Raw genomic sequence first — 121,896 nt, 5'->3', positions numbered from 1 at the left:
ATCAAAGTAAAATTCAAAGACTCTGGGTGGCGCAATGGTTAGCACTGCTGCTTCACAGCTCCAGGGAACTGGGTTCAATTCCCGGCTCGGGGTCACTGTCTGTGCGGAGTTTGCACATTCTCCTCGTGTCTGTGTGGGTTTCCTCCCACAGCCCAAAGATGTGCGGGTTAGGGTGGATTGGCTGTGCTAAGAAATTGCCCCTTAGTGTCCAGGGATGTGTAGGTTAGAGGGATTAGTGGGTATAATATGTAGGGATATGGGGGGTAGGGCCTGGGTGGGATTGTGTTTGGTGCAGACTCGATGGGCTGAAGGGCCTCTTTCTGCACTGTAGGGTTTCTATAATTCTATCATTTTTATTACTTTCAATGCAAAAAGAAACAGCTGAGGGCTGAAACTAGCTACATTTACAGATTGCTGGAATTCTGCCAGTGCCTGCGATCAAACATTGAGCAACCTTTATTGGAAATCTATTTGTGGAGCAAGATAGAGAAATGCCTCCCAGCTTCTGCTGCAACTGTCGTAAGTTCTCACACGAGTCTCGCCGGTTCCGGGAACCACCCTGTGTGTACCATGGGTTTGAACCACGCGCCCGGTCTAATTAAAGAACAGCCGGGGTTACGTTACACAACCTCAGAATGTCCCCGAGCGCACTCCAAATCTCCAGCCAGCAAAGGTCCTTTCGTGGAGTGCAGGCACCGCTGCGATGTAGGGAACGTGGCGGTCAATGCTGCGCACAGCAAGATCCCACAAACACGAAGCAAAAATTGCCGGAACGAAAAGAGACGTAGAACATAAAAAAGCTGCAGCACAAACAGGCCCTTCGGCCCACAAGCTGCGCCGATCATATCCATACCTACCAGGCCTATCTATAACCCTCAATCCCATTAAATCCCATGTACTCATCCAGAAGTCTCTTAAAAGACCCCAACGAGTTCGCCTCCACCACCACTGACGGCAGCCGATTCCATTCACTGATACTCCGCAATGCTTGGCAGCTACCTTCTCAACTACACAATGGTAGTCGATCGTTTTTATACCTCTTAGACAATAGGCAGTACGGACATTGGCCGTTAACACATCGTTACAAGTCGAGTAGACAGATACAGACATCGACAGTTAACACATCGTTGCAAGCAGACAGGTACAGACATGGACAGTTAAAATATCATTGTTCATAGAATGGCAGTTATGTCCTCTGTCAATGACTGGTTTCGATTTATACATTCAATGGCTGATCGTGCTACATTTATGTACTTATGTCCCCATCTATGGCTGACCTCAGACTCATTGATCTGGGTCTGCCCTTATCTAAAATGCCTTTAGCTCTGAGCAGCTTCCCGCAGCAGTTCAGATCCTGCAGGTTTTAACCTTTTGTGTCACTGGGCCCTGTTAATGTCCCTTCCATTTTGTGTCCATCATTTTAATTCCCCCACAACAAATTTCATACTGCAGTTTCTGTAAGAAAGAATGTTACGATCAGGATACAACAGTAACAAGTTCACCCCGGCTTGGCGAACCTTACTTAGAACTGAACAATGACTAGAAGACTTGTTCAGAGTCAGTAGGGGAGGTAAAATGAACACTCCCATTGTCACAGAGTCACGGAGGTATAGAGCACACAAAAAAGCTCTTTGGCCCATTGATATCCCCATTTGAGACAATTTGTGCAAATCACCAAATCAAAGGAATTCCAAACTAAAATCGATCAGTTATCTGGTTATGACTGAGCTCATTCGAATCCAGGTAACGGTCACTGAGGGGTTAAAACCACATGGTTAAGAGAGCCCATCGCTAGTTGCGTACTGGAAGTTTCAAGGAGATTCTCGTGGGGCACTGAAGGATCTTTCCACCTGATAGCCTGATGAAAGTTGTAGAAGTCAGCTCGGAATGAATAAGTGATTGTTCTCATCCAGTATAGATAGTGCTATTTACAATTAGAACGGTGTGTGTTTCAGAAAGGTCGCAGTATCAGACGTGTGTGTTCTGTATATTCGATTCTGAGGATTTCCCTGTACAAACCACCCCCCCCCCCGACCCAAAGAGTTTACCCTACCCTCCTGTCCCGATCTGTTCTCTTTATGGGGCTCCCGAGTTTGATACTTGGGCACAGGTGGTAATGGAGTCTCGGATCATTGGGTCACACAGAAACCCACCAGAAATCTGGAGCCCTCCTCGCCCTCCTCGCCCTCCTCGCCCTCCTCGCCCTCCTCGCCCTCCTCGCCCTCCTCGCCCTCCTCGCCCTCCTCGCCCTCCTCGCCCTCCTCGCCCTCCTCGCCCTCCTCGCCCTCATCCTCCTCACCATCCTCGCCCTCCTCGCCATCCTCACCCTCCTCACCATCCTCGCCATCCTCACCCTCAGCCTCCTCGCCCTCCTCACCCTCCTCACTCCCATCTTTAACCCCCTTCCTCTCCCACTTTACCCTCCACACCCTCCGCTTTCTCAGCCGGCGCTCCCCCAGGAGCTGGCTCTCCTCTGCCTCCCGACCAGGACAGGCTCTGAACCAAACCCCCGTGACAACCCCCACCCCCAGAGAGAGCCAGCTACCGGAATACCACACAGCTCCCTAAGTATGATCAGCGGGGAGGTTAAGTGGCAGTCAGTCTAATAACGATGGTTTGGATGGAGATCCTAGTGTGTGCTTTACTCATTTACCAAAATAAACAGTGTTGTAGCTTCAGATCCCTGGCCAGCCCCCTCAGAGACTCTTTCGCACCTCGAGTACTCGGGTAAAACCCTCCCAATATATTTCCTGTCGATTATTTTTGTACGAAGGAAGTTGATATACGTGAAGTTTCTGTTCCTCACAGCTTGAGTAATAACCAGTCACCTCTGATCAGCCATGATCAAAATGAATGACAGCACAGACTCGATGGGCGGACTGGCCTCCTAGTTTCTGTGTCTCGATGATTGGATGAATTTCTGTAGGTTTCCCCATTGAAATCTTCATAGAGTCATAGAAACCCTACAGTGCAGAAAGAGACCCTTCGGCCCATCGAGTCTGTACCGAACACAATCCCACCCAGGCCCTACTCCCATATCCCTACATATTATACCCACTAATCCCTCTAACCTACACATTCCTGGACACTAAGGGGCAATTTCTTAGCACGGCCAATCAACCTAACCCGCACTGCGTTAGCACTGCTGCTTCACAGCTCCGGGGACCTGGGTTCGATTCCCGGCTCGGGGTCACTGTCTGTGTGTGGAGTTTGCACATTCTCCTCGTGTCTGTGTGGGTTTCCTCCGGGTGCTGCGGTTTCCTCCCACAGTCCAAAGATGTGCGGGTTTGGTTAATTGGCCGTGCTAAATTGCCCCTTAATGTGTCCCGGGATGCGTAGGTTAGAGGGATTAGCGGGTAAAATGTGTAGCGATATGGGGGTTGGGATTGTGTTCGGTGCAGACTTGATGGGCCTCTTTCTGTACTGTAGGGTTCTATGATTCTATGATCTCCCCCTCTCCCCCCATCTTCATCTGTTACAGTTTATTTCTGCGTTTGGCCATTCACATCTTCTATTCTCTCTCCCTGGGCTGCCATTAGCAGCCTTTCTCCTGGTTTCTGTGGCTATAACTCATCTGGCATTCCCTCCCCCTGCAGTATAAAAACCTCCCACTTTCTGTGTCTTTTAGCTATGACCAAGGGTCACCTGGGCTGGAAACATCTCTCCTTCCAGACCTGCCGAGGTTTTCCAGCAATGTCTCGCTTGGTTTCAGCCACACTCCTTCCTGGGCCAGTGACACGAACTTGAAATCCAAACTCAACATTCGTCAACAGATTCAAGTCAAATGAATAGGCAAAATAATGCAGCTGCTTAATGCGTGCGGCTCTAGTCACTTTCATTTCTCTATTACAAGGAAGCTCTGAGTCACGGAGGCACTGTTGGTGGAAAGTTGGACAAGATTTATCTCAGCTAACAAATGCAAGTGGGTGATATAGAGGGGTGGACCAGCAGATACAAAGGGAACAACTTGACGAACACTCTCTCGCTTAGGGAAGCGACTTTTGGCACTTGTAATAAGACTCACAAATTTATCGTGTGTTCGCGATGGAGGACCCTTACATCAGGCACATCGAAGTGCTGGGGTTTGAGAAAAGATTTGTACCAAACCAGCATTACGTAAGTGACAAAATCAGTCTTACTGCGTCAGCCCTGATTGTCAGTTGAAATGAACAGAATGTTTCTGGGGTGTAGCCGGTGCGCTCAGGCGCTCTTGAGCTCTGTCTGCAGGATGTAGCGAATGCCCAGATAAACCGGTTGATTGCAATCGCCTTCGCTATTACAGGATCTGTCTAGATCGAGTCTGCCTTTAGATTCGAACCCGAGGCAAGGTTTCAAAAGATAGAGATCATTGGTGACCAAGAAGAAAGAAATCGGGAGGCAGTGATGTAGTGGTATTATCACGGCACTAGTAATCCAGAGACCCGGGGCGATGCGCTGGGGACCTGGGTACGAATCCCACCACGGCAGATGGTGAAATTTATATACAATAAAAAAAAATTAAGGCTGGGATTCTTCCAAATTCACATAAAAACTAGGATAAATCCCGCTGGATTTTTAGCGGGGATTTTCAAATTGTATCTCCCACACTCTTGTCATAGAGTCTTAAAGCTTTACAACATGGAAACAGGCCCTTTGGCCCAACTTGTTCATGCTGCCCCTTTTTAACCATTGAGCTAGTCTCAATTGTTTGCCCCATATCCCTCAATACCCATGTAAATGCTTTTTAAAAGACAAAATTGTACCGGCCTCTACGACTATCTCTGGCAGCTTGTTCCAGACACTCGCCACTCTCTGTGTGAAAAGATTGTGCCTCTGGACACTTTTGTATCTCTCCCCTCTCACCTCAAACCTATGCCGTTTAGTTTTAGACTCCCCTATGTTTGGAAAAGTTATTGACTATCTAGCTGATCCACGCCCCACATCCTCTATAAGATCACCCCTCAGCCTCCTACGCTCCAAAGGAAAAAGTCCCAGTCTATCCAGCCTCTCCCTATAACTCAAACCAACAAGTCCCGGTAGTATCCTTTTCTGCACTCTTTCTACTTTAATAGTATTCTTTCTGTAATAGGGTGACCAGAACTGTACACAGTTGTGCATCTAAGATGAATATTGATAAATTCAATGGCCAGGGCATATTCCCGCTGGAGATTCTGGCAACATGTTGTAGAGCAGGCCACTGCACATGCATCGATCTGTCAGCATCGAGATTGGCACATGCACAGTAGCCCACACTGACGGCCTCCAAGTCACTGGTCAGCTCAAACGCAGGATGGCGCAGCGGTTAGCGCTGCTGCCTCACAACGCCGGGGACCCGGGTTCAAATCCGGCCTCAGGGAACGGTCAGTGTGGACGTTCACCCCCGTCTCTGGGTGCTCAGGTTCTCTCCCGTGCTCCAAAGATGTCCAGGTTGGGTGGATGGAACATGCTAAATTGTCCCTTAGTGTCTAAGGGTGAGGTGGATGGTAAATGGGGATGGGGCCTGGGTGGGATACCCTGTCAGAGAGTTGGTGCAGAATTGATGAGCCAAACAGCGTCCTGTAGGTGGTCCATGGTTGTCCATTGTGTGAGCAGCAGATTTTGGTATATCCCCTTGAATCTTACAATCGGATCAGTTGTATCTGGTGAACAGGGAGAAGTCGAGCTTACGAAACGCCACTCATTCCCTCTTCCCTGTCAGGAAAACACTCCTTTCAAACACCAACCATCATTTTCTGCCCTCTAATCATCTCTCTCCCTCCACACGTCCCAATCTCCTTCAATTACACGTCTTTACTCTGATTCCCTTCCATGGGACTTTATGTATAACTTTTTGAAAGCTGTGTTTTATTTGTCTCGCTGCTATTCCTTTAACAAAGTTCTTTCTCTTGTCTACCCGCAACACTTTCATTTTCTGCCTCAGTTCTATTTTGATCTGTGAATTCAGTTCCTCAATTCAGTTCCTTTTACCTCCCGCACCTGTGAGTTTGAGTTTTCTTGGGAATATTTCGTTATTTTTTCAGCCCCATGTCGTTTTTTTTTTAGGCGGTCCTTTCTGGTTTAGACTTTTGGCAACATTTCTCTCCATTTATCCTCCTCTCTACACCGTTGAGTTTTTCTCCTTCAGTAAGTGATCACAGTGATGTTTTACCCCTGTCTGCATTGAGAGGATCTCATTAGTTGGTTTGCTTTTTGTTTCTTTGATCCATAGAACATCTAGTACAGAAGGAGTTCATTTGGCCGATTCTCTGAAAAAGCATCTTTCCCCCTGCATTTACCTTGGCTCACCCATCTAACCCATCTAACCTGCACATCTTTGGTTACAAGAGTGAATTGAACAGGGTCTGAATGCTGTACCCTCAGCTTCACTACCCACCCAGGAGCTGAGAACTTCCACCTTACCTAATCCCAATCCCTCCCCTCACTGAGTCCCAGTATCCTCATTCAAATCTCTCGGCTGAAATGCAAGATCTCAAAGACCACACCCTCTACACCCATCTCTGTCCAACACTCCCTGCCCACAGAGGGCACTCGCTGCTCTACAACTGGTCCAAGAGACGGATGACAAGCTAACCCTTCTGATCAAGGCCCGCACACTCTGATTTCTTTTCTTGGACATTCTCACAACATTCCTCAGACAGGGCAACCCCCCTCCCTCCCTCCCTCCCTCCTGCCCCTCCCTCCCCTCTCCCGCCTCCACTCCCTCCCTCCTGCCCCTCCCTCCCCTCTCCTGCCTCCACTCCATCCCTCCTGCCCCTCTCCACTCCATCCATCCCTCCCTCCCCTCTCCAGCCTCCACTCCCTCCCTGCTGCCCCTCCCTCCCCTCTCCCGCCTCCACTCCCTCCCTGCTGCCCCTCCCTCCCCTCTCCAGCCTCCACTCCCTCCCTGCTGCCCCTCCCTCCCCTCTCCAGCCTCCACTCCCTCCCTCCTGCCCCTCTCTCCCCTCTCCCGCCTCCACTCCCTCCCCCCGGATGCCCGGTCTCTGTGGATAGCTCTCAGTTGAATCTTCAGGTTGTGGGTTCAAATCCCACTCCAGAGAATTGAGGGTCCCCACCCCACCCCAGAACGCGTGCCCTCTCACGCGATTGGCTCAGCTTCTCACATGGCCTTACCATAGGGTCTGGCCGGATCATGTGACCCTGAAAGGCTCACCCTCCCCCCCCCCCCCCCACCCCCCACTTAAAGGGCCCACCTTACCGCAGAGGAAGCAATCATGGCTGACCCTCCTGTTAGTATGTTATATACTCAGTCAGTCTCACAAAGAGTTTGGACTCAGGATCTTAGCTCTGACAAAGGACCATCCAGATCTTGAATCATTTGCTGTCTTCGCAGAGGTTGTCAGAACTGTTGAGATTTTCTGTTTTTGTTTCAGACGCCAGTATCTACAGTATTTTGCTTTTATATTTGTAAGGCCCTGACTCTTGTCTGGTTGAACATTAAGTGTTTAACGGTGCACAAATCATAGAACCCTACAGTGAAGAAAGAGGCCCTTCGGCCCATCGAGTCTGTACCGAACACAATCCCACCCAGGCCCTACCCCCATATCCCTACATATTATACCCACTAATCCCTCTAACCTACACATCCCTGGACACGAAGGGGCAATTTCTTAGCATGGCCAATCAACCTAACCCGCACATCTTTGGGCTGTGGGAGGAAACCCACACAGACACGAGGAGAATGTGCAAACTCCACACAGACAGTGACCCGAGCCGGGAATCGAACCCAGGACCCTGGAGCTGTGAAGCAGCAGTGCTAACCCACTGTGCCACCCTGTACTTACCCTACTAATCCTGACAACCTACACCATTTGGACAATAAGGCCAAATCCATTTGGGACACCAAGGAGCATCCGTTGACTCCGTCTACCATTCCTGCTGCCTTGGAAAGCAGCCAGCCTAATTACGGATCTCACTCACCCCGGGGATTCTCTCTTCTGCCTTCTTCCATTGGGAAAAGTTTGAGGCCACGTACCAACTGACTCAAGAACAGCCTCTCTCCCCTGCTGCCATCAGACTTTTGAATGGACCTACCTCACATTAACTTAATCTTTCTCAACACCCTAGCTATGACTGTAATACTACCTTCTGCACTCCTTTCCTTCTCTATGAACAGTATGTTTTTGTCTGTATAGCGCACAGAAAACAATACTTTTCACTGTGTGTTAATACATGTAAACCAAATCAAATCAAAATTTAGTCCGGCCAATTCACCTAATCTGCATATCCCACTCAGACCCTTTCCCTGTAATCTCATATATTTATGAGATAAATATCGGAGATGTTAGGGGTAAGTTTTTCACTCAGAGGGGGGTGAGTGAATGGAATCGACTGCCGTCGGTGGTGGAGGTGAACTCGCTGGGGTCTTTTAAGAGACTTCTGGATGAGTACATGGGATTTAATGGGATTGAGGGTTATAGATAGGCCTGGTAGGTAGGGATAGGATCAGCGCAACTTGTGAGCTGAAGGGCCTGTTTGTGCTGTAGTGTTCTATTTTCTTATCCTGCCAATCCCCTTGGTACTAATTTATCACGGCCAATCCACCTAACCCGCCCATCTTTGGACTGTGGGAGGAAACCGGAGCACCCGGAGGAAACCCACACAGACACGAGGAGAATGTGCTAACTCCACACAGACAGTGACCCCGAGCCGGGAATCGAACCCAGGACCCTGGTGCTGTGAGGCAGCAGTGCTAACCCACTGTGCCACCACATGGCCCCAATTCTTCAAGCTTTTTCTGGTGTAACCCTGGCAGAATCATCCAGAGTTTGTGATTTAAGTCGCATTTTCAGATGGCACGGGGAAATTTACACTTCTGGGCAATTGTCCTGCAAACCCCTACCTGTGGAACTCTGAGAAAGGTTCCTTAGAGCAGCTTTGGGATATGTCTCAAACCCAGCACTGGAGAGCTCGGAGGTTACAGTGTAATATTGCCAGCAGTACAGTGAGTGTGTGGCTGTTGGTGTGATTGGCCCCTGTGTAGTAACGTGATGCAGATAGTCTGAAATTAAGAGTTCTCCAACCTCAGGTAAGTGCAGTGTTTGGGTGGGATGTTGCGCAGTGAGCAGAGCAGAGAGACTAAATAGACTGGGTCTGTACTCGTTGGAGTTTAGAAGGATGAGGGGGGATCTTATAGAGACGTATAAGATAATGAAGGGGATGGATAGGGTAGAGGTAGAGAGATTCTTCCCGCTTAGAAAGGATAACAAGACTAGAGGGCACAGCCTCAAGATAAGGAGTTTAGAACGGAGTTGAGGAGGAACTTCTTCACTCAGAGGGTGGTGAATCTCTGGAATTCTCTGCCCGTTGAAGTGGTGGAGGCTGCCTCGCTGAATATATTTAAGTCATGGGTAGATAGGTTTCTGATAGACAGGGAATTAAGGGGAGAAAGCGGGAAGTGGAACTGATCCACTTCAGATCAGCCATGATCTTATTGAATGGCGGGGCAGACTCGAAGGGCTAGATGGCCGACTCCTGCTCCTATTTCTTATGTTCTGATGTTCCAGCAGAGCTGAAAATGGTTTCCTGTTTGCAGGTTTATATGCTGCTTGTGAAATGGAGTGACTCGAAAGAAAAGCTCATCTACAGAAGGTTCTCTGAAGTCTATGATTTCCACGTAAGTAGTTCACTCTCACCAATCCTGACTGATCAGCATTGTAACCGTGACATGAAATATATTTGTCCAAGAGAATGTGAGCTTGCTCAGTTTAAGAGTTACCAACTCTTTGACACAATAGGATTGAGACAGCATCGTAGCGAAACGTCACTGAGTAATCGTCAAGAACTCTTTGTAAAATCCTTGAATATTAAACTCAGAGGGAACTCTGTTTTAAGTTGCTGACTGTCACAGTATTTAGAATAGCTGAGGACCAAGTTTGAAAAATTAAAAATTATCGGTCCATTCAGCTTCCCGAAACTTGTCTGGCGGGGATTTTTAAAAATTTGTTTCATTCTTGGGATGTGTGTCACTGGCTGGGCCAGCATTTATTGCTCATCCCTACTTGCCCTCCAGTGGGCGGTAGTGAGCTGCCTTCTTCAGCCGCTGTAGTCCCTGTGGTGTAGGTACACCCACAGTGCTGTTAGACAGGAAGTTTACTTTCGCAACTCTTTCATTTTATATTTTTGTGGAAACTTTTGCTATCTGTTTTTAATATTCTGAGCTGGTTTACTCTCATAATCCATCTTGCTTTTCTTTATTGCTTTTTTCGTGGCTTTCTGCTGACCTTTTCTCAATCCTCTAGTTTCCCACTAAACTTTGCCACTTTGTATGCATTTTCTTTCAATTTGATACCCTCATTTATTTCCTTAAATATCTATAGATGATTATCTCTTTTTCTACAGTCCTTCCTCATCACTGGTATATACTTTTGAGCACTGTGAAAGATGCTTTGAAAGTTCTCCACTGTTCCTCAATTGTCCCACCATAAAGTATCTGCTCCCAGTCTACCTTAGCCAATGTCTTCCTCATCCCTTTATGGTCTCCTTTGCTTAAGCACACAAGATACTGATATTGGATTTTACCTTCCTGCGCTCCATCTGTGTTTTAAACTCAACCAAACTGATGGCTTCTTCTAAGAGGATCCCTAACTGCAAGATCATTAATTATTCCCGTCTTATTACATAGGACCAGATCGAGGATAGCTTGCTCCCTTATCAGTTCCATTACATACTATTCAAGGAAGCTATCGTGGATACATTCTATGAACTTCTCCTCAAAGCTTCCTTGACTGACCTGGTTTGACCAATTGATATGTAGATTAAAATCCCCCATGATAATTGCAAACAATAATTAGTCCAAAGATGTGCGGGTTAGGTTGATTGACCGTGCTAAGAAATTGCCCCTCAGTGTCCAGGGATGTGTAGGTTAGCGGGATTAGTGGGTATAATATGGGGGTAGGGCCTGGGTGGGATTGATGGCCTTGGAGGGAGTGCAGAGGAGGTTTACTAGGCTGATTCCAGAGTTCAGGGGGTTGAGCTATGAGGAGAGGCTGAATAAACTAGGCTTGTACTCGTTAGAGTTTAGAAGAATGAGGGGAGATCTCATTGAGACGTATAAGATGATGAATGGGATGGATAGGATAGAGGTGGAGAGGCTCTTCCCGCTCAGAAAGGACAGTAGGACTAGGGGGCACAGCCTCAAGATAAAGGGGAGCGGTTTAGAACGGAGTTGAGGAGGAACTTCTTCACTCAAAGGGTGGTGAATCTCTGGAATTCTCTGCCCGTTGAAGTGGTGGAGGCTGCCTCGCTAAATATTTTTAAGACGCGGGTTGATGGGTTTTTGATAAGCGAGGGGAATAAGGGTTATGGGGAGAGGGCGGGAATGTGGAACTGAGCCACGACAGATCAGCCATGATCTTATTGAATGGCGGGGCAGGCTCGAAGGGCCAGATGGCCGACTCCTGCTCCTATTTCTTATGTTCTTATGCAGTCTCGATGGGCTGAAGGGCCTCTTTCTGCACTGTAGGGTTCTATAATTCGATGATTTTTACACGCATCAGTTATTTCTCTGTTTATTTCTCCCCATCATGATGTCATTATTTGGTGGCCTGTAGGCTACACCTATCAGTGACCTTTTCTCCTTACTATTTCTAACTTCCACCCAAATAGATTCAATGCTTTTCTGTATCATCTCTCACTACCGCCCTGATTTCAATCTTAAATATCAAAGCCACACCACCTCCCTTCCCTTCCGCCTGTCCAGGGGAACACTCTGATACCCCTGGGTCTTTAACTTCAGTCGTGACCATGTCTCTGTAATGGCCATTCACGATGATTTGTACTGTCAACTCATTTAATTTGTTTTGAATTCTATGAGCGTTTAGGTAAAGTGGCGTTTATTATTTAGCGTTTATTAACAGGAGGTTTGAGTTTAAGAGCTGTGAGGTTATGCTGCAACTATACCGGACCTTGTTGAGACCACATTTGGAATATTGTGTGCAGTTCTGGTCACCTCACTATAAGAAGGATGTGGAAGCATTGGAGAGAGTGCAGAGGAGATTTACCAGGATGCTGCCTGGTTTGGAGGGTAGGTCTGATGAGGAAAGGTTGAGGGAGCTGGGGCTTTTCTGTTTAGAGTGGAGGAGGATGAGAGGCGTCTTAGTAGAGATGATGAGGGGGATAAATAGAGTGGACATTCAGAGACTATTTCCTCAGATGGATGTAGCTGTTACTAGGGGGGCATAACTGTAAGGTTCATGGCTCGGGTCACTGTCTGTGTGGAGTTTGCACCTTAGAACATAGAACATTCCAGCGCAGAACAGGCCCTTCGGCCCACGATGTTGCGCCGACCAGTTAAAAAACAATGACCCTCTAACCTAAACCAATCCCTTTCCATCCATAAACCTATCCACGGATCTCTTAAACGCCCCCAAACTAGGCGCATTTACAACTGCAGCAGGCAGGGCATTCCAATCCCTCACCACCCTCTGGGTAAAGAACCTACCCCTGACATCCGTCCTATAACTACCCCCCCTTAATTTAAAGCCATGCCCCCTCGTGCTAGCTTTCTCCATCCGAGGAAAAAGGCTATCACTGTCCACCCTATCTAAACCTCTAATCATCTTATATGTTTCAATAAGGTCCCCTCTTAGCTGCCTTCTTTCTAACGAAAACAACCTCAAATCCCTCAGTCTCTCCTCATAGGATCTCCCCTCCATACCAGGCAACATCCTGGTAAACCTCCTCTGCACCCTCTCCAAAGCCTCCACATCCTTCCTGTAATGTGGGGACCAGAACTGCACACAGTACTCCAAGTGCGGCCGCACCAGAGTTGTGTACAGTTGCAACATGACGCTGCGACTCCTAAATTCAATCCCCCTACCAATAAACGCCAAGACGCCGTATGCCTTCCTAACAACCCTATCTACTTGATTCCCAACTTTCAGGGATCTATGTACACATACACCTAGATCCCTCTGCTCATCCACACATTCTCCCCGTGTCTGCGTGGGTTTCCTCCGGGTACTCCGGTTTCCTCCCACAGTCCAGAGATGTTCAGGTTAGGCCATGCTGAATTGCCGTTTAGTTTCAGGGGGACTAGCTGGCTAAATACAGGGGGGTTACAGGAATAGGGCCTGGATGGGATTGTTGCCAATGCTGGCTCGAATGTAGCACAGTGGCTGTCTCACAGCACCAGGGACCTGGGTTCAATTCCTGGCTCGGGTCAGTGTCTGTGTGGAGTTTGCACATTCTCCCCGTGTCTGCGTGGGTTTCCTCCGAGTGCTCCGGATTCCTCCCACAGTTTGAAAGACGTGCTTTCTAGGTACATTGACCCGAACAGGCGCCAGAGTGTGGTGACTAGGGGAATTTCACTGTAACTTCATTGCAGTGTTAATGTAAGCCTTACGCGTGGCTAATAAATAAATAAACAGACGTTAGATGGCCTCCTTCTGCACTGGCAGGATACTATGATTCTGGTGGTCCTTGTTTTCACTGGGCCTTGCATCTTCTCCTGCCGTTAGCTCAATGGCACTCAGTTCCTTCAATGTGGAGAAAGGTGTGTGAAATTGAGAAAGACAAATGGGGACAGACCTGGGGGAGAGAGCCTGGGTGGGATACTGTGTCGGAGAGTTGGTCCAGGCTCAGTGGGCTCTTTCTGCACTGTAGGGATGGGTTTTATGGATTTGAGTCATAGAGATTTACAAAATGGACACAGGCCCTTTGGCCCAACTTATCCATGTTGCCCCCTTTTTCGAACCCACTAAGCTAATCCCAATTGCCCGCATTTGCCCCATATCCCTCTATACCCATGTAACTATCTAAACGCTTTTAAAAGACAAAATTGTACCCGCCGCTACTACTACCTCTGGCAGCTTGTTCCAGACACTCACTAACCCTCTGTGTGAAAAAAATTGCCCCTCTGGACCCACTCCCCTCTCACCTTAATCCTATACCCTCTGGTTTTAGACTCCCCTACCTTTGGGAAAAGATATTGACTATCCAGCTGATCTGTGCCCCTCATTATTTTATAGACCTCTATAAGATCACCCCTCAGCCTCCTACACTCCAGAGAAAAAAGTCCCAGTCTATCCAGCCTCTTGTTATAACTCAAACCATCAAGTCTTGGTAGCATCCTAGTAAATCTTTTCTGCACTCTTTCTAGTTTAATAATATCCTTTCTATAATAGTGACCAAAACTGCGCACAGTATTCCAAGTGTGGCCTTACCAATGTCTTGTATAACTTCAACAAGACGTTCCCAACTCCTGTATTCAATGTTCTGACCGATGAAACCAAGCATGCCGAATGCCTTCTTCACCACTCTGTCCGCCTGTGACTCCACTTTCAAGGAGCTATGAACTTGTACCCCTAGATCTCTTTGTTCTGTAACTCTCCCCAACGCCCTACCATTAACTGAGTAAGTCCTGCCCTGATTCAATCTACCAAAATGCATCACCTTGCATTTATCTAAATTAAACTCCATTTGCCATCCGTCAGCCCACTGGCCTGATTGATCAAGATCCCATTGCAATCGGAGATAACTTTCTTCACTGTCCACTATGCACCAATCTTAGTGTCATCTGCAAACCATGCCTCCTATATTCTCATCCAAATTATGAATATAAAATGATAAATAACAGTGGGCCCAGCACTGATCCCTGAGGCACACCGCTGGCCACAGGCCTCCAGTTTGAAAAATAACCCTCCGCAACCACCCTCTGTCAACAAGCCAATTTTGTATCCATTTAGCTACCTCACCCTGCCTCCCTCTGGAAAGTTACGTGTGGTGTTAGCGAGGAGGTCATTATGAAAACACTGAGGCACAGAAAACCCCAAAGTTACAGCCAACTGGGAAATGGCAATAGTCCTGTGAAAGCTTCCTCACAGATTTCTCTCATTTCACTGCTTTTTCAACATGATTTTCAAGACAAATAATAAAACGTTGGGCCTATACTCACGGGGGTTTAGAAGAATGAGACGCATCATAATGAAACTCATACGGTGGAGTTTTACATTACCCCCAAGATGGGTTTTGAGGTGGGGCAGTGGGGGTGTAAGATTGAATGGGTGGGATTCCCCTCGGGATCCCACCCAGATGGGGAGGGCAGGGTCTCAAGCGGGGAAATCTGCCCTTTTAACATATTAAGGCCCTAAGGCGGCCAACGTAATGGCCTTTTCACCTCCATTTTTAGGCTGGCAGCAGTGGGAAACAGAGAAAAAAAGCTTCTCTCCATCTCGGGAGGGAGGCCCCCCTCCAGATGTAGGGCGTGCCCCCTCCAGGACGTTGGAGCTCTTGCCTTCCTCCCCCCCCATCCTTTCCCCCCCCCCCCCCCAGGGCATCCCTTCCCCTGACACCGCAGGAATTACCTTTCCGATAATCCTGGGACTGAGTCCCAGGGTGCCACTGCGACGCTATGCCAGCCTGAGTTGGATAGCTCTGTGCCAACCTGACTGGCTGACAGCTCTGAGGGGTGATGAATATCCCACCAGTTGACAATCCACGTTAAATGGCAGCGGGTTTCTGAGAATTGGCGCTGGCGCACGATTGCATCAACCCTCAAGATGAGTGCCTCATTCAATCCAGGATGTAGCGGTATTGTCACTGGATTAGAACAATCCAAAAGGCCAGGTCATGTTCTGGGGAGCCGGATTCGAATCCCAACATGGCAGTTGGTGTCATTTGAATTCAATAAAAATCTGGAGTTCAGGGTCTACTGATGACCGTGAAAGAACAAAGAACAAAACAGCCCGGGAAACAGGCCCTTTGGCCCAACGAGCCCACACCTCCCATTTTAACATTACCAGTCCCCCCTCCACCCATGACCCTTATCTATGCTTATGGCATTCCACATTGAGGGAAACTGATTTAGGGACAATTTGTTACACCAATCAGCCTAAGAGCACATCTTTGGGGTGTGGGAGGAAACCGGAGCACCCGGAGAAAACCCACGCAAGCACAGGGAGAATGCGCCAAACTCCCACAGACACCGGCCCAAATCCATGTATCTGCACAGCAATCAATGATAGTCACTGAGCTGTCGTCTTGCCCAGTATCTGGTCCAGTTTAAGCACACACTAATGACATGAAGTACTAGGCTATTCTCGAAACATCCAAGAGCAGCCCTCGTACGACCCATCGCGTGTGTGCCCCTCGTTGGACAACAAGGCGGACCCAATCGCCTGTGGATTAAAAGAGAAAAACATCAATACCATGCACATCCTTATACATTCCCAGGGACGTCCCAAGGCTCCTGAACCTTATTTAAAACAGTCTCCTATATCCCTCCATCTCCATCCCGCTCATGTGCCTGTCTAAGTAACTCTTAAACATCTCCAGCGTGCCTGCCTCCACCACCTTACTTGGCAGAGCATTCCATACCTCTCACTCCTACGTTCCATTTATGATCAAGCTTATCCGACCTGGGGAGGGATAGACCGTGTTCACCCGAAACCGCAGAGTGACTTGTGGCAGGAGGAAGTACCTGACGATCTGCTGATCCAGAGGGTGAGAACAGCACGACTCAAACAGCAGCTCAGTGTCGATGATGTGAGAAGCTGTGAATAATTCCAGAGCGAGCCGCTGGGATAGCTGTCACATTCAGTCGATCGGCCGTACAGCGGTCCGAATGCTCTTCCCCGCTCAGCCGGGGTCTCGGAATCACTGGGAATCCGATCCATCAGATTGGGTTATCGTCAGTAATTAGTAAGAGAATGAGTGAATTAACTGTTGAGTTTCGACAGACCCGACTGTACAGCAGACCGGAGTGAGAGCACAGATCCCAAAGATCTTCTTTAATCCTTTTCCTCCTTTTGAACGTTGGAGTCTCAAACCAAAAGAGAAAATGCTGGAAAATCTCAGCGGGTCTGGCGACATCTGTAGGGGGAGAAAAGAACGGACGTTTCGAGTCCTGATGCCTTTCAGCTTTGACTAAGGGTTGTCTGGGCTCAAAATTGTCAACGTTTTCTCTCCCGACAGATGCTCCAGACCCGCTGAGATTTTCCAGCTTTTTCTCTTTTGGGTTCCTTCACTCACCTCCTCCTGATCCTAACTCCTCCACTCAAACTCCCCTCTCCTCCCAACTCCCCCCTCTCCTCCCACTCCCCCCCCCTCCTCCCAACTCCCCCCCCTCCTCCCAACTCCCCCCTCCTCCTCCCAACTCCCCCCTCCTCCTCCCAACTCCCCCCCCTCCTCCTCCCAACTCCCCCCCCTCCTCCTCCCAACTCCCCCCCTCCCCTCCCAACTCCCCCCCCTCCTCCTCCCAACTCCCCCCCCCTCCACCTCCCAACTCCCCCCTCCTCCCCCAACTCCCCCCCCTCCTCCTCCCAACTCCCCCCCCTCCTCCCAACTCCCCCCCCTCCTCCTCCCAACTCCCCCCTCCCTCCCCTTCCCAACTCCCCCCCCTCCTCCTCCCAACTCCCCCCCTCCTCCACCCAACTCCCCCCCCTCCTCCTCCCAACTCCCCCCCTCCTCCTCCCACTCCCCCCCTCCTCCTCCCCACTCCCCCCCTCCTCCCCAACTCCCCCCCCTCCTCCCAACTCCCCCCCCTCCTCCTCCCACTCCCCCCCTCCTCCTCTCCAACCCCCTCCCTCCTCCCAACTCCCCCCCTCCTCCTCCCAACTCCCCCCCCTCCTCCCCCAACTCCCCCCCTCCTCCTCCCAACTCCCCCCCCTCCTCCCCCCACTCCCCCCTCCACCTCCCAACTCCCCCCCCTCCTCCTCCCAACTCCCCCCCTCCTCCTCCCAACTCCCCCCACCTCCTCCCAACTCCCCCCCTCCTCCTCCCAACTCCCCCCCCTCCTCCTCCCAACTCCCCCCCTCCTCCTCCCAACTCCCCCCCTCCTCCTCCCAACTCCCCCCCTCCCTCCTCCCAACTCCCCCCCCTCCTCCTCCCACCTCCCCCCCTCCCCCCTCCTCCCCCAACTCCCCCCCCTCCTCCTCCCAACTCCCCCCCTCCTCCTCCCAACTCCCCCCCTCCTCTCCCAACTCCCCCCCCTCCTCCTCCCAACTCCCCCCCCTCCTCCTCCCAACTCCCCCCCCTCCTCCTCCCAACTCCCCCCCCTCCTCCTCCCAACTCCCCCCCCTCCTCCTCCCAACTCCCCCCCCTCCTCCTCCCAACTCCCCCCCCTCCTCCTCCCAACTCCCCCCCCTCCTCCTCCCAACTCCCCCCCTCCTCCTCCCAACTCCCCCCCTCCTCCTCCCAACTCCCCCCCCTCCTCCTCCCAACTCCCCCCCCTCCTCCTCCCAACTCCCCCCCTCCTCCTCCCAACTCCCCCCAACTCGCCCCTCCTCCCAACTCCCCCCCAACTCGCCCCTCCTCCCAACTCCCCCCCAACTCGCCCCTCCTCCCAACTCCCCCTCCTCCCTACTCCCCCCTCTTCCCTACTCCCCTCTCCTCCCAACTCCCCCCTCCTCCCAACTCCCCCCTCCTCCCAATACCCCCCCCAACTCCCCCAACTGCCGTTCGCCCCAAAACTGACCCTTTCTCTGATGAAGCTTTTGGCTGTGTGTGTGTGTGTGTGTGTGTGTGTGCGTGTGTATGTGCGTGTGTGTTTGTGCGTGTTTGTTTGTGTATGTATATGTGTGTGTTTGTGTGTGTGTGTATGTATGTGTGTGTGTTTGTGTGTATGTGCATGTATGTGTGTGTATGTATGTGTGTGTTTGTGTATGTATGTGTGTGTGTGTGTGTGTATTTGTGTGTGTGTGTATTTGTGTATGTGTGCATGTGTGTGTGTGTGTGTGTTTGTGCGTGTGTATGTATATGTATGTGTGTGTGTGTATGTATGTGTGTGCATGTACGTGCGTGTATGTGTGGTGTGTGTGTGTGTGTGAGTGTACGTGTGTGAAGTGTGTGTGTGTATGTGTGAGTGTACGTGTGTGAAGTGTATTTGTGTGTGTGTGTGAGTGTACGTGTGTGTGTGTGTGAGTGTACGTGTGTGTGTGTGTGAGTGTACGTGTGTGTGTGTGTGTGTGTGTGTGTGTGTGTGTGTGTGTGTGTGTGTGTGTGTGTCTCCCTCTCACTCTCTCTCCGGACTTTTCTCCCATCACTCCCTGGGTCTCTCCGGAATTCCCTGTTAAAGGGAGGTCGGTGTTTTCTGTTTAATATTCAGAGCTTTGTTTCTCCGCTCAGAAAACGCTGAAGGAAATGTTTCCGATTGAAGCTGGAGAAATCGATCCCAAAGCCGGACCCTGCCACATTTGCCAGGTAGGTATTCCCAATGTGGGGAAGATTTCTCCATTCCCTTTCTATATTACAGGGTAGGGGCTGGGGAGAGAAGTGTTCTCTTTGTGGGCTTTTCTCGATTGTCTATAGATCATAGAACCCTACAGTGCAGAAAGAGGCCCTTCGGCCCATTGAGTCTGTACCGACCACAATCCCACCCAGGCCCTTCCCCCATACATTTTCCCACTAATCCCTCTAACCTACACATCCCTGGACACTAAGGGGCAATTTAGCACAGCCAATCAACCTAACCCGCACATCTTTGGACTGTGGGAGGAAACCGGAGCACCCGGAGGAACCCACGAGCATAGAACAGGAAAGCTCTCGTTGATTTGCCTCTCCACGTGAAGCAGTTCACGTGGGTACAATTGTCATTTTTCCGGTTGTGTTTCACAAAACCCAGCGGGAAGAATTTAATCCGCCAGGTTTCACCCTCCCTGGGAGAGATATTGTGGAACGCACTCCTTGACCAAACATGGCGCCCAGTGGTGAGTGTGGCTATCACAACGCCCAACACTCCAGGGAGTACAGCCAGGCTCCCAAGGCCCAGAGCTGCTGGGAGTGGTCCTGGGAGACCACCTACCCAATCTCCCCCAGTAAAGATCAGCGGTCACTGGGGTAACTCCGTGTATCGAACACTTGGAGCGAAAAAGGCCTAATCCGGCTTTCTGCCCATAATCTCTGATCCCTTTTGCCCCCCACCCCAACAAGACAGGAACCAAAGGAATGGTGAGCAGCTCAGTCTAGGCAGGAGTGACCCTAGCAGAGTCCTTATGGAGACTTTGTGAGCGGCACAGTGGGTTAGCACTGCTGCTTCACAGCTCCAGGGTCCTGAGTTCGATTCCCGGCTCGGGGTCACTGTCTGCGTGGAGTTTGCACATTCTCCCCGTGTCTGCGTGGGTTTCCTCCGGGTGCTCTGGTTTCCTCCCACAGTCCAAAGATGTGCAGGTTAGGTTGATTGGCCAGGCTAAGAAATTGCCCCTTAGTGTCCAGGGATGTGTAGGTTAGAGGGATTAGTGGGTATAATATGGGGGTAGGGCCTGGGGTGGGATTGTGTTGGGTACGGGGCCTCTTTCTGCCCTGTAGGGATCTATAATTTGCCCCATCTTCACACTGACAGCACCCTCCATTGCCTTGTGTGGAGCTCCCAACATATTAAATGGGCTGGATTTCCAACCGCACTTTCCAACCCTGCAACCTCCACAATCTAGAAGGACAGGGGGCAGTGGATACCTGGGAACGCTGTCATCCGGGAGGTTCCCCTCCGAGTCACTCGCCATCCTGACTTGGAAATAGATCGCCGTCCCTTCACTGTCGCTGGATCAAAATCCTGGAACCGCCTCCCTAACAGCATGGAGGGTGTACCTACACCATAGGAACAAAGAACACAACAGCACAGGAACAGGCCCTTCGGCCCTCCAAGACTGCACTGATCATGTGTTCCTAACTAGACCATCCGTTTGTATCCCTCTATTCCCAGCCTGTTCATGTGGCTATCTAGATAAGTCTTAAATGATCCTAGCGTGTCTGCCTCAACCACCTTACTTGGTAGTGCATTCCAGGCCCCATCACCTTCTGTGTAAAATACGCCCCCTGCATAACCTTGCCCTCCCTTACCTTGAACTTGTAACCCCTTAATTTTGTCATTTCTGACTTGGGAAAAAGCTTCACCCTATCTATGCCCTTCATAATTTTATAAACTTCTATTAGATCACCCTTCAACCTCCGTCTTTGTAAGGGGAAGAACCTTAGTTTACTCAGTCTCACCTCATAGCTAATACTCTCCATACCAGGCAACATCCTGGTAAACCTTTTCTGCACTCTCTCCAAAACCTCCCCGTCCTTTCAGTAGTGCGGTGACCAGAACTGGACGCAGTATTCCAGATGTGGTCTAACCAACATTCTATATAACTGCAACATCACATGCCAACTTTTATACTCTAATAAAGGCAAGCATGCCATATGCCTTCTTCACCACCTTTTCCACCTGTGCTGCCACCTTTAAGGATCTGTGGACTTGCACACCCAGATCCCTCTGGGTGTCTATGCTCCTGATGGTTCTGTCATTTATTGTATAGCTCCCCCCTGCATTAGATCTACCAAAATGTATCACTTTGTTTATCTGGATTAAATTCCATCTGCCGTTTCTCTGCCCAATTTTCCAGCCTATCTATTATCCTGCTGTATTCTCTGACAGTGTTTATCGCTATCAGCAACTCCAGCAATCTTTGTGTCGTCCGCAAACTTACTAATCAGACCAGCTACATTATCTTCCAAATCATTTATACATATCACAAACAGCAGAGGCCTCAGTACAGAGCCCTGCAGAACAGCACTAGTCACAGACCTCCAGTCAGAAAAAGACCCCTTCACTGCCACCCTCTGTCTTCTGTGGCCAAGACAGTTCTGTACCCATCCAGCTAGTTCACCTTTGATCCCGTGAGATTTAACCAGCCTGCCATGAGGAACCTTATCAAATGCTTTACTAAAATCCATGTAGACGACATCCACGGCCCTTCCCTCATCAATCATTTTTGTCACCTCATCAAAAAACTCAACCAAATTTGTGAGGCATGACCCCCCCTCGTACAAAACCATGTTGTCTATCGCTAATGAGATAATTCAGTTCTAAATGTGTATCGATCTTATCTCTAAGAATCTTCTCCAACAATATCCCTACCAAGGATGTCAAGCTCACTGGCCTATAATTACTCAGTTATCCTTGCTATCCTCCTTTAAATAATGGGACCACATTTGCTATCCTCCAATCCTCTGGGACCTCACCTGTGTCTAATGAAGAAACAAGGATTTCTGTTAGAGGCCCAGCAATTTCATCTCTTGTCACTCTCAGTAATCTAGGACAGATGCCATCTGGCCCTGGGGATTTGTCTACCTTAGCGCTTCCTAAAATACCTAACACTTCCTCTCTTGTAATTGCGATTTGTTCTAACGGGTCTACACATCCCACCAATCAACGTGTCCCTCTCCTTTGTGAATACTGAAGCAAAGTATTCATTTTGGATCTCACTTACTTCTTTGGGTTCTAAACATAATTCCCCTCTGTTCTTGAGAGATCCAACTCTCTGACAACCCTCTTGCTCCTAACGTCTGTATAAAATGCCTTGGGATTCTCCTTAATCCTGTCTGCCAAGGACATTTCGTGACCCCTTTTTTGCCCTTCTAACACCCTGTTTGAGTTCTTTCCTCGTCTCTCTGTATTTCTCCAGTGCTTCATCTGTTTTTAGCTGCCTGGACCTTATATATGCCTCTTTTTTCTTTTTGATTAGACCCACCATTTCTTTGGTTATCCACAGCTCTCGAATCCTACCTTTCCCATCCTTCCTTTTTACAGGCACATGCCTGTCCTGCACTCCTATCAACTGCTGCTTAAAAGACTCCCACATGTGGATTTACCCTCGAACAGCCTCTCCCAATCAACAGCCACCAAATCCTGCCTAATCCGGCTGTAGTTAGCCTTCCCCCAATTCAGCACCTTACCCATTGGACAGCACTCATCCTTTTCCACGACTATCCGAATTGTGGTCACTATTTGCCACATGCTCCCCCACTGAAACTTTGACCCAACCAGGCTCGTTCCCCAGTATTAGATCCAGTAAAGCCCCCTCTCTAGTTGGACTATCAACATATTGTTCCAAAGAACCTTCCTGGACACATTTTATAAATTCCTCCCTGTCCCGACCCCCAGCCCTGAGGGATTTCCAGTCTACATGAGGGAAATTAAAGTCTCCCACTACAACAACCCTACTTTTTCTGCACCTATCCAAGATCTCCTTACATATCCGTTCCTCAATAATGGCTGCAGTGGTTCAAGAAGACAGCTCACCACCACCTTCTCATCGGTCAAATAGGGACAGAGACACAAAGTTGTAGAGTTGTACAGCACAGAAAAGGCCCTTCGGCCCTCAAATACAATAACCACTACTAACTGCGCGGTAGCACAGTGGGTTAGCACTGCTGCTTCACAGCTCCAGGGTCCTGGGTTCGATTCCCGGCTCGGGTCACTGTCTGTGTGGAGTTTGCACATTCTCCTCGTGTCTGCGTGGGTTTCCTCCAGGTGCTCCGGTTTCCTCCCACAGTCCAAAGATGTGTGGGTTAGGTTGATTGGCCATGCTAAGAAATTGCCCCTTAGTGTCCAGGGATGTGTAGGTTAGCGGGATTAGTGGGTATAATATGTAGGGATATGGGGGTCAGGCCTGGAGTTAGCCTTCCCCCAGTTCAGCACCTTACCCATAGGACAGCACTCATCCTTTTCCATGACTATCCGAATTGTGGTCACTATTTGCCACATGCTCCCCCACTGAAACTTTGATGGGATTGTGTTCGGTGCAGACTTGATGGGCTGAAGGGCCTCTACGTAGGGCTCTATGATTCTAAAGGCGCGCTAATCCCATTTTCCAGCATTTGTTCCAGATCCTTGAACGTTACGATGTTTCATGTGCTCGCTCAAATATTTTGTAAAGATTATAAGGTTTCCCAGGCAGTGCCTTCCAAATACCCACTGCCCTCTGAGTGAAGAATTGTTTTCTCAAATCCCCTCCTGCGTTCCCCCTCCCCCCCCACGTCCCCCTCCTTCCCCCTGCCCCTCACGTCCCACCCTGCGCTCTGTCCCCGGTGTCCGAGATCCAACCCTGGTGCTGGGTGAAGGAGTATAGTGACTCTGCGCTGTTAGCAGTCGAAGTGATCAAACTGCTGTATGTGGGAGCTTGCTGTGCACACCCTGGTGCTGTGGTTACCCGACAGGGCAGAAAGAGGCCATTCGGCCCATTGAGTCTGCACCGAACCACAACCCCACCCAGACCCTACCCCCACATTGACCACAATCCCCCCCCATTGACCACAACCCCACCCAGACCCTACCCCCACAATCCCCCCCATTGACCACAACCCCACCCAGACCCTACCCCCACAATCCCCCCCACTGACCACAACCCCACCCAGACCCTACCCCCACAATCCCCCCCATTGACCACAACCCCACCCAGACCCTACCCCCACTGACCACAACCCCACCCAGACCCTACCCCCACAATCCCCCCCCATTGACCACAACCCCACCCAGACCCTACCCCCACAATCCCCCCACTGACCACAACCCCACCCAGACCCTACCCCCACAATCCCCCCCATTGACCACAACCCCACTCAGACCCTACCCCCACAATCCCCCCCCATTGACCACAACCCCACCCAGACCCTACCCCCACAATCCCCCCACTGACCACAACCCCACCCAGACCCTACCCCCACAATCCCCCCCATTGACCACAACCCCACCCAGACCCTACCCCCACTGACCACAACCCCACCCAGACCCTACCCCCACAATCCCCCCCCATTGACCACAACCCCACCCAGACCCTACCCCCACAATCCCCCCACTGACCACAACCCCACCCAGACCCTACCCCCACAATCCCCCCCATTGACCACAACCCCACTCAGACCCTACCCCCACAATCCCCCCCCATTGACCACAACCCCACCCAGACCCTACCCCCACAATCCCCCCACTGACCACAACCCCACCCAGACCCTACCCCCACAATCCCCCCACTGACCACAACCCCACCCAGACCCTACCCCCACAATCCCCCCCATTGACCACAACCCCACCCAGACCCTACCCCCACAATCCCCCCCATTGACCACAACCCCACCCAGACCCTACCCCCACAATCCCCCCCATTGACCACAACCCCACCCAGACCCTACCCCCACAATCCCCCCCATTGACCACAACCCCACCCAGACCCTACCCCCACAATCCCCCCCCATTGACCACAACCCCACCCAGACCCTACCCCCCCATTGACCACAACCCCACCCAGACCCTACCCCCACAATCCCCTCCATTGACCACAACCCCACCCAGTCCCTACCCCCACAATCCCCCCCATTGACCACAACCCCACCCAGACCCTACCCCCACAATCCCCCCCATTGACCACAACCCCACCCAGACCCTACCCCCACAATCCCCCCCATTGACCACAACCCCACCCAGACCCTACCCCCACAATCCCCCCCACTGACCACAACCCCACCCAGACCCTACCCCCACAATCCCCCCCATTGACCACAACCCCACCCAGACCCTACCCCCACAATCCCCCCAATTGAGGGTAGACCCCCCGCCCCATGAAGATAACACTTCAGAAACTGGTCACATGACAATTTGGGCCTCCCCGAGGTTACGGGAGGTGCTTCATGAATGGACGTCTTCCTTCCAAGTCTGATGTGTGTGTGTTCTTCCCAGCTCCCAGATGGTTGGAGGGTCACAAGGTGACCGAGGACAGGCAGAGCACTCTCTCCGACTACATCAATTCCTTACTCAACCAGCAGACAAAGATCTCCCGCTGCCAATGGGTTCACAACTTCTTCCAGATACGCTCTGATGACGTGGCGCTGCCACTTCCTCACCCGTGAGTATTGACCCCTGGGCATCTGGTCAGTAGGCCGAAGGAAGCTGGGCAGTGAGGCTTCACTTCCAGTGGCTGCGATATCGGTTCTCCATTTCACTCCTCACCCGTACAATAAGATCCACATTCTCCCAACGCACAAATCAGGATTCGAGCTGATCATAGAATGATTAGACAGTGCAGAGGGAGGCCATTCAGCCCATCGAGTCTGCACAATCCCACCCAGGGCCTATTCCCATAACTCCACATACATAGAACATTACAGCGCAGAACAGGCCCTTCGGCCCACGATGTTGCGCCGACCAGTTACAAAACAATGACCCACTAACCTAAACCAATCCCTTTCCATCCATAAACCTATCCATGGATCTCTTAAATACCTATCCTACTAATCCCCCTGATACTAGGGTCAATTTAGCACGGTCAAGCAACCTAATGATAGGATGCAGGACTGAGCGGAGAAGTGGCAGATGGACTTCAACGCAGATAAATGTGTAGTGGTCCATTTTGGCAGGACCAATGGGATGAAGGAATACAATATCAAGGGTAGGAGTCTTAGCTGGGTTGAAGAGCAGAAGGATCTTGGGGTCCGGGTCCATAGGACTCTTAAATCGGCCTCACCGGTGGATGATGTGGTCAAGAAGGCGTATGGTGTACTGGCCTTCATTAATCGAGGGATTGAGTTTAGGAGTCGGGAGGTAATGCTGCAACTTTATAAGACCCTTGTCAGACCCCACTTGGAGTACTGTGCACAGTTCTGGTCGCCTCACTACAGGAAGGATGTGGAAGCTATTGAGAGGGTACAGAGGAGATTTACAAGGATGTTGCCTGGATTGGGAGGCATGCCTTATGAGGATAGGTTGAGGGAGCTCGGTCTCTTCTCCCTGGAGAGACGAAGGTTGAGAGGCGACCTGATAGAGGTTTATAAAATGTTGAGAGGAATAGATAGGGTGGATTCTCGGAGGCTATTTCCCCGGGCTGAAATGGTCGCTACGAGAGGACACAGGTTTAAGGTGCTGGGGAGCAGGTACAGAGGAGATGTTAGGGGTAAGTTTTTCACTCGGAGGGTGGTGAGTGAGTGGAATCGGCTGCCGTCGGTGGTGGTGGAGGCGAACTCACTGGGGTCTTTTAAAAGACTTCTGGATGAGTATATGGGATTTAATGGGATTGGGGGTTCTAGATAGGTCTATGGATTGGAAGGTATAGATGTGATCGGCGCAACTTGTGGGCCGAAGGGCCTGTTTGTGCTGTAGTGTTCTATGTTCTAATCCGCTGTTTTACTAATAAATCTATGGCTCCTATACATTGAGGGTAACACTGACCTTGTGCAACAGCAGGAGTTGTTATCTCTCCATTAGAATCCCCATTGACTTTCCTGTTCCGACTGGACAATGCACTGTCAGTAACGGTGGATGTTATTTTGAACAAAGAACAACACAGCACGGGAAACAGGCCCCTCGGCCCAACGAGCCGCCATTTTAACATTGTGAGTCCCCTCTTCCACCCGTGACCCTTGTCTACGCTTATGGCACTCCACATTGGAAACCAGATTGAGGGGAGACTAATTTAGGGGCAATTTGTTACACCAATCAGCCTAAGAGCACATCTTTGGGGTGTGGGAGGAAACCGGAGCACCTGGAGAAAACCCACGCAGATATGGGGAGAATGCGCAAACTCCCACAGACACCGGCCCAAATCCATGTAGCAAACAGCGATAGTCACTGAGCTGTCGTGTTGCCCAGTATCTGGTCCAGTTTAAGCGTACACTAACGACGTGAAGCACTAGGCTACTCTCGAGATAACCAAGAGAACATAAGAACATAAGAAATAGGAGCAGGAGTAGGCCATCTAGCCCTCGTACGACCCATCGCGTGTATGCCCCTCATTGGACAACAAGGCGGACCCAATCACCTGTGGATTAAACTGTTTTGTACTGATCTCAGCGGGAAATAGTATTGATGTAAGTATGTGGCTCAGGTTAATAAGCTCCAGTAACCTTACTGCGGCAATTAAATTGTGCCGATTGTTATAATCTCGCTGGTCTCCTGGTGTGATGGAATATTCCCTACTTGCCTGGATGAGTTCAGCTCCAACAACACTCAGGAAACTCGATACCATCTAGGATAAAGCAGCCCCACTAAATTGACACCACATCCATTCCCCCCACCACTGACACTCAATAACAGCAGTGTGCATTAACTACAAGATGCATTGCACCAAAGCCAAAAAAAAAATGGTTCGGCATAGACAAGGGCCAAAATGCCTATTTCCGGGCTGTAATTTTCTATGCTTCAAAGATTTTTAGATAGCGCCTTCCAAATCCGAAACTACTTCCATCTAGAAGGACGCAGATACGTGGGAACACCACCTCTGCAGGTTCCCCTCTAAGCCATTCACCATCCTGACTTTGAAATACATCCTTCACAGCCGCGAGGTCAGGATTCTGGAATTCCTTTCCTAATGGCAACAGCGGGTCAACCCACACAACAGCTCACCACCGCCTCCTGGAGGACAACTAGGGGTGGGCCATTGGCCAGCTAGCAAGGTCTATGTCCCAGGAATGAGTATATAAAAAGACAAGGCTGCTCTCACACTTCCAGTGACGCAGATTCCGCATTGGGACACCGCCTTCCTCAGCACCATCGTCCCACGGGACGGGCGCAAGGTCAGCTTCCTGCTGTTACTCTGTGCTGGCGGCAGCCATTTTCACAGCAGGTAACAAAGACCTGGCCTGGGGTGGACCCGCTGCCCTCCTCCTCCCTCTCCCACCCATCCGTAATGCAGAGTGCGCAGTGGGACCCCCACCGTCGATCGGCGCCGCCCTCTCAGCACTGCCAGGGTGCCAGGCTGGCACTGCCAGAAGGGCACTCCCCCTTGCCCCTGACCTCCTGGGCTGCCACGATGCCCTCTATCTCCACCAGCGGGGTAATCACACCTCACCCCCATTAACGCTTTAATCCCCACTGGTGGGAATGTCTCCCAACAGGGGAAGGAACTGGAGGAGTACCGTCCTGGGCTCACGACTGATATGGAAATAGGATTTTCAATATTGTAAAAGGCCTCAACATGAGACTGAGGGGCCTGGAAGACTTGTGATAAGAACATAAGAAATAGGAGCAGGAGTAGGCCATCTAGCCCTTCGAGCCTGCCCCGCCATTCAATAAGATCATGGCTGATCTGTCGTGGCTCAGTTCCACCTTCCCACCCTCTCCCCATAACCCTTAATCCCCTCTCTTATCAAGAACCCATCAACCCGCGTCTTAAAAATATTTAGCGAGGCAGCCTCCACCACTTCAACGGGCAGAGAATTCCAGAGATTCACCACCCTTTGAGTGAAGAAGTTCCTCCTCAACTCCGTTCTAAACCGCCTCCCCTTTATCTTGAGGCTGTGCCCCCTAGTCCTACTGTCCTTTCTGAGCGGGAAGAGTCTCTCCACCTCTATCCTATCCATCCCATTCATCATCTTATACGTCTCAATGAGATCTCCCCTCATTCTTCTAAACTCTAACGAGTACAAGCCTAGTTTATTCAGCCTCTCCTCATAGTTCAACCCCCTCAACTCCGGTATCAGCCTAGTAAACCTCCTCTGCACTCCCTCCAAGGCCAAAATATCCTTGCGTAAGTACGGCGCCCAAAACTGCACACAGTACTCCAGCTGCGGCCTCACCAATGCCCTATACAGCTGCAGCAAGACCTCCCTACTTTTATATTCAATCCCCCTCGCTATGAAGGCCAGCATCCCATTCGCCTTCCTGACCACCTGCTGCACCTGCAGGCTGGGCTTTTGCGACTCATGCACAAGGACCCCGAGGTCCCTCTGCACCGTCGCCTGCTGCAGTTTTTCGCCACGTAAGTAATAATCCTTCCTACCATTATTCCTACCAAAGTGGACCACCTCACACTTGCCAACATTAAATTCCATTTGCCAGTTCCTGGCCCATTCGCCCAGCCTATCTAGATCCTTCTGCAGACTCTCCACACCCTCCGCACAATTTGCCGTTCCCCCAATCTTGGTGTCATCAGCAAATTTCGACACCCTGCACTCGGTTCCCTCCTCCAGATCATCTATATAAATGGTAAAAAGCTGAGGCCCCAGCACCGACCCCTGGGGCACCCCACTAGTCACCAACCGCCAATCCGAATAGCACCCATTGACCCCCACTCTCTGCCTCCTATTTGACAACCAATCCTCTATCCACGCTAACACCCTACCCCCAACTCCATGTCCCCTGACCTTCTGCAATAACCTCTTGTGAGGTACCTTGTCAAACGCCTTCTGAAAATCCAGGAAGACCACATCCACCGGCTCTCCTCTATCCACCGCCCTAGACACATCCTCATAAAACTCCAGTAAATTTGTCAGACACGACCAACCAATTTATTTGATGGTAAACTCATGAGCTTTCGAGGTTTGCCGTTCAGGTGAATGATTGGTGTCCAGAGCCCTCTGGGGTAGGGAATTCCAAAGATTCACCACCCTTTGGTGAAGAAATTCCTCTTCAACTCCATTCTAAATGGCTTCCCCCTTATTCTGAGATGGCATCCTTGATAAATGTATTAGAAGGGTCTGATACATAAAGGGTTAATGTGATACTGAGTATGGTATCAGCCCACACAGCGATGTAAGGAGGCACATGACCCAGAGTCAGTCTGGGGGTGTAATTCTCATGTTGTATGAGTTGTTGTTCCCTGTTACAGCTTAGTAATTCCTTATGAGTTGGGGGTTGAGCTATGAGGAGCGGCTGAATAAACTAGGCTTGTACTCGTTAGAGTTTAGAAGAATGAGGGGAGATCTCATTGAGACGTATAAGATGATGAAGGGGATGGATAGGATAGAGGTGGAGAGGCTCTTCCCGCTCAGAAAGGACAGTAGGACTAGGGGGCACAGCCTCAAGATAAAGGGGGGGTGGTTTAGAACAGAGTTGAGGAGGAACTTCTTCACTCAAAGGGTGGTGAATCTCTGGAATTCTCTGCCCGTTGAAGTGGTGGAGGCTGCCTCGCTAAATATATTTAAGACGCGGGTTGATGGGTTTTTGATAAGAGAGGGGATTAAGGGTTATGGGGAGAGGGCGGGAATGTGGAACTGAGCCACGACAGATCAGCCATGATCTTATTGAATGGCGGGGCAGGCTCGAAGGGCTAGATGGCCTACTCCTGCTCCTATTTCTTATGTTCTTATGAGTTAACACGATGAATGCAAAATGAATATCTTAGAAAGCTTGCCTATTTTTTCACCAATTTCTCTTCAGTTCCATGCAGATCAAAGATATCCAATAGCCTCTTATGAGACACTTCTTATGAAAAACCTTCTGGAAGTCTATAAAAATATGCCACTTCCTCAGTCACCTCTTCAAAAATTCATTTAGAATCATAGAAACTCTACAGTGCAGAAAGAGGCCCTTCGGCCCATCGAGTCTGCACTGAACACAATCCCACCCAGGCCCTACCCCCATATCCCTACATATTATACCCACTAATCCCTCTAACCTACACATCCCTGGACACTAAGGGGCAATTTCTTAGCACGGCCAATCAACCTAACCCGTTTCAGTCCATTTCTTCAAACCCCGCGTACATTTACAAATGTAAATAGCTCCCTCTGACCAGTGACTCACTCTATCCTTAACGTCGGCCCCCAGTATTTCTTTGGATAAAGATGTTCGGCTAACTGGCCCATAATTCCAAATTTCTTTTCTCGCCTTCCTTAAGCAGCAGAGTGACAACGTGCAGTTATCCACTCGGAAGGGACTGTTCCTGAATTGAGGAAAACTTTGGAATGGTTCAGTTGGGAAATCTTTCCTCCACATCCTTCAAAACCCCCCGGGAGAAAACCACCCATTCCTGGGATACATCACTGTTTAGCACCATTACTTCATTCCTGTTATTTGGCTGATGTTAATTAATGGAGAGTCAGCGTCCCTGGTTCAATATTAGTTTCTAAGTGATGTCTGGCATGTCCTCCTCTCAGTTTACAGTGAATACTGATACAGATTAATTATTCAACACATCCACCATTTCTTTATCTATTTGTTGATTTGTGAACTGTGTTTGATATTTGCAGGACAAAAAAGACCGAAACCTATTTGTTACCAAAAGACAAAACAAAATCAAACTCAACAGGTACGTTGGTGTTCCACAGGATTATTCTAATGCTCCCGTTTAGGTCTGGTCCTTTGATTAAATTCACCGAAAAGAAATGTTTGGAATTATAAATTTTACATTTAACAAGCGCCTTGGGAAACGAAGAAATTGCAACAAATTTAGTGTAGACCAGATGTTGCCTTGTCAAGAGAGAAAGCGTGTTTTCCAAATTGCCAAGAGTTCAGTACAGTTGGTGAGCTGGATGGCTGGGTTGTGATACAACCCAGCAATGTCAACAGCGTGGGTTCAATTCCCACATTGGCTGGGGTTACTCATAAAGTTCTCAACTTTGCCCCTTGCTTGAGACGTGGTGACCCTCAGGTTAAATCCGTCAGTCACCTCTCCCCCCTCGAAGGGATTTGACCTCGTAAGAAATCTCACCGCGCCAGGTTAAAGGAAACTTGGTGTCTGTGTCGATATGCGCAATCTTCTTGGAGAGATCCTCTCCACTCAGAGCCAGCAGTTTGCGGTGTCGATGGTAGCCATGATGTGGAGATGCCGGCGTTGGACTGGGGTAACCACACAGTAAGAAGTCTCACAACACCAGGTTAAAGAAACTTTAAGACTTGACATTTACTATAGAAAGCTTATAAAGCAAAGAGGGTAAAATTACAAGGAGTATTCGCAAAGCAGAGAGCATTGGAAAATATTGGCAGGTCAAAAGGAAGATATAAAGGTGTTTTAACAATATATAAAAATGAGGATAACTAAGGAAGAAGTAGAGACAAAGTGGTGTGTGGATTAGGAAGCATGGGAATGGTTCTGAATGAAGACTTTGTATTGGTTTTCGGAGAAACAGCAGTACAAATTTAGACAATATAGTTACAAAGAACAAAGACAGCCCGGGAAACAGGCCCTTTGGCCCAACGAGCCCACGCCGCCATCTCAACACCACCAGTCCCCCTCTCCACCCATGACCCCTATCTATTGTTTTATGGCCATCCACATTGAGGGAAACTAATTTAGGGACAATTTATTACCTCCAATCAGCCTAACAGCACATCTTTGGGGTGTGGGAGGAAACCGGAGCACCCGGAGAAAACCCACGCAAGCATGGGGAGAATGTGCAAACTCCCACAGACACTGGCCCAAATCCGTGTGTCTGCACAGCAAACAGTGATAGTCACTGAGGTGTCGTCTTGCCCAGTATCTGGTCCAGTTTAGGCACACACTAACAACGTGAAGCACTAGGCCAATTTCGAACATCCAAGTGCAGCCCCAGTACGATCCATCGCGTGTATGCCCCTCGTTGGACACAAGATGGACCGACTTAAAACCTGTGAATGAAAAGAGAAAAACATTATTATCATACCATATCTGTTTACATTACCAGGGACGTCCCAATGCTAATGAACCTTATTTAAAACAATCTCTTATATCCTCCCATCTCCAACCCACTCATGTGCCTGTCTAAGTTACAGAGAAATAATATGAAATATTGAACATTATTGAGAGGGGAATTGATAAGGATTTTTTTTTTAAATTGAGGGACAGGAGGGATATCAGAGAACGACACAGGTTTAGCAAAGATTTGTTAATGGACTAGTTAAGGGAAGACCCCCGCCTAACAGATTTTATTAAATGTTTTGAGGGTTGGACAAGGTGATTAGCAAGGAGAGTAACATTTTGATCTAGCCTGCATGGATTTCAACATGGTTTTGATACAATCCCATATGCTGGATCAGTCAGAAAGGTAAAAGCCACTGCAATCCAAGGGAAAGTTTTCAATCTTGTCAAAGCTTAACATTGAAAGCCTTGGCAATTGCCTCTGTTTCTCAATTTAAGATGTCACTGAAGTTGTGAGTCAAGCTTTGAAAATCTGCAACTAACCTATGTTTATTTCTATTGTTGTCTATTTGCAAACTGTACCTTATCATACTGGGTGGCACAGTGGGTTAGCACTGCCGTTTCACAGCTCCAGGGTCCTGGGTTCGATTCCCGGCTCGGGTGGAGTTTGCACATTCTCCTCGTGTCTGCGTGGGTTTCCTCCGGGTGCTCCGGTTTCCTCCCACAGTCCAAAGATGTGTGGGTTAGGTTGATTGGCCAGGCTAAGAAATTGCCCCTTAGTGTCCAGGGATGAGTAGGTTAGAGGGATTAGTGGGTAAATATGTAGGGATATTGCCCGTTGAAGTGGTGGAGGCTGCCTCACTAAATATTTTTAAGACGCGGGTTGATGGGTTTTTGGTAAGCGAGGGGATTAAGGGTTATGGGGAGAGGGCGGGAAAGTGGAACTGAGCCACAACAGATCAGCCATGATCTTATTGAATGGCGGGGCAGGCTCGAAGGGCTAGACGGCCTACTCCTGCTCCTATTTCTTATGTTCTTATGTTCTTATATGGGGGGTAGGGTTTGGGTAGGATTGTGGTTGGCGCAGACTCGATGGGCTGAATGGCCTCTTTCTGCATTGGGGTTCTATACTCTGGGCTTTTATCCTTCAGTCACCTCTTTTAGCTGTCCCACAGCTTGATAGGAACGAACATTTAGCAAGATTTCAGACAATTTTGTTTCTTTTATCATAGAAGCATAGAACAGTACAGCACAGTACAGGCCCTTCGGCCCTCAATGTTGTGCTGAGCTATGTCCGAACCCAAGATCAAGCTATTCTACTCCCTATCATTCTGGTGTGCTCCATGTGCCTATCCAATAACCACTTGAAAGTTCCTGAAGTGTCCGACTCCACTATCACAGCAGGCAGTGCATTCCGCACCCTAACCACTCTCTGAGTAAAGAATCTACCTCGGACATCCATCCCACCATGAACCTTATAGTTATGCCCTCTCGTAACAGCTACATCCACCCCAGGAAATAGTCTCTGCACGTCCACTCTATCTTACAAACCTTATAAAAGTGCAGGAGCAACACAAGATTTTGGGGGCGACTCTCCCAAACAAGTGCCGAATTTGCGGAGAGGCTGGAGGGAATCATGCCGGCTTTTTCAGTGGCAATGTCGAAATGAATCTCCCACGCTTTGCGTACTGCTTAGTGCAGTAGTACTGCTGAAAAAAAATGAGTGGGCAGCTCCGACCTCCAGTGGAGAGATCAGCAGCACAGCGCTGAGGGGGCCATTGCGCGTGGGTCAACCTGTCAGCGCAGTGACCCCTGTCTGCTGGCCTCCCGACCATTGTCCAGCTCAGTCGCTGGCCAGGTCCATGAACCCCAGTTAGGTGACCCCCCCCACCTCCCCCTCCGCACTCCCTGACTTCTGGTTCCTTAGACATGTCTGGCCAGTCTCGACTCCCCTCCCCACCCCCCTCCCCTGCAAAGTTCCATGGATCCCAGGCTAGAATTTGTGTCCCTGGGGCAGCCAGTAAATCCAACCCATGGAGCTGATTAAAGCAGATTATCCCTGCAGTGCTGGTGAGATGATGCCTAATTGTGGCTTCATAGCGAGGGGGATTGAATATAAAAGCAGGGAGGTCTTGCTGTGGCTGTATAGGGCATTGGTGAGGCCGCAGCTGGAGTACTGTGTGCAGTTTTGGTCGCCGTACTTACGCAAGGATATTTTAGCCTTGGAGGGAGTGCAGAGGAGGTTTACTAGGCTGATACCGGGGTTGAGGGGGTTGAGCTATGAGGAGAGGCTGAATAAACTAGGCTTGTACTCGTTAGAGTTTAGAAGAATGAGGGGAGATCTCATTGAGACGTATAAGATGATGAATGGGATGGATAGGATAGAGGTGGAGAGACTCTTCCCGCTCAGAAAGGACAGTAGGACTAGGGGGCACAGCCTCAAGATAAAGGGGGGGCGGTTTAGAACGGAGTTGAGGAGGAACTTCTTCACTCAAAGGGTGGTGAATCTCTGGAATTCTCTGCCCGTTGAAGTGGTGGAGGCTGCCTCGCTAAATATATTTAAGACGCGGGTTGATGGGTTTTTGATAAGAGAGGGGATTAAGGGTTATGGGGAGAGGGCGGGAAAGTGGAACTGAGCCACAACAGATCAGCCATGATCTTATTGAATGGTGGGGCAGGCTCGAAGGGCCAGATGGCCTACTCCTGCTCCTATTTCTTGTGTTCTTATGTTCACACCTCCACTGCTGATAGGAAGGTCTAATTGCAGTGAGACAATTACATGATGTGGGGATGCCGGCTTTGGACTGGGGTAAACACAGTAAGAACCCTCACAACACCAGGTCCAAGTCCAACAGGTTTATTTGGAATCACGAGCTTTCGGAGCGCCGCTCCTTCATCAGGTGATTGGAGAGGTGGGTTCGCAAACACGGCATATATAGACAAAGACACAATTACAAGATAATGGTTGGAACATAGAACACTACAGCACAAACAGGCCCTTTGGCCCACAAGTTGTGCCAATCATATCCCTACCTACCAGTCCTATCTATAACCCCCAATTCCATTAAATCCCATATACTCATCCAGAAGCCTTTTAAAAGACCCCAGCGAGTTCGCCTCCACCACCACCACCGATTCCACTCACTCACCACCCTCTGAGTGAAAAACTTACCCCTGACATCTCCTCTGTACCTGCTCCCCAGCACCTTAAACCTGTGTCCTCTCGTAGTGACCATTTCAGCCCTGGGAAATAGCCTCCGAGAATCCACCCTATCTATTCCTCTCAACATCTTATAAACCTCTATCAGGTCACCTCTCAACCTTCGTCTCTCCAGGGAGAGGAGACTGAGCTCCCTCAACCTATCAATGTGGGTCTTTACAGGTAATCAAGTCTTTACAGCCCAGTATGCATGAGAATGGCCTCAACCGGGATCTTGGGTTCATGTCACACTACGAGTAACCCCCATGGCTTGCCTGGGCTTGCAGAATTTTACTGACCGTCCTGTCTTGAGACAATTCACACCTCTTTAACCTGTGATTATACCTCTCTCCACTCACATTGGCTATACCTGTAAAGACTCACATTATCTTGTAATTGAGTCTCTGTCTACATATCACATCGTAAGAAGTCTCACAACACCAGGTTAAAGTCCAACAGATTTATTTGGTTGCAAAAGCCACTAGCTTTCGGGGCTTTGCCAAAAGCTAGTAGCTTTTGCTAGCAAATAAATCTGTTGGACTTTAACCTGGTGTTGTGAGACTTCTTACTGAGTTTACCCCAGTCCAACACCAACAACTCCACACCGTACATATGACACGTAAGCTTTTCCATCTAAATGATGACGTAGGAATTTGTCATTGAAAAAGTTGAGGGGAAATATTTGCAAATGATTGTTAATATATCTTGGACGTATCTTACACCACTTGTAAACAGCGTTTGTGAAATGATGATGATTGGAAGGTGATAACTTCCAGAGGGGTGCCACTAGATTTCCAAGAATGTTTTGATTAATTCTTTTCTTTCACCATTTTCTTTTCCTTCTACTAACCTGGTTGCCTCTTTCTAGAAATCACGGGCCCAATTTTGCTCCAGTTGTACCGTTCGATCGCAGAGTACAAGAAGAATTCCAAATACGAGATGAATATTCAGACGGGGGATATTGTCGAGGTTGTGGAGAAAAGTGAAAATGGTAAGAAGGCCCATTTCCTCGGAGATACATAAATCTCCTCCAAGAATTTGTCACAGAAAGCTACTTTGATCATATATTTATATGGGCTGGTTGTGCCGACTCTCTCTCTGGGAATGACCATGTGTTGAGTATAGGGCTAACGGGAGGACTCTGAATAGTGTGGATGAACAGAGGGATCTAGGTGTATGTGTACATAGATCCCTGAAAGTTGGGAATCAAGTAGATAAGGTTGTTAAGAAGGCATACGGTGTCTTGGCGTTTATTGGTAGGGGGATTGAATTTAGGAGTCGCAGCGTCATGTTGCAACGGTACACAACTCTGGTGCGGCCGCACTTGGAGTACTGTGTGCAGTTCTGGTCCCCACATTACAGGAAGGATGTGGAGGCTTTGGAGAGGGTGCAGAGGAGGTTTACCAGGATGTTGCCTGGTATGGAGGGGAGGTCCTATGAGGAGAGACTGAGGGATTTGGGGTTGTTTTCGCTAGAAAGAAGGCGGCTAAGAGGGGACCTTATTGAAACATATAAGATGATTAGAGGTTTAGATAGGGTGGACAGTGATAGCCTTTTTCCTCGGATGGAGAAAGCTAGCACGAGGGGGCATGGCTTTAAATTAAGGGGGGGTAGTTATAGGATGGATGTCAGGGGTAGGTTCTTTACCCAGAGGGTGGTGAGGGATTGGAATGCCCTGCCTGCTGCAGTTGTAAATGCGCCTAGTTTGGGGGCGTTTAAGAGATCCGTGGATAGGTTTATGGATGGAAAGGGATTGGTTTAGGTTAGAGGGTCATTGTTTTTTAACTGGTCGGCGCAACATCGTGGGCCGAAGGGCCTGTTCTGCGCTGTAATGTTCTATGTTCTATGTTCTATGTTCTAAAGGATCATAGAAACCCTACTGGGCAAAAGGAGGCTATTTGGCCCATTGAGTCTGTACGGACGACAAACCCATCCACCCCCGATCCCTGTAACCCCATCTATTTACCCTACTAATCTAAATATCCTGGGACACTAAGGGGCAATTTAGCCTGGCCAATCAGCCTAACCCGCACATCTTTGGACTGTGGGAGGAAACCCACGCAGACACGAGGAGAATGTGCAAACCCCACACAGACAGTGACCCGAGCCGGGAATCGAACCCAGGTTCCTGGAGCTGTGAAGCGGCAGTGCTAACCACTGCGCTACCGCGCCACCCACAGTACTTAGTAGTGCTAACCACTGTGTTACTGTGACGCCCCCAGGTCAGCACAGGACAAAGAGGGATGGACACCCCTTTGACTATGTTTCCACGTGCTTTACTCTTGCTGAAAGATTTTGGGGGGGCTTCTCTATCAGGGCTTGAGCAGTGCCTGAACTTACGATGATGATGAAGCCAATGCACGGGGTGGGTGTGGGGTGGGGAGACTGCGACTATTACTAGTTCCCATCTCCCCATCCGGTTACAGAAGCAGAGTGGACTTGCTAAGGAATGCCTCCTTGGATTGGGGAGTTTGGTAGCAAGATTAGGAATCCGAGGGAACAGTAGAATCTTTTGCAATGGAACAGTGAATCTTGAGAGAACCCCAGGTCTGATAGCCAAGAGTCTATCTAGAGGTGTCTTTGGTGTCCCAGCTCCAATGCCAGCCCATCCTTTGCCAAGGGTAATTCTGTTGGCGCCTATGAAACAGGAACCTCCCCGAAACCAGTCTAAACGCCTTGTCAATCCTCTCTCCAGAGTGAATGTTGGACTCTTAGAGGAGGAGAGGGGGGGATTTAGTGGTGGGAGATGAGGAAATGGCTGAGGCCTTAAATAAGTTTTTTGCCTCGGTCTTCACAGAGGAAGACGCGAATAGTTTGCCGGGTATTAAAGATAGAAGGATGGTCGGAGTTGAGGGCCTGAATGCGATTACTGTCACTAGAGAGGTAGTGCTTGATAGACTAGCAGGACTGATGGTGGACAAGTCCCCAGGACCGGATGGATTGCATCCCAGGATTCTGAAGGAAATGGCAGAGGTGATCGTAGATGCCTTAGTGATTATTTATCAAAATTCACTGGATTCCAGGGAAGTGCCGGAAGATTGGAAAACGGCTAATGTTACGCCGAAGGATAGCAGGCAAAAGGCAGGGAATTATAGGCCGGTTAGTTTAACGTCTGTTGTGGGAAAAATGCTGGAATCCGTCATCAAAGAAGAAATAACGAGGCACCTAGAAAGGAATGGTTTGGTAGGTCTGGGATGGGAAGTTCAGATGCCCTGAGGCTGGGCTAATAATCTTTGGAAGATACTGTTGGAATTCTTGGCCCAAGTTAAATGTAGCATTTGACACAGCTCTGAGGATCACTGCGCAGTCAAAGATTCTGGGGGATTATTACATGGCTTTATCCTGGCAGGATTATCCCGGAAGATGGAGTTATCATCGCAGTGAAGATAAGCAACTGATAATTCCTCAGAAATGGAGAACTCACTCCTCATCTTCCTAGATTCCCCTGGAGCAGCTCTGCTCGAAACGTCTGTAATATCAGTTTTGGGAATGTACCTAATAACAAGACGAACTTAGCCCTGAACCTTAGTCCCCACGTTCTTTTATAAACATACAAATGAGCTTGTCAAAGAACAACACAACACGGGAAACAGGCCTAACCCTTGACCCGTGTCTACGCTTATGGGACCCCCATTGGAAACCAGATTCAGAGGAGAATAATTTAGGGACAATTTGTTACACCAATCAGCCTAAGAGCACATCTTTGGGGTGTGGGAGGAAACCGGAGCACCCGGAGGAAACCCACGCAAGCACGGGGAGAATGTGCAAACTCCCACAGACACCGGCCCAAATCCATGTATCTGCACAGCAATCAGTGATAGTCACTGAGCTGTTGTGTTGCCCGTCTGCTCGTCCAGTTTTAAGCGCACACAACGACGCAAAGTACTAGGCTACTCTCGAAACATCCAAGAGCAGCCCACGCACAACCCACCGTGTGTGTGCCCCTCATTGGACAACAAGGTGGACTGACACTCCTGTGGAGTAAAAGAGACAAAACATCAACGCATGTAGCATTAGATTTCCAGGAACGTCCCGAGGCTCTGACCCTTATTTAAAACCGTCTCCTATAACCCTCCATCCCTGTTTCGCTCATGTGTCTATCTAAGTAAACCTTAAATAAGTCCAGCGTGCCTGCCTCGAGGTGTGGGAGGAAACATATGAACATAAGAAAAAGGAGCAGGAGTCGACCATCTAGCCCTTCGAGCCTGCCCCGCCATTCAGTAAGATCATGGCTGATCTGAAGTGGATCAGTTCCACTTTCCCGCTTTCTCCCCTTAATTCCCCGTGTCTATCAGAAACCTATCTACCCGTGACTTAAATATATTCAGCGAGGCAGCCTCCACCACTTCAACAGGCAGAGAATTCCAGAGATTCACCACCCTTTGAGTGAAGAAGTTCCTCCTCAACTCTGATCTAAACTGCAGCCCCCCCCCCTTATCTTGAGGCTGTGCCCTCTAGTCCCGCTGTCCTTTCTAAACGGGAAGAATCTCTCTACCTCTACCCCATCCATCCCCTTCATTATCTTATACGTCTCTATAAGATCCTCCCTCATCCTTCTAAACTCCAACGAGAAACAGGAGCCCCTGGAGAAAACCCACGCAAGCACGGGGAGAATGCGCAAACTCCCACAGACACTGGCCCAAATCCATGTATCTGCACAGCAAACAGTGATAGTCACTGAGCTGTGTCCATCAAACCTTCCCAGCACCAGTCTAAACATCTTGTCAATCCTCTCTTAAACAGCTTTGCCCTCGTTTGGCCGTCTCCACTGAATTATTTTAGATTGGATTGCATCTTAGCAAACACCCCGATGAGTTGGGAGCCTAGACCTGAACCCCGGGGGATTGAAGAGGAGGAATGTGGCCAGTATTGGATGTGTTGCTTTGTACAATATATACTTTCCCCTGGCCTGCTGCATGTATAAAATATGTGCATGATAATGATATCAGTTTGGGTTTTACTAGATCAACATTCTACCCTGTTTTATTCTAGATATTCATTGCCATGGCTACCTTTTAGAATAGCAACATGATTGAAAGTGAATTTAGATTGGTCTATCTGTGGGTCTTTCTCAAATATTTTTTGGTCCTGAGCAGTATCTCTAGTTTATTCATCTCTAATTTTATAATTAATGTGATTTTCTTTAATATAACCAAAGAGACGAAGTTTGTGTTTCGTTGCAGGTTGGTGGTTTTGCCAAATGGAAGGTAAGCGTGGTTGGCTGCCAGCTTCCTTTCTCGAACCCCTGGAAAGCCCAGATGAGAGTGAGGAACAAGAACCCAATTATGAAGGTGAGAGTGTCCTGAGCCTCCGCTGGAAGGTCTCCTCATTTCCCCCATCCCTGTCCTTGAGATGACACTTTGGTTTTTTCTAATTCATTCCTGGGATATGGGTGGCACTGGCTGGCCAGCATTTATTGCCCACCCACCCCCGTTGCCCGAGGGCAGTTGGGAGTCAACCCCATTGCTTTAGCTCTGGAGTCACAAGTAGGCCAGACCAGGTAAGGACAGCAGATTTCCTTCATGAGTGAACCAGATTGTTTTTTTTCCAACAATGGTTTCATGGTCGTCAGTAGATTCTTATTTGGTTGGCACTGCTGCTTCACAGCTCCAGGGTCCTGGGTTCGATTCCCGGCTCGGGTCACTGACTGTGTGGAGTTTGCACATTCTCCTCGTGTCTGCGTGGGTTTCCTCCGGGTACTCCAGTTTCCTTCCACAGTCCAAAGATGCACGGGATAGGTTGATTGGCCGTGCTAAAGTTGCCACTTAGTGTCCTGGGATACATAGGTTAGAGGGATTAGTGGGTAAATATGTAGGGATATGGGGGTAGGGTGGGATTGTGCTCAGTGCAAACTCGATGGGCCGAATGGCCTCTTTCTGCACTGTTAGGGATTCTGTGATTTAATTCTAGATATTTTTTATTAGATTCAAATTTCACCATCCACCATGGTGGGATTCGAACCAAGGTCACCAGAACATTAGCTGGGTTTCTGGGTTAGTAATGGAGGGGTAATGCTACAAGGCCATCGCCTCCTGCACGCTGCTTTCCTGTAAGCTGGAAACCTCCTCAGAGGGGTTCACCCTCAGCCTCTGTAACTGTGCTGGAACACAGCAGATACCTGGTCAGTGGGTCAAATAATAGGTATCAGGGTCTAACCTCTTCAACATCTTATAGAGACGTATAAGATAATGAAGGGGATGGGTAGGGTAGAGGTAGACAGATTCTTCCCGCTTAGAAAGGATAGCAGGACTAGAGGGCACAGCCTCAAGATAAGGGGGGGGGGGTAGTTTAGAACAGAGTTGAGGAGGAACTTCTTCACTCAAAGGGTGGTGAATCTCTGGAATTCTCTGCCCGTTGAAGTGGTGGAGGCTACCTCGCTAAATATATTTAAGCCACGGGGTTCTGATAGACAAGGGGATTAAGGGGAGAAAGCGGGAAAGTGGAACTGATCCACTTCAGATCAGCCATGATCTTATTGAATGGCGGGGCAGGCTCGAGGGGCTAGATGGCCGACTCCTGCTCCTATTTCTTATGTTCTTGTGTCAACATCCTAACACGGGTGTGATGCTGACAGAGCGTAGCAATGGCGTACAGAGCAGAGCGGCGCAAAGATCTTGGGTTCAAACCCGGACAAAAGAGCTGGATTTCAGAGGTGGGGTGAGAGTGAGCGCCCTTGACATCAAGGCCGCATTCGATCGAGTGTGGCCTCAAGGATCCCGAGCAAAGTTCTCGGCATCACCCCTCGGTCGAATTGCATTTTTTATTGTCCTTGTTTTGATCTTCTCCAAGAGGGAAATAGTTTCCAGCTAACTATCCATTCAATCATCTTAAAGGCATCAATTCTATCCCTTGACATCAAGGTGGATGTGGCGTCAATCTCAGCAGAATTGGAGTCAACAGGAATTCGGGGAAAACTCCTCTGGTTGACGTTGTACCCGGCACAATGGGAGATGGTTGTGGTGATTGGAGGTTAATCATCTCAGCTCCAGCACATCAGTGCAGGAGTTCCTCAGGGTTAGTGTCCCAGACCCATCCACTGCTTCACCAATGACCTTCCTCCTGTCATAGGGTCCAAACTAGGATGTTCTCTGATGATTCCACAATGTTCAGTATCATTTGCGACTCCACAGATACTGAAGACATGCAACAAATCCTGGAGAATGTCTAGGTTTGGGTGATAAGGACTTCTCTCAACCCTAACGGATCTGAAAATTAGAAAAGTAATGATATCATACTCCATTTCAGCAGGTGACCAGAGATAGAATACATGTTAGTCACGTGATATCCCTGAGCGTTGGATAGCTTACACAAGTCACAATTATAAACTACACTCCCTAGTCTCTACTCAGGAAGAAATCCACTCAAAGAACAACAGCCTGGGAAACAGGCCCTTTGGCCCAACGAGCCCGCACCGCCATCTTATTACGAGTCCCCCCTCCACCCATGACCCTTGTCTATGCTTATGGCCATCCACATTGAGGGGAGACTAATTTAGGGACAATTTGTTACACCAATCAGCCTAACAGCACATCTTTGGGGTGTAGGAGGAAACCGGAGCACCCGGAGGAAACCCACGCAAGCACGGGGAGAATGCACAAACTCCCACAGACACCGGCCCAAATCCATGTGTCTGCACAGCAAACAGCGATAGTCACTGAGCTGTCGTCTTGCCCAGCATCTGGTCCAGTTTAGGCACACACTAACCACATGAAGCACTAGGCCAATCTTGAACAACCAAGAGCAGCCCCAGTACGACCCATCGCGTGTATGCCCCTCGTTGGACAACAAGGTGGACCGAATCACCTGTGGATTAAAAGAGAAAAACTTCAGTATCATCCACATTCTTATACATTCCCAGGGATGTCCCAATGCTAATGAACCTTACTTAAAACAATCTCCTATATCCACCCATCTCCAACCCACTCATGTGCCTGTCTAAGTTACTCTTAAACAACTCTAGCGTGTTTGCCTCCACCACCTTACTTGGCAGAGCATTCCATACCCCCACTACCCTCTGTGTGAAAAATCTCCCTCTAACATCCGAATTATACCTCTCCCCCCGTCACCCTAACCCGTGGCCCCTTGTAACGTGCGTTTCCAACATAGGAAAAAGCTTACCACTGTTTACTCTATCTATACCCTTCATAATCTTATATACCTCTATTAGATCCCCCCTCAGTTGCCATCTTTCAAGGGAAAACAGCCCCAATTTGCTCAATCTTTCCTCATAACCCAGTCCTTCCATACCAGGCAACATCCTGGTAAATCTCCTCTGCAATCTCTCCAGAGTCTCCACGTCTTTCTGGTAATAAGGCGACCAGAACTGGACGCAGTACTCTAAATGCGGCCTAACCAACGTTCTATACAAGGTAGATCCTACTGATCTACTGAGTGACCGGAAAGAGTGAAATCACCAGTCAGTGCTAACCACTGTGCTACTGTGCCGCCCAATTTAGAATCTACTGATGTCCACGAAACCATTGTCCATTGTTGGAAAAAACTAATGTCCTTTAGGGAGGGAAATCTGCCGTCCTTACCTGGTCTGGCCTACGTGTGACGCCAGAGGCTACAGCAACGTGGGTTGACTCTCAACTGCCCTCGGGTAACTAGGGACGGGCCAACTAGCGACGCCCATGTCCCAGGGATGAATTAGAAGAAAGCAAAGTGGCATCTTAAGGTTGAGGGACTGCGGACAGGGATGGGGAAAAGAAAAAGGAGACTTTCCAGATATACCAGGCGTTTTTCAATAAGAGAGAATCTCACCATCTCCCACTATTAGCATCCTGGGGTTACCATTGACCGGAAATTGAAAGGGATGCACCATATAGATTAACTTCATGTCTTATACCGTTATCAGTCTCGTGTGTTTACCTTGTTATCACATTATTGCTAATTTAAGATTATTGTTATTACCGCAAACTCACTACCCTTAAAGTTGAAGTTTCAGGCAGTCTGGAGGGATCTCATTCACCACTCTGTCAGAGGAGTGGTTGACTCCATCCGTAGAACCTCTCCTGTGGCGAGGAGGCCATTCAACGCACCTGCACTGGTCACAATCCCACCCAACCCATTGACCCTATGTATTCACCCTGCTAATCCCCCCCCCTGGCTCTGAGGGAACAGGTTAGCATCGGCAATTTAACATTTTTTGGACTGTGGGAGAAAACCCGAGCACCCGAAGGAAACCCACGCAGACATGGGGAGAATGTGCAAACTCCACACAGACAGTCATCCAAGGCTGGAATTGAACCCAGGTCTTTGGCACTGCGAGGCGGCAGTGCTAACCATTGTGCCATTGTGACTCCCACTATGTTGGTTCTGATTCTTGTTGGCTTGGAGGATACCTGGGTATAGTTTCATTCTTTTCTCCCACCCCTTCATGTTGAATGGCATTTGTTCAGTCCAACTGTTGTGAGGATCAGTGGTTCAGAGCCTCTGCAGTGCATTAAGAGTTCATTCCGTACATTGAGACTGAACTGACTCTCCAACACAGCATCCTACCCAGGCTCAACCCCCCTGTCCTAGCTCCATGTATTTACCCTGCAATCCCCCTAACCTACACATCTTGGGACACTAATTCAGCACGGCCAACGCAGCTAACCCACACATCTTTGGAGTGTGGGAGGAAACTGGAGCACCCGGAGGAAACCTATGGGGAGAATGTGCAAACTCCAAACAGAGAGTGACTGGAGCCAAGAATCGAACCGGGGTCCCTGGCTGTGTGAGGCAGCAGTGCTAACCACTGTGCCACCGTGTCACCCCATCACTGTTACTCAAAACATTTTCATTGGAGTGGATGGCCAGTGTGCGCTCTATCTTGTTGATGAGTTGTTTCAATAGATGTGGATATTTGCGTTTCCACAATGGAATCTTCATTCCCAGTTGTTTTACAAGTTTAGCCAAATCTTTGATTACTTATTTTCCAGTTGTTTTTGAGCGTAGGAATCTTTTTATTCAGCTCAGCAATGACTCTGGTGAGTTGAGTTGCCTTTGTTTCCAAGTTATCTGTGAACTCCTACGTAAGTTTGATAGCTTCACTTGGTTCTCTTGCGAATCCTCCTTGTCTGACGATTTCACTCTTTCCGTTCACTCAGTAGACTCACCGTGTGTTTCTTAGAATTCTCCTTATCTGCTTTGACAGTCGGGATTTCCTCTTCCTGATCGCACATCCCGCCTATCATTTGGTTCAGGTTGATCGGAGTTTTTCGCGTTTGGATATTAATTCTGATTCCTTAGGCTGTGTCAGACATTCCTCACAATTGTTCACCCGAGATACCTGGTGCTTGAAGTTTCCCAAGTTTTAACTGAAGGTGTATCTTTGTTGAACTTGTGTGTACAAATTCAGCATTGAAGCATTTCGAGTCTCATTTCAAAGGGTCCACTTCCTGTGAGCGACACTCCAGTGTTCTCATTGGTTCTTGTTTTTTCCCTTTGCAAATTCATACATTAAAGTGGATTCTCAATGATGATCAGTTTATCTTTGGCAGATCATAATTCCTCCGTGCTATCCTTCAAGCTCACATTCTGTAACTGCGCCGTTACCAATTGTTTCTGACACACCTCAATACCTTTGCTAGCCATTCGATGTTCTTGATTTTAGAACATAGAACACTACAGCACAAACAGGCCCTTCGGCCCACAAGTTGCGCCGATCATATCCCTACCTACAAGGCCTATCTATACCTTCAATCCCACTAAATCCCATGTACTCATCCAGAAGTCTCTTAAAAGACCCCAGCGAGTTCGCCTCCACCACCACCGATTCCACTCACTCACCACCCTCTGAGTGAAAAACTTACCCCTGACATCTCCTCTGTACCTGCTCCCCAGCACCTTAAACCTGTGTCCTCTCGTAGCGACCATTTCAGCCCTGGGAAATAGTCTCTGAGAATCCACCCTATCTATTCCTCTCAACATTTTATAAACCTCTATCAGGTCGCCTCTCAACCTTCGTCTCTCCAGGGAGAAGAGACCGAGCTCCCTCAACCAATCCTCATAAGGCATGCCTCCCAATCCAGGCAACACCCTTGCCTGGATTGGGCAAGTATGTTCTAGATTGTCCATCACTGTATAACTACCAGACATCAGTATTTGGGATGATATTTGGGCATCACGGTGGCACAGTGGGTTAGCACTGCTGCTTCACAACTCCAGGGTCCTGGGTTCGATTCCCGGCTCGGGTCACTGTCTGTGCGGAGTTTGCACATTCTCCTCGTGTCTGCGTGGGTTTCCTCCCACAGTCCAAAGGTGTGCAGGTTAGGTTGATTGGCCGTGCAAGATTGCCCCCTTAGTGTCAAGAAAGTAATGGTAAATAGAATCATAGAAAAACTGCAGCACAAACAGGCCCCTCGGCCCACAAGTTGTCGGGTTATGGGGATAGAGCCTGGGGAATGTGGTCGGTACAGACTTGATGGGCCAAATGGCCTCCTTCTGCGATCTAGGAATTCTCTGATCCCACTTTGGGACACTTCTCAAGTCTCTTTGACCAAGCTTTTGGTCACCTGTACCAGTATCTCCTTATATTACTCAGTTACTTTGGTAACACCCCCTGTGAAGCACCTTGGGATGTTCTGCTATGTTGAAGATAGAACCAATACACTCAAAAGGAGGCCATTCAGCCCACAATCCCACCCAGATCCTAACCCCTTGTATTTTTCCTAGCTAGAGTCCTGACACTAAATTTAGCAAATCCACCTCACCCGCACATCTTTGGACTGTGGGAGGAAACCGGAGCACCCGGAGGAAACCCGCACAGACACGGGAAGGATGTGCAAACGGACAGTGACCCGAGCCGCGAATCGAACCCAGGTCCCTGTCACTGTGAGGCAGCAGTGCTAACCCCCAAGATACCGAACAAACACAAGTTATAGTTGAACAGGATCCATTCTGAGATTGTTTCTGATACATGTTCGGAAGAAATGAGTTTAGATGTGTTTACCAGGATATCTTAGGAGAAGATTAAGCCTCTCGTTTTACGTTGTAGGCGAACTGCACAAAGTAATCAAAAGCTACACGGCAGCCCAGGAGGATGAGATGACCCTGTGTGAAGATGAACTGGTTGATGTTATTCACAAATTGCTTGATGGATGGTGGGTGGTAAGGTAAGTGAGCAAAGTTTTCTTTTTAATTCATTCGTGGGACATGGGCGCTGCTGGTTGGCCAACATTTATTGCCCATCCCTAGTTGGGATGGTGGGGGTGAGATGGTGGAGGTGAGCTGCCTTCTTGAAGCTCTGTAGTCCACGTGCCATGGGTTGACCCACAGATAAACTATATGCAGCTTTAAATTGAGGGGTGGTAATTATAGGACGGGTGTCAGAGGTAGGTTCTTTACTCAGAGGGTGTGGAATGCCCTGCCTGCAGCAGTTGTGGACTCGCCAACTTTAAGGGCGTTCAAATGGTCAGTGGATATGGATAACATTGGAATAGTTTAGGTTAGAGGGTCATTAGATTGGTTCCACTGGTCGGCGCAACATCGAGGGCCGAAGGGCCTGTACTGCGCTGGAATGTTCTACGTTCTATATACTTCTCAGGGTGGCACAGTGGGTTAGCACTGCTGCTTCACAGCTCCAGGGTCCTGGGTTCGATTCCCGGCTCGGGTCACTGTCTGTGTGTGGAGTTTGCACATTCTCCTCGTGTCTGCGTGGGTTTCCTCCGGGTGCTCCGGTTTCCTCCCACAGTCCAAAGATGTGCGGGTTAGGTTGATTGGCCAGGCTAAGAAATTGCCCCTTAGTGTCCAGGGATGTGTAGGTTAGAGGGATTAGTGGGTATAATATGTAGGGGTAGGGCCTGGGTGGGATTGTGTTCGGTGCAGACTCGATGGGCCTCCTTCTGCACTGCAGGGTTCTATGGTGAAAGGAAAGGACTGCATTTACGTAGCACCTCTCTCAACTTCTGGTCATCCCAAAATGAGAGCTCATTTGAAGTCTCGTTAACATTGCAATGTCAGAATCGCTAATATAATGGGTTAATCGGTGCTTGGATTGAGGGATAAGCAATGGGCAGAACACGAGGTAAGATCCCTCCTGGCTCTTTGCGTTGGTGCTGAGAACCTTCCCACCTAGCAGGGGGCAGAGGACCTCATTGAATGCGTCATCTGAGCATCGGCACCAAGGACGGTGCAGTTCTCCCTCAGTATCAGCCTCGATCTTGGCGTGGAACTTGACCACAGGCCCTCATGACCCCTGCCCACTGAGCCACAGATGACACTATTTCAAGAGCAATACTCGACTGGTCTATAACAGAGAACTTGCACCTTCTTGGAGTCGTACGTCCTGTGTTGTTTTCACACTTCTCACACATTTGAGGCAACGTTGTGGTCTCCTCTTCCCAGACTGCTTAGAGTTTGCTAACTCAATACAAGATAGTATGATCAATGTTGTTTGGCGTCCATCTTGTAACATTTTGTAATGCGTAACGTTCGATCTCAGAACGTTCTGAAACTCTGTAGACAACCTGGACCACGTTTATTTTTAAGGCATTGTTGATTAAAAGCTGTCACGGCGACAGTGAACTGAAAGGATGTGGCAAATCCCTCATTTTCCAGTCGACGGACTAACTGACAAACCAGTGGTGGCTTCTCAACTCTTTGCAACTGTTGATTTGGACCAAGGGACTGAGTGTATGTTTGCTAAGAGCAAAGAACGACACAGCCTGGGAAACAGGCCCTTCGGCCTAACGAGCCGCCATTTTAACATTGGGAGTCCCCTTGTCTACGCTTATAGAACATAGATCATAGAACATTACAGCGCAGAACAGGCCCTTCGGCCCACGATGTTGCGCCGACCAGTTAAAAAACAATGACCCTCTAACCTAAACCAATCCCTTTCCATCCATAAACCTATCCACGGATCTCTTAAACGCCCCCAAACAAATTATGGCCCTCCACGTTGGAAACCAGATCGAGGGGAGACTAATTTAGGGACAATTTGTTACACCAATCAGCCTAAGAGCACATCTTTGGGGTGTGGGAGGAAACCGGAGCACCCGGAGAAAACCCACGCAAGCACGGGGAGAATGCGCAAACTCCCACAGACACCGGCCCAAATCCACGTAACTGCACAGCAAACAGTGATAGTCACTGAGCTGTCGTCTTGCCCATCAAATGGTCCAGTTTAAGCGTACGCTCAAGGTGGCTAGGCATTCTGACGATGGGATAGCCTGCCCCGAAAGCTTTCGCTTACAAATAAACCCGTTCGAATTTTAAACTGGTGTCGTGGGATTTCGTTCTGTTTTACCCCAGTCCAACGCCAGCACCTCCACATCATGACTCGTAACTGGGTAGCAAAATAGTTCGCAAAGGGGATATTATACTCGGGACTGACAGGTGAGTGGGTGAACATTCTGGCAAACGTGGGAAAATGTGAACTTATGAAGAATAGAAAAGCAGTAAATGATTTACATTGAGAGATGTTGCAGTGGGATGCGAAGCCTTTTCTTAGAAGCATAGGAATGATAGAGCACAGAAATGGGCCACTTCGCTCATCGTGACCAAACAGACCAAAGATACCCGAGGGGTCTTTCTAGTCCCATCTTACTGCACCCAGTCCATGGCCCTGCATCTTACAGCGCTTAAGAGGCACTTTTTAAAAGAGTTTCGGTTCTCTGCCTCCACCATCAACTCAAGCAATGGGTTCCAGACACCCACTCGGTGTTAAATAACTTTTCCTCATGTCTCCTCTAACCCTGCTATCACTTAGTTTGAATCCAAAACCCCTGGTTTTTTGAACTCGCTGTCAAGTGAAACAGTTTGCTCCTGTCTACTCTCTCTCTGTCCCTCACAATTTTGTACACTCCAATCATGTCACCCCCCTCAGCCTCTCCAATCTCTCCTTGTACAGTTCTACAGCTCAGGCAACATTCTAGTAAATCTCCTCTGCACCCTCTCCAAAGCAATTCTATCCTTCCTGTAATGTGGTGACCAGAACTGCACACGGTGCTCCAGTTATAGCCTCACCAGTGTCCTATACCGTTCCATCATTATATCCCTGCTTTTATATTCTACCTCTCTGCCACAAAGAACAACATCCCATATGCTTTCTTTCCAACCCTATCCACCAGTCCTGGGAGGGACCTGTGCGTTTGTCTGCAAAGATCTCTCACTTCATCCACCCCTCTCAGTATATTCCCATTTAATGTGCATTCCCTTTTACTGTTTGATTTTCTCAGCTTGGATCTTGTTTGTCTCTCCTGTGGGGACCATGAGTTGGATTCAATTTGAATTTATTTTTTCGAGCGAGCGAGGAGTTGAGTTCAGCTGTGATCGGTGCCACAGGGATCGGTGCTGGGGCCTCAGCTATTTACCATATATATAGACGATCTGGAGGAGGGGGCTGAGTGTAGGGTGTCGAAATTTGCTGATGACACGAGGATGAGTGGAAAAGCAAATTGTGCGGAGGGTGTGGAAAGTCTGCAGAGGGATCTGGATAAGCTGAGCGAGTGGGCAAGGACCTGGCAGATGGAGTACAATGTTAGCAAGTGTGAGGTTATCCACTTTGGTAGAAATAACAGTAGGAGGGATTATTATTTAAAAGGCAAAAAGCTGCAGCATGCTACGGTGCAGAGGGATCTGGGCGTCCTTGTGCATGAGTCGCAAAAACCCAGTCTGCAGGTGCAGCAGGTGGTCAGGAAGGCGAATGGGATGCTGGCCTTCATAGCGAGGGGGATAGAATATAAAAGTAGGGAGGTCTTGCTGCAACTGTATAGGGCATTGGTGAGGCCGCAGCTGGAGTACTGTGTGCAGTTTTGGTCGCCGCACTTGCGCAAGGATATTTTGGCCTTGGAGGGAGTGCAGAGGGGGTTCACTAGGCTGATACCGGAGATGAGGGGGTTAGCTCATGAGGAGAGATTGAATAGACTGGGTCTGTACTCGTTGGAGTTTAGAAGGATGAGGGAGGATGTTATAGAGATGTATAAGGTAATGAAGGGGATGGATAATGTAGAGGTAGAGATTCTTCCCGCTTAGAAAGGACAGCAGGACTAGGGGGCACAGCCTCAAGATAAGTGGGGGGCAGTTTAGATCAGAGTTGAGGAGGAACTTCTTCACTCAAAGGGTGGTGAATCTCTGGAATTCTCTGCCCGTTGAAGTGGTGGAGGCTGCCTCGCTAAATATTTTTAAGACGCGGGTTGATGGGTTTTTGATGAGAGAAGGGATTAAGGGTTATGGGGAGAGGGCGGGAATGTGGAACTGAGCCACGACAGATCAGCCATGATCTTATTGAATGGCGGGGCAGGCTCGAAGGGCTAGATGGCCTACTCCTGCTCCTATTTCTTATGTTCTTTCCAGGATGGTAGACCGTGCTGTCCCCGGGGATCAGTGTCATAATCGACTGTTTCTTTATACGAGTAGATAGCACAACAATTAGGATACAGAATGAAATTTCAAAATTTGCTGATGCTATCAAACTTGAAGGCAGCACAGTGGTTAGCACTGCTGCTCCACAGCACCAAGGATTGGGTTCCATTCCCGGCTCGGGTCACTGTCTGTGTGCACATTCTCCTCGTGTCTGCGTGGGTTTCCTCCGGGTGCTCCGGTTTCCTTCCACAGTCCAAAGATGTGCGGGTTAGGTGCCATGCTAAATTGCCCCTTAGTGTCAGGGAGATTAACAGGGTATATGTGTGGGGTTACAGGGATAGGGCCTGGGTGGGATTGTGGTCAGTGCGCAGTCAATGGGCTGAATGGCCTCCTTCCGCATTGTAGGGATTCTATTATAGCGAGGGGGATAGAATATAAAAGTAGGGAGGTCTTGCTGCAACTGTACAGGGCACTGGTGAGGCCGCAGCTGGAGTACTGTGTGCAGTTTTGGTCGCCGCACTTGCGCAAGGATATTTTGGCCTTGGAGGGAGTGCAGAGGAGGTTCACTAGGCTGATACCGGAGCTGAGGGGGTTGGACTATGAAGAGACACTAAATAGACTGGGTCTGTACTCGTTGGAGTTTAGAAGGATGAGGGGGGATCTTATAGAGACGTATAAGATAATGAAGGGGATGGATAGGGTAGAGGTAGAGAGATTCTTCCCGCTTAGAAAGGATAGCAGGACTAAGAACATAAGAAATAGGAGCAGGAGTAGGCCATCTAGCCCTTCGAGCCTGCCCCGCCATTCAATAAGATCATGGCTGATCTGTCGTGGCTCAGTTCCACATTCCGGCCCTCTCCCCATAACCCTTAATCCCCTCTCTTATCAAAAACCCATCAACCCGCGTCTTAAAAATATTTAGCGAGGCAGCCTCCACCACTTCAACGGGCAGAGAATTCCAGAGATTCACCACCCTTTGAGTGAAGAAGTTCCTCCTCAACTCCGTTCTAAACCACCCCCCCTTTATCTTGAGGCTGTGCCCCCTAGTCCTACTGTCCTTTCTGAGCGGGAAGAGTCTCACCACCTCTATCCTATCCATCCCATTCATCATCTTATACGTCTCAATGAGATCTCCCCTCACTCTTCTAAACTCTAACGAGTACAAGCCTAGTTTATTCAGCCTCTCCTCATAGTTCAACCCCCTCAACTCCAGTATCAGCCTAGTAAACCTCCTCTGCACTCCCTCCAAGGCCAAAATATCCTTGCGCAGGTGCGGCGCCCAAAACTGCACACAGTACTCCAGCTGCGGCCTCACCAATGCCCTATACAGCCCCAGCAAGACCTCCCTACTTTTATATTCAATCCCCCTCGCTATGAAGGCCAGCATCCCATTCGCCTTCCTGACCACCATTCACTATAACTCGCTGTTCTCTGTCCTTACACCAATTTTTAAAATCCAGTTTGACTTTCCCATTCCAACACTGATCCTTACAGTACCCCACAACCAGCCTCCCATCCTGAGATTCACCTCTGTTTTCTGTCTCTTAACCAGTTCTCTATCCATAGCCCGCTATCACCCCCAATCCCACCTGCTTGAATTTTCTGTACTAATCTCTTGTGTGGGACCTCATTGAAAGCTTCCTGAACATCCAAAGGAACCACATCCACTGGCTCTCTTTTACCTGTGCTACGGTGGGTTAGCATTGCTGCTTCACAGCTCCAGGGTTCCTGGGTTCGATTCCCGGCTCGGGTCACTGTCTGCGTGGGAGTTTGCACATTCTCCTCGTGTCTGTGTGGGTTTTCTCCCACAGTCCAAAGATGTGCGGGTTAGGTTGATTGGCCGTGCTAAGAAATTGCCCATTAGTGTCCAGGGATGAGTAGGTTAGAGGGATTAGTGGGTATAATATATGGGGATATGGGGGTAGGGCCTGGGTGGGATTGTGTTCGGTGCAGACTCGATGGGCCGAAGGGCCTCTTTCTGCACTGTAGGTTTCTATGATTCTATGACTGGAGCAATGTAGAGTCCAGTGAAGGAGAAAGGAAGGGAATATGAAGGTAAACCAGTGGGGAGCATGGAGACAAATTATAGAAACATTCTTAGGTATGAGAAAAGGACAAGATAAGTAAGGAGAAATCTGGGCCCGTTATAGGCAGGGACAAGAGGATTAATAACGGAAATGGTGGGGGAAACTAAACAGTTACTCTGCCTTTACAGAAGAGGATACAGAAATTTTAGGGAACTGAGGGACTTGTGAAACTGAGGAACTGAAATTGGTAATTTATAAGAGGTCGTACTCAAAAAATTCATCGCATTGTAGCTTGATAAATCCTCCTAGACCAGATAAGTTGAAGGAAGTGGCTGCAGAGATAGTGGATGCATTGCTGGTTATCTTTCAAAATTGAATAGGTTCTGAAATAGTTCCTGCAGATCAGAATGTAGCAAATGTAACCCCATTACTTAAGAGGGGGACAGAGAGAAAATGGAGAACTGCAGCCCTGCGAGTTTACGGGGGAAATGTGAGGATCTATTATAAAGGGAAGAATAATTAGAAAATCATGATGCGATTGAGCAGAGTCAACATGGATTGTTGGTGCGAGGAATGGTGGCACTGCTGCCTCACTGCCCCTGGGACCCATGTTCAACTCTGCCCCTGGGGCATTGTCTGTGTGGTGTTTGCACGTTCTCCCTGTGTCTGCCTGGGTTTCCTCCCACAGTCTGAAAGACCTGCAGGTGCGTCGGCCATGCTAAATTCTCCCTCAGTGTGACAACAGGTTGCAGAGCTGGGCCGAGAGGTGGCGGATGGAGTTTAATGCGGAGAAGTGAGAGGTGATTCACTTTGGTAGGAATAACAGATGTGTTGAGTATAGGGCTAACGGGAGGACTCTGAATAGTGTGGATGAGCAGAGGGATCGAGTCTGTGACACTAATAAATAAAGCCGACTTGTGACACTAATAAATAAGCTATAAAACTATTATGAAAGGGAAATCATGTTTGAGGATGTTACATAGAACCCTACAGTGCAGAAAGAGACCCTTCGGCCCATCGAGTCTGCACCGAACACAATCCCACCCAGGCCCTACCCCCATATCCCTACATATTATACCCACTAATCCCTCTAACCTACACATCCCTGGACAACTTTCAGATCCCTGAAAGTTGGGAATCAAGTAGATAAGGTTGTTAAGAAGGCATACGGTGTCTTGGCGTTTATTGGTAGGGGGATTGAATTTAGGAGTTGCAGCGTCATGTTGCAACTGTACACAACTCTGGTGCGGCCGCACTTGGAGTACTGTGTGCAGTTCTGGTCCCCACATTACAGGAAGGATGTGGAGGCTTTGGAGAGGGTGCAGAGGAGGTTTACCAGGATGTTGCCTGGTATGGAGGGGAGATCATATGAGGAGAGACTGAGGGATTTGGGGTTGTTTTCACTGGAAAGAAGGCGGCTAAGAGGGGATCTTATAGAAACATATAAGATGATTAGAGGTTTAGATAGGGTGGACAGTGATAGCCTTTTTCCTCGGATGGAGAAAGCTAGCACGAGGGGGCATGGCTTTAAATTAAGGGGGGGTAGTTATAGGACGGATGTCAGGGGTAGGTTCTTTACCCAGAGGGTGGTGAGGGATTGGAATGCCCTGCCTGCTGCAGTTGTAAATGCGCCTAGTTTGGGGGCGTTTAAGAGATCCGTGGATAGGTTTATGGATGAAAAGGGATTGGTTTAGGTTAGTGGGTCATTGTTGTTTTTTTTTAAACTGGTCGGCGCAACATCGTGGGCCGAAGGGCCTGTTCTGCGCTGTAATGTTCTATGTTCTATGTTCTAACTCGGGGATTTTCACAGTAACTTCATTACGGTTTTAGAAAAGCCGACTTGTGACACTAATAAATAAGCTATAAAACTATTATGAAAGGGAAATCATGTTTGAGGATGTTACATAGAACCCTACAGTGCAGAAAGAGACCCTTCGGCCCATCGAGTCTGCACCGAACACAATCCCACCCAGGCCCTACCCCCATATCCCTACATATTATACCCACTAATCCCTCTAACCTACACATCCCTGGACACTAAGGGGCAATTTCTTAGCACGGCCAATCAACCTAACCCCCACATCTTTGGACTGTGGGAGGAAACCGGAGAAAACCCACGCAGACACAAGGAGAATGTGCAAACTCCACACAGACAGTGACCCGAGCCGGGAATCGAACCCAGGACCCTGGAGCTGTGAAGCAGCAGTGCTAACCCACTGTGCTGCCCTGAGAAGTATATAGAACATCGAACATTACAGCGCAGTACAGGCCCTTCGGCCCTCGATGTTGCGCCGACCAGTGGAACCAATCTAATGACCCTCTAACCTAAACTATTCCAATGTTATCCATATCCACTGACCATTTGAACGCCCTTAAAGTTGGCGAGTCCACAACTGCTGCAGGCAGGGCATTCCACACCCTCTGAGTAAAGAACCTACCTCTGACATCCCTCCTATAATTACCACCCCTTAATTTAAAGCTACGTCCCCTCGTGTTAGCCATCACCATCCGAGGCTCTCACTGTCCACCCTATCTAACCCTCTGATTATCTTGTATGCCTCAATTAGGTCACCTCTTAACCTTCTTCTTGCTAACGAAAATAACCTCAAGTCCCTCAGCCTTTCCTTCCCTCCATACCAGGCAACATCCTGGTAAACCTCCTCTGCACCCTTTCCAATGCCTCCACATCTTTCTTATAATGCGGCGACCAGAACTGTACGCAATACTCCAAGTGCGGCCGCACCAGAGTTTTGTACATTTGTAACATGACCTCACGGCTCCGAAATTCAATCCCTCGACCAATAAAAGCTAACACACCGTACGCCTTCTTATCGTTAGTCATGGTCGATTCACAGTTCCTGTTGGGTTTTTGCGTTTTTGAGGAATGTATATTTGTTGCAGACCATGTAACGTTTCTTTAAATACTAGCCCATTACCTCAACTATAAAATAGTGGGGACAACACGGTGGCGCAGTGGTTAGCACTGCTGCCTCACAGCACCAGGGATCGGGTTCAATTTCTGGCTTGGGTGACTGTGTGGGATTTGCATGTTCTCCCCGTGTCTGCGTGGGTTTCCTCCGGGTGCTCCCACAGTCCAAGGATGAGCGGGTTAGGTGGATTGGCCATGCTAAAGTGCCTCTTTGTGTGAGGGGGCTTGGTCAGGATAAATGGTGTTCTGGCGATAGCACAGTAACAACTCTCACAACACCAGGTTAAAGTCCGACAGGTTTATTTGGTAGCACGAGCTTTTGCTTCATCAGGTGAAGGAGCAGCATTCTAAAAGCTTGTGCTACCAAATAAAGAACAAAAACAGCCCAGGAGACAGGCCCTTTGGCCCAACGAGCCCGCACCGCCATCTTAACATTACCAGTCCCCCCCTCCACCCATGACCTTTATCTATGCTTATGGCATTCCACATTGAGGGGAACTAATTTAGGGACAATTTGTTACACCAATCAGCCTAAGAGCACATCTTTGGGGTGTGGGAGGAAACCGGAGCACCCGGAGAAAACCCACGCAGACACGGGGAGAATGCACAAACTCCCACAGACACTGACCCAAATCCATGTGTCTGCACAGCAAACAGTGATAGTCACTGAGCTGTCGTCTTGCCCAGTATCTGGTCCAGTTTAGGCACACACTAACGACATGAAGCACTAGGCCAATCTCGAACATCCAAGAGCAGCCCCAGTACGACCCATCGCGTGTATGCCCCTCGTTGGACAACAAGGCGGACCGACTTAAAACCTGTGAATTAAAAGAGAACAACATTAGTATCATTCCACATCCTTTTACATTACCAGGGACGTCCCAATGCTAATGAACCTTATTTAAAACAATCCCCTATATCTTCCCATCTCCAACCCACTCATGTGCCTAAGTTACTCTTAAACAACTCTAGCGTGTTTGCCTCCACCACCTTACTTGGCAGAGCATTCCATACCCTCACTACCCTCCGTGTGAAAAACCTCCCTTTAACATCCACCTTAACCTTAAAGTCGGAGGTGTGGTAGATTGTGAGGAAGGGTGTCATAGTTTACAGGGAGACTTAGACAAGTTGCAGAGCTGGGCCGAGAGGTGGCAGATGGAGTTTAATGCGGAAATGTGTGAGGTAATTCACTTTGGCAGGAATAACAGATGTGTCGAGTATAGGGCTAACGGTAGGACTCTGAATAGTGTGGATGAACAGAGGGATCTAGGTGTATGTGTACATAGATCCTGTTCTGCGCTGTAATGTTCTATTAACCTGGTGTTGCGAGACTGCTTACTGTGCCCACCCCAGTCCAACGCTGGCATCTCCACATTCTGGGGATAGGGCCTGGGTGGGATTGCGGTCAGTTTAGACTCGATGGGCTGAATGGCCGCCTTCTGCTCCTCCTTCTGTAGGGAATCCATGAGTTCTTGCCATTGCTCCTCTCTGTAGGCACAGATCAGTTAGATAGGCGACATCTTTTCCCAAAAATAGGCGAGTCTAAAGCTGGAGGGCGTAGGTGAGAGGGGAGAGATACAAAAGGGTCCAGAGGGGCAATTTTTTTCACTCAGGGGGTGGTGAGTGTCTGGAACAAGCTGCCAGCGGTAGTAGTAGAGGTGGGTACAATTTTGTGTTTTATAAAGCAGTTACATGGGTAATTTGGGTATAGGGGGATATAGAAGCAATTGGGACGAGCTTAGTAGTTACAGGAAAAGAACAGAATGGACTGGTTGGGCCGAAGGGCCTGTTTCCATGATATAACCCTCTACGACTTAACTATCAGATTTTAAAATGTATTTTCCTAACCACCGGGGCTAACCTTCCCCTCATACCTTCCCCTCATAGTCCCTTTATTTAGATGAAAGATCCTAGTTCAGAATGAACATAAGAACATAAGAAATAGGAGCAGGAGTAGGCCATCTAGCCCTTCGAGCCTGCCCCGCCATTCAATAAGATCATGGCTGATCTGTCGTGGCTCAGTTCCACTTTCCCGCCCTCTCCCCATAACCCTTAATCCCCTCTCTTATCAAGAACCCATCAACCCGCGTCTTAAATATATTTAGCGAGGCAGCCTCCACCACTTCAACGGGCAGAGAATTCCAGAGATTCACCACCCTTTGAGTGAAGAAGTTCCTCCTCAACTCCGTTCTAAACCGCCCCCCCTTTATCTTGAGGCTGTGCCCCCTAGTCCTACTGTCCTTTCTGAGCGGGAAGAGTCTCTCCACCTCTATCCTATCCATCCCATTCATCATCTTATACATCTCAATGAGATCTCCCCTCATCCTTCTAAACTCCAACGAGTACAAGCCTAGTTTATTCAGCCTCTCCTCATAGCTCAACCCCCTCAACTCCGGTATCAGCCTAGTAAACCTCCTCTGCGCTCCCTCCAAGGCCAAAATATCCTTGCGCAGGTGCGGCGCCCAAAACTGCACACAGTACTCCAGCTGCGGCCTCACCAATGCCCTATACAGCCGCAGCAAGACCTCCCTACTTTTATATTCAATCCCCCTCGCTATGAAGGCCAGCATCCCATTCGCCTTCCTGACCACCTGCTGCACCTGCAGGCTGGGTTTTTGTGACTCATGCACAAGGACCCCGAGGTCCCTCTGCACTGTCGCCTGCTGCAGTTTTTCGCTACGTAAGTAATAATCCTTTTCTATGGATTTCCTTCAATTTGTCTTCTTAACATAATTCCACGTTCTGACTCTGTGTTATCTTGTTGGGACTGTGCGGTGGCACAGTGGTTTGCACTGCTGCCTCAAAGCACCAGGGACCCGGGTTCTATTCTTGGCTTGGGTCACTGTGTGGACTTTGCACATTCTCCCTGCTACACCCTAGATGGGGGTGTAGAAGGATGGGTTAGTAAATTTGCAGATGACACCAAAGTTGGAGGAGTTGTAGACAGTGAGGATGGATGTTACAGTTTGCAGAGGGACATAGATGAGCTGCAGAGCTGGGCCGAGAGGTGGCAGATGGAGTTTAATACAGAAAAGTGTGAGGTGATTCACTTTGGTAAGAGTAACAGGAGTACAGAATATAGGGCTAATGGAAGGAGTCTTAGTAGTGTTGACGAGCAGAGAGATCTCGGTGTACATGTGCATAGCTCCCTGAAAGTTGGCACCCAGGTTGTTAAGAAGGTGTGTTAGCTTTTATTGGTAGAGGGATTGAATTTCGGAGCCGTGAGGTCATGTTACAACCGTACAAAACTCTGGTGCGGCCGCACTTGGAGTATTGCGTACAGTTCTGGTCGCCGCGTTATAAGAAAGATGTGGAGGCATTGGAAAGGGTGCAGAGGAGGTTTACCAGGATGTTGCCTGGTATGGTGGGAAGGTCTTATGAGGAAAGGCTGAGGGACTTGAGGTTATTTTCATTGGAGAGAAGAAGGTTAAGAGGTGACCTAATTGAGGCATACAAGATGATCAGAGGGTTAGATAGGGTGGACAGTGAGAGCCTTTTTCCTCGGATGGTGATGGCTAACACGAGGGGATGTAGCTTTAAATTGAGGGGTGGTAATTATAGGACGGATGTCAGAGGTAGGTTCTTTACTCAGAGGGTGTGGAATGCCCTGCCTGCAGCAGTTGTGGACTCGCTAACTTTAAGGGCGTTCAAATGGTCAGTGGATATGGATAACATTGGAATAGTTTAGGTTAGAGGGTCATTAGATTGGTTCCACTGGTTGGCGCAACATCGAGGGCCGAATGGCCTGTACTGTAATGTTCTATGTTCTACGCTTGGGTTTCCTCTGGGTGCTCCAGGGTCCTCCCACAGTCTGAAAGATGTGCTGGTTAGACACATTAGAACATAGAACATATAGAACGTAGAACACCACAGCACAAACAGGCCCTTCGGCCTACAAGTTACACCGATCGTATCCCTACCTACCAGGCCTATCGAGAACCCTCAATCCCATGTACTCACCCAGAAGCCTCTGAAAAGACCCCGTTTTGAAAGCCATGCTAAATCCTCCCTCGGTGTAACCCGAATTGTGCGCCGAACGAAAACAAAGAACAACACAGCCCGGGAAACAGGCCCTGCGGCCTAACGCGCCGCCATTTTTAACAATGTGCGATTTCCATGTCGATTTGCTACACGCAGACACACACACGTGCAAACGTGTGCGCGCTCACACGTACACACATGCAGACAGACACGCACGCACAATCTGGAGTCCTGTAGAACGTTTCACAGTAACGGAACAAATCTTCTTTGCTTTTCAACGTCTGCAAATGTCCTTATTCATTCTCTCTGGCAGTTTTTTCTGTGTGTGGTGCCTGGTTCCCTGTAATAACACGGCGCCTCGTGTAACAAAGATGAAGAGAATGGCTATCATTATCTACATTAGTCAACTGCACCACAACACTTCCCTTTTTTCCTTCCTTGAACACTTTGAGGTACATAGTTGTCATCATTTTTAGCTGTATTTCCCTTATTGCCCCTAAATGTATTCTCGTTTGCAAATCACCAACCTGATTCAGTGCACTTTGTTGTATACGTACTTTGTAAACCTCACTTTCTTTTCCTTGTAGGACGCAGAACCCTACAGTGCCGAAACAGGCCATTCAGCCCATCGAGTCTGTACCGAACACAATCCCACCCAGGCCCAACCCCCATACATTTACCCTCGAACCTACACATCCCTGGACACTAAGGGGCAGTTTCTTAGCAGAGCCAATCAACCTAACCCGCACATCTTTGGACTGTGGGAGGAAACCGGAGCACCCGGAGGAAACCCACGCAGACACGAGGAGAATGTGCGAACCCCACACACAGACGGTGACCCCGAGCCCGGGAATCGAACCCAGGACCCTGGAGCTGTGAAGCAGCAGTGCTAACCCACTGTGCTACCATGCCGCCCCATATAATCCCCCTATTCCTGTGCTATTTCCTCCGCCAGCATTGTCCAACACTCTCAATTTATGCTCCTTATTCCCCTTGTACATGCGCCCATGCCCAACCCCACTCAGTGGCAACGTGGTGACACAATGGTTAACCCTGCTGCCTCACAACACTGGGGACCCGGGTTCAATTCCTGGCTCGGGCGGGGGGTTTGCACATTCTCCCCATGTCTGCGTGGGTTTCCTCCGGGTGCTCCGATTTCCTCCCACACTCCAAAGATGTGCGGGTTAGGTTGATGGGTTAATTTGACCCTAGTGTCAGGGGAATTAGCAGGGTGAATATGTGGAATAGGGCTTGATGGGATTGTGTAGATGGGCCAAATGGCCTCCTTCTGCACTGTAGAGATTCTATAACATAGTTTCAAACCTCCCGATAACATTACTGACCTTTGGTTTCCATATTTCATGAGGTGTCGCTAGTTAGACCAGCATTATTATTCTATGATCGCCCTTCTCAAGATGGAGGTGAGCCAAGTTCTTGAGCTGTTGCAGTCCATGAGGTGTAGGAACAGCCACAGTGTGATGAGGGAGGAGTTCCAGGATTTTCTCCCAACGACAGTGAAACAATGGCGATTTATCTTCAAGTCAAGATGACGCACATAGAACACTACAGCACAAACAGGCCCTTCGGCCCACAAGTTGCGCCAATCACGTCAATACCTACCAGGCCATAGGCCTATCTATAACCCTCAATCCCATTAAATCCCATATACTCATCCAGAAGTCTTTTAAAAGACCCCAGCGAGTTCGCCTCTACCACCACCACCGATTCCACTCACTCACCACCCTCTGAGTGAAAAACTTACCCCTAACATCTCCTCTGTACCTGCTCCCCAGCACCTTAAACCTGTGTCCTCTCGTAGCGACCATTTCAGCCCTGGGAAATAGCCTCCGAGAATCCACCCTATCTATTCCTCTCAACGTCTTATAAACCTCTATCAGGTCGCCTCTCAACCTTCGTCTCTCCAGGGAGAAGAGTCCCAGCTCCCTCAACCTATCCTCATAAGGCATGCCTCCCAATCCAGGCAACATCCTTGTAAATCTCCTCTCAATAGCTTCCACATCCAGGAGACCAGAACTGCGCACAGTACTCCAAGTGGGGTCTGACAAGGGTTTTACGAAAGGGAACCTTTGGGTGTTGTGTTCCCAGGTATCCTTCTAGATGGTAGAAGTCAAAGGTTTGACAGGCAATGGTGAAAATCGAGGTTTTCAATCAATTCCTCCGCGAAAATCCTATTTCACTTCTCTCAGGGAAGGTTTTGAGTCAAGTCACTAACTAACATCCACCTGCAGGTCCCAGGCCTTCCCTACTAGTTCACAAAGAATGACTCGTACGTTTTATTGAAACAGGAAAGGAGATTCTACTGGCTATTATCCATCTATGTACCTCCAGAAATCAGGAACAGCGGAGAAAGCAGGATTCAGCTCAAACAGAAGCAAGCAACCTCCACCGAGAAGGTAAGTCCAAATTGTCAAACACCACTGATAGGGGTGGGAATCTGACAGTTCCCACGCGTCACAGGACGCAACCTGGGGTTTAAATTAATTTATGGGATGTAAGCATTGCAGGCTAGGCCAACATTTATTGCCCATCCCTCCATTATAGAGCACATTTGAGAGACAAACATTGCTGTGGGCCTGGAGTCACGTGTAGGCCAGAACCAGGTAAAGAGGGCCAATTTCCTTCCCTAAAGGACATCGGTGAACCAGATGGACAATTGTTTCATGAGAGTTTTTAATGCCAGATTTTTATTGGATTCAAATTTCACCACCTGCTGTGTTGCGATTTGAAAGATAAATGATTTGGAAGATAATGTAGCTGGTCTGATTAGTAAGTTGGCGGATGACACAAAGATTGTTGGAGTTGCGAATAGCGATGAACATTGTCAGAGAATACAGCAGGATGTAGATAGGCTGGAAAATTGGGCAGAGAAACGGCAAATGGAATTTAATCCAGATAAACAAAGTGATACATTTTGGTAGATCTAATGCAGGGGGGAGCTATACAATAAATGACAGAACCATCAGGAGTATAGACACACAGAGGGATCTGGGTGTGCGAGTACACAGATCCTTAAAGGTGGCAGCACAGGTGGAAAAGGTGGTGAAGAAGGCATATGGCATGCTTGCCTTTATTAGAGTATAAAAGTTGGCATGTGATGTTGCAGTTATATAGAATGTTGGTTAGACCACATCTGGAATACTGCGTCCAGTTCTGGTCACCGCACTACTGAAAGGACGGGGAGGTTTTGGAGAGAGTGCAGAAAAGGTTTACCAGGATGTTGCCTGGTATGGAGAGTATCAGCTATGAGGTGAGACTGAGTAAACTAAGGTTCTTCCCCTTACAAAGACGGAGGTTGAAGGGTGATCTAATAGAAGTTTATAAAATTATGAAGGGCATAGATAGGGTGAAGCTTTTTCCCAAGTCAGAAATGACAAACACAAGGGGTTACAAGTTCAAGGTAAGGGAGGGCAAGTTTCAATAAGGATATGCGGGAGATTTTTTTTACACAGAGGGTGGTGTGTATTACCAAGTAAGGTGGTGGAGGCAGACACGCTAGGATCATTTAAGACTTATCTAGATAGCCACATGAACAGACTGGGAATAGAGGGATACAAACGGATGGTCTAGTTAGGGACACATGATCGGTGCAGGTTTGGAGGGCCGAAGGGCCTGTTCCTGTGCTGTTTTTCTCTTTGTTCTTTCGTTCTATCACGCCTCTGATTCCTGTCACTAAACTGACTTTGTACCCGCGCTGCCGCTGCCCCTTTTATTCCATGACTTTTAACTTTGCCAGCAAACCTGTTGCGTTGGCGCTTTATCTGGTGCCTTTAGGAAGTTCAACACCTCATCAACTGCATCACCTTCATCAACCGTCTCTGTTAACTCATCATAAACTCAGGCATGTTGGGCCTGTTCTGCGCTGTAATGTTCTATATAAACCTCCTCTGCACTCCCTCCAAGGCCAAAATATCCTTGCGTAAGTGCGGCGCCCAAAACTGCACACGGTACTCCAGCTGCGGCCTCACCAATGCCCTATACAGCCGCAGCAAGACCTCCCTACTTTTATATTCAATCCCCCTCGCTATGAAGGCCAGCATCCCATTCGCCTTCCTGACCACTTGCTGCACCTGCAGGCTGGGTTTTTGCGACTCATGCACAAGGACCCCGAGGTCCCTCTGCACCGTCGCCTGCTGCAGTTTTTCGCTGCGTAAGTAATAGTCCTTCCTACCATTATTCCTACCAAAGTGGACCACCTCGCACTTGCCAACATTAAATTCCATTTGCCATTTCCTGTTTGTTCCCCTGTTTGTTCATTCGCCTATCAAGATAAGTCTTAAATGTGGCTAAAGTGACTGCCTCAACCACCTCACTGGGCAGTGTATTCTAGGCCACTACCACTCTCTGTGTTAAAAGAAACTTCCCCCGCACATCTCCACTGAACATTTCCCCCCTAAACTTGAACTTGTGCTCCCTTTCTGCCCTGGGAAAAAGATTCCACTTGTTCACCCTATCTGTACATCTCATAACTTCCATTATCTTAGGAACATCGCAGAAGGGAAGGCATCGCCCATTGTGTTTGGTTTGGAATAGCGAGGTTTGCCTGTTCTTGTCTCCTCAGCACGGTGTAAAAATAACATGAACTCTTCTTTGGAAGATTAAATAGAAATTTGGAACAGTGAATTAGTATTAGGGTCACGTATCACAGTGCTAACATAGCTTAATTCTGCCCTTTTGCGTTACATGATCAGACTATTTCAGGTTGCTCACCCAAGCATTTTTTTTAATGGTTGTAAAGTTTTCGGCCTCCACTATCTTCCCAGGCAGTGCATTCCAAATTCTTAGTGCCCTCTGAGTGACAAAATGTTTCCCTCTGACTCTCCTGTCCCTCACTCTGTGCTCCCCTCATAACAAAGAACAACCTAGCACGGGAAACAGGCCCAACGAGCCCACGCCACCATCTTAACAAAGCATTTTCCTACACCTCCCTTGACCCGTGTCTACGCTTATGGCACTCCACATTGGAAACCAGATTCAGAGGAGAATAACTTAGGGACAATTTGTTACACCAATCAGCCTAACAGCACATCTTTGGGGTGTGGGAGGAAACCGGAGCACCCGGAGAAAACCCACGCAAGCACGGGGAGAATGCGCAAACTCCCACAGACACCGGCCCAAATTCATGTATCTGCACAGCAATCAGTGATAGTCACTGAGCTGTTGTGGTGCCCTGTATCTGGTCCAATTTTAAGCGTACACTAACGACGCGAAGTACTAGGCCACTCTCGAAACATCCAAGAGCAGCCCATGCATGACCCACTGTGTGTATGCCCCTCATTAGACAACAAAGTGGACCTACACACTTGTGGAGTAAAAGAGACAAAACATCAACACATGTAGCATTAGATTTCTAGGATCGTCCCAAGGCTCTGATCCTTATTTATAACCATCTCCTATAACCCTCCATCCCTGTTTCGCTCATGTGTCTATCTAAGTAAATCTTAAACAAGTCCAGCGTTCCTGCCTCCACCACCTTACTTGGCTGTGCGTTCCATACCCCCACGACCCTCTGTGTGAAAAACCTCCCTCTAGCATCCAAATTATACCTCTCCCCCCTCACCCTTAGCTCGTGATACTTGACCCCTGAACCAAGGGGAGCAGCTGCTGCCTACTCACCCTCGTAATCCTATATCCCTCACATCTCCCAACCCAACCTTCTCCACCACAAAGAGAACAATCCAAGCCCTCTACAAACACGTGTCGTCGTAACGCAGTGACCTATTTTCAGGTCAACCATCCGGAACGCACAGAGCATCCACAAGACTGAACGGAAGCAGATCAGTCAAGAGGTCTACAGGCGGAACAGCAAGAGGCACCTCCAGCAGAAGAAAAACACTCAAGCTATTCCCAATAAAAATGTGTGGAAACAGAACCAGGATCCGAGGTTTCCAGAGAAACAGCCGGATTCAGGTAAAAACTGCTCCAGCTAATGTCACTGTGAATTTCATTTTTTCAGTCTGTGTGCGTGCCTCTGTCTGTAATTCCACGGGCAATTTGATTAGTTGTCCATTAAATTGGGTTTCTTATTGCGTACAAAATGCTTCTAATAGATAGGTGGGTAGATTAGTATAACATACTGCAAATACCGAGGTCCTAGCGACACTGTGGTGCTGGCAGACAATGTGCTACAGAGTTGGGCTTTGATGTTTGATGCATTAGTTTCCTTCCTGCAATTTGACGTGACAGTAACTATACCAGCCTAGTTAATACAATAACGCAGGGCCGAGATTAAGAGGCTTCTCATCTCAAAATGCAGGCCTCTGTATTGTACTGGAACTGTTCCAGATACAAATCCAGCGATATTTAAACAAACTGGAGACCAAGAGCAGGTTTGGCACTGGTCAATAGTTAGACAATAACTAGTCAATGGGCAGAGTTACAGGCTTACAGTTCTTTAATGTGGAGAAGTGTGAGGTAATTCACTTTGGTAGGAATAACAGATGTGTTGAGTATAGGGCTAACGGGAGGACTTTGAATAGTGTGGATGAACAGAGGGATCTAGGTGTATGTGTACATAGATCCCTGAAAGTTGGGAATCAAGTAGATAAGGTTGTTAAGAAGGCATACGGTGTCTTGGTGTTTATTGGTAGGGGGATTGAATTTAGGAGTCGCAGCGTCATGATGCAACTGTACACAACTCTGGTGCGTCCGCACTTGGAGTACTGTGTGCAGTTCTGGTCCCCGCATTACAAGAAGGATGTGGAGGCTTTGGAGAGGGTGCAGAGGAGGTTTACCAGGATGTTGCCTGGTATGGAGGGGAGGTCCTATGAGGAGAGACTCAGGGATTTGGGGTTGTTTTCGCTGGAAAGAAGGCGGCTAAGAGGGGATCTTATTGAAACATATAAGATGATTAGAGGTTTAGATAGGGTGGATAGTGATAGCCTTTTTCCTCGGATGGAGAAAGCTAGCACGAGGGGGCATGGCTTTAAATTAAGGGGGGGTAGTTATAGGACGGATGTGAGGGGTAGGTTCTTTACCCAGAGGGTGGTGAGGGATTGGAATGCCCTGCCTGCTGCAGTTGTAAATGCGTCTAGTTTGGGGGCGTTTAAGAGATCCGTGGATAGGTTTATGGATGGAAAGGGATTGGTTTAGGTTAGTGGGTCATTGTTTTTTAACTGGTCGGCGCAACATCGTGGGCCGAAGGGCCTGTTCTGCGCTGTAATGTTCTATGTTCTATGTTCTATGTTCTATGAGTGTAACGTGAGGGCTTCTGGAACCATAACAGTTTTTGGATACTCACTATCTTTGATTTGATTTATTATTGTCACATGTATTAGTATACAATGAAAAGTATTGTTTCATGCACACTATACAGGCGAAGAATACAGGTGGTGGGTCGTACTTGGGCTGCTCTTGGATGTTTCGAGAATAGCCTAGTGCTTCATGTCGTTAGTGTGTGCCTAAACTGGACCAGATACTGGGCAAGACGACAGCTCAGTGACTATCACTGATTGCTGTGCAGACACATGGATTTGGGTCGGTGTCTGTGGGAGTTTGCGCATTCTCCCCGTGCCCGCGTGGGTTTTCTCCGGGTGCTCCGGTTTCCTCCCACACCCCAAAGATGTGTTCTAAGGCTGACAAATTGTCCCTAAATTAGTCTCCCCTCAATCTGGTTTCCAATGTGGAGAGCCATAAGCATAGACAAGGGTCACGGGTGGAAGAGGGGACTCACAATGTTAAAATGGCAGCGCGTTGGGCCGAGGGGCCTAATTCCCATGCTGTGTTGTTCTTTGTTCTGAATACCGTTCATAGAGAAGGAAGGGAGAGAGTGCAGAATGTAGTGTTACAGTCATAGCTAGGGTGTAGAGAAAGATCAACTTAATGCGAGGTAGGTCCATTCAAAGGTCCAATGGCAGCAGGGAAGAAGCTGTCTTGAGTCAGTTGGTACTGTTTTCTGTATCTTTTGTCCAATAGAAGTAGGTGGAAGAGAGAATATCCAGGGTGCGTGTGTGATTACGCTGGCTGCTTTTCCCAAGGAAGTGTAGACACAGTCAATGGATGGCAGGCTGGTTTGAGAGGTGGTTTGGGCTTCGTTCATGATTATATTTAGTCTCTTGCGGTCTTGGACAGAGCAGGAGCCCATACCAAGCTGTGGTTTCTCTGCTGTGTCTGTAAAGGTTGGTGAGAGGGTAGCAGACGTGCCAAATTTCCTTAGTCTTCTGGGAAAGTCGAGGCGTTGGTGGGCACGGGGAGGGGGGAACCAGGACAGGTTGTTGGTGATCTGGACACCTGGAAACTCGCGATCCTTTCCACTTGATCCCCGTTGTTGTAGACAGGGCTGGAATCATCCAATCCAACTATGGGAAGCTTGGTAGGCAAGAGAAATGAATTTGCCAGGAGGTCAGCTTCCTAATGTTGGGATGAATTTCAGGAATTGTATTCTTGGGACTTTGGAAGCGGGTTGAAGGTGGGTCAAGAAGATCTGTGGGGAAGCCTTTTTCCAGGTATTATCTCATTGGCGTGTTCATTAAGGCGCCAACCGACCAGAGTTTAGTTCCCCGTCGCTCAGAGGTTGGAACATTCACATTTCTGATTGAGGTACATTGGCAAAAAACTGCAGCAGGCGACGGTGCAGAGGGACCTCGGGGTCCTTGTGCATGAGTCGCAAAAACCCAGCCTGCAGGTGCAGCAGGTGATCAGGAAGGCAAATGGGATGCTGGCCTTCATAGCGAGGGGGATTGAATATAAAAGTAGGGAGGTCTTGCTGCAGCTGTATAGGGCATTGGTGAGGCCGCAGCTGGAGTACTGTGTGCAGTTTTGGTCGCTGTACTTACGCAAGGATATTTTGGCCTTGGAGGGAGTGCAGAGGAGGTTTACTAGGCTGATGCCGGAGTTGAGGGGGTTGAGCTATGAGGAGAGGCTGAATAAACTAGGCTTGTACTCGTTAGAGTTTAGAAGAATGAGGGGAGATCTCATTGAGACGTATAAGATGATGAATGGGATGGATAGGATAGAGGTGGAGAGACTCTTCCCACTCAGAAAGGACAGCAGGACTAGGGGGCACAGCCTCAAGATAAAGGGGGCGCGGTTTAGAACGGAGTTGAGGAGGAACTTCTTCACTCAAAGGGTGGTGAATCTCTGGAATTCTCTGCCCGTTGAAGTGGTGGAGGCTGCCTCGCTAAATATTTTTAAGACGCGGGTTGATGGGTTTTTGATAAGCGAGGGGATTAAGGGTTATGGGGAGAGGGCGGGAAAGTGGAACTGAGCCACGACAGATCAGCCATGATCTTATTGAATGGCGGGGCAGGCTCGAAGGGCTAGGTGGCCTACTCCTGCTCCTATTTCTTATGTTCTTATGTATGGGTGTGAGCTTGGCTTCTTCACCAAGTTTGATTTGAGTAAACTTTGACCATCTTGGGGGCAAATCTCAGCCCGCTGGACTCCCAGCGGGAGCTGTTACGAGCTGCCCGATGGGCTCCGGCAGTGCCAGGGACCGGGGGGAGGGGGGAGGGAGGTGGCCCTGAGTGGCTGGGGTCTAATTAGGGACGGGATCTGACAGCGCTGAGCCGGATGGGGGAGGAGGTTTGGAAGGGAGGGAAAGACGGAGCCCTACATCGGGGTGGGGGGGGTGGGATTTGGCCAGTGTGGCTGGCGACTGGGGGGCTGTGGTTAGCAATTGGGGGTCAGTGGTCAGCAATCGGGGTGGCCTACCATGGGGGGGGATGAAGGTGATGTCCTTGAGTGTGCGGGTGAGTGACAGAGTGCGTGACGGGCAGCACAGTAGCACAGCGGGTTAGCACTGCTGCTTCACAGCTCCAGGGTCCTGGGTTCGATTCCCGGCTCGGGGTCACTGTCTGCGTGGAGTTTGCACGTTCTCCTCGTGTCTGCGTGGGTTTCCTCCGGGTGCTCCAGTTTCCTCCCACAGTCCAAAGATGTGCGGGTTAGGTTGATTGGCTGTGCTAAGAAATTGCCCCTGAGTGTCCAGGGATGCGTAGGTTAGAGGGATTAGTGGGTATAATATGTAAGGATATGGGGATAGGGCTTGGGTGGGATTGTGTTAGGTGCAGACTAGATGGGCCAAAGGGCCTCTTTCTGCACTCTAGGGCTCTATGATTCTAGATCTCCCAGTACACTTGTATACTGGGCGATGGGACGCATGTGCAAAAGCGCCCCTAGAAGTCTGCAGCTAGCTTCTTATTGTCGATAGGTTCCGCCCACTCCCCCTCCTGGCAGGAATCACAGAATGTTGTAAATTACCACCACTTTCCTTGCTGGCAAAATGGACAAGAAGACCTGTTTGCTTGCCCGTTTGACACAGAATCTCTCCGAGAAAAGTTTGCCCTCAGTATTTAACAGCAAGGGGGCGATTCATCACGCTGTGCTAATTTCTTAGTGCGGGCTGGGAGAATTGCGTATGGGCCGATTTACACAAGCGTTCCCGCTGGGCGCGCATATCCCAGCGCCAGATATCTGGCACGTTTGGGACCATACTGGAAACCGGCAAGAATAGCAGGCGAATGATTTAAATCTTATTTTAATTGTTATTTAAATGTGATTATCAGGCCCGGGACTGAATTCTCCAGGCCCGCTAGCCTCTCCCTACCTTCCAGTACAATTTCACTCCGGCGGGGTTTAGATTAGCTTCCCGTTTTTGGGGAAATAGCGGGAGACCCCACTGGAGGCAAGGGGGGTAATTGAGGCCCCTGCAAAGTTGGGGGGGGGGGATAGTCCCCCTGGCACTGCCCAAGGGGCAAAATGCCCATGCTCGGGGGGGGGCACCTTCGCACTGGGCATGGGGCAGTGCCAAAGGGAAGGGGCCTAGGGGGTGGGGGGCCTATGGGGGTGGGGATAACGATTGTCTCGGCCAGCAAACTGACAGTTCGAGGCACGCACCAAGTTCCGGGATTCTCCGCCTCTGGCATCCACTCACTCACCCCGAGCTTTTAATGATATTCACGACTGCGACCTCTGCATTGCAACGAGGGTGGGGGGGGCACTCGAGTCTGAACCCCCACTGGAAAAAAACAACCACGACTTACAAGAGCTTTCCCGCAAATTGAGCATTTTCTGGGGAGAATCACCCCTTAGATTTGATGGCGAAAATGAAGAGCGCGTGAACGCAGTAATACTGCTCGGAGGGTCACGCAAAATTTGGGCAACGAAATGATTACCTGATTAAAGGTAGAATTCTCTGAGCAATACGGCGCTGAGTGCGAGAGTATGGGGGACTTCACTGATCTTGGATTTTGACCGTTGCAGGTACCGCTAACCAAGAGAAAGGAGGGCAGCGGAAGATACCTCCAGTGGTTCCCCCGAGGCCCACCCTCAGTGAGATCATGGAGCACTGCACCGAACAGACCAAGAGTAAAATAAAATGAGCGCAACCGCTGTCTGAGGTATCCAGCAGGGGATGGTGAGGGCTGCCTGCTGGTTCTAGTTTGCACGCACTTCAAGTTATACCCAATCTCCAACAACAAAAAAAACTTCTCCAGGCCAAATCCGCCCTCCCCACACGTCTCCTGACACTTCCTCCCTCTCACCCCATCAATATATCCTCTTACCCCACCCCCCCAATCTCCCTCTGTAACATTTGTAGAAACTTGCGACCTTCCAGACTGTATTCAATCTAAGCTAATAAGAACATAAGAAATAGGAGCAGGAGTAGGCCATCTAGCCCCTCGAGCCTGCCCCGCCATTCAATAAGATCATGGCTGATCTGTCGTGGCTCAGTTCCACATTCCCGCCCTCTCCCCATAACCCTTAATCCCCTCTCTTATCAAAAACCCATCAACCCGCGTCTTAAATATATTTAGCGAGGCAGCCTCCACCACTTCAACGGGCAGAGAATTCCAGAGATTCACCACCCTTTGAGTGAAGAAGTTCCTCCTCAACTCCGTTCTAAACCGCCCCCCCTTTATCTTGAGGCTGTGCCCTCTAGTCCTACTGTCCTTTCTCAGCGGGAAGAGCCTCTCCACCTCTATCCTATCCATCCCATTCATCATCTTATATGTCTCAATGAGATCTCCCCTCATTCTTCTAAACTCTAACGAGTACAAGCCCAGTTTATTCAGCCTCTCCTCATAGCTCATTTTAATAATTTTAATAATTTTAACTAGTATTATTTAAACGGCGACTTTGACCAATTCGAGGCTTGAGTGACGCTGAGGGATTTTCAAGATTAACGGTGAACCTCAGCAGTGAAGACCACTGAATAGAAAAGCAGTCAGTCATGTCTGATCGAGCTTTAACAAAGAACAAAGGACAAAAACAGCCCGGGAAATAGGCCCTTTGGCCCAACGAGCCCGCGCCGCCATCTTAACATTACCCCCTCCACCCATGACCCTTATCTATGCTTATAAGAACGTAAGAACATAGGAGCAGGAGTCGGCCATCTAGCCCTTCGAGCCTGCCCCGCCATTCAATAAGATCATGGCTGATCTGTCGTGGCTCAGTTCCACATTCCCGCCCTCTCCCCATAACCCTTAATCCCCTCTCTTATCAAGAACCCATCAACCCGCTTCTTAAAAATATTTAGCGAGGCAGCCTCCACCACTTCAACGGGCAGAGAATTCCAGAGATTCACCACCCTTTGAGTGAAGAAGTTCCTCCTCAACTCCGTTCTAAACCGCCCTCCCCCTCCCCCTTTATCTTGAGGCTGTGCCCTCTAGTCCTGCTGTCCTTTCTGAGCGGGAAGAGTCTCTCCACCTCTATCCTATCCATCCCATTCATCATCTTATACGTCTCAATGAGATCTCCCCTCATTCTTCTAAACTCTAACGAGTACAAGCCTAGTTTATTCAGCCTCTCCTCATAGCTCAACCCCCTCAACTCCGGAGGGGTTATGGCATTCCACATTGAGGGAAACTAATTTAGGGACAAGTTATTACCTCCAATCAGCCTAATAGCACATCTTTGGGGTGTGGGAGGAAACCGGAGCACCCGGAGAAAACCCACGCAAGCATGGGGAGAATGTGCAAACTCCCACAGACACCGGCCCAAATCCATGTGTCTGCACAGCAATCAGCGATAGTCACTGAGCTGTCGTGTTGCCCAGTATCTGGTCCAGTTTAAGCGTACACTAACGACATGAAGCACTAGGCTACTCTCTAACATCCAAGAGCAGCCCAAGTACAACCCATCGCGTGTATGCCCCTCGTTGGACAACAAGGCGGACCGACTTAAAACCTGTGAATTAAAAGAGAACAACATTATTATCATCCCACATCCTTTTACATTACCAGGGATGTACCAATGCTAATGAACCTTATTTAAAACAATCTCCTATATCCTCCCATCTCCAACCCACTCATGTGCCTGTCTAAGTTACTCTTAAACAACTCCAGCATGTTTGCCTCCACCACCTTACTTGGCAGAGCATTTCATACCCCCACTACCCTCCGTGTGAAAAACCTCCCTCTAATATCTGTGTTATACCTCTCCCCCCTCACCTTAAGCCCATGGCCCCTTGTACTGTGCTCCCAAATGAAGATTATATTGAGACAAAACCGATTAACCGTAAGCTGTATAGTGACTGTAACCGTACAGCTGTTCTGTCTCTTCTGTTTTTCCTCTTATAATCCACAGGTGATTGGGTCCGCCTTGTTGTCCAACAAGGTGCATACACGCGATGGGTCGTACGAGGGCTGCTCTTGGATGTTTCGAGAGTAGCTTCACGTCGTTGGTGTGCGCTTAAACTGGACCAGATGCTGGGCAACACGACAGCTCAGTGACTATCACTGTTTGCTGTGCAGATACATGGGCCGGTGTCTGCGGGAGGTGGCGCATTCTCCCCGTGACTGCGTGGGTTTTCTCCGGTTTCCTCCCACACCCCAAAGATGTGCTCTTAGGCTGATTGGTGTAACAAATGGTCCCTAAATTAGTCTCCCCTCAATCTGGTTTCCAATGTGGAGGGCCATAAGACAAGGGTCATGGGTGTAAGAGGGGACTCACAATGGGCGGCGTGGGTTCGTTGGGCTGTGTTGTTCTTTGTCTCTTTGCTACAAAAACCATTTAGACTATCAGTTGGAGATTATTGTACACCTTGTTAATGAGTTAAAGGACAGGCGTATGAAGTAGGAGCAGGAGTGGTTCGGGGAAACAGTGGCACCACAGTATCGTCACTAGAATCTGTGGATGTGACTGGCACTTCCGAAATCCTCAAGAACTGGCATCGAACCCATTGTACAATTATAAGCCGTTCCACGTTTACTTCCTGGTGCAGCTGGTAATGTTAAGACGGCGGTGCGGATTCGTTGGGCCGAAGGGCCTGTTTCCCGGGCTGTTTTTGTCCTTTGAATGTGGAGACAGTTCCTGGGCTGCTGAAGCAGAATGATGATACTCTGGAAAGTCTGACATTATGGCTCAACTAATAAAATACAGTGTTGGTGGTGAACGTGTCTTCTTTGGTGTTTTTCTTGCTGCTCCTAAAATAATCACCTTGGTCGGCATCTTCCAGTCTCGTACACCCCATCAGCGGGAATGGAGAATTTGGTGCTTGGCCAAATCACCATTTATTGCAGGTTGGAGAATTCTGACCAGTGTTTCCAGCACACACACACACACACACACACAGATAGCACCCACAGACATGCACACAACTGTCGATTCGATTTTTTTTAATTTAAAAAAAGGACAATCGGCAATCAGTAACTTATGATTCATCTGTACATCAAAAAAAAATACACACCAGTAATCGCTTGACCTTTAACCTGACCAGCTTTGAGATTTTGACAATCAAATGAGGTTTATTTAACCAAAGCTGTATTGAAATTCAACACATAAGAAATAGGAGCAGGAGTCGGCCATCTAGCCCTTCGAGCCTGCCCCGCCATTCAATAAGATCGTGGCTGATCTGAAGTGGATCAGTTCCACTTTCCCGCTTTCTCCCTTAATTCCCCTATCTACCCGTGACTTAAATATATTCAGCGAGGCAGCCTCCACCACTTCAACGGGCAGAGAATTCCAGAGACTCACCACCCTATGAGTGAGGAAGTTCCTCCTCAACTCTGATCTAAACTGACACTAGTTTCGTGTTCGTTAGTAGACTTTTAAATCCGAATATTTTTTATTTAACTCACATTCTACTACCTGCCGTAGTGGGATTCGAAGCTGGGTTCCCAGAACAAAGAACAAACACAGCACAGGAAACAGGCCCTTCAAGCCCGCGCCGCCCATTTTAACACTCAGTGAGTGCCTCATTCCAATCCTCCTTCTACCTACGACTTTTGTCAACATCTAGTGGACTCCACAATAAACATTTGCTGAGTCTCTGGATTAATAATCTAGTGGCAACACCACTAAGACATCATCTCCCCCAGAGTTCTTGTGCTCGTATTTAATACACACTGAATGGAGCAGTGGTCAGAAAGGAGGCTCGCTTACGGAAGTTAATCAAATGTCTCCCAATGTGATACCTTGCCGTATATCTCATATTGCCATGTGTGCTGACAAAGCAGTTTCATCTTTGAGATTCTAACAATGCTTTGGTGTTATACTAGGGCTAGTTATGAGGGCACTGTCTGTTCAGAGTGTACATCAGTTATACAGAACCTCAATCTGACCCTCGCTGGAGTAACTACGCTCCATCCTCCACATCTCAGGCAGAACGAAAATGTTCTGTGAAGGGTACAGCCCAAATTTACCCAAATGATACCAGAGCTGAAAGATTTAAATTGTGAAGGCAAGTTTCATAAATATTGATTTATATTTTCCTTGAACATTAGAACCCTACAGTACAGAAAGAGGCCCATCAGGTCTGCCTCCAAACACAATCCCACCCAGGCCCTACCCCCATATTATACCCACTAATCCCTCTAACCTACACATCCCTAGACACTAAGGGGCAATTTCTTCGCACGGCCAATCAACCTAAGCCGCACATCTTTGGACTGTGGGAGTAAACTGGAGGAAACCAACGCAGACACAAGGAGAATGTGCAAACTCCACACAGACAGTGACCTGAGCCAGGAATCGAACCCAGGATCCTGGAGCTGTGAATTAGCAGTGCTAACCCACTGTGCTACCGTGCCGCCCAGTTCAGACAGTTAAAGGGCGATCTGATCAAAGGGAAATGATTGGGCAAATGCAGTGAAACTCGAAACACGAATGGTAAATTCTGGCTAAGAGTAGGCCAGATTGGGTAAGGACCAAATTTGGACAATCGACAATGATTCCATTGTCACCTTGTGACACATTTGGCCCAAGTCTGTGCTGGTTCCTAAAAGATCCACTCAGCTAATCCAAATCTCCATTCATTCATGAACAAAATCACAGAATCTCTTTTTGCACAATAGTTGAAATCTTGAAAGGTTTTGGATGTTAGGCTGTCTATCGACATTTTCAAGACTGAGATTGTTGGATTTTGTTAGATCACAGTATCGAGGGGGTTTTGGACAGTGCTGTCAGGCAGATTGAAGATACGATCTGACGTACGTTCTGTTGGCATACCAAACCAAGCAGAAACCTCGGAATCGAACATGCACATTCTCAGCCATTGCTCTATATTAAGGCATTATACACAGCTGCAGCAAGCTACTCTATGGAGAATACATCTTAATACCGCAAATTCTCACTAAATATAAATACTATCTTGTTCCAGCAAACACTACAGAGAGGCTGAGATTACAGGTACTTAGACAATATTTAAACTTTACTTATAACGTATTGCAGTATGAAAACGTCTGTGCCAAAAGTGCTTTTGTTAAGTGCTTTGGAGAGCTTGTCATATGAGGAATGGTTGAGAATTCAGGGTCTGTACTCGCTGGAGTTTAGAAGGATGAGGGGGGGATCTTATTGAAATTTACAGGATACTGCGAGGCCCTGGATAGAGGGGACGTGGAGAGGATATTTCCAGTAATTGGAAAAACTAGACACAAAGGGCACAACCTCAGGGTAAAGTGAATCAATGGCACTCTTGCCTACAGGACGTTGTGGAGGCCAGGTCACTGCATGTCTTTAAGACCAGAGATAGATCAGTTCTTGATTAATAAGGGGATCAGGGGTTATGGGGAAAAGGAAATGGTGATGAGAAAAATATCAACCATGATTGAATGGCAGAGCAGACTCGATGGGCCGAGTGGCCTAATTCTGCTCTTACATCTTATGGACTTGTGGTCTTAGAAATCATAGAAACCCTACAGTACAGATAGAGGCCCTTCGGCCCATCAAATCTGCACTGACCACAATCCCACCTAGGCCCTACCCCCAATATTTTCCCCACTAATCCTCTAACCTGCGCATCCCAGAGTAATTTAGCATGGCCAATCAACCTAACCCGCACATCTTTGGACTGTGGGAGGAAACCGGAGCACCCGGAGGAAACCCACACAGACACGAGGAGAATGTGCAAACTCCACACAGACAGTGACCCGAGCCGGGAATCGAACCCAGGTCCCTGCCGCACGGTGCTAACCCGCTGAGCTCCCTCAAGAGAGTTGGCTCCCAAAGGATAGAGTTTAAGATAATTAGTAAAAGCAGCAGCGAGCTGATGAGGAGAATCATTTTGGGTTTTGACAATCTGGAGTCAATTAAAAACTTTCCGAAAGGGATTTGATAAATACTTGACAAGGATAAAAGGCTGTGAGGAGTGAGACGAATTGTTTAGCCCATTCAAGGAGCCAACAACAGGATGATGGGTCAAATAGCCACTTCTGCGATGTCATCATAGTCTTCAGAAACCCACCCAGGGGCAATGACATCGTCATAAACTTCACCATCCTCTGGAAGAACATCAACATATGCGCTCATTCGCTGCTCCTCACAGTCCAATGGACTTTCATAGTCATGTGACACACTGTCCGCTCTTGATGCCTCATCAACTGTATCGTCTGCAAAACAGGGAGAATTTTGTCAACTTTTTTATAAAACTCTCTAATACAAAGTTGACCCACTAATTCCCATAGGGATCATAGTGTGATCCACTAATTCCCATAGGGATCATAGTGTGATCAACTAACTCTCATAGAGATCATAATGTGATCCACTAACTCCCATAGAGATCATAGTGTGATCCCCTAATTCCCATAGGGATCATAGTGTGATCCACTAACTCCCATACGGATCATAGTGTGATCCACTAACTCCCATACGGATCATAGTGTGATCCACTAACTCCCATACGGATCATAGTGTGATCCACTAACTCCCATACGGATCATAGTGTGATCTACTAACTCCCATACGGATCATAGTGTGATCCACTAACTCCCATACGGATCATAGTGTGATCCACTAACTCCCATACGGATCATAGTGTGATCCACTAACTCCCATAGGGATCATAGTGTGATCCACTAACTCCCATAGGGATCATAGTGTGATCCACTAATTCCCATAGGGATCATAGTGTGATACCCTAACTCCCATACGGATCATAGTGTGATCCACTAACTCCCATAGAGATCATAGTGTGATCCACTAACTCCCATACAGATCATAGTGTGATCCACTAACTCCCAAAGGAATCATAGTGTGATCCACTAATTCCCATAGGGATCACAATGTGATCCCCTAACTCCCATACGGATCATAGTGTGATGCACTAACTCCCATAGGGATCATAGTGTGATCCACTAACTCCCATAGGGATCATAGTGTGATCCACTAACTCCCAAAGGAATCATAGTGTGATCCACTAATTCCCATAGGGATCATAGTGTGATCCCCTAACTCCCATACGGATCATAGTGTGATCCCCTAACTCCCATACGGATCATAGTGTGATCCACTAACTCCCAAAGGAATCATAGTGTGATCCACTAATTCCCATAGGGATCATAGTGTGATCCACTAATTCACATAGAGATCATAGTGTGATCCACTAACTCCCATAGAGATCATAGTGTGATCCCCTGACTCCCATACGGATCATAGTGTGATCCCCTAACTCCCATACGGATCATAGTGTGATCCACTAACTCCCAGAGGGATCATAGTGTGATCCACTAATTCCCATAGGGATCATAGTGTGATCCACTAATTCACATAGAGATCATAGTGTGATCCACTAACTCCCATAGAGATCATAGTGTGATCCCCTAACTCCCATACGGATCATAGTGTGATCCACTAACTCCCAGAGGGATCATAGTGTGATCCACTAACTCCCATAGAGATCATAGTGTGATCCACTAATTCCCAGAGGGATCATAGTGTGATCCACTAATTCACATAGGGATCATAGTGTGATCCACTAATTCCCACAGAGATCATAGTGTGATCTGCTAATTCCCATAGGGATCCTTCTGTAATCCACTAATTCCTATAGGAATCTTAGTTTAATCCACTAAATCTCATAGGAATTTTAGTGTGATCCATTTAATCCTATAGGGATTTTAGTGTGATCCATTTAATCCCATAGGGATTTTAGTGTGATCCATTTAATCTCATAGGAATTTTAGTGTGATCCATTTAATCCCATAGGGATTTTAGTGTGATCCATTTAATCCCATAGGGATTTTAGTGTGATCCATTTAATCCCATAGGGATTTTAGTGTGATCCATTTAATCCCATAGGGATTTTAGTGGAATCCATTAATTCACATAGGGATCGTTGTGTGATTCAGTCATTTCCATGAGGACCATAGTGTGATCCCATATTCCGAGAGGGATCACACTGTGATCCACTAATTCCCCCTAGGAATCGTAGTGCGATCCAACAATTCCCGATGATCCCTTTCGGACAGAGTGCTGTGACAGAGCTTCACGGTTCTTCTGTAAGGCAGTATCTCTGACAATGTAGCACTCAGCAGGAGCGGCCTAGATAACGTGTGCCTGTCCCCCCGAGAGAGATTGGAATTCACAATCTGATAACGCAGAGATGTGAGCGCTGCCACAACAGGCTGTATCTGAAACAGTCCAGTTACAATCGGGATTACTTCGAGAAAGGCTTTGTGGATTAGGGGGGACCTTTGTCCACACACAGCAAGACCCTGGGCAATATCCAGACTTGGATTCACACAGATGGCAAACAACATTCACGCCATACAAGTTACCATCTCCGGCAGGACAGAATCTAACCACCGCCCCTTGATTTCCCATCGCTGAATCCCCACTCTTAACGTAGAGTCATCCTCTGGAATTCTACCACCTCGCCCGCCACAGAATCGGAGCAGGAGGGAGTGGGCAATGGAAATGCCCACCGACCCCGGGCAGGCATTTCCAGTCTCGATCAAGCAAGGTTGTAAAATCCCGCCCATAGACTCGGCACAGAAACTGGCCATTTGGCCCAACTGGTCCATGCTGACCACGGTGCCCTCCCTGCTAGTCCCGGTTGCCCGCACTGGGCCCATATCCCTCTAATCCTTTCCCATTCAATTTCTCAGCCAAATAAGAACATAAGAAATAGGAGCAGGAGTCGGCCATCTAGCCCTTCGAGCCTGCCCCGCCATTCAATAAGATCACGGCTGATCTGAAGTGGATCAGTTCCACTTTCCCGCTTTCTCCCCTTAATTCCCCTGTCTATCAGAAACCTATCTACCCGCGTCTTAAAAATATTTAGCGAGGCAGCCTCCACCACTTCAACGGGCAGAGAATTCCAGAGATTCACCACCCTTTGAGTGAAGAAGTTCCTCCTCAACTCCGTTCTAAACTGCACCCCCCTTATCTTGAGGCTGTGCTCTCTAGTCCTGCTGTCCTTTCTAAGCGGGAAGAATCTCTCTAACTCTACCCTATCCATCCCCTTCATTATCTTATACATCTCTATAAGATCCCCCCTCAGCCTTCTAAACTTCAACGAGTACAGACCCAGTCTATTTAGTCTCTCTGCATAGTCCAACCCCCTCATCTCCGGTATCAGCCTAGTGAACCTCCTCTGCACTCCCTCCAAGGCCAAAATATCCTTGCGCAACTGCGGCGACCAAAACTGTACACAGTTTTGCTTTCTAAATGTTGCTATTGTGTCCGCCTCAACCACTTTACCTGGCAGCTCATTCACCACCAACCTCAGGGTGGCACGGTGGGTTAGCACTGCTGCTTCACAGCTCCAGGAACCTGGGTTCGATTCCCGGCTCGGGTCACTGTCTGTGTGGAGTTTGCACATTCTCCTCGTGTCTGCGTGGGTTTCCTCTGGGTGCTCCGGTTTCCTCCCACAGTCCAAAGATGTGCGGGTTAGGTTGATTGGCTGTGTTAAAATTGCCTCTTAGTGTCCAGGGATGTGTAGGTTAGAGGGATTAGTGGGAAAATGTATGGGGGAAGGGCCTGGGTGGGATTGTGGTCGGTACAGACTCGTTGGGCCGAAGGGCCTCTTTCTGCACTGTAGGGTTCTATGTACCCTCTGCGTGAAGAAACTGCCCCTCCAGGTCCCTTTCCGATCTTTCCTCTCTCACCTTGAACTTATGCCCTCTAGTTTTGAATTCCCCTACCCTGGGGAAAAGACCATGGCTGGAATTTTCCCGGCCTACCTGCCACGGGAGTCGGAGCATGGGAAGATCCATTGGCCTTGGGAGGGGTTTTACGGTTTTGGGACGTAGGGAGGCTGAAAGATCCCCACCCTGTTCATCCTATCAATGCTCCTCGTAATTTTGTACACCTCAATAAGGTCATTCTCTTATGTTCCAAGGAATTAAGCTCTTGGCCAACCGCTCCCTATAACACAGGCCCACTAATCCTGGAAATATCCTCGTAAATCTCCTTTGCATTCTTTCCAGTTTCAATGTCAACAGGCTGACAAAAACTGTACACAATATTCCAAGTGCCTCACCAATGGCTGATGCAGACTGTAATATAATGTCCCAACTCCTATAATCAATGCCTTGACTAATGAAAGCCAGCTATGACACCACTTTCAACAAACTATGTACTTGTCTGCCAAGGTCCTTCTGTTCCTCCCTGACTACACCTACATCTACCTAATGCTGCAACTTTATAAGACCCTTGTCGGGCCTCATTTAGAGTATTGTGTGCAGTTCTGGTCGCCTCACTATAGGAAAGATGTAGAAGCTATTGAGAGGGTACAGAGGAGATTTACAAGGATGTTGCCTGGACTGGGAGGCATGCCTTATGAAGTTAGGTTGAGGGAGCTGGGACTCTTTTCCCTGGAGAGACGAAGGTTGAGAGGCGACCTGATAGAAGTTTACAAAATGTTGAGAGGAATAGATAGGGTGGACTCTCAGAGGCTATTTCCCCGGGTTGAAATGGTTACTACGAGAGGACACAGATTTAAGGTGCGGGGAGGGAGGTTCAGAAGTGATGTTAGGGGTAAGTTTTTCACTCAGAGGGTGGTGAGTGAATGGAATCGGCTGCCGTCAGTGGTGGTGGAGGCGAACTCGCTGGGGTCTTTTAAAAGACTTCTGGATGAGTATATGGGGTTTAATGAGATTGAGGGTTATAGATAGGCCTGGTAGGTTGGTAGGTGTTGATGTGATCGGCGCAACTTGTGGGCCGAAGGGCCTGTTTGTGCTGTAGTGTTCTATGTTCTATCACTTGGATTGCAGCGGTTCAACTGACCACCATCTTCTCGAGGGCTATAAGGGATGGGTAATAAACACTAGTCTCACCAGTGATGTCCACGTCCCCTCAACTAATGAAGTAAGAAGGAGGTTCACCTTGTCATGAGTGTTTGGCAACAAAATTCAAACCCAGATACAAAGAACAAAGAACAGAAACAGCCCAGGGAACAGGCCCCTTGGCCCAACGAGCCCACGCCGCCATTTTAACATCACCAGTCCCCCCTCCACCCATGACCCTTATCTATTGTTTTATGGCCATCCACATTTAGGGAAACTAATTTAGGGACAATTTATTACTGCCAATCAGCCTAACAGCACATCTTTGGGGTGTGGGAGGAAACCGGAGCACCTGGAGAAAACCCACGCAAGCACGGGGAGAATGCGCAAACTCCCACAGACACCGACCCAAATCCATGTGTCTGCACAGCAAACAGTGATAGTCACTGAGCTGTCGTCTTGCCCAGTATCTGGTCCAGTTTAGGCACACACTAATGACGTGAAGCACTAGGCCAATCTCGAACATCCAAGAGCAGCCCCAGTACGACCCATCGCGTGTATGCCCCTCGTTGGACAACAAGGCAGACTGACTTAAGACCTGTGAATGATAGTTAAAAGTATGTTCTCGGCTTGTTCTCACACTTGGAGTGTTGTGTGCAGTTTTAGTGTCCCTATCTGAGGAAGGATGTCCGTGCTATAGAGGGAGTTTAGAGGGAAGACTTATCTTATTTTAAGACTTGTCTAGATAGCCACATGAACAGACTGGGAGTAGAGGGACACAGACGAATGGTCTAGTTGGGCCCATGGTGGGTGCAGGCTTGGAGGGGCCAACGGGCCTCTGCTGTATTGTTCTTTGTTTGTTTCTTTAATAAAAATGTAAACTTTTTTCTCTAATTGATAACGACACTCTGGGCCCGATTTTACCGTTTGGAGCTAAGGGCCGGATCCGGGCGTAATACAGATCCGAGCCCGGAATCCTCCCTGCAGCGCCCACACGCTTTTGGCCGGCTCCGTTCCGATCCGCGCTGTGCGGGGCGGGGCTTAGGGCCGCCGGAACGATCGGAGCTCCGAACTGCGCCCGCGCGGGTCGGAAAAGGATCTGGAGCAGAGCGCCCGGCTTCGGATTTTCATTCCGCAGGTCACTTACAGCGCGGATCCGGAATGCACCGGAAGACGGGGAAGTGGGATTTGGCGGGAGATTTGGGCACGCGGTTCATTACATCGATTTAAATGCATGGCAATACATTTAAATTGTCCGGCTGCCCAATTCGGGCGTGGAGCCGATCCACACCCAAATCGGGTGTCGGTAAAGCAGCGATCTGCTCGGATTCGGGTGCAGATCGCATTAAACATAGAGCATAAAACACTACAGCACAAACAGGCCCTTCGGCCCACAAGTTGCACAGATCATATCCATACCTACCAGGCCATAGAACTATCTATAACTCCCAATCCCATTAGATCCCATGTACTCATCCAGAAGTCTTTTAAAAGACCCCAGCGAGTTCACCTCCACCACCACCACCGATTCCACTCACTCACCACCCTCTGAGTGAAAAACTTACCCCTAACATCTCCTCTGTACCAGCTCCCCAGCACCTTAAACCTGTGTCCTCTCGTAGCGACCATTTCAGCCCTGGGAAATAGCCTCCGAGAATCCACCCTATCTATACCTCTCAACATTTTATAAACCTCTATCAGGTCCCCTCTCAACCTTCGTCTCTCCAGGGAGAAGAGACCGAGCTCCCTCAACCTATCCTCATAAGGCATGCCTCCCAATCCAGGCAACATCCTTGTAAATCTCCTCTGCACCCTCTCAATAGCTTCCACATCCTTCCTGTAGTGAGGTGACCAGAAAGGTCCAACACCCGAATTTGCCGCAATTTTGCGTCTGAAAATGAACGCGAATTTTTGGTAAAATCGGGCCCTCTGCGTCCTAAAGTTAGAACATAAGAACATAAGAAATAGGAGCAGGAGTAGGCCATCTGGCCCCTCGAGCCTGCCCCGCCATTCAATAAGATCATGGCTGATCTGTCGTGGCTCAGTTCCACATTCCCGCCCTCTCCCCATAACCCTTAATCCCCTCTCTTATCAAAAACCCATCAACCCGCGTCTTAAAAATATTTAGTGAGGCAGCCTCCACCACTTCAACGGGCAGAGAATTCCAGAGATTCACCACCCTTTGAGTGAAGAAGTTCCTCCTCAACTCCGTTCTAAACCGCTCCCCCCTTTATCTTGAGGCTGTGCCCCCTAGTCCTACTGTCCTTTCTGAGTGGGAAGAGTCTCTCCACCTCTATCCTATCCATCCCATTCATCATCTTATACGTCTCAATGAGATGTCCCCTCATTCTTCTAAACTCTAACGAGTGCAAGCCTAGTTTATTCAGCCTCTCCTCATAGCTCAACCCCCTCAACTCCGGTATCAGCCTAGTAAACCTCCTCTGCACTCCCTCCAAGGCCAAAATATCCTTGCGTAAGTGCGGTGACCAAAACTGCACACAGTACTCCAGCTGCGGCCTCGCCAATGCCCTATACAGCCGCAGCAAGACCTCCCTACTTTTATATTCAATCCCCCTCGCTATGAAGGCCAGCATCCCATTCGCCTTCCTGACCACTGCTGCACCTGCAGGTTGGGTTTTTGCGACTCGTGCACAAGGACCCCGAGGTCCCTCTGCACCGTCGCCTGCTGCAGTTTTTCGCCACGTAAGTAATAGTCCTTCCTACCATTCTTCCTACCAAAGTGGACCACCTCGCACTTGCCAACATTAAATTCCATTTGCCAGTTCCTGGCCCATTCACCCAGCCTATCTAGATCCTCTCCACACCCTCCGAATCGGGCCCTCTGCGTCCTATAATTAATCCATTAATGTCAACTTCACCCACGAGATTCAACTTTTACATAAACCAAGATCAAGGATTATCTAGATCACCAGGGACCAGACCCTGGATGCACTAATCCCAATGCACTGTCTCCATGGGAACTGCCCAGGAAGTTTTGCCTTAATAATGGACTCTAAGATCTTACCAACAACCAAGGGCCAGCTAACCGGCTTGTAATTTCTCTTCTTTCTCCTCTCTTCTTAAACAGGGGTGTTACATTAGCGACTTTCCAATCCTTTGGGTCCCTTCCTGTCTCCAGTGACTCTTGAAAGATCACCACTAATGCCTCCACTATCTCTTCAGCTATCTCCTTCAGAGCTCCAGGTTCATCCAGTCCAGGTGATTTACAGACCTTCCAGCTTCTCCTTAGGGATGGCCCCCTCACCTCTGCCCCCCGACTCTCTTGAATTTTTGGTATTTTCCTGGTGTGCTAGTAAAGATTGACGCAAAGGGCGGAATTCTCCGGACGTGCTGGTCTAAAAGCTGGAAAATCCCACCCAACCATCAATGGGGTTTCACATTCTCTGCAACCTGCCCGCTAAAATTCCAGTGGTGGTCAGAGTGGGAGAATTCAGGCCAAATTACCTATTCTGTTAGAATAGAATAGAAACCCTACAGTACAGACAGAGGCCAATCGAGTCTGCACCGAACACAATCCCACCCAGGCTCTACCCCCATATCCCTACATTTTTAGCCACTAATCCCTCTAACCTACACATCCCTGGACACTAAGGGCAATTTTAGCATGGCCAATCAACCTAACCCGCACATCTTTGGACTGTGGGAGGAAACCGGAGCACCCGGAGGAAACCCACGCAGACACGAGGAGAATGTGCAAACTCCACACAGACAGTGACCCGAGCCGGGAATCGAACCCACGTCCCTGGAGCTATGAAGCAGTCGTGTTAACCCACTGTGCTACCGTGTCGCCTGTTCCTCTGCCATTTCTTTGTTCCCCATTACTGCTTTTCCAGTGTCATTTTCCAGGGTCTAATGTCCACTCTTACCTCTCTTACCCTTTCAGTATTTAAAAAAAACTCTTGCAATTTTTGTTTTATCTTTCTGGCATCTTACCGTGTGGGCGACACGGTAGCACAGTGGGTTAGCACTGCTGCTTCACAGCTCCAGGGACCTGGGTTCGATTCCCGGCTCGGGTCACCGTCTGTGTGGAGTTTGCACATTCTCCTCGTGTCTGCGTGGGTTTCCTCCGGGTGCTCCGGTTTCCTCCCACAGTCCAAAGATGTGTGGGTTAGGTTGATTGGCCGTGCTAAGAAATTGCCCCTTAGTGTCCAGGGATGTGTAGGTTAGAGGGATTAGTGGGTATAATATGTAGGGATATGGGGATAGGGCCTGGGTGGGATTGTGTTCGGTGCAGACTCGATGGGCCGAAGGGCCTCTTTCTGCACTGTAGGGTTCTATGATCTATTTCATCTTCTTCTCCCTAATTGCTTTTTTAGTTTGCTATTGGCTTTTAGAGGTTTTCCACTAATATTCATCACATTGTATGCTTTTTCTTTTGGTTTTATGGTGTCCCTGACTTCCCTCGTCAGCCATAGTTGCCCTGTCCTCCCCTCAATCTTCCTTGGGATGAAATTTTGCTCCCAATTTGCTCCTAAAATCTCCTGCCATTGCCGTTCCACCGTCTTTCCTGTTCGGCTTCTCTCCCAATCAACTCTGGCCAGCTCCTCCCTCTTGTCTCCGTCTTCACTCAATACCGTTACATCTGATTCCCGCTTCTCCCTCTCAAACTGCAGGGTGAATTCTATCGTATTGTGGCCACTGCCTTCCTTCACAAGTCTGCCTCAGTACACACCACCAAATCCAGAAATGCCTGTTCCCCAATGGGTTCCATAAACTGTTCCAGAAAGTCATCTCGTAGACGTTCCACAAATTCCTTTTCTTGGGGTCCACTACCTACCTGAATTTCCCAGTCTACCTGCATATTGAAGTCCCCCATTTCTGTAACCTTGCCTTCCTTACACACCTTTTCTATCCCCTGTGCCCCTACATCCTAGCTACTGCTCGGAGGCCTGTACATAACTCCCATCACGGTATTTTTACCTTCGCAGTTCCTCAGCTCTACCCACACAGATGTTACACCTTCTGACCCCTATATCGCTTCTTGCTATTAACTTCTTATTAACGAGGCAACTCCACCCCATTTCACCTCACCCACCCCTTCCACCTCCCCTCCCCCCCCCACCCCAATGTTCTCTCTTCTGCATCTCAAACTGAAAAGTAAGGTAAGAAAATAGAAACTCACTGCCATGGCATTCCTCGCCCATGTGATAGGTATTATCCTTTGCCTGCGCTCCGGGACTTTTATTCAATGAACTGTTTTTAACGCAACTGCATTCAAAGAAGGAATAAAGAAATAGGTGTCAATTAGTACCAGGCGAACATTCCAGAACATTCTGTTGGCCTCGGTGCTTAAAAACAAACATGACAGTTCCTTGTCATTGCTGACAGCTTAGTGGAAGAAATGTATCATGGTCCATTCCTGGGAACACCACTACCCAGAGGCTTCCCTCCAAGTCACTCACTATCCTGGTTTGGAAATATATCTCCATACCTTCGCTGTGGTTGGATCAAAATCCTGGAATTCCCTCCCTAACAGCTCTGTGGCACTGCAATGGTTCAAGAAAACATCTCCGATTAACTGAGTAACTGGTATGAAGAGAGCCACTGATGTACAGTTAATTCATTTCATTCCAAATCGATGCAGGGAAACAGAGTAAGAGAAAACTTTCCAACATTACTAGCTGTACTAGCCTACATTAATCGAGGGATTGAGTTTAGGAGTCGGGAGGTAATGCTGCAACTTTATAAGACCCTTGTCAGACCCCACTTGGAGTACTGTGCGCAGTTCTGGTCGCCTCACTACAGGAAGGATGTGGAAGCTATTGAGAGGGTGCAGAGGAGATTTACAAGGGTGTTGCCTGGATTGGGAGGCATGCCTTATGAGGATAGGTTGAGGGAGCTGGGACTCTTCTCCCTGGAGAGACAGAGGTTGAGAGGCGACCTGATAGAGGTTTATAAAATGTTGAGAGGAATAGATAGGGTGGATTCTCAGAGGCTATTTCCCAGGGCTGAAATGGTCGCTACGAGAGGACACAGGTTTAAGGTGCTGGGGAGCAGGTACAGAGGAGATGTTAGGGGTACGTTTTTCACTCAGAGGGTGGTGAGTGAGTGGAATCGGCTGCCGTCGGTGGTGGTGGAGGCAAACTCGCTGGGGTCTTTTAAAAGACTTCTGGATGAGTACATGGGATTTAATGGGATTGAGGGTGAGAGTAGGTAGAGAAAAGATTGGCACAGCTTGTGGGCTGAAGGGCCTGTTCGTGCTGTAGTTTTTCTATGATTCTAATAGCCTCAGCCACTTTGGGAATTGAACCCACACTGTTGGCATCGCTCTGCATCACTAACCAGCCATCCAGCCAACTGCCCAATTAAGGGCCTTAGCTGGAGGTGGAGCAGGAAAGCCATTCATAGGATGCAGGGGAGGTCCTTTAGCTCATCCAGTCTGTGCAAAACGCCTGCCGTCTCACCTAATCCAATTCACCAGCACTTGTCCCGTAGCTTTGAATGTTCAGAGAACGTCTGTGAGCCTCCCACCTGATTACTGCCACTCATTACATTTTTATTATGAAATTCAAATTTGACAGTGGACTAGAGTCGGATTCGAACCTGGAAGCCCAGAGCCTAGTCCTGGGTTCATGGAGCACCAGCTTAGATTTCCTTCTTAATTTTATTATTGGCAGGGCTGCTATTGGCTTGAGTTAAGGTGGCAATGAGCAGCTTGTTTTCAACCATGTTCTCACTGGTGGTGTTTTATGAAATATCCAACCCTTATCTAAGCAACAGAGGCGACCAGCTCACTGTGCTATGCAAATGGCTCATCCTCATAATGACAATGAAATCCTTACAGGGGATCTCAGAAAGGTACGCTGACCTTCCTAAGAAAGGGAAAAGAGAACATAAAAATAGGGTGTAGCAATCAGACCCTATCTTATTCGTACAATTTTCTCCCCTTCTGGCACAGCCTCAGAATAAAGGTTTAGAACGGAGTTGAGGAGGAACTTCTTCACTCAAAGGGTGGTGAATCTCTGGAATTCTCTGCCCGTTGAAGTGGTGGAGGCTGCCTCGCTAAATATATTTAAGACGCGGGTTGATGGGTTTTTGATAAGAGAGGGGATTAAGGGTTATGGGGAGAGGGCGGGAAAGTGGAACTGAGCCACGACAGATCAGCCATGATCTTATTGAATGGCGGGGCAGGCTCGAGGGGCTGGATGGCCTACTCCTGCTCCTATTTCTTATGTTCTTACAGCATCCCTACAGTGCAGAAAGAGGCCATCCAATCCATCGAGTCTGCACCGACCACAAATCCCACCCAGGCCCTATCCCCATAACCCTACCTAGTTACTCTACTAGTCTCTCCTGACATTAATCAGCACAGCCAATTAACCTAACCCGCACATCTTTGGACTGTGGGAGGAAACCAGAGCACCCGGAGGAAACCCATGCAGACACGGGGAGAATGTGCAAACTCCACACAGACAGTGACCCGAACCGGGAATCGAACCCAGGACCCTGATGCTGTGAGGCAGTAGTGCTAACCCACTGTGCCACCTAACTCAACTTCAAAACACTGAGGAGAATAAGAACATAAGAACATAACATAAGAACATAAGAAATAGGAGCAGGAGTAGGCCATCTGGCCCCTCGAGCCTGCCCCGCCATTCAATAAGATCGTGGCTGATCTGTTGTGGCTCAGCTCCACATTCCCGCCCTCTCCCCATAACCCTTAATCCCCTCTCTTATCAAAAACCCATCAACCCGTGTCTTAAAAACATTTAGCGAGGCAGCCTCCACCACTTCAACGGGCAGAGAATTCCAGAGATTCACCACCCTTTGAGTGAAGAAGTTCCTCCTCAACTCCGTTCTAAACCGCCCCCCCTTTATCTTGAGGCTGTGCCCCCTAGTCCTACTGTCCTTTCTGAGCGGGAAGAGTCTCCCCACCTCTATCCTATCCATCCCATTCATCATCTTATACGTCTCAATGAGATCTCCCCTCATTCTTCTAAACTCTAACGAGTACAAGCCTAGTTTATTCAGCCTCTCCTTATAGCTCAACCCCCTCAACTCCGGCATCAGCCTAGTAAACCTCCTCTGCACTCCCTCCAAGGCCAAAATATCCTTGCGTAAGTGCGGCGACCAAAACTGCACACAGTACTCCAGCTGCGGCCTCACCAATGCCCTATATAGCCACAGCAAGACCTCCCTACTTTTATATTCAATTCCCCTCGCTATGAAGGCCAGCATCCCATTCGCCTTCCTGACCACCTGCTGCACCTGCAGGCTGGGTTTTTACGACTCATGCACAAGGACCCCGAGGTCCCTCTGCACCGTCGCCTGCTGCAGTTTTTCTCCACGTAAGTAATAATCCTTCCTACCATTATTCCTACCAAAGTGGACCACCTCGCACTTGCCAACATTAAATTCCATTTGCCAGTTCCTGGCCCATTCGCCCAGCCTATCTAGATCCTTCTGCAGACTCTCCCCACCCTCCGCACAATTTGCCTTTCCACCAATCTTGGTGTCATCAGCAAATTTCGACACCCTACACTCGGTTCCCTCCTCCAGATCATCTATATAAATGGTAAATAGCTGAGGCCCCAGCACCGAACCCTGAGGCACTCCACTAGTCACCAACCGCCAATCTGAATAGCACCCATTGACCCCCACTCTCTGCCCCAGAAACTTCATTTCATTCTTTGATTACTCTCAAAGCATTTCTTTTAAAAATTAGGATGATGTTAAAACCAAAAACACATAAGCAAGATTGTCTATCATTGCATTTACCTCGGCATCAAGAATTTCTTAATCCTAGTTCCAAACTGGTATTGATCTGCAATAGAAACAAAATGGCTCCTTATTCTCTTGTTAAAAGATGATGGAAACGCACTCGAATTTGATTTTATTTTTGACATTGTAAAGGGCGTGATCACTTTTGACAACACAGCACGGGAAACAGGCCCCTCGGTCCAACGAGCCCACACTGCCATCTTAACAATGTGCTTTCTCTCCTCCACCCTTGACCTGTGTCTCTGCTTATGGTACTCCCATTGGAAACCAGATTAAGGGGAGAATAATTTAGGGACAATTTGTTACACTCAATCAGCCTAAGAGCACATCTTTGGGGTGTGGGAGGAAACTGGAGCACCCGGAGAAAACCCACGCAAGCACGGGGAGAATGCGCAAACTCCCACAGACACCGGCCCAAATCCATGTATCTGCATTGTCAACTGGATTTTATTTTATAAATTCATTCCTGTAATTAACGTCACTTGATTTCTTTGTTGATGGGGCCCTGGGGGGAGCTGGGGTTGGGGGAGGAAGGGAGCAACTAAATCATATCATAAAAATTCTTTGCATTCAATTTAATTGCATTTTATTGTTCTACAACAAGTATTCTGGAATAGTGTGTACAATGATGCTGATCGAGAACCATTCAGACGGAAATACTGCTCTTGGGGAGTAATTTTTTTGGTGGTGATATAATATTGTAGAACAATTAAGTTGCCAGATATTGTGTGGCTTTAGGATAATACTAAAATGGTCTAGAGCGATGTGAAATCATACATTGTAAGATGGATAATATGGGTGGCACGGTAGCACAGTGGTTAGCACTACTGTTTCACAACTCCAGGGTCCTGGGTTCGACTCCTGGCTCAGGTCACTGTCTGAGTGGAGTTTGCACATTCTCCTCGTGTCTGCGTGGGTTTCCTCCGGGTGCTCCAGTTTCCTCCCACAGTCCAAAGATGTGTGGGTTAGGTTGATTGGCCATGCTAAGAAATTGCCCCTTAGTGTCCAGGGATGTGTAGGTTAGAGGGATCAGTGGGTATAATATGCAGGGATATGGGGGTAGGGCCTGGGTGGGATTGTGTTTGGTGCAGACTCGATGGGCTGAAGGGCCTCTTTCTGCACTGTAGGGTTCTATGGTTCTATAACTGTCTTCCGTTGAGTTTGAGCAACTCAACCTTGGAGTATCTATTACACTACATTGTGCTCTACTTCTCTCCAGAATCTACACTGATATCACAGCGTTCTGGAGAGAAATGGAGTGCAATGTAATGTAACCAGAGGGTTCAGTGTTGAACAGTGCAGACAATGTCCTAGAACAGTAATTGTCCTGCTGTATCAAGCTAAAACAATAGTCTCAAAGAGAAAAAACAGCAAAAACTTGAGGTTGTGTAGCACCTTTTATGGAATCATTGAATTCCTACAGTACAGAAGGAGGCCAATCAAGTCTGCACCGATAACAATACCACCCTATCCCCATAACCCCGCTAATTCCCCCGGTACTAGGGTCAATTTACCACGCCAATCAAACTAACCCGCACATCTCTAGACTGTGGGAGGAAACCGGAGCACCCAGAGGAAACCCACGCAGACACGGGGAGAATGTGCAAACTCCACACAGACAGTGACCCGAGCCGGGAATCGAACCCAGGTCCCTGGAGCTGTGAGGCAGCAGTGCTAACCCACTGAGCCGCCCTTTATCACCTCAGGGTGTTTCCAAAGTGTTTTCCAACTATTTAAATACTTCTGAGCTGGAATCACTGTTGTAAGGTGGGAAAGGCATTCTTCGAAAGACCATCCAGATTCCCAACAACAGAACAGAGCGCTGACTCATTCAGCTCAATCTCTTGGCGACACAAAGAGGATCGTCACAGGGGAGAAACCGTCATTTGTTGAAAAGCAAACTTACTTGTGGAATTTACTCTCTTGAAGATCAGGTAGAATATGAGGACAACAGCTCCATCTAGAATGATTATACCCATCCCCAGGAACAGCCAAAAATACTGGCGGATCGTAGTCATACTGAAAACTAGAGAGAAAGGAATCAAAATCACTATAACTAACCCAAAACAGCTGACAGGTTCAAAATTGCTTTACTTCTCATTTTGGTATTGGGTAATGATAGAGTTCGATGCTGCTTTTAAAATTCCTGATACCATTACTGCCATTTGTTAGTCTCTTCAGTTAAGTTCTTGAGGTTGTACGCTCTGTCCAAACTGCTTTCAGACTTGTGAGGGTTTCTGGACCTCCTGGGGTCAAATGTGTTTTTATGGTTCACCACACTTCTGGACCACAACAAACCTCACAACTTTGACCAAACTTTGACCGAAATATTAACCCTATCGTTCCCCACAGACACTGCTGGACCTGTTACGTGCGTATAACATTTATCCTTTCGAGTCTAGCAGATCCTAAACCGACTCAGCGTTACAACCCATTTTCATTACGCTTGTCTTAAAGCAATTGCACGAGTTGAGGTGTTTTTGAACCTGATAGAATGCAAAACCGATTAAATAAAAGGTTTCAAGTTTCGTGTCTGTTTGAGCTCAGCAATATCAATGTGAGTCTTGCCACTTAAGAACATAAGAAATAGGAGCAGGAGTAGGCCATCTAGCCCTCCGAGCCTGCCCCGCCATTCAATAAGATCATGGCTGATCTGAAGTGGATCAGTTCCACTTTCCTGCTTTCTCCCCGTAACCCTTAATTCCCTTGTCTATCAGAAACCTATCTACCCGTGACTTAAATATATTCAGCGAGGTAGCCTCCACCACTTCAACGGGCAGAGAATTCCAGAGATTCACCACCCTTTGAATGAAGAAGTTCCTCCTCAACGATCTAAACTGCACCCCCCCTTATCTTGAGGCTGTGCCCTCTAGTCCTGCTGTCCTTTCTAAGCAGGGAGAATCTCCCTACCTCTACCCTATCCATCCCCTTCATTATCTTATATGTCTCTATAAGATCCCCCCTCACCCTTCTAAACTCCAACGAGTACAGACCCAGTCTATTTAGTCTCTCTTCATAGTCCAATCCCCTCATCTCCGGTATCAGCCTAGTAAACCTCCTCTGCACTCCCTCCAAGGCCAATATATCCTTGCACAAGTGCGGCGACCAAAACTGCACACAGTACTCCAGCTGCGGCCTCACCAGTGCCCTGTACAGTTGTAGCCACAGTCCCCGATAACCATAGGCTGCTCTCACTGATTTCACCTGAGGGTCACCACACCTCAGGCAAGGAGCAATGGTTGGGAATAACTTCATGAATAATTTCCAGCGCCTAGAGTGTGGGCAACTGGAGGTACGGACACCACTATTGGAGTGATTCAAATCAGATTCAAGAGGCCTGAGTTAGAAGAGGGTTGTAGGGCTAGAGGAGGTTAAAGGTTAAAGAGGTGGGGGAGGGATTCGAAAACAACAGCGAGAATTTAAAATTGAGACTTTACTTAACTGGAAAGTGCAAGAAATGATTTGCATCCACAGAAAGCTGTGATGATCAGACGGAGCAGAGCTATTGTGAACAGCTCCACATTATTCCCCAAGCCCCAGCGAGTAATGATAATGACAGGCAAGTTATTTTTGTGTTCATCATAAATCCTTAGATGTTTATCTTTATTCCCGTTCCTGTTTTGCAAACACTTTTGGTTCCGTCTAGAAACTTACAGGCCATTCAGCCCATTTAGACTGTGTCAACCTTTATAGCAGCTACTTTAGAATAATTCCACCCTTCCATTTTCAACATTCCACTTTTTTAAGCAACTATGAAACTTCTGGTAATTGTTGGTGGAGTTACATTGATTTAATGTACAGGCCATCTGGTCTATGCTGGTGTTTATGTTCTATACCAACTGCCTCCCACTCTTCATCATAACCATGAAGAAAACCTCTGATTCTTTCTCCCTCATATCTTTATGTAGTTTCTCCTTGAAAACATGCATACCAATCACCTCAATAATGCAACAATGCATACATTCTGGAGAGAAATGGAGCTCAGTGTAGTGTAACAGATACTTGGAGGTTGAGTTGCTCGCACTCAACGAAAGACAGTTATAGAATCATAGAACCCTACAGTGCAGAAAGAGGCCCTTCGGCCCATCGAGTCTGCACCGACCACAATCCCACCCAGGCCCTACCCCCATATTATACCCACTGATCCCTCTAACCTATGCATCCCTGGACACCAATTTCTTAGCATGGCCAATCAACCTAACCCGCACATTCTCACCACTCTCTGAATCAATCCCCTATTGGATGTATTATTTGGTGACTATCTTATATTCTGGTCCCAATGGCCCTTCCCCACTAGTGGGAGCATCTATGTTACATTGAACCGATCAAACCTCTTCATAGCTGGGCTCTCTACTTCTCATGATGTGGAGATGCCGGCGTTGGACTGGGGTAAACACAGTAAGAAGTCTGACCAGGTTAAAGGCTGGCGTTGTCAGACTTCTTACTTCCTCACCAGCCTCTGCCCACTGTGGGAACACATTGGCAGGGGCAGGGGCAGGAACAGGCACTAACTTGGCCATCAGTTGGCCACTTTGAGGCTCAAGGGCATGCAAGCCCTCAGCCACACAGGAAATGACGACAAGGGCAGGAGTCGGTGGGTATGCACCATGAATGGCGCCTGATGTGGTGCCCAATTTTGTGCCCCCCACCTACCTGCCAACCTGTCAATATCCTGCCCCACGCAGGCCTCAGTCATGTCGACGACGTGAAGAGGATGTGCTGAAGGCTGGCCCAAAGCACGGAGACACCGACACCACTGACTGGGAGGAGAAAGCTGTGGAGCACTTGGCATGGCTCCACCTGGCCCAACAAGGCCCAAAGGTTTCGAGGCTCAGCGGCTTGAGAATGAGGCAGAATGGCGATGGAAGAGAACCCGGCTACAAGTTCCACTCCCCAACTCAACAAGATGGCCCACTGGGGGAGAACTTATGGATCCAGAATTGGGCTCCTGGTTCAGCTGAAGACTCACCAAGCCCGATGGACGCCAGCCTCGATTTCAAGGGCCCACCCACAACGATGACGTTATCAAACAGTTATTGAGTTCCATATTTATTACATCTACTACGTTGCATATCCTCGTTCTATCCATCGCTTCCTCAAAGAATTTAGTAAGACTGGCCAATCTTATTAGAAATCCATCCATTCTTAACGTTTGTGATTTCTTTTTAGTCTCTCCAACCTCCAGTGCCTCTTCATTGGAACCATAAAATCCCTACGGAGCAGCAAAGGCCATTTGGCCCATTGAGTCCACACTGACCCTCTGAGCATCTTACCCAGGCCCTCTCCCCCCGCCCTATCCCCATAACTCCACTCATTTCCCACGACTAATCCATCTTCCTACTTGGGATACTAAGAAGTAATGTAGCCAATTCATCTAACCTACAAATCTTTGGACTGTGGGAGGAAACTCACGCAGACATAGGGAGAACTTGCGGACTTTGCACAGAGAGTGACCCGAGGCTGGAATTGAACCCAGGTCCCTGGGGCTGTGGAGCAGCAGTGCTTACCACTGCGCCATTGCATATTGGACGTTCAACATAAGAACATAAGAAATAGGAGCAGGAGTAGGCCATCTAGCCCTTCGAGCCTGCCCCGCCATTCAATAAGATCATGGCTGATCTGTCGTGGCTCAGTTCCACTTTCCCGCCCTCTCTCCATAACCCTTAATCCCCTCTCTTATCAAAAACCCATCAACCCGCGTCTTAAAAATATTTAGCGAGGCAGCCTCCACCACTTCAATGGGCAGAGAATTCCAGAGATTCACCACCCTTTGAGTGAAGAAGTTCCTCCTCAAAAACATTCTAAACTGCCCCCACTTTATCTTGAGGCTGTGCCCCCTAGTCCTACTGTCCTTTCTGAGCGGGAAGAGTCTCTCCACCTCTATCCTATCCATCCCATTCATCATCTTATATGTCTCAATGAGATCTCCCCTCATTCTGGTATGGAGGGGAGGTCATATGAGGAGAGACTGAGGGATTTGGGGTTGTTTTCGCTGGAAAGAAGGAGGCTAAGAGGGGATCTTATTGAAACATATAAGATGATTAGAGGTTTAGATAGGGTGGATAGTGATAGCCTTTTTCCTCGGATGGAGAATGCTAGCACGAGGGGGCATGGCTTTAAATTAAGGGGTGGTAGTTATAGGACGGATGTCAGGGGTAGGTTCTTTACCCAGAGGGTGGTGAGGGATTGGAATGCCCTGCCTGCTGCGGTTGTAAATGCGCCTAGTTTGGGGGCGTTTAAGAGATCTATGGATAGGTTTATGGACAAAAAGGGATTGGTTTAGATTAGTGGGTCAGTGTTTTTTTTTAAAAAACTGGTCGGCGCAACATCGTGGGCCGAAGGGCCTGTTCTGCGCTGTAATGTTCTATGTTCTTCTAAACTCTAACGAGCACAAGCCTAGTTTATTCAGCCTCTCCTCATAGCTCAACCCCCTCAACTCCGGTATCAGCCTAGTAAACCTCCTCTGCACTCCCTCCAAGGCCAAAATATCCTTGCGTAAGTACGGCGCCCAAAACTGCACACACTACTCCAGCTGCGGCCTCACCAATGCCCTATACAGCTGCAGCAAGACCTCCCTACTTTTATATTCAATCCCCTTCGCTATGAAGGCCAGCATCCCATTCGCCTTCCTGACCACCTGCTGCACCTGCAGACTGGGTTTTTGCAACTCATGCACAAGGACCCCGAGGTCCCTCTGCACCGTCGCACGCTGCAGTTTTTCGCCACGTAAGTAACAGTCCTTCCTACCATTATTCCTACCAAAGTGGACCACCTCGCACTTGCCAACATTAAATTCCATTTGCCAGTTCCCAGCTGCTGCCTTGGGTTTTGAACTCGTGCTCCTAGGTCATTAGTTACTAATCCAGTGACATAGTGTCAATGCTGTCATACCCTTCCAAACTGAAACATTGAATTGAAAAAAGGCTATTCAGCCCCTTGAGGCAGCTATTTTATTCAATTAGATTGTGTACCTCAACTTTACATCCTAGCTCTATGTGTCTTAATACCCTTACCCAAGGATATGTGGGTATCTCTCGTTACGATGATTACTGCAGAGGGACATTCTTTGATATATCACCTTCCAGTGGTGATGATCTAGTGGGATGGAGCTTGTTACTTCCTCTCTCCCCTCCACGGGGCTGCCCCAATACCATCTGATGTACAAAGTGGCTCCTAATGGGAATATGAACCCTGCTACTGGCCCACAGCCATGGATCGGAACCACTGCACCCCCCGCAGTGAGGATCCTCAGAGCTGGTGTGCAGTTAACACCAATTCCTTGGTTAGACGTTGCCTTTTCGGTGACGCTCCCGGGACATTAGGAGTGACATCCAGCGGAGTCCCAGCCTCTCCCACACTCCCCCAGCCTGTGTGGTGAATAGGGGAAGCCACCACAGCACAGCAACTCAGAGGTGTAGAAACTCACATTTCCCTTAGTTCCCCTTTTCGTTCCTGCGTCCATTTCAGGACATAGTTACTCAACGCTCACAGAAATTACAACAAGTACCAGGCATCTTTGTTTAAATTTGGGCAGTGACCCCTTGTTGCCCTTAGAATCGAAGTAAAATCTTCTACAAAGTGGAACTTTACAATAACAAGGTTGTTAATATTAAACAAGTTGGAATTGATTTTCTTTGTTACGGGGAGAAAGTGGGAAGGGTTATGGGGAGAAAACGGGAAGGGTTATGGGGAGAAAACGGGAAGGGTTATGGGGAGAAAACGGGAAGGGTTATGGGGAGAAAACGGGAAGGGTTATGGGGAGAAAACGGGGAGGGTTATGGGGAGAAAACGGGAAGGGTTATGGGGAGAAAGTGGGAAGGGTTATGGGGAGAAAACGGGAAGGGTTATGGGGAGAAAGTGGGAAGGGTTATGGGGAGAAAGTGGGAAGGGTTATGGGGAGAAAGTGGGAAGGGTTATGGGGAGAAAGTGGGAAGGGTTATGGGGAGAAAGTGGGAAGGGTTATGGGGAGAAAACGGGAAGGATTATGGGGAGAAAACGGGAAGGATTATGGGGAGAAAGTGGGAAGGGTTATGGGAAGAAAACGGGAAGGGTTATGGGGAGAAAGTGGGAAGGATTATGGGGAGAAAACGGGAAAGTGGAACTGATCTACTTCAGATCAGCCATGATCTTATTGAATGGCGGGGCAGGCTCGAGGGGCTGGATGGCCGACTCCTGCTCCTATTTCTTATGTTCTTATTTACCGAGGTACAACACTACTGCTGCCTTCATGGGATTGTCAACTTTGCCAACAACATCCACCATTTCCCCCCCACCCCCCCACCTTCATATTTCTATCTTTGGAACTTTGGAATAGGGATTCTTCAACATTTCACTCGGTGAAGAGGTCCAGATGAAGCCTTTCCCCCATTACTGTGAACAGCTAACAGTGTCACCAGTGAACACCCCCGGTCCTGCAAAGAGAATACTCTCCTTCCCCTCAATCTGCCCACATGGGGTCAGTTACAGTTCAGCTTGCTGAGTAAGCCCCTTGAAAATTGAGCTCGGAAATTCCCGAGGTCACCATCTCGAGTAACTAATAGTTCCCTTTTCTAGGTACCGTGTGACCACGAGGAGGAAGTTCAACCAGTCGTGCGACGGGTGGGTTGACAAACACTTCAACATTTCGGAGCCACAACCAGACTCCACGGAAGGTACCTGGGCATCCTTGCATAGAGTGTTCCATACTCCTCTCTAAATAAGCCTGTGTTTGTCCCTGTGGTTAATTGCTACACGTTTGGAGATTGTAGCAAGCAGGAGACTCTATTTTCTGTTAAGAAAGAGAGTCTGAAATGAGGTTAGTGCTACATTTTCAGGAAACACTGCTGTCACTTCACACAAGTCTAGCTCCCGCAAGCATTGCCATAGTCGAACATAGAACATTACAGCGCAGTACAGGCCCTCGATGTTGCGCTGACCAGTGGAACCAATCTAATGACCCTCTAATCTAAACTATTCCAATCTTATCCATATGCCTATCCACTGACCATTTGAACACCCTTAAAGTTGGCGAGTCCACAACTGCTGCAGGCAGGGCATTCCACGCCCTCTGAGTAAAGAACCTACCTCTGACATCCGTCCTATAATTACCACCCCTTAATTTAAAGCTATGTCCCCTCGTGTTAGCCATCACCATCCGGGGAAAAAGGCTCTCACCCTATCTCGTCCTCTGATCATCTTGTATGCCTCAATTAGGTCACCTCTTAACCTTCTTCTCTCTAACGAAAATAACCTCAAGTCCCTCAGCCTTTCCTCAGAAGACCCTCTCACCATACCAGGCAACATCCTGGTAAACCTCCTCTGCACCCTTTCCAACGCCTCCACATCCTTCTTATAATGGGGCGACCAGAACTGTACCAATATTTTGAATATTTTCTATTATTTTTATATTTTTATTAGTGTGATAATAACCAGGTCATGTGTGTTGGCTGAGAGATACGTTAACCCTCCTCGTCATCCTTGGTTAGGGCATGGGATCTTTACGTCCACCTGAGGGGACACTCTGGGCCTAGATTTTAATGTTTCAGTCAAAAGATCGCACCTCTGGCAATGCAGCATTCCCTCAACACTGCACCAAAGTGTCAGCCTAGGCTTGGTGCTCAAGCAGTGGGATGTAAACTTTTGCCCATCTAGTTCTGGGATGTGGCAACAACTGTGTCACATCTGAAAGCAGAAGAAAGACAATTGTCTATAAGTGGATTGCTAACAGTCAAAGTCTTTTTTTAGATTCTCTGAGGATCTGATTAGCTCAGTTCAATCCTTCCTCTTAAAAGAACTTAAGCAACGACAGAAAACCCGAAGCATTAGAACAATGTCTAGATGATTTTGACAGCTCTAACTCCAGGCGAATATATTTCCTGTGTCAAACCTTGGCTAGACCACTTTGCCCCTCCCTGTGCTCGAAAAGGGCAAATAATGCGATTCATTCTACATTAGAGAGACCAAATATAGAATGGTTAACTGCTTTGTGAAGCGCCTCAGTTCAATCTGCTTGCGTCGTTAAACCACAGCCAGTCCAACATTTACAGGGTAAAACCCAGGGTGCGCTGGGACACTCTCCACTTGCCTGGATGGGCGCAGCTCCAACAACGCTCAAGAGACACACAACACCGACCAGGGCAAAGCAGGCCCGCTCGATCAACAGCCCATCACCTCCTCAAACAGTCACTCCCTCCCATCGCCGACACACAGCGGCAGCCGTGTGTACCATCTACAAGATGCACCGCAGCACTTCAACAAGCTGTTCGCAGCACCTTGCAAAACTGTAAACTCTAGCAGGATGAGGGTGGCAGGCAGATGGGAACACCACCGCATCCAGGTTCCGATCTGTAGGGTGTTGTGGGCTTCGTAAACCGCCGACATCGAGGGCTTCCAGTGGAGGTCGTCTATTCCTGAGCTCAGCAGCCAGTCGGTTCCGTCCAAGCACTAATACTTACCAGCTAATACTTACCTGTCATCATGTGACCACTCTGCCGACCAACTTAGGGCACCTTGTGATGTGAGGTGTAACAGTGTGTGCAGTAGGAAACTATATAAAGACCAGTGTGTGACACGCAATTGAACAAACTCATAATGCATTACTATTTTTACATATGTTACTGGAGCAGGATTAGACTGCAGCAACTGGTGACTAGCCCATCCTTCCCCCCCACCCCACCTTTTCCGTTGGAAATACTGCACTTCAGAAGTCAGTTCTAGATAACGAAGTCCTAGAATCTTGTGTTTGACCTGCTTAGGCGCCCTGAACCTGTGGTTACACCAGAGGGTGGTGTTGTGGTCTTTCTGTAACCAGTGTCCTCACTGTTAATAACACGGGGTCTTGTGTGTTTATTGCGTGCAGGGTTTACTGTGCGTGTCTCTGTACTAGTCAGCATGCCCGCTAGTGCAGGGGCTGACGCCACAGGCCGGTTGACTGAAGGGCTGTGTTATCCGTTGACGCTGGTTCTGCTACTGTTAGAATGTGACCGGTGACAACTGTGTATCAAACGTAATGTGACCAATGGTAACAAGCTGTAAGGGTCCCAAGTAAACCATGGAACCAATTACAGCTCAGTGACTATCACTGTTTGCTGTGCAGATACATGGATTTGGGCCGGTGTCTGTGGGAGTTTGCGCATTCTCCCGGTGCTCCGGTTTCCTCCCACACCCCAAAGATGTGCTCTTAGGCTGACAAATTGTCCCTAAATTAGTCTCCACTCAATCTGGTTTCCAATGTGGAGAGCCATAAGCGTAGACAAGGGTCACGGGTGGAAGAGGGAACTCACCATGTTAAAATGGCGGCTCGTTGGGCCGAAGGGCCTGTTTCCCGTGCTGTGTTGTTCTTCGTGCTTACAGAATGATGTGATGGTCAGCCGACTCACTATAAATAAGAACCTGTTGGGAATTGTGGGGAAGAACTTGGACTGGCTCAGGGCAAGGCCCCAAGTCTGGAGTTACAAAGTTTCTTCATTAATCCCTCTCTTTGACTTACAAGTTGGAGTAAGTTTTGTTATCTGTTTATTGTCTGCATTTGAAGGGTTCCTTTTGAGGGAACAGTGATGACATTTGTGTACATAGCGGGCATTGTCTGAGGTTGCCACATGGCTATGGGGGTACGGGGTGTTGTTGTGTACAGGGCCTAGTGATCATGGCCACGTGCAGTCTGAACCTTACCCTTTGACCTTTGATTGAATATAAAAGTAGGGAGGTCTTGCTGCAGCAGTATAGGGCATTGGTGAGGCGGCAGCTGGAGTACTGTGTGCAGATTTGGTCGCCGCATTTAAGCAAGGATATTTTGGCCTTGGAGGGGGTGCAGAGGAGGTTTACTAGGATGATGCCGGAGTTGAGGGGTTTGAGTTATGAGGAGAGGCTGAATAAACTAGGCTTGTACTCGTTAGAGTTTAGAAGAATGAGGGGAGATCTCATTGAGACATATAAGATGATGAATGGGATGGATAGGATAGAGGTGGAGAGGCTCTTCCCACTCAGAAAGGACAGTAGGACTAGGGGGCACAGCCTCAAGATAAAAGGGGAGCGGTTTAGAACGGAGTTGAGGAGGAACTTCTTCACTCAAAGGGTGGTGAATCTCTGGAATTCTCTGCCCGTTGAAGTGGTGGAGGCTGCCTCGCTAAATATTTTTAAGACGCGGGTTGATGGGTTTTTGATAAGCGAGGGGATTAAGGGTTATGGGGAGAGGGCGGGAATGTGGAACTGAGCCACGACAGATCAGCCATGATCTTATTGAATGGCAGGGCAGGCTCGAAGGGCTAGATGGCCTACTCCTGCTCCTATTTCTTATGTTCTTATGTCCTTATAACTCAGTTAGAGGACAGAGTCTACGGGCACCTTGATCACAGTGCGCTTTGCTTTTCAATCTGCACTGCAGGAGGAGATCATTCACGTTGGCTTGAAGTTTAGGCAGCAGGAGAGTCCGAGAAGCAGAAATCATGGTCCTAGAGCCTCTGGGAAAATGTCACTGTGCTGAGGAGGGCAAGCCCCGTCACAGTAGATTTGGAGTGCCATCCTGGGCACATTTCTCGAGAAGATGTTCGGCTGAATCTTTGGATTACGGGAGGAAACCGGAGGAAACCCACGCAGGCATGGAGAGAATGTGCAAACTTCACAAACGGACGATGACCCAAGCTGGGAATCGAACCTGGGTCCCTGCTCACCACCGTGCTGCCCACATGGATGAAATCATGAAATTTCTGACAGGCAAAGACTAAAGCACAAAGTTCTTTTTCAATCTGTGTATCACGATTCTGAGTGAGGGCCCTTAATGTAAAGGCTATTAGAACATAGAACACTACAGCACAAACAGGCCCTTCGGCCCACAAGTTGCACCGATCATATCCCTACCTACCAGGCCTATCTATAACCCCCAATCCCATTAAATCCCATGTACTCATCCAGAAGTCTCTTAAAAGACCCCAGCGAGTTCGCCTCCACCACCACTGACGGCAGCCGATTCCACTCACTCACCACCCTCTGAGTGAAAAACTTACCCCTGACATCTCCTCTGTACCTGCTCCCCAGCACCTTAAACCTGTGTCCTCTCATAGCGACCATTTCAGCCCTAGGAAATAGCCTCCGAGAATCCACCCTATCTATAACCTCTCAACATTTTATAAACCTCTATCAGGTCGCCTCTCAACCTTCGTCTCTCCAGGGAGAAGAGTCCCAGCTCCCTCAACCTATCCTCATAAGGCATGCCTCCCAATCCAGGCAACATCCTTGTAAATCTCCTCTGCACCCTCTCAATAGCTTCCACATCCTTCCTGTAGTGAGGCGACCAGAACTGCGCACAGTACTCCAAGTGAATTGGTCTGTCGTTCTGGATGCAGATTGTTTCAGGTCCTTTCTTGCAGGTATCAGCTTGGATACATGAGTACCAGTGATTTAAGGTGGATGTACGGAGCAAGTGCTTGTTTGAGTCTGTTGAAGATGGCTGTATGGTGCTCTTACCCGCACCATTCATCCTGGTTGATGACGAGATCAGTGACCTCTCTGTAACATGGGATGAATTTGGAGCGATGATTGCCATACAAAGGAAACACTGTCGGGTTTTCTCGTCCGCACAAATGGCCAGTCCACCTCTTCGTGTCCTGTTTGGATCGGGCTTTACGCTGGCACAGTGGGTTAGCACTGCTGCTTCACAGCTCCAGGGTCCTGGGTTCGATTCCCGGCCCGGGTCACTGTCTGTGTGGAGTTTGCACATTCCCCTCGTGTCTGCGTGGGTTTCCTCCAGTTTTCTCCCACAGTCCAAAGATAGGTTGATTGGCCGTGCCAAAATTGCCCTTAGTGTCCTGAGATGCATAGGTTAGAGAGATTAATGGATAAATGTGTAGGGATATGGGGGGAGGGCCAGGGTGGGATTGTGGTCGGTGCAGACTCGATGGGCCGAATGGTCTCTTTCTGTACAGTTGGGATTCTAAGTCTAAGTTCACAACATCGGCTGTGATGGTTCATGTAAAGAACTTGGTTGACCCTGAATCTGTATTTTGCAGGGTTCAGTTATATGGTCCTGACTCTGTCAAGGACGATATGTGCATCATGTTCTTACACAGTATGATCCCAGACCAGGATGTCATCAACAATGATCTCCCAAGCTTGGTCTCAAAGAGCAACAATGGAAAACCTCATTGCCCATGGTTACACTTAGTTTATTTATCAGTGTCACAAGTAGGCTTAAATTAACACTGCGTTGAAGTTATTGTGAAAATCCCCTAGTTGCCACACTCCGGCGTCTGCTTGGTGCACTGAAGGAGAATCTAGCATGACCAATGCACCACACCAGCACGCCTTTTAGACTGTGGTAGGAAACCAGGGCGTCCGGAAGAAACCCACACACACATCGTGTACACTTTTGGTCACTTAGTAACAGGAAGGATGTAAATAAGGTTGAAAGAGTGCAGAGAAGGTTCACGAGGGTGTTGCCGAGACTTGAGAAGCTGAGTTACAGAGAGAGATTGAATAGGTGAGGACTTTATTCCCTGGAGAATGAGAGGAGATTTGATAGAGGTGAATAAGGTGAGATGGGTATAGATAGAGTGAATGCAAGCAGGGCTTTTTCCACTGAGGCTAGGGGAGAGAAAAAAAACCAGAGGGTATGGGTTAAGGGGAAAAGTTTAAAGGGAATATTAGGGGGGGCTTCTTCACGCAGAGAGTGGGGGGAGTGTGGAATGAGCTGCCGGATAAATGCGGGGTCACTTTTAACATTTAAGAAAAACTTGGACGGGTTCATGGATGAGAGGGGGGTGGAGGGATATGGTCCAAGTGTAGGTCAGTGGGACTAGGCAAAAAATCATAGAAACCTACAGTGCAGAAAGAGGCCCTTCAGCCCATCAAGTCTGCACCGAACACAATCCCACCCAGGCCCTACCCCCATATCCCTACATATTATACCCACTAATCCCTCTAGCCTACGCATCCCTGGACACTAAGGGGCAATTTCTTAGCATGGCCAATCAACCTAACCCGCACATCTTTGGACTGTGGGAGGAAACTGGAGCACCCGGAGGAAGCCCACGCAGACATGAGGAGAATGTGCAAACTCCACACAGACAGTGACCCGAGCCAGGAATCGAACCCAGGACCCTGGAGCTGTGAAGCAGCAGTGCTAACCCACTGTGCTACCATGCCGCCCGGGACGTGGTTTGGCACAGACAAGCAGGGCCAAAAGGCCTGTTTCTGAGCTGTAAATTTTCTATGGTTCTAACATGCAGACTCCACACAGCCAGTGATCCAAGCTAGGAATCGAACCTAGGTCCCTGGCGCTGTAAGGCAGCAGTCCTAACCCACTGTGCCACCATGGAGATCCCACAGGGCATGTGAAAAAATTATCTGTCTGTCAGAATGTGGTCAGTCTCGAGGGTTCTTCATCTAAAAGGATCTGCCAAAACTGCATTTCACATGAGGAATGCTGAACACCTCAGCATTTGCCATATCACTTGTTGCAATGTCTTCATCAGGTGGTGAGATCTGAACAGCCCCTGGTTTAACTGCACTGGCTCAACGCAGATCCTGATTGTGCCATCTTCCTCCACTGCAGCCAACAATACTGAGTCCCATTCTGTGGCCTTGTCTACAGCAGTTAGAACACCCAACGCTATCATCCAAAACAGCCCATTGGCTACTTTCTGCTTCATGGTTACTGGTACTGTTCTCAGAGCATAGACTGTTAGTGATACCAAATCATCCAGCCTCATGTGACATACAATGGGCAGCTTACCAGTAACAGCACAGTTGAAGAGCTCTCTACATGTTATCATCTGTGGGGCTCGGGGTTGCAAAACCTCACTAACTGTCCTGTCTGGAGATAATACACATCTCTTTAACCTGGGCTTAATGCTCCTTCCACTCACGTTGTCGGCCACTTTAAGACTTGAATAGCAGGTTAGTTGTAAAGACTTGCATTCTAATCAGTAATCTGTAAACTGTCTGTGCTGTTATGTGCTCTGTCTGAGGCCAGAACTCTCCATTCACCTGACGAAGGGGCTAACCCCAAAAGCTTGCGAGTTTACTACCAAATAAATCGGTTGGACTTAAACCTGGTGTTGTCAGACTTCTTACTGTGCTTGGAGTTATAGAGCATGCACTTCCGGAGCAAGTCAAATGAGCCCCAATGTAGCACTGTCCCGAAGCCCTAATAATGGTTTTGTTTTCTGGTCGACGATATGGAACTTGAAATTTCCCTGTGTACAGTGGACCTTCAGTCTGTCACAAGGTGCATCTGGGTGCTGGGATCTGATGCTGTAAATGGCTCCATTTCCTATAATCTTCGGCTGGATAGTACATTATCCTTTGCTCCAGTATCACTTTGGAATGGTGTTACTGTTAATTACGTTGAAGGTAGTGAAGATCTCACTCTTTCCTGCGGTGATGTCAACGCTCTGTTGACTGCGGCTCTGTAGCTTGGCTGCTTTGGCTGAGTTTCAATTCTATCCCGAGTGGATCAAACAGTTGCCATGTTCCTGATGAGGGAGGAGGGATCTGCAGCATTTAGCAATGTGATTCCATTTCCTGCATTTGTTGCATTTTTAACCATATGCAAAACAAGCTGTTCTGTTTGATGGATACTGGGGCCTCTACAGTTGGAACAAGGTACCTCCTGAACTATTAATATCTCAGTTTCCCACTGAAAATCCCACCTTTGTTTCTCTGATTCTTTGTTTAACCTTCAGATACGGATGGCTGGTTGTAACATTAAGTCTTTCTCTTGGAGAACTGCTTAGATCATAGAACCCTACAGTGCACAAAGAGGCCCTTCGGCCCATCAAGTCTGCACCGAACACAATCCCACCCAGGCCCTACCCCCATATCCCTACATATTATACCCACTAATCCCTCTAAGCTACACATCCCTGGACACTAAGGGGCAATTTCTTAGCATGGCCAATCAACCTAACCCGCACATCTTTGGACTGTGGGAGGAAACCAGAGCACCCGGAGGAAACCCACAAAGACACGAGGAGAATGTGCAAACTCCACACAGACAGTGACCTGAGCCAGGAATCGAACTGCTTGTTGGGGTAAATGACTACATATTTCACAAACTACTCGATCTCTGATAGGTCCTCAGTGAAAGTTCCAAATGCACATTTTGTCAATATTTATGGCTGGTCATGTAAGATTCCACTGAGTCATCTACTGTTTAGTTCATTGAATTGAACGCATGTCTATCAAGGATTAGGTTTTTTTTGTTGTCCAATTGTTTTAGGATTATCTTTTTCCTACTCTGTCTGGAAGAAAAGCAACTCGAGTTTTTTGGTGACCTTGGAGATTGTAACATTTAATAGAATTAAAGTTTGCATCATTTTTTGGCTTGTCAGAGTGTGCAGCACCACAGGTAATATATCACTCCTTCTGGAACTAGCATCAATATTTTCATCAAAGACAGGTGGGACGATGCAGTGAATTCCTCCTGCATATCCTGAAATTACTAATATATACATATTCCTCAAATTACTAATATCAAGGACTTCCAATAATGATAGTTTATTTCTAAGCTGTACAGCTACAGGTACAGTGTGCTGCCCGAGATCCTGGAGATAACTCCCCGGCAAGCTCCACATGTCCTCCTATGTACCCGTGTCATCAATGGACCACTCAGTCTCCACCCTTCAAGTCATTCACCATCCTAATAATAATAATAGGGTGGATAGTGATAGCCTTTTTCCTCGGATGGAGAAAGCTAGCACGAGGGGGCATGGCTTTAAATTAAGGGGGGGTAGTTATAGGACGGATGTCAGGGGTAGGTTCTTTACCCAGAGGGTGGTGAGGGATTGGAATGCCCTGCCTGCTGCGGTTGTAAATGCGCCTAGTTTGGGGGCGTTTAAGAGATCTGTGGATAGGTTTATGGACGAAAAGGGATTGGTTTAGATTAGTGGGTCAGTGTTTTTTTTTAAAAAACTGGTCGGCGCAACATCGTGGGCCGAAGGGCCTGTTCTGCGCTGTAATGTTCTATGTTCTATGTTCTAACTTGGAAATATATCAACGTTCCTTCACTGTCCCTGGGACGAAATCCTGGAACTCCCTGCCTAACAGCACAGTGGGCGTACCTACGCCTCAGGGACTGCAGCGGTTCAAGAAAGCAGCTCACCACCCCCACCTTCTGAAGGGCAATGAGGGATGGGCAACGAATGCCAACCCACCCAGCAATGCCTACATCCTGTAAAGAATGAAAAAAAACTTCACATTTTCAATTAAACGGTTACATCCTTCCTGATTCAGAACTGAGTTCAAAGATCCTGATTTTGGTGGCTTTGTTGGAACAGCTGGTGCTGGTTTAACTATCCCACAGAATCCCTACAGTGTAGAAAGAGGCCATTCGGTCCATCATGTCCGCACTGACTCTCTGGAAGAGCATTCTACTCAGACCTTCCCCTCTGTCCTAACCTGTAGACCAGCACGTTTACCACTAATTAAGCTGTACGACGGCACGACGGTTAGCACTGCTGCCTCACAGCGCCAGGGACCTGGGTTTGACTCCCTACTTCCCACACTGTCTGTGGGGAGTCTGTATATTCTCCCCGTGTCTGTGTGGATTTTATCTGGGTTCTCCGGTTTCCTCTTACAGTCCAAATTTCAGATTTCTGTCCAGGTTTCTGATAGACAAGAGAATTAAGGGTTATGGGGAGAAAGCGGGAAAGTGGGACTGATCCACTTCAGATCAGCCATGATCTTATTGAATGGCGGGGCAGGCTCGAAGGGCTAGATGGCCTACTCCTGCTCCTATTTCTTATGTTCAAAGATGTGCAGATTAGGTGAATTGGCCATATTAAATTCTACCTCCATGTATCCAAACAGGTGCTGGAGTGTGGCGACTAGGGGATTTTCACAGTAACTTCATTGCATTGTGAATGTAAGACGACTTGTGACTAATAAATAATCATTTTTACACGCGTTTTTGGTTGTGGGAGGAAACCGGAGCATCCGGAGGAATCCCACACAGACACGGGGAGATTGTGCGGAGTTCGCACAGTCACCCAAAGCTGGAATCGAACCCGAGTCCCTGGCATTGTGAGATAGCAGTGCTAAGAACTGTGCCACTGTGTTACATTACTGCCTAACGTCTGCTCTAAGGAAGAATGTCTAGCATGTCGAGACTTTGTAATGCATAAATGAGCGGATAAAAAACTTGCCATTCAAGAACCAGGATCCAGAACTCGAGCAGGAAGAAACTTGGGAATGTGATGCGCCAGTCTAAGAGAAGTTTTCCAGTCCTTCAGGAGTCTCCAGTCATGAAAGATTACTCTCCAGGTCAATGCTGAGGCAAAACACACAATTCCCAAAAATTGTGTTCTTTAATAAAATTTCTTCAAACATTTTAGTTATTTGTTTTAAAAATATCCGACATGAGAAAGAATTCCGTTTGATTGACAGTCAAGAATGATCCCATCAGGGATCGATGTTTCCGCCTTAAGTAATAACTGAACATGCTGGAAAAGCTCGGCAAGTCTGGTAGCATCTACGGGGAGGGGGACAGAGAAAGCAGCCGGAATTCTCCAGCCTCGTACACCCCGTTACCGCTGCCAGCAAGGACGGAGAATTTGGCACTCAGCCAAATCTCCACTCACTGCAGCGGGACTGGAGAATCCCAGCTGTGGGCGAGGCCGGAGAACTTCAGCCAATGCTTCAGGTCAATGATTGTTCGTCAGAACTGGGGAAAGCGGCAATAAGTACGTAGACACGGGCAGGGGAGAGGGGGGAAAAGAGCTCAAAGGAGACTCTGTGGTAGCGTGGAAGATTGGAGAGATTAATTGACATGGGATGATTGTGCAAGACCGAAGATAAGGGGAGGAGAATCGAAATATGGATTTAGTGGAGGTTTAAGTAGACAATCCCATGTCCCGAGAACGTGGTGTAAGAAAGTTGGATGAACCCCCAATGGATGGACCACCCAACACGTATGCACCCATAAGGGGATCTGCACCCCATTCTGTGGCATTGAAGATAAAGGGTGAAATTATATGGTGGAATCAGGCTATTGAGTTCAATGATCAGCCACGATCATAATGGATAAAGGAGCAGGCTTGAAGGGCCTTCTTCTGTTTCTATTTTCTACAATCCTGTCTCTAACTCTTTACAGACTGCTGGTTCTACAGCAGGTTAGGTGGGGAGAAAGCGCTGTACAAAGTAGAAACATATTTCCATTTTGAATGGAAACGTTGAGATTCTCTGTTTATTTGAACATCAGAGGCTGAGGCGGGGGCGACCTGATAGAAGTTTACAAAATGATAAGAACATAAGAACTTAAGAAATAGGAGCAGGAGTAGGCCATCTGGCCCTTCGAGCCTGCCCCGCCATTCAATAAGATCATGGCTGATCTGTCGTGGCTCAGTTCCACATTCCCGCCCTCTCCCCATAACCCTTAATCCCCTCTCTTATCAGAAACCCATCAACCCGCGTCTTAAAAATATTTAGCGAGGCAGCCTCCACCACCTCAACGGGCAGAGAATTCCAGAGATTCACCACCCTTTGAGTGAAGAAGTTCTTCCTCAACTCCATTCTAAACCGCCCCCACTTTATCTTGAGGCTGTGCCCCCTAGTCCTACTGTCCTTTCTGAGCGGGAAGAGTCTCTCCACCTCTATCCTATCCATCCCATTCATCATCTTATACGTCTCAATGAGATCTCCCCTCATTCTTCTAAACACTAACGAGTACAAGCCTAGTTTATTCAGCCTCTCCTCATAGCTCAACCCCCTCAACTCCGGCATCAGCCTAGTAAACCTCCTCTGCACTCCCTCCAAGGCCAAAATATCCTTGCGTAAGTGGCATAGATAGATTGGATAGTTGGAGTCTTTTTCCACGGGTAGAAATCTCAATTACTAGAGGACACAGGCTTAAGGCAAAAGGGGGAAAGTTTAAAGGAGAGGCAAGTTTTTTCACTCAGAGGGTGTTAAGTGCTTGGAATGCGCTGCCAGAGGAGGTGGTAGAAGCAGATACAATAGACAGATACAGAGAATAGAGAGATAGGGACGGCATTGAGGCAAAGGTGTAGGAAGACATCATGTGTCAGCATAGGCTTGGTGGGCTGAAGGGTCTGTTCCTGTGCTCTACGATTCTTTGTTCTTTTGTAAATTAGTGAAAAAAGGGTCTTTATTCGTAAGTGCCTGGATATTAAAGATGTGCTAGAGAAGATAGAGAGAAGTTCCTGTTGCTTTTCCCAGGTCATTACGGACAGTTGATTACACTGGATGAATGACATTACGCATCGAAACTATCATTACCAATTTAGAAATAGTTTGTAAGTTCTTTTCATCAGTCCTGCTACATCCTGCCTGCTATTTACAATCTGAGTGGTTTACCATACGGCTAACATTGTGTGCCTCAGTTTGGTTTCTTTATTTACACAGAACAGTGATGGTGCCATTACAAATAATTTTTTCATACGAACTGACAGAATTAGGGAACTGTTCAAGTTCTGATTCATAACAACCTTCAGGCCACATCAACCCCACAGAAGTTGAGGTTTGAAGCTAGACAGAGTTTAATGTTCAGTGCGGACTCTGGGAAGGGTGGCACAGTATGTGTGTCCTTCCTTGTACTGGTAGTACTGGGAATTTCAATGCCTCGTATGTGTGCTCAAGTTTTGGCGCCCTTATCTGAAAAAGGATGTCCTTGCTATAGAGGGAGGACAGCGAAGGTTTACTAGACTGATTCCAAGGATGGCAATTCTGTCATATGAGGAGAAAGTAAATTGGTGAGGATTGTATTCACTGGAGTTTAGGAGAGTGAGAGGGGATCTCACAAAAACTTATAAAATTCTAGCGAGGGGGATAGAATATAAAAGCAAGGAGGTCTTGCTGCAACTGTACAGGGCACTGGTGAGGCCGCAGCTGGAGTACTGTGTGCAGTTTTGGTCGCCTCATTTGCGGAAGGATATATTGGCCTTGGAGGAAGTGCAGAGGAGGTTCACTAGGCTGATACCGGAGATGAGGGTGTTGGACTATGAAGAGAGACTAAATAGACTGGGTCTGTACTCGTTGGAGTTTAGAAGGATGAGGGGGGACCTTGTAGAGACGTATAAGATAATGAAGGGGATGGATAGGGTAGAGGTAGAGAGATTCTTCCCGCTTAGAAAGGACAGCAGGACTAGAGGGCACAGCCTCAAGATAAGGGGGGGGCAGTTTAGATCAGAGTTAAGGAGGAACTTCTTCACTCAAAGGGTGGTGAATCTCTGGAATTCTCTGCCCGTTGAAGTGGTGGAGGCTGCCTCGCTAAATGTATTTAAGACGCGGATAGATAGGTTTCTGATAGACAGGGGAATTAAGGGTTATGGGGAGAAAGCGGGAAAGTGGAACTGATCCACTTCAGATCAGCCATGATCTTATTGAATGGCAGGGCAGGCTCGAAGGGCTAGATGGCCTACTCCTGCTCCTATTTCTTATGTACTTAGACGGATAGATTCAGGAAGAATATTCCCTATGGTGGGGGAATCCAGAACTAGGGGTCATAGTTTGAGGATAAGGGGTAAACATTTTGGAACTGAGGTGAGGAGAAATTTCTTCACCCAGAGGACGGTGAATGTGTGGAACTCACTCCCACAGAAAGTAGTTGAGGCCAAAACATCGTCTGATTTCAAGAAGAAATTAGAGATGGAGGAGAGGAAGGATCAACCATGGTCATAATGAATGGCGGAGCAGGCTTGAAAGGACTGTCTGCATTGCTATGTTTCTGTGATTCCGGTAAAGGTACAGGCAGAGCACATATCCTGGGAAAGGGCACAGTTTTGTATCAATGGTGCTGCTGATAAGAGCTGCAGTTGGGGAAGTACATAAGAACATAAGAAATAGGAGCAGGAGTAGGCCATCTAGCCCTTTGAGCCTGCCCCGCCATTCAATAAGATCGTGGCTGATCTGTCGTGGCTCAGTTCCACATTCCCGCTCTCTCCCCAGTATGTTTTGGTGCGAGAATCTTTGCCTGATCAGCCTTTTCTATTCTTGCGCCAATATCCTATATTCTCCTTGGCTGAATATACAATGGCAAGGGTTACTTTGAAAATCCTGGAATGTAAGTTAGTGGCTCTGTCTCTGGTGTGGTGTCAGTGAGAGCCCTTTAGCAGTCAACCAGTGGGTGACTACCCAGACACTCTTGGTGACGGACATTGAAGTCCCCCATCCCAAAGTATATTCCATGGGCCCTTACCACCCTTAGGAACTTCTTATTCTCTGCAGAAGGCCACTTGTTTTGTCAGTTAGCTGGTACCCGCACCATCTTTGGCCTGTACCTTGGTTGCAAGTCTCTCCACGTCCACTCTATCCGGTTGCATCTCACTCTCCACGTGCACTCTATCCGGTTGCATCTCACTCTCCACGTCCACTCTATCCAGTTGCATCTCACTCTCCACGTCCACTCTATCCGGTTGCATCTCACTCTCCACGTCCACTCTATCCGGTTGCATCTCACTCTCCACATCCACTCTATCCGGTTGCATCTCACTCTCCACGTCCACTCTATCCGGTTGCATCTCACTCTCCACATCCACTCTATCCGGTTGCATCTCACTCTCCACATCCACTCTCTCCGGATGCATCTCACTCTCCACATCCACTCTCTCCGGTTGCATCTCACTCTCCACGTCCACTCTATCCGGTTGCATCTCACTCTCCACGTCCACTCTATCCGGTTGCATCTCACTCTCCACATCCACTCTCTCCGGTTGCATCTCACTCTCCACGTCCACTCTATCCAGTTGCATCTCACTCTCCACGTCCCCTCTATCCAGGCCTTTCACTATTCTGTCAGTTTCAATGAGATCGTCCCCTCATCCTTCTAAACACCATCGAGTACAGACCCAGAGTCTTCAAACTCTCCTCATAACTCAAGCCTTTCATTCTTGTGAACCTCCACTGCACCTCTCCAAGGCCACTACATCCCTCCTTAGGTACAAAGTCCAAAATTACTCACAATATTCCAAATGCGGTCTGACCAGAGACTTGTAAAGGTTCAGATTAACAGTGGATCTCTGTCCAGACGTGTTAAAAGGCTGAAAATCCAGCATCAGCTCAGACTATTTATTTTTGCGCTAATTCTGAAGAAGGGTTTATGTCAAAGAATAGGAGCACAGTGGGTTAGCACTGCTGCTTCACAACTCCAGGGTCCTGGGTTCGATTCCTGGCTCGGGTCACTGTCTGTGTGGAGTTGGCACATTCTCCTCGTGTCTGCGTGGGTTTCCTCCAGGTGCTCCAGTTTCCTCCTCGCTAAATATTTTTAAGACGCGGGTTGATGGGTTTTTGATAAGCGAGGGGATTAAGGGTTATGGGGAGAGGGCGGGAATGTGGAACTGAGCCACGACAGATCAGCCATGATCTTATTGAATGGCGGGGCAGGCTCGAAGGGCCAGATGGCCTACTCCTACTCCTATTTCTTATGTTCTCCCACAGTCCAAAGATGTGCGGGTTAGGTTGATTGGCCATGCTAAGAAATTGCCCCTTAGTGTCCAGGGATGTGTAGGTTAGAGGGATTAGTGGGTATAATATGTAGGGACATGGGGGTAGGGCCTGGGTGGGATTGTGTTCGGTGCAGACTCGATGGGCCGAAGGGCCTCTTTCTGCACAATAGGGTTCTATGATTCTAAAAAAGAATAAAGAACAAAGAAAATTAAAGCACAGGAACAGGCCCATTGACCCTATGGGGTATTGCTTTAAGTTGGAATAACAGAGATCACGAGCTGTTAAAAGATTATTCTTTGCCCTGTCTAGTATTTTAATGGGTAAATGTTATGCTAATTTCTTTTGTTATATTCTAACTGTGTCTGTAAATAAACTTTGTTTGATAAAAACTTCCCAGTGAGTCACTTGAATCGTACCCAGAGTGAAACGCCTTATGGTCACACCAGTGCCAAAATCAAATGTAAAAGTCAGGGTCCAGGCTAACTTCACAAGACACCTTGGAGTTTCCGATCTGATATGAAATAGGAGCAGAAGTTGGCCATTTGGCCCCTCGAGCCTACCCCACCATTCAATAAGATGAAGGCTGATCTGTTTGTGTTGAGTTCTACATTCCCACCTATCCTCAATTCCTTTGCCTAACGAGAGTCTATCCACTTCTAGCTTAAAAATATTCAGTGACCCCCTGTCTCTACCTGGGTGTGAGAAGGAACAAGGATTATGAGGAGACCATCATCTTTGCAGGTTTCATTAATCAGCATAGACTACCTTTAATCAAAAAGACGCAATTTCTTTGAGCGGAACTTCGGAATCCAATGTGGATTTATTCAAAACGCTTAAGTCAACAGGATAGGCACACGGATGGAATATTGCCTAGCTTGGCGAAGAGAATCTTGAATGGCATGGAGACCAGCTTTGGAAACGAATGTGGATTTACTCAAAATGCTAAGTCAATGGGATAGGCCTCATTGGACTCATGCCCATCCCCCCTTCCCCCCAACTGATCTCCGGCAGAGTGGCAGCGAACCCCCCTTCCCACTCACTGGTCATAAGTTATTAAATTAATTAATTAATAGGTGTGCGTAATAGAATCGTAGAACCCTACAGTGCAGAAAGAGGCCCTTCGGCCCATCGAGTCTGCACCAAACACAATCCCACCCAGGTCCTACCCCCATATCCCTACATATTATACCCACTAATCCCTCTAACCTACACATCCCTGGACACTAAGGGGCAATTTCTTAGCACGGCCAATCAACTTAACCCGCACATCTTTGGACTGTGGGAGGAAACCGGAGCACCCGGAGGAAACCCACGCAGACACGAGGAGAATGTGCAAACTCCACACAGACAGTGACCCGAGCCGGGAATCGAACCCAGGACCCTGGAGCTGTGAAGCAGCAGTGCTAACCCACTGCGCTACTGTGCCGCCCAATCATACTCATCACAATCCCCATCCTGCTTTTTGAGGCTGGAATACATTTATATTTCTTCCATCATATTCCTAACCTCGAGAGCTCTTGGCTCAGGTACACACAGTAAGAAGTCTTACAGCACCAGGTTCCTTCCACACACCTGACCAAGGAACACCGTTTCCAAAAGCTTGTGAGATTACTATCAAATAAACCTGTTGGACTTTAACCTGGTGTTGTGAGACTTCTTTCTGTGTTTACCCCAGTCCAATGCCAGCATCTTTACATCGTGACTCAGGTACAGCCAGCCACCCTGACCCACGCCCTGCTCCTGTTCAGAGCTAAGCCCCGATGGAAACTCAGGCACATCCCTCCATTTATAAATGCACTTTGGCCCACTCCATTCCTTTGCTCCCAGTGTAATGGTTTCAATCAGGCCATTAAGGTTGGCCTATTGGAGAATGAACGCCTGGGACGTCCCTGGGAATCAATTGTTTTACCTTTGAGCTTCTGGGGATTCCCTTGAATGTTTGTATAAGGATGCTCATGGTATTGGTGTTTTTCTCTTTTAATCCACAGGTGATTCGGTCCGCCTTGTTGTCCAACGAGGGGCATACACGCGGTGGGTCGTACGAGGGCTGCTCTTGGATGTTTCAAGAGTAGCCTAGTGCTTCACGTCGTTAGTGTGTGCCTAAACTGGACCAGATGCTGGGCAACACGACGGCTCAGTGACTATCACTGTTTGCTGTGCAGGTACATGGATTTGGGCCAGTGTCTGCGGGAGTTTGCGCATTCTCCCCGTGCTTGCGTGGGTTTTCTCCGGGTGCTCCGGTTTCCTCCCACACCCCAAAGATGTGCTCTTAGGCTGATTAGTGTAACAAATTGTCCCTAAATTAGTTGCCCTCAATGTGGAATGCCATAAGCATAGATAAGGGTCATGGGTGGAGGGGGGACTCATAATGTTAAAATGGCAGCGTGGGCTCGTTGGGCCGAAGGGCCTGTTTCCCGGGCTGTGTTGTTCTTTGTTAAGGATCCAATTGACGGGCCAGGGAGTCTTTGCCTTACCTTAACTGGGAGTGTCAGTTCCTCTGGCACCCCCTGTGCTAACTGCTCGCACTCTGTGTACTGCTGCTAGTGTTTGTACATAAAGGGAATCTGATGAAGGGACTTCTCCCTCTGCAGAGTTGTTATACTGAGCTGCTCTGCTTTTCCTTCCAACACAAGGAACAATTAGTGGAGCAGACCTGTGTTGTCCCTCTGAGATCACTGACAGTCACTTATCCACTGTTGAGACAGGATAGCTCACGCATGCACAATACAAGTGAACATTCCTCACACGTGGACACTGCCTCAAAAAAACCAGTCTGGTCACAGAGAGGTCACAGCGGTCAAAGACCATGCCCATGGAAAGCCTATTATACGCATAGACGATCTGGAGGAGGGGGCTGAGTGGATTTCTATGAGGATGTGACTAGTGCGGTGGATAGAGGGGAACCAGTGGATGTGGTGTTTCTCAATTTTCAAAAGGCGTTTGATAAGGTGCCTCACAAAAGCTTGCTGCAGAAGGTTAGGGGGCATGGAGCTGGGGGTAGGGTGTTAGCGTGGATAGAGGATTGGCTGTCTAATAGGAGGCAGAGAGTTGGTATCAATGGGTGCTATTCTGATTGGCGGTTGGTGACTAGTGGAGTGCCGCAGGGATCGGTGCTGGGGCCTCAGCTATTTACCATTTATATAGATGATCTGGAGGAGGGAACCAAGTGTACGGTGTCGAAATTTGCTGATGACACGAAGATGAGTGGGAAAGCGAATTGCGTGGAGGGCACGGAAAGTCTGCAGAGGGATCTGGATAGGCTGAGCGAGTGGGCGAGGACCTGGCAGATGGAATATAATGTTAGCAAATGTGAGGCTATCCACTTTGGTAGAAATAATAGTAGGAGGGGCTATTATTTAAAGGGTGTAAAGCTGCAGCATGATACGGTGCAGAGGGACCTGGGGGTCCTTGTGCACGAGTCGCAAAAACCCAGTCTGCAGGTGCAGCAGGTGATCAGGAAGGCGAATGGGTTGCTGGCCTTTATAGCGAGGGGGATAGAATATAAAAGCAGGGAGGTCTTGCTGCAGCTGTACAGGGCACTGATGAGGCCGCAGCTGGAGTACTGTGTGCAGTTTTGGTTGCCACACTTGCGCAAGGATATTTTGGCCTTGGAGGGAGTGCAGAGGAGGTTCACTAGGCTGATATCGGAAATGAGGGGGTTGGACTATGAAGAGATACTAAATAGACTGGGTCTGTACTCATTGGAGTTTAGAAGGCTGAGGGGGGAGGATCTTATAGAGACTTACAAGATAATGAAGGGGATGGATAGGGTAGAGGTAGAGAGATTCGTCAAAATAAGGGGGGTGCAGTTTAGATCGGAGTTGAGGAGGAACTTCTTCACTCAAAGGGTGGCGAATCTCTGGAATTCTCTGCCCGTTGAAGTGGTGGAGGCTACCTCGCTAAATATATTTAAGTCACGGGTAGATAGGTTTCTGATAGACAGGGGAATGAAGGGAGAAAGCGGGAATGTGGAACTGAGCCACGACAGATCAGCCATGATCTTATTGAATGGCGGGGCAGGCTCGAAGGGCGAGATGGCCGACTCCTGCTCCTATTTCTTATGTTCTTATGAACTCCTTTCAGAAAAGATCTGTCCTATTTAACACCAATCAGACATTTAAATGGACAATGCATTCTCTGATATGCAGGAAGAAAAACTCCCCTGCTGTTTGAATGAGTTAATGTGATCATATAATCAAGGACATTTTTACTCATTGGGCCCTATTTTACCATTTTAATTGTAAGTGCTGGGGGGTACTTGAAACTGGGACTTTTCCGACTTTTAGTCCCATTCTCAGGTGCCCTCATACCCTGCCTCTGCCTAAACAAATATCAGCAACTCTGAATGGTGTTGCAGACGCCTATGAGTGGGGTTTAACTTGCTCACAATCTTGCAGCTGCGATGGGCGTCCCCAACTGCGCACGCACAGAATAAAGAAATGAAAGAATGCAGGTCCCCTACCACATCACTCCTAAACCGGATAATGCCTCCCCCACCCCCACACCCAGCACCCACAGATATTGCCCCGGCCCCCACAACATTGCTGAACCCCTTATCCCACCTCCCCCCCATCTCCTCCCCTACCCAAACCGATCGCGGGCCCATCTCCCTTTCCCCCTCACTGATCACAGGCAGAGTGGCAGCGAACCTCACCCCCTTCCCCCTCACTGATCACAGACAGAGTGACAGCGGACCCCCCCCTTCCCACTCACTGATCACAGACAGAGTGGCAGCGGACCCCCCCCCATTCCCACTCACTGATCACAGACAGAGTGACAGCGGACCCCCCCCTTCCCCCTCACTGATCTCAGACAGAGTGGCAGCGAACCTCACCCCCTTCCCACTCACTGATCACAGACAGAGTGGCAGCGGACCCCACCCCCTTCCCCCTCACTGATCACAGACAGAGTGGCAGCGGACCCCCCCCCTTTCCCCTCACTGATCACAGAC

The 121,896-nt window shown here is 48.4% G+C and overlaps 1 protein-coding gene across 1 annotated transcript; it reads left to right on the top strand.

Annotated features, from left to right (window-relative positions):
- Positions 1-439: 439 nt before the first annotated feature.
- ncf1 (neutrophil cytosolic factor 1) lies at positions 440-72,950 on the top strand. The gene is given in 13 exon segments (XM_080210900.1): positions 440-519; positions 3,858-4,116; positions 9,512-9,592; positions 19,042-19,090; positions 19,093-19,116; positions 25,412-25,577; positions 31,636-31,694; positions 37,070-37,192; positions 41,385-41,492; positions 48,185-48,302; positions 63,738-63,845; positions 67,178-67,359; positions 72,649-72,950. Coding segments are annotated over 12 exon segments (1,209 nt in total). The 5' UTR covers positions 440-519; positions 3,858-4,044; the 3' UTR covers positions 72,768-72,950.
- The last annotated feature ends 48,946 nt before the right edge of the window (positions 72,951-121,896 follow it).

Source organism: Carcharhinus amblyrhynchos, chromosome 23 (genome assembly GCF_965287045.1).
Source record: "Carcharhinus amblyrhynchos chromosome 23, sCarAmb.v2.hapA, whole genome shotgun sequence".
Classification (NCBI taxonomy): domain Eukaryota; kingdom Metazoa; phylum Chordata; class Chondrichthyes; order Carcharhiniformes; family Carcharhinidae; genus Carcharhinus; species Carcharhinus amblyrhynchos.
Note: the sequence above shows the minus strand (reverse complement) of the source record. Positions and strands in the feature narration are given on the sequence as shown.